At 46.1% G+C, this 128,716-nt stretch overlaps 1 protein-coding gene across 1 annotated transcript; it reads right to left on the bottom strand.

Moving 5' to 3' along the window:
• Positions 1 to 60,265: 60,265 nt before the first annotated feature.
• LOC119454364 (fatty acid synthase-like) lies at positions 60,266 to 111,175 on the bottom strand. Its single transcript, XM_049668035.1, has 13 exons — positions 111,110 to 111,175; positions 107,643 to 107,913; positions 103,711 to 103,884; positions 98,289 to 98,295; positions 91,669 to 92,886; positions 85,792 to 85,946; positions 81,058 to 81,387; positions 80,340 to 80,459; positions 73,659 to 74,017; positions 68,877 to 69,230; positions 67,143 to 67,386; positions 66,123 to 66,362; positions 60,266 to 60,493 (listed from the first exon to the last, which is right to left on the bottom strand). Exons 1-13 carry the CDS (start codon positions 111,173 to 111,175, stop codon positions 60,312 to 60,314), a joined length of 3,720 nt encoding a protein of 1,239 aa, XP_049523992.1. The 3' UTR covers positions 60,266 to 60,311.
• Positions 111,176 to 128,716: the final 17,541 nt, after the last annotated feature.

Below are 128,716 nucleotides of genomic sequence, written 5' to 3'. Positions count from 1 at the left end.
CCGAGCTACGCCGAGATCGTCTGACAAGACCAACACGGGTGAATACGATTGGACACTTAGTGTTCCTATTCATTTTGTAATTTACGTGTTGGACTCTTAGTGCTTGTCGTGAATTATTTTTCTTGTGTTTGTTAATACCCATCTGATTTGTATTGTGTTGTGTCTAGCCTATTAGTGTGCAAGTGTGTGTGTAACTGCCTTGTGTGAAGAATATATTTTGTGGTGTTTTGACAACTCTGGGCTCTGACTCGGTCTTTGGACAGGAACCGGCGTTCGCTGGCGCACCAGATGGCCCATTCTTAATTGTCCTTGCTTTCGTGGGATTATTTTCGGAAGTTGTTAAATCAGCTGTGGAATTTGTTCCGGCGTCTGCGCCTCGTTCACGGGGTCGGTGACAGAATAGCTCATCAGTTTGGAAGAATGTACACTGCGCTTTTCGCATTCATGTGGTTTGACACATTGAAAACGAGAAGAGTAGCCGTTCTCTCACCATTACTTTTGCAGCTGTTACAAGATACTTTTGAGCTTAAGCGTAAGGTACAATGAGCCACTAAGTTCTGCGGAAATCCGCAAGGTGTTTGAAGTTCAGTAATAGGGAAGAAAACCTTACATGTGGGATAGGAAATCGTAAAGTTACTGAGCGTAATGTGATATAATTTTAAACGGTGTTTACTAGTACATATTTCTAACGTATGGCAACCATTGTGGAAGCGAAAGCTACGTGACGTTTGTATTGCTTTCCAACACCTGCATAACGTCAACTGCGATTTTTCAGACTTGTGTTTTAACACTTGCTTGGCCGCAAACGCTCACGATGTCGTAAGTTTTCGGAATAGACCATATGCAGGGGCAGCAATGAGTGCTGCTAAGCTCTAGATAGCAGCAAGTACCAAGAAAATTGAAATTTCATCGACGTCTTATAAAAAACAAAAGCTTTGTTTGTAAATTCATCATGAATCCAGCGGCATTTCAGTTATGTGACAGGTGAAGCAAGGAAAAATAAGCCTGAAACCTGGCCTGTTGAATGGCCTTGAACTCTATCGAGTATGTAGTCATTCACTGATGATGACACGCTACTGCTGGTAATATAATGGTAGCAGGAAATTTGTGTAATACGTGTTATGAAAAGAAATTCACAAAACGTGTGAGCCTAAGCTAGTGGCGCCTTGTGCGACAAGCGATGTTATTCTTACATACAAAGCGACCTGGTGACGAAGTAAATAAAATAATCAATGTCAGCTTAGTTTGGAATCAGCGATGGTAATTCCAGAAGGCAGAGATGCGAAAAGTATGGACTTGTGAGCACAATTTGCAACGGTCCAGCAATATTCCAGCGATGTAGTTGATGTAACAATGGTAACTGCAAAGCTACTGTCGAGTACGCCAACTGCTGCGGGTGACATAAGTCGACGTCAGAATACAGTGTCGAAATCCCACCCTAAAGGCAAGCTACAACATCTATCCGCCACCGTAGGTTGCGCTCACGGCACATACACAGAACGGTATGGCATCACACCTTACACTGATTAACTGACCACTACATCGCTGCCAAGCCTTGCTTCATCACTCAGATAGGGGCCGACGTACATGCTTCAAAGCCTCGCTCTCTCCCGCTTTCTAGAGCGGACACCGTTGGCAAGCTTACAGCGTTTACTAGACTTTGAATCTCAGGAGTTCGGCTGATTTTTCAAACTAAAGTCATGGTCACCTTGATTCCCACGTATACCTCGGGGCCTTCAGCCTTGTATCAACTGAATGTTACGTGTAGCTGATGCCCAAGGCTATTTAAAATTTATGTACAGAGAAGCTAGCAGGGGACAAAATGGCGACGCTATATTAAGCGGGAACACGTCGTCTTCCTTCTCAGTGGAGCCACACTGTGGCGGCTGTGCCGTATTAATATGACGGCGTGACTTAACGCTGGTATGTCGTCTGTGCCGTGGAGGGACATACTTAAATGTCAGCTTCTGATTCCTCTGAGTGGCCGAAAGCTGTGAATGTAGCTGGAGAGAGAAGATTGCGGACCCTTTTCTGCGGGTGCCCTCGCTTTACTGAACAGCACTCTCCATTGCGCTGGACTCGCTCGGCAGCAGCTAGCTAAAAGAAAACAAAATTTGCGCATTGTGGATGCAACCTATGTCCCCAGAGCAGCTTTAAAAGGACTTGTAGGTTTGTAACAAGTCATCGGATACGCGCAATTGACTGTAAACCTTCTCAAGCGCCTCATTTGCGTTAGCGGGCGGTCTGTTCTTTCATGTCTTCGTGGCGTTTCTCCGAATGTTACATTCTAAATGCGAAGCATTTCTTGGCGAACATTTCCCACTTTAACAGTATCTATCTATCTATCTATCTATCTATCTATCTATCTATCTATCTATCTATCTATCTATCTATCTATCTATCTATCTATCTATCTATCTATCTATCTATCTATCTATCTATCTATCTATCTATCTATCTATCTATCTATCTATCTATCTATCTATCTATCTATCTATCTATCTATCTATCTATCTATCTAGCCGCCTATACGACTTGGTGCTCTCATTGTCGTATCGTTAACTTGGCATTACCGAATTGGCATACTATGACAAGACTGCATGACGAACATAAATGATAGGTCATGGCATGAATATCATGACATATGCGCGTCATGTAGGTCATGAAACAGCTGCCTACGTCTTGGTGCTCTCATGGTCGTTTCGTGAACTTGGTAGGTACCGAAATTGGCAGAGTATAACAACAGTGTATGACGAACATAAATAATAGGTCACGACATGCGTGTCATGTAGGTCATAAAACAGCCACCTAAAATGACAACGAAAAAACATTAACACTCACAAGCCATTAAAATGGGTTCTGACGTGGGTACTAAGTGAAGTGACGTCGAGTTTACTCGCGTCTATCGTGGACCAAATAAAGTTCACTCACTCACTCATCATTACGCATGTAGGTGTCTTGGCCACATTGGTCAACAAGGGTGAATGCAGCTTGATATAATGCATGTATAAGGTCCAAGTTGGAGTATGCATCGGTACTGTGGGATCCCTACACAAAGAAGGACACTAAAAGATTGGAGCGCATTCAAAGAAAAGCGGTAAGGTTTATATTGACCCTTTTCGCGGCGATCCCGTGGGCGCTGCCATGTTTGATCATGTGGTGACGCGTCCATTGCTTGCCTCAATTGCCTCCGTTGCCTCCGTGTTTACAATGGATGTGTATAACGCCGGTGCGGCTTAGCAAACCTCTGTTTCGGAAGATATCGTAGACGGTGATTGGGTGGGCGACACGAAGCTTTGGCCGCAGTTTCATTGAACATGTGAAAGCGCTTTCGGAGCTGATTAAGCTATGTCCAAACGGCGCGAGCAGCGCATATGGTGCTTGCTCTAAAAGTGGGGCTAAATATGCATTCGAAGCTATCCAAATTTTCCGCTCATGAATTGAATCAGGATTATAGTATTTTGGTCTGCGTTGTTTATTTGGCAAATATTTTGAAGCAGCGGCTTCTCACGTTTCTGACTCGGTAAGGTTCCTCGGTGCGGTCACTATCTTATCATTGTCTGCCTAATCGCTCGTGGGTGTACTCAATTCCGTCAGATTTGTCCTTGCTGTGCACAAGGCTTGAAACGTAGCTGTTCTGCACATTGTAATACCTTGTAGCAAATGCGTATTATCGCTAGCAACTCGCTTACTCTTGTGGACCATCACGAAACATTCAGCTTCGACTATTCGTGCGCTATTGGTGCAGTACCGTCACTTATTGTGCGTATATAGTGCGCATATATGCAAGTGTGCTCCCATTCACTTATTCTTGACACGTTGGCGAATAAGTGGGCGTAAGTTTCCGTTCCGGTTGGGGTAGATGTGTGTAGATACTGTGTGCGAAACCTATGACAGGAAGCGGCGTTACTCCCATTATCATTGTTTAACGAACGGTTCTCACTCTTGCCGAAGTACCGGGGCTGATACCTTTTCTTTGAAGGTTAGCGATACAATGCTGGCGAATGAGCAAATTTGCGTGTCTTCGAGGAAAGCCGTACATCTAGAAGGGCGGGAAACATGTACGGACAGTTGCAGCAGCGGTCCGCGAGCACGGCCCCACATATTCATTACATTCCTTAACATGTCGGTCACTATTTTTGCAGCCAACTACTGCACACTTCTTCAATCCACACGATTCAATCCAGCATGATTGGAGCACAGTGTGTTAGCAAAAACTCAGTTGCATTTCCGACAGCTAATCGCAAAGAAGCAAGGTAGAAGCGGTAATGGTTTCGTATTCGTGCGCGGTCGCTGAGGAGACGTATGGCGCGCCGCCGTAAGCGCCATCTCGTTTCTCTAGAACAAACTGTTCCGCGAAAAGGGTTAATACGGTAAATATAGTCGAATAGATTCTCCTTCTTTGCTCATACAAGAACACCAGATTCCAACGTTACAAATACGCCGGAAAATAAGTCGACTTCTCTTCCTTCGTAACCTTTTTTTTTAGGAAAAATTCCTTTAAGTCTTCCGAGTTGTATTCGGCAAGCTACTACTAGACTAACAAGGCATACAACAGGACACACACTAGCTCCGGTTTTTGCAGGAACAAACTCCTACAAGAACAGCTTTTTTCCTAAAAAAAGTGAAAGAGTGGAACGAATTACCATAAACTGTTTTTGAATCGAACGACTTCTTAACGAAATTGGAATGTATTTTTTGCAGCTAAATGTGACTTGAGTTGCCATGTCTTCTAGATGTTGTTTTCTAGAATAGAAGATGATAATTGAATTTGTAGTCTCGATCTTCGTCTTTTGGTTATATGGCCTCGTTGCACTTTGCACTTCTTGTGTTTTCGACTTTCTACTATTGTGTTCTGGTTTCCTGTCCTTTGTTTATTGCTAAGAGGACTAGCGTTGAATTTGTTGTAATCTTTTTTTCCTATTGTTGTATAGCCTCGTCACTTTTCAAACTTATTGTAATGCCCCTCCTTCTTGGGCCAAAGAATTTTCCTGCAGTATGGTTATATAAATAAATAAAAATAAGTAAATAAATAAATAAATAAATAAAAGCGCCCTTAGGCACATGACCTGGCAACCTGATTCGAACCAATTGACCCGTTGTTAACGGAGAATGCTTCGCAGCTCGTCGACAGTCAATGTAGGACTTGCTTGTTGCTATTGTGCTACACTGCTGCGGACGGCTTTCATCGCTGCGTGCAGGTCTTGGAAAAATTTTATCTCGCCCTCCTACAAGATCAAGTTTTGTTCTTGGGTGACGGTTGGGAAGAAAGACGGAAGGCTTCACTCCTGTGGTGGCATGCGGCGTGAAACGGTAGACTCCGAGGTAGTCGGTGATAGCTTACTTCAAAGACCGACGTTCTCGTGTGCAGACTTGAACCTACTCTTCGAGTACCCGATTAAACTTTTCTATTTGACCGTTGGCTTGCGGATGGTAGAATGCCGAATACGCATGGGCGATGCCGGGTTCCTTAAGAAAACAGACAAACTCATAGGCTGTAAATTGAGGACCGTGGTCACTCACAATCTCGTCAGGATACCCTTCCCTGCTGAAGATGCTTCGCAGAAAGGAGATGACTATTGCGGTAGTGACTTTCGCCGAGAAACACACTTCGGGCCACTTGCTGAAATAATCAATGGTCGTAATGGCAAAACGGCAATCTGCAGGCACATTGCAAAAAGGGCCCACGATATCGATTCCTAGCTTCTGCCATGGTGCCGATGGGAATGCAACTGGCTGCTGGGGTGGTGTAATTGGTTATCTTGTCGGTTAACTTGTCAACTGATTGGCGTACCCCGCAAGATGCAATCAATTGTGTAACCTGCTTGCACATAGCAGGCCACCAGTATTGTTTACGTAGTCGCTGCTTTGTCCTTGTTATGCCCGGATGGGACTCGTGGGCTGCGTCAAAAGCCGTTCTACGAGGGACGAAGGTACGACGAATTTGTCTCCACGAAGCAGGAGCTCTCCAACGACTGAGAGCTCAGTCCGCACCCGGTAGTACGGAACTGCCTCGGGAGGCAACATCTTCACTGCAGGCCATCCCGACGTTGCCCACTTCATGACCTGCTGAAGCCGAGGGCCCTGCATTGTTTGAACGACAAACTCCGCATGAGTAAGACAGCACAAACGCTCTCCTCTCTCTTTCTTCCTCGTCCACATCACCTGGGAGGGGCGTTCTTGAAAGAGCATCAGAAACAGTATTCCTGTCACACTCTTGCGTATAGTGTGGGTGCATTGCAATGACATACCATTGATGTGCAGCCGCAGTGCTTCGATGGCGTCGATGCCGAGGATTCCAGTGGCGTAGTTGACGACGTAGAAAAGTCCCTCGGCGTGTCGACCCTAGAAGACGACTGGCGCTATCAAACACCCCTCTGTGCTTTTGCTGCGCCTCGAAAAATCGTGAAGTCACGCTGATGTCGGCTGCATGGAAAGGCATTTCAACCTTCAATGCGCGACGGTGGACAGAATCGGGACAGCGGAACGCGTATCTATGAGGAAACATTGGTACATTTTGCACGAGTGCTTGGATGTGGTGTATTCCTACTTTTCTCGGCCGCGCGAGAAGCAAAACGTTGAGGTCGCCGGTGTTGCGACTCGGGTAGCGTTTAGGCCGGTGATCCTTCAGCCAAAGGGATGAGTACGTCCGGGAGTAAGAGTGAGAGAAAAAAGGGTTTATTTTACACTATTTACAGTGGCTCGATCCAAATATGGAAGCCCACTCCATGGGGGAGCACTTTGAATGTCTCAGCTCACTACATGTCTGAGCACATATGAGAACACGTCAGGACGCACCACTGCACTCAAGGTGTCTCCTTATAAAACATTGGTCTTCCCTAGTTGACCTGGCTAGGGAATCGGATGACCTTGATGCGACCAATCAGAGGGGTCGTATTGCTCACCGAACTCCGCCTCTAATGTTTCACCTTCGAAGCAAGGACGAGGCAATCCGGAAACAGGAGGTTGACACTCCTTCCACGAAAGTCGGTGACTTAGTTTCTTGCGCTCCCCCGGTCATCTTGCCAGGGTCGGGAGAATGGCCTTCACGCTAATCCCCGCTTCTTACGAAGGGTGGCGGTTGTGGTCGGTCGCTTCTAAGTGAGCTTCTTTGTCCGAACGTCACAGCCGCTGTCGGGCCGCGTCGCCGTCTGGGCGACGCTGATGAAAGGGGTGGCATCGGGGAAAGCAGCCAAAGAATGGGCACTGCCGAGTTGGGGCGCTTGTTTGCCCGTCTCGTCGGTGTCTGGCACTGTCGCCGTCTGGGCGACGCTCATGAAAGGGCCTGCCTCGATGGGAAACAATCAAAGAATGCACCAGGCCGATTCGGGACGCAACACCGGATGTACTGCAGATATCGACTTCTCGTGCCGCTAGGGCCAGCTCGTCTGGCATGCCGCTCTTTCAGACACGCTGAAAATGCCATCGTTTGCCATATTTTCTGCATACTTTATTCTTCGCCTTGCAATTCTTGTAATCTGCAAGATTCTGCGAATACCCGCAACGTAAACAAGACTTGCGCTTCTGTGGTAGCGGTAATTGGGATACTGTACGGCATGGCATCTGACGTTTTCCCACCTTTTGAATGATCGCAGCCGATGACTGCAGCTCAAGCGAGTATTTCGAGCTTCTTCAATATTGTTCACAATAGCCAACGCACATTCAAGAGTAAGCGAAGTGCCTTCTAGAAGTAGGCATTCCCGAAGAACATGGTTTCTCGTTTTCGCTACAAGTTGGTCATGAATGAAATCGTCAACTTGCTCACTGACGTCGTAACTCAATGCCGTGACAAACGCTGCCGCGGTCTCCCCAGGCAGTTGAACGCGCTGTCCGAACTTGTCGACATTGCTGTCGTCGACATTACACCAACGCCCCGAAACATGGGCGCACAACATGCGCACCGTCGGGCAGCATTTGCTGCGCGTCACGCGCAGTCTGGCAGGTGCACCACCAAGCCAGGAACAAGTGTACACTGATGCAGCTTTCGACCCACGCACCAGTAAGGGAGCAGTCGCCTACCACGTAGTCTGTTCTTGTGTGACACATTCTACCCTCATAACTTCTGATGCCGACGACCCAACGAAACTTGAACTCCAGGCGATAGGCTGGGAAGTAGACCAGGTATCAAGCAACACGCATGCAAAAACATCGATATATACAGACTCCCAATATGCGCTGCACGCTTGCAAGTATCGCCACACAGCCTCATCAGAAGTACTCTTAGTCAAGCAGGCCTTCAGGCGTGCGGAGGCCCGCGGGGTCACTGCAACACTTCATTGGATCCCTGGTCACCAGGGCATCCAGGGAAATAAGAGGGCCCATGAGGCGGCGCGCGCCCTTCTTTCCGACCGCGTCGTCTCCCGGGATCCTTCAGAGACCCTCAGCACGAGCACAACTAGCACGAGAAAAGGACCACCGTATGAACCAGACAGAGCTCTGAGAGTAGCATCCAACCGACGCAAGAGAGAACTCCGTGCGAATGTCCTGCCAGACCCAAACCCACTTCTCGTCTGTCTTCCCAGGTCGGGGCAGGTGCTGCTGCATAGGCTCCGTTGCGGCTTCGTCTTCACACCGGACGTGCTGGAGCGGTGGCGGTAGTACCGGCCACGCCGGGAGAGACGCCCTCTTTTTCCTTCCGTCGCAAGAACCTGGCCCCTCGACAGCCTCTGTGGACGAAGAAGCACCCCAGGAGTCGCACAAGTGCCCTGACTGCGGCGTGGTCACGCGACCATCCGCCGCCCATTTGTTTTGGGAGTGCCAGCGCTACGCTAAGCAGTGGGACCACCACCTGAGGGCGGTGCAAGTGTCGTCCTATGAGGAGTGGATTAGGCCGGCAACAGGATTAGCGGATTCCGACAGGGGCATTCTGGACTCGCTCTTGGGTTTCGCCAAGCACACGCAGCTTCTAGGACGGCTCTAATTACTCCTCCCCTCTACCCTTCCTATTCCACATAATAGGCCTTGGAGCCATCCTACAATAAATACATGTTTATCATCATCAGAAGTGAAGTAAGCGTTCAACCAATGCCTCCTTTACTAGATGCCTGCCGCGTGGTCAGTTAAACCTGGTTCCGTGCCCTCTTCCTTTTTTCTTCTCCGCGAAATAGGGAGCCTACATGCAACGTCGTTTTAGGGTGGTGACAGCCTTTGTGAGGGTACTTGCCACCGCCAGCTAAATTGGCGGGTTAAATTTGGGGCACAAAATGGCGAAAGACCAGCCGACAGACCACATTTCCCGCAATCCTTGGTGACATGAAAGTAATTAACTTCTTTTAATAAACTTTAGCCTCAGCAGCCAGACACAAATGGCGTGTCTGAGCGCCGTACACGGCACGTCTACGTTTTAGTCACGGTGTAAGAATAAGCAAGAGAGGTGCTGACACTCTCCCCACAACGCGCGCGAAAGCGCCGTCCACTCGCGTCCAGATTATGTTCGGCTCGGTTGCAGCTCGGTCGGCGCCGTCGTAGGGGCGCTGCGGAATGCGGTCCCAGCCTCGGCGGCAAGGCGCGTGCTGTCGCTGCATCGTTTTCCTGCTTGCATGTGCGGCCGCGCTGTTTTGAAGGCACGCTTTTTGTTCGCGTGCGTTTCATGAGCTTGTGCTTGGGTATTGCCGCCACGGGCCCTCGACAAAGGTGGCAGCGGCCTTCTGAGGGGCATTTGAAAATGGTAGAAAATGCTTCGTTCTGAACTGTAATTCTGCATACCGGACTTGTGCGGAGCATGTGCCTTTATTTAAAGCGCCGTCCGACAGCGGTCGTCTAGAGCAGTGGCGCCATGCAAATCTGAGGGCAGACCGAACTCTAATGCCTGCCGACCATGTCTGCGCCAAGTATTTTTCAGAGGATACGATATCGACGGCATATTACGCGGAGCTCGATAAAAGGGTACTACTTGACGCGCCAAAGAGCCGTGTTCTGCCTGCAAATGCAGTTCCCACCTTATTTCTCAACTGGCCAAAGAACCTCACACGGTCAAATAAACCTCGAAAGCTGTTGCCGGAAAGAGAACCTCCTGTGTGCCACAGTAGTTTGTGCAAATTTTGCTGCATGTATAAGATATATACTGGATGCCTTAACTATCATGCACCAAGATTTAAAAATATGCAAATGTCGCGTAGCTGGACAGAACAAAGGTAATATTGTCTGCCGTCGCTAGGAGATACTCAGATTATTTTCTGCATTCCTCCTAATTACATAATTATTTTCATAATTGATTAATCAACTTTTCTAATGCTATAATTGGATAAAAAGTGTGAACGAGAGAATTGTACAGCAACATGGAAAACTCCCTATACAGCTTTCTGTTGCTCAATACCTGATACATAAAAGTGTCTTGCGAGCGTGAAAGAAACCCGCGAATGCACGCAAAATTGCCGCGCGAATGGCCGCTCGAGGCACTTTGCATGTGTTCGTGGGCTTCTTTCACGCTCGGAAAAACACTTCTACGTAGCGAGTATTGAGCAATAGAAAGCTGTATCGGGAGTCTTTCATGTTGCGCTACAATTTTCATTGACACTTTTCTTTATTTATAATATTTGAAAAGTTGAATAATTAATTAAGACTAAGAATGTAATTAGGCGGAATGTAAAAAATTATCTACTATGGCTCTGTCCAGCTACGTGACATTTGAATATTTTAAAATCTTTGTGCACCCTGTATAATACTGCTGTTTTCTGTGCAGATGTATGCCTGATTTTCAAATTTGTTGCATCCTGGCTACTGATTTTTTTTACAATGCGCGTGCGGTGTATATTACGCGCTTGAATGTTTTTTATTTCAAATTTTTCCATTGTGGGAGTGTATGAGAGCGTAAGCTTCTGGAATTGTTATCCCTTATTAAAATTATCGAGCTGCTTCATGCACAATTTTTTCGTATTGTGCCCTTGCAAAAAAAAGTCTATGAGATTATTGTGTGCTGGGCGTAAGTGTATTTGTGGACAGGCTCTAGCACGCATTGTCAAACACGCTTACATTGGCACATTCTCATATGCAATTTAAGAAAAAAGAAAGTCACCTCTTTTTTTTTTTAGATCTTGCCAGAGCCACCCAGTCTCCAATGAACGAACGCCAAATGAATAATATACACGGTCTATGTTAAGTGGAATTGGAATAAAAAAGGCATTTGCTCAGGTTTTCATCAGTAAACTGTATCAGTGATGCTGCAATCCAAGATAAGACGCCTGCCTTCGTCCCGCCTAATAAGTTCCCATTTGAAAGAGTTTTTACATAGCTGATGTGCATTATCATCATAACTTCTAGCCATCAACAGTGACTTTGCTGTAGTTCGTTGCATGTCGCAATTTTGAGCCGTTTCATTTCTCAATTTATATCGCGGCCACACTGAATTCGCGCAACGATGCTTGAACGGTTTTCTGAGTGTGAATGGAAGCAGCGATAAGCATGAAATACAAGATTTTCCGGTGCAGTCACTATTTTATTCTTATTTAGGGATAGCACGTGGGCTAACGCTTTTATTTTTTTATGCTTGGATGAACGGCTAGACCGGACGAACCAAATTGTACGCGCGAGCGTAACTTTAGTGGGCTTTGAGTGCTGCCCGATCGACCCCTGTTGACGTCATTCACGCCCTGCACAAGGAACCTTCATGTTAGCGAAGCATTAAGCCTGGTACACTTATCCTTTAATCTGAAATAACGAATTTCCTTCGCACTTTGAGTTTTACTCACTCCACTATGAACGAAAGTTTAGGGGAGGCAGAGCAATGGCAAGCCGCCGGCACTTCCAAGCTGGGACCGCTGACCGCGGCGCCGTCTATCGGCAAGCTGCAGAGCTACACGGCACGCCCGCGCGCTGCCGAACATAATCTGGACGCTCGCGCGCGCGCAGTGTCAACACCTAAATGTTTTTACACCGTGGTTTTAGTTGAACAGACTAGTAAGGACAGTGTTTATTACATCACACTTTGTGGGGACCCCTTAGTCCCCCTTCTCCAGTTCGCGCGCGCATTGGGCCATTCGCCCGTGCGGGATCTCTCTCTTTCTCTCTTTCAGCATCCGAGATATTGACCCTTTTCGTGGCGATCCCATGGGCGCTGCCATGTTTGATCACGTGGTGACGTGTACATTGCTTGCCTCAACTGCCCCCGTTGCCTCCTTGTTTACAATGGAAGTGTATGACGCCGGCGCGGCTTAGAAAACCTCTGTTTTCGGAGATATCGTAGATGGTGACTAGGTGGACGACACGAAGCTTTGATTGCAGCTTCAGAGAACATGCAAAAGCGCTTTCGGAGCTGATTAAACTATGTCCAAACGGCGCATGCAGCGTATATGGTGCTTGTTCTAAACGCGGGGCTAAATATGTATTCCAACCTATCCAAACATTCCGCTCATGAATTCAGCCAGGATGAGCGTGTTTTGCTCTTTGTTCTTTATTCGGCAAATATTTTGAAGCAGTGGCTTGTCAGTTTCTGACTCAGTGAAGTTCCTCGGTGCGGCCACTATTTGATTATTTTCTGCTTAATTGCTCACGGGTGTGCTCAGCTCCGATAGATTTGTTCTTGCTGCGCACAATGCTTGAAACGTAGCTGTTTTGTACATTGTAATACCTTGTAGCAAATATATATTACAGCTAGTAACTCGCTTACTCTTGTGGACGGTCATGAAACATTCAGCTTCGACCATTCGAGCGCCATAGGTGTAGTCCGTCATTTATTGTGCGTAGACAGTGCGCATATATTCAAGTGTGCGCCCATCCACTTATTCTTGATACGTCGGCGATAGAGTGGGCGTAAGTTTTCCTGCCATTTGGGACAGATGTGTATAGATAACGTGCGCGAAACTTTTATGACAAGAAGCGGCGCTACTCCCTTTGTCATTGCTTAACGAGTGGTACTCACTCTTGCCGACGTTCTGGGGATGGAGCCCTTTCTTTGAAGGTTAGCGATACAAGGTTGGCGGATGAGGAAATTTCTGTATCCTCGAGGAAAGCCGTACATCACGAAGTGCCGGTAAAACGTTTGGACAGTTGCAGCAGCGGTCCGCAAACTTGGCCACACAGATTCCTTCCATTCCTTAACATGCCAGTCACTATTTTTCCAGCCAACTACTGCACACGTCTTCCATCCACATGATTCAATCTAGCATGATTGGAGCGCAGTGTGTTAGCGAAAACTCAGTTGCATTTCCGACAGCTGATCGCACAGAAGCAAGGTAGAAGCAGTAATGGTTTCGTATTCGTGCGCGGTCGTTGAGGAGAGGTATGGCGCGCCGCCGTGAGCGCCATCTCGTTTCTCTAAAACAAACTGCTCCGCGAAAAGGGTCAATACGCGGGCGCTTTCGCCCGAGGGGGACTGACTTTCGGTGCTCTTGGCTGTCGGACGTGCGGACCTGCTTGGTCCCGCGCCCCTGTGAGCAAGGCGGCCCCCTTTGCGTGGCGAGCCTGGCTTGGAAGAGCCTGTGTGGCGGAGCAGACTTCCCGGGGGCGGTCACCCGTAGTCTGCGACGGCCACCCTAGTGCCGTAACTCCTGTCCTGTACGCTCATTTTGTACCTAACAGGGAATAAACCCCCGTTCGTTTGTGCCGCGGCTGGAGTCGTCTCTACGCCTTGCCGGTGAGTCAGCGAACCCGCCGCGGCGCCCCTTTGAGTGCGCTGCGGAGTGGGGACGAGCTACGTGTCTCCTCTTTAGACCTTAGCTAGCCGGGACCGCGGGTACTGTAGCCCGAAGCCCCACAACTTCGAAAAGCACCCTTTATATAATACGTACATCTGGAAGGCAACGAAAATGCTTAATGCAGTTCACATTCTTGGAGTGAGATAATCCTACGACGAGCACGCCATCGTGCCTTATAACTTGTTGCTTTATATGTGTCGCACGACGTGCAATAGAAAAGTAAGTTTGATGTGTTAAAATAAAAGGAAAAGACAACTAGTATATTGAAGATGCATGCAGGTTTCTTGTGCGCATTGGCGCAAAACTAAATTAAAGATATTTAATACATCGCGTGCCAACATGAGTACATCAGAGCGCGACAAAAAAAGGCGGAAAGACTGGGGACCAAAATGGCTGCCTACCAAATTTGGCGGTAAAAAGCGCTCAAAATGTTGCTGTTGTCACCACCCTAAAACGGCGTTGCATGTAGGTTCCCTACCGCGAAAAGGCCGTGAGGTTCCGTATAGATTCCAAGGGCGATAAAATCGTCGCCGTGCGCCGTATGCGCAAGCGAAAGCGCGCGGGGGACGCGCGCTATCACGGAGGGCGAACACTCGGCGGAAAGCAAACGCTAAAGGCCGTGGGGGTATGGGAGGGAGGGAGGGAGGGAGGGAGGGAGGCGGGGCGGCGCTGTGCTCCGGCACCAAAGGCGTATCTTGCCACTCAATCTCCCACGCGAAAGCAAGAAACGGGAAGAGGGAGGGAGGGGGGGGGGGCAGCTTCTCCTCTGCCAACTTCTCTGCCCGGCGGTCACCCGCACCGTCTCTTATCTCCACACGGCTCTGACCTTTGTATGCGCTGTGCATTCGCCGCTCAGTTTCCGTTGAAGTGATAGACCGCGCGAACCTGCGCTTGCTGCCAGCGTTTTGACAGTCGTTGGCTGCGGTCATTCAGTGTGATCTATTCATGTTTGCTTGTGCGCGCTGGCACCAGAATAATTCAGTTAGTAAGCCAATGTGTCCAAGTTTATGCAGACCATAAAACTACTATCCCTACTCCGAATGGCTCTCTACTAATTTGATATCGCAATCGATGCTTCGCCTTTCGGGGCCAAACTGCGACATTTTTTCTCTGCATGCGGCGTAGACGGTTTCTTCTCCAGCAATGCGTAGTACAAGCATTGGCCTTGAGTACCCAAACAGTGCAGTAGCAAAGGTTTACGACGCGCAGGTGGGTGAGCGTCGCTCCCAGACGCCAGGAGATTGTTCTTGAAAAGGCGGTGCCACTGCGTCCAAGGAATGGCAGGCTTCCCGGGCGTCGGAAAGAACTCGGGCGGTCGTTGTACGATCATTGCTTCCGCTTTCAGTCACTTCACCCTTCGTTGTAACTGTTGTATAGGAGTGGCGACGGAACGCGCTGCATAGCCGGACGTGGCACAGGTGCAACGTTAGTTGTGTCCGGGCAGGAACCGGCGTTCGCGGCTGCACAACGGCTCATCGGCAAATCTTTAAAGCATTCTTGTAGCTCCCTACCATGCGTAGCAGGTCCGGGACGGTTCATCCTCGTCGCAAACTGTTGTACCTGCTGTCGTGCCCTGCCTGACAACGCCAGGAGAGTCGGAGAAACACCGAAGTGAACTGCACCAGCCCGTACCTCGAACAACTCTGTGATTTATTAGTCCGTGATGACCATATACGTATACAGGTGCATGCGTCAGCTGACGTGATAAGGCACGTGCCTATAGCGCCATCTAGGTTATATAAACACAACTGCTGAATACCACATAAAGGATAATGGTAGAAGTCATTGTCATGAGCATGACTCAGCAAAAACTACAATGACTCAGCAAAAAATGATTAACACTCAAAAACCACTGAAATGGGTTCTGACGTGGATAATAGGTAAAGGAAACACTAAAGGATAATGGTAGAAGTCATAGTCATGAGCATGACTCGGCAAAATTGACAATGTCTCAGCGACAAGAGATTAACACTCAGAAACCACTGAAATGGGTTCTGACATGGGTACTAATTGAAGGAAACACTAAAGGATGGTGGTAGAAGCCATGGTCATGACCATGACTACGCAAAAATGACAATGACTCATCAAAAAATTAACACTAAAACAATTTAATAGGATTCGAATGTGGTACTAAGTGAAGGAGAGGGCTAAAGGTCAATGGTTGAAGTCATAATCATGAGCATGGCCAACGCTTTCGCCTTAAGGTCTCCTAGGCGTTGCTAAAGGGACTCATGAGGACTCATGAGGGGAATGTCACTACATGCGTGTCATGTAGGTCATGACTCATGAGAAACCACCTACGTCTTGGTGCTCTCATGATAGTTTCGTTAACTTGATAGGCTCCCCGCACAACGCTTCGCAAAACATCGATTCCCACAGGGCGTGGGATCGGCCGGCCTTTTCATTTTGCCCTGCATACGGTACCCAACCAGTAATTTATTTTGTTCTCCTCTTGGATTTTCTATTTTCGCTCACTCTTTCTCTCTCTGCAGAACAGCAGGCTATCTGAGCTCTCTGTCAGGACAATATCTGTGCTTTCTATTAAAGAAATGGTCTTCTATTGTCAATTAGAAATAGTGGAGATAAAACCCAGATTCTGTTCGCGCTTCGAACGTGTTATTTGAAACAATGCAAAGATAAAATTTCTAACATCTATATTTATGTTTCGCAGCTTCTTTGGTAAAAGGTACACGATGTGCAGATCTCATTATGGTCGAAGCAGTGCTGCAGACCATGAATGTTGATGGAACCGCGCATTAGAGTGCAGACACGCGTACACTAAATTCATACCATGGCATGTCTTTCACACCAGCCGTAGTCAGAATTGTGGCCGTTTGGGGTTCTCGGTTCGACATCATGACAAGTCGTAGCGCAGTAAAATGCAAACGAAGAGAGAGACAGAGAAGAAACGACAGACGAGTGCTAACCATGCACACATGCAAATCATTATTTTCAGCCGCCCGTGTTGATATTGAGAACTCATTGCCATTACACAAGCTAGATTAACTTTTTCAGGCTGGCTAACTCAGTATCTACCATGTGCACAGATGGGACTCTCAAACACCCAGAACCGAGCCGCGAAATATTTTTGCCTCTATAATTTCACGTGTAAGCTTGTTGCCAGTTCCGCAGGCAAAACTATACATTGAGCGAAAAGGAACTCACAGCCACATAAATTGCACTGAACAGCAAGGCAACCACCAGGCGCATGTTTCTTCACATGGTTACAGTGTTCTTTCAGCCAGTTATTTATGCAGCATCCCATCTTACATAAATATTGTTGCGACAAAGAATGGGGATGGAATAAACCACGTTACAAGCACAGGCCATAAAATAAAGGTTGTGCTTTTTGTTACAGATATGTGGCTTGCACGATAATTTCCAATAGAATCAGGGCAACACTTGACTTTAGTCAATCAAGAGAACAGGCTGGTTTCAGGAAGGGATATTCTACGATGGATGACATCCATGTAATCAAGCAGGTAATCGAGAAATCTGCGGAGTGCAATCAACCTCTCTACATGGCTATCATAGATTATGAAAAGGAATTTGATTCAGTAGAGATACCAGCAGTCATAGAGGCATTGCGTAATCAAGGAATACAGGAGGCATACGTGAATATCTTGGCAAATATCTACAAGGCTTTCACAGCAACCTTGGTCGTCCACAAGAAAAGTAGAAAGATACCTATCAAGAAAGAGGTCAGGCAAGGAGACTCAATCTCTCCAATGCTATTCACTGCATGCTTAGAAGAAGTATTGAAGCTCACAGACTGGGAAGGCTTTCGAGTGAGGATCAACGGCGAATATCTTAGCAACCTTCGGTTTGCAGACAACATTGTCCTATTCAGCAACAATGGGGACGAATTACAACGAATGATTGAGGACCTTAACAGAGAAAGTTCAATAGTGGGGTTGAAGATTAATATGCAGAAGACAAAGATAATGTTCAATAGCCTGGCAAGGGAACAAGAATTCAGGACCGCCAGTCGGCCTCTAAAGTCTGTCAAGGAGTACGTTTATCTAGGTCAATTACTCACAGGGGACCCTGATCATGAGAAGGAAATTTACGGAAGAATACAATTGGGTTGGAGTGCATAAGGTAGGTATTACCAAATCCTGACGGGGAGCTTAGCTTGTTAGCTTGGAAGCTAGCTTGTTTCTTCTCGACTAATTTTACTGTTTCTCTCTTTAATTTGCGAGAAATCCCAGAGCTCGCGAAACTATGGTTTTGGCACTTTACCCTACGTAACACTTCTACATCCTGCAGTATATGCAGTGAGTATAGGCAGATAGTATGCATTATATTGCATTTGTTCCTTCTCCTTTAGGGGTTTCCCAGGTCCGCTTCCTGTTAATGAGCTTGCTGAAGAAGGTATTCATTGTTCGGAGCCTATCTCTTTCAGCGAATTCTACCAACATCTCATCTCTAGTGTTGCTAGAATCGATGCTGTAGTGGCCAATTGCTTCTTCCCCACCTTGCTTTTTCTCCGCCTTTGCATTGAAGTAACCCATTACTACAGTATACTGAGTTTGCATATTTCTGATCGTTAATTCAACATCTTCATAAAACTGTTCTATTTCTTCATAATCGTGACTGGAGGTTGGGGCATAGGCTTGTACTACCTGTATTCCATACCTCCTATTCAGCTTCATTACGACGACTGCTACCATCTCATTAATGCTGTAGAATTCACCAATGTTTACCGCTATGACCTTATGGACTAGAAATCCTATACTCCGTATTCTCTTTTATTTCGAAGACCTCTGCAGCAGAGTACGTGGCCGTTAGCACTGTATATGCCTCACCGGTTCTTCAAATCTTACTATGGCCAATAATATCCCAGACAATGCCTGGTAATTCTTCAAAGAACCCTGCGAATCTATCCTCACTCGAAAGGGTTTGCGAGTTGAACGTTGCCTGGTTGAGTTTGCAGTGGCGGCCTATCTGGGTCCAGAGATTCTTAGCACCCTTTGCCACGTGGCAGGTCTTACCGCCGCATTGGTGAGGTGATCCACCGTCGCTGGGGACTGAACGCCATGGTCTAATTGCAAGAGTCACGAGGGAGGTAGTGGCTGAATACTGCACCACGGAGGACATTTCCTGTTCTGGTGTGGGAGTGCCTCACCATTGTTCGCATTATGCGTCGTCACATTAAAAAATATAGGACGAACGTAGACTTCGAGGTAATTTTCTACAATACAGTTGCCTACATAAAGACAGTGTACAGCGTTTCATATCACACGAGCAAGAAGGTTAACATATGAGAATAATTTTTGTTCATCGGTTTTGTTCAGTTATTTATTCGTTCATACAGTTATTTACAGCAGAAATGATATACAAACAAGGGACCAAATAAAGCCTGCAGGCAATGAAGCCAAGGAAAGCACGGGAATAATTTGCTGCTGTAGAAATTCAAATGTGGAAAATAATGAGGAAGAGGGAAAATGAAAGTGGACTAAAAGACAACTTGTTTGTGGTTAAGAAAAATCAAGGCCCTTTGTTTCCGTTAGTGTTTTATTAATAGCGAGGGTGTAGAATCTGGCGGACTTGATGTCATTAGGTAGCACGCGAGGGTGTATTAGCCTCGTGCTTGCTCTCTTAAGCTCACATGTTACGTGGCACCATCGGGAAAAAAGAAAGCAAGCTTGAACACATCTTACTCGTTGATCACGGAAACTCGCTGTCAAAGCGCTGGAGTGAAAAAGCGCGGTGGCGAGCGAATTGACCTTGGTGCCCGCCCGGGCCGCAAGGCGTGGGGGGGGGGGGGGGGGGATAGGGAGGGGGTGCGCGTTTTACTGCGGGCGGCCCCAGCGGCCGCCCACGCCCGCGCGAACCGCTGTATCTTGAAAGCCATCTGCGTCGGGGAGACAGTCCATCGCGTGCTGTGTTCTCGCGGCCACCCAGAGTAGAACGCGCCTTCGCACTATCTACCATACGCCCGGAGCGCTGCGCGCTACGGAAGAAAGCGCGATTCCTTCCTGCTTTCCTCCCTTGCGTGGCCGAAATTGAGCAGCGATCGCCGGCTCACCCTCGCACGCTTTCATTCGCACATACAGCATACGGCACGCGGCGACGAATGTATCGCTGTTGTACTTTATACGGAACTTCACAGAGACGGCAGACATTCACCTGGAGTGTCCATATAATTGCTACCGCAATAAAAGGATGTTGACCAACCGCTCGCTGTGACCCTGAGAGGCGCTGGTTAACATTCCCAGGGCTATATCTAGTGCAGATAAATACTCAAGTTAGTCGACGGATTGATTACCGTCGCTGTAGCACAATTGGCAGTGCAACGCACGCGTAATGCAGATGTTGTGGTTTTGCCGCCCCCGGCAATAAGTTAACGTTTAGTCCACTTTTATTTTCCCTTTTCGTCATAATTTTCTACAATAATTAACCCTACGCTTTCCTTGGCCTCATTGCCTGATGGCTTTATATGGTCGTGATATCACATCAGCATCACCTAAAGTGGTCTGCCAAGTCCGATATTAGACGTCGCGTTCATGCTAACAAGCTAAAAAACAAATATACAGTGCCTGAAAATACGCAGGAAACTACATAAACGCGACGGAGAACAATCTATGCAAGTCTGGCAAAGTACTCACCTTAGACGTAACTTTTATTTTGTCAACTTCTTCTGTTGAATGTAATAAAGACTCATCTGCGAAATATACCGCCGTTGGTAGCAGACAAAAAAGTGATACATTACTAGGTTTGTTAACGTAGAGTAGGAACCAACCAGTTCCATTAACTATATATATGGGCTGAAGCACTCACGCGGAAATAACAATGCATTTTTGTGCAAGGAAAACACGAACATAATTTTACAAAACTTGATAATATAATCTGCGTAATTTTTCAACCTGCCCTCTTGGAATGACTATCCGCTGTCTTTTGTGCTTGCAACCAATAAATCGAGCAACAATTTGTTGATAGCTAAGTTAAGCAGGTTATTTATACTGCAAACTTCGTCCCATTGAATCCTTTAAACAAATTACGGCAGAACTCATCATACGATGACTGCCGACTGGAATGACATTAGCATTCGAATAATAGCTGGACAGCTTGCAGCGCGCGATAGGGGAGCACGGCCTTAGACCGCGTTGGTGATGACATCTGAGCTAAGGGAAAATAATTTGTATGCTGTAGCACGTAAAATTGATGTATTCATGTATTTAGATTACGCCGTGGTCCCTGACATACAATCCAATCAAGGTCATCTCCCGAAAAAAAAATTGCACTGAAAGAACGTTGAACTTGTATAAAATACACATACTGTATTTTTGCCAAAAGAAGTGTATATTGGCTGTGTTTGAATGAATGTATATGTTGCCAAACTAGATGTCTCAGAGACAGCATTCCTAATTTTCTACATTTTACATTTTTAAGTTTGGGCACAAAAATAACCGCTTACCTTCTGCAAGAGACCACTTGAGCTGCGAAAGTGGTATTACCGCAGCGCAATACAGAAACCTCATCACTGACATTTTGCCGCCAATGACGGCAGAAAATATATCCACAATGTACCGGCTCATGAAAAGACTGTGATGTGTGTGATCGCTTGCTAAATAAAATTTTCTTTCTGGCTTATGCTTGCACCAATTAAAAGTTCCGGCTGACCTATACATTCTTTGACATTAATAAATATCGCAGCCTATAAAGCTTGTTCGCCGAAATGACATTTTGAAATGACGGACGTATTTGATCATTGCGGAGCTTCAACTGTTGCTGCCTCTATTTGGAGATTGCGATGGTCTAGCGGGTAAGGAATATTGGCGCTTCTCGAAAATATAGTTTAATTTAACATATGAGTAATCGTTAACCATAAGAAATGTTGCATTTGTAAGGATGTTTAGTTGTCGTGGCGCCTAAAGCAGCCAACTGTAACCCGGCAACAACGTAAGAGTGCTCTGGAAAGTACGGCGCTGTCCAACTCGAAGAGAAAATATGTGGTCGTGCTGGCCAATTACGGTCGCTGATTTCCATGGAATCCCTTGAAGTCGAGCTTCTTTCACCATCGGCCTCTCTCGGGAGATATGTTGTGGAGTGCGGAATCGCAGATGGACGATGAAGCACGTTAAAGGGAAACTGAGACTTCCACCCAAATGTAGCAATTTGCTACTATGGAAACCCCACCGGGTTCCTCGAAAGAAAGCCTCGCAGTTGAAGAAAAATTCGACCTGGTCCGGGACTCGAACCGGCCCGGGACCACCGCCTTTCCGGGGCAGCCGCTCTGCCATCTGAGCTAACCACGCGGCTAGGCCGAATTTTTCTTCAACTGCGAGGCTTTCTTTCGGAGAACCCGGTTGGGTTCCCATAGTAGCAAATTGCTACATTTGGGTGGAAGTCTCAGTTTCCCTTTAATAACTTATCTCCACCTAGCGGATTTCCGCTGAACTACTACATCAAACGATGAAGCACGGTTTTGTCGATGGTGCTTGAGGTGAACTCTGAGGGTGTCAGCAAGTATGATGTACTGCTAATGGTTCGGAACCTGTTTTTTAGGATTAAACGTATTGCAAAGGAAACAGTAGTACGCGATAGAAATGAAAGATTAAAGTCAGCGTAATACCGAATTTTGCGGTGAAAGTCTGTCCGATTAACCAGCATGCGGATACAACACTTGTAACAATATCACTTTGAAGCACAAGATAACCTAAGAATTGATGTCTCCTTTTCGCTGAAACAAGTACCACCACCACCACCACCAGCACCACCACCACTTCTACTACTACTATTACTATACTACTACTACTACTACTACTAATACTACTAGCGACTACTACTACTTACTAATACTACTACTGCTACTACAAGTACTAATACTAGTACTACTACTACTACTACTGGTACTACTACTACTAATAACAATAATAATTACAATACGGAGGACAACAAGAAAGCACATATTTAAAAAAAAGTGACAAAGAATTCGTGTTCATTTCATAATCGAGATACAGGCTGAACAAAAAAAAAATATGTCCAGCCCTGTGTGATGAGAAATAATTTCATGACCTTCTAGTGGCCAAAAATGACAGCTTCATTTAAAAACCAGCAGGACCACATATAAAAAAGGCAAAGATAGAACTGTTCGCAAGCACACATCTCATAAATATCGTTCCCAGAAATGAAAAGCATCGAAGTGATGGATCATTATGCGTGCGCGAAAGCAACTACGTTTGCGTGCTGGCAGTACTTGTATTCCGAGGTGCGCTCAATTACTTGTTAGGATAGAAAAAAGCTGAAGAACATAGTACTAACATTTGCTTGCTATTGAGTTGCTACCACTCTCTGTGTTGGCTGCCTCACGTTTTGGCAAATATGCGTGTCATTTTTAACATCTGCCGACGATATCTGAACATAATTGTCTTTCACGTCAAATGAAACATACGTTCTGTTTAGGCACAGTGCGTATTAGATAACAGCCAAAATTGTGTTCCACAAAAAACGTAACCTTTCATACGAATGGCAAACCAGCTTGCCTGCGACTCGAACAAGCTTCAGGCAGTGCATTTGCAATGATCGTCTTGGCGAATGAATATGCCTAGCCTTGTTATCATACATGGTGCTTCAGCGAACACGTTCAAAAAATTTTAAAACTTGCCTGTGGCAGATAGCACAGTTCTAGTTCATGAACTGGTCTACTCGAAAAGGCGGACATTACTTGCACAAAAAATAAAATGCATAATCGACTAACAAAAATTCATTAATTCAGTTTTTAACTAATTAACTTAGGCTCATATTGCAATTTACATATTCTAGCCGTGGAGTTTGCAAGGCGGATCCACTTGGAACGAATTCTCAGGGTGACACCAATTTCGAGATATTAATGCCCGAACTTTGCGGAGAAATGCATTGGCGTTCCAGTTACTTTCTTAACAAAACGTCGTTTTATGCATAGAAGCACAAAAGTATCTGGAACGCCAATTACGTATTACAATTATTACAATTACAGATCATTCTGTGCACTGTTAATTTACGTCTGCTAATGCTATTATCTTTTATTATTATTTGTATGCCGCACCTGCTTGGGCCACGCCAAGGCCTGCAGTATTGTATAAATAAATAAAAAACTGTTTGTTGGAAAGTTGAAATATGGAAATACTTTTCATGCGAAGTGATGGTAGGTATGTCTCTCTGATCATACATTTATTTATGAGAATTGGATTAAATCTGACCCTTCTCACATAACCTGAGGAACAATACTTCCATTATTTCCGCCTCTACATAACTTATCTATACGAGTTGGAAAATTACTTACCACTACCAGGAATGTTACTTACGAAACCGCCGAATTAGATCGACAGCTTTTGCACAGACTGATATAAGGTGCGTGTTTGTCATTTTTTTAAAGGAACGGTACTTCTGCTAAGCAGAGGTGACTGCAACACAGCGTGGCTTAGCGCAGCAATTCAGTACAGCCCAATTGCACCACACACACCCACCCACGCCCTTTCACCCACCCACTCACCCACCTACTTACACAAACACCCACACGCACGCACGCACGTTAGCTAAGTGACACACAGGACGCGACAGTTTTTTCTCTGAGGACTAAGAATTGGCGGTCTTTCATTCTGCATTCCAGACCATACAATATGGAGTCCCGATTCACAACGTGCACCTTGGCCTTTTTTCCTCCACAGCAGAGAAATGACGATATTGTTGGGCTGGATGAGAAACTTGTGGTTTGCCCCATTTTCGCTTGATCATTTGCTCTGTGTCACTTATGGTTATCACAATAGAAACGTGCACATTTGCAGTGACGCTACACAACTTCGTCAGAACCAACAGCCATATTTACATTTCACCTCTCCGAAAGCGGCAAAGCTTCAGTCTTTCACACGGACATCCTGAATGGCAACAAAGCTCCATTCAATACTATTTTCCGCTGACTTCATTCAGGCCCAAGAGAAACCTGCTGTTTTGTCTATACTGAGCGACTCAGAACCGCCTCTTCAATGGTGGCGGCAATTTCGCTCTAGTGATTCAGAGGCTATGATGATTTATCAGATTTCACTTAAAATGGCTGCATCTGTGTAGTCAGGCCATTGAACGAAGCTGCAATAGATTCCTAGACATGTTGATATTGCAAAAGAAAAAAAACGCCGACGACGAGAAATTTACTAGAGCTGCACCTGATTCGGCTCCATGTCACAATATCACAATTCACGAGCGCTGGTGAAAAATTATTTGAAAAAGAAAAAAAAGACAAATATGCCTTTTACTACTCAGGTTTCTCGATTTGATAAAGTTAGGGTCGAAACTCCCTTAAGGAGAATCATCGTGGTGTGAAGCATTATATAGTGGCTGCGCGCATTGGCGAGGTTTGGAGCAACTGTGAAGAGTTTCCAACGGCACCCGGGGTCCAATCATTGCATCAGTGAATACCGGACCCATCCACACCTTGGAAATATAACAGCGAGCACTCTCTCCGTCTCAAAAAAAAAAAATTCGCGCATGTGGACTTCATAAGCAGAAGCGTAATCACGCAACACAGGGACCTACAACTATACACCACTCTACGTAGCCATTAGAGAGGGCTCACTTGAACTTTGAACGCTAAAATGTTGGTATTTCCACGCTGCTTTCCGCATGCACACCAGAGATTATGCAACCGGAAAAGCATCGAAAACGATGGTTTAAGAGAATCAATATGATGCAGCGGATGGACAGTAAAACACATACTGTTCAGATGCCAGCCATAACGCCGAGAGCAGCAAAGCAGTGGTAGTGGGGTATGACTAACCGCTAGTGAAAAGTTACTTGAGAGTCCGAACGCCCCAAGACGTAGATTGCGGGGAAAATTTAAGAGCGCACCAGCGCTCCTGCGCAGAGAATCCGGGACCTCCCATCATTTGGCCTGTCGAGAACACAACTCCAGAAAATGATGGAAGAGGCAGCGGATTTTGGCCACGGATTTTGAAGTCTCGCAGGGAAGCATCAGCATTTCTCAACACACCATCCAGCGCGCATTCGAGAGAAGACGACTCATACGAAAAGCACAAGCACGCATATTACTAACAAGATACTATACGCATTATATTAACATGGGCGCAGGCTACCCCATTTGTAAACACTGTGGAGCCTATTCATCAAATATACATACTTTGTGCGAGTGCCCTGCCCAACTCCACCTTCAAAAAAGAAAGAAAACAAAAATACTTTTATTTTGTCACTTTTAACAGCAACTCCCTGGTGTTTTCTTTTTCCTCCTACGATGCATTCGTCCGCAGAGGCTCTTACGTATATACGTATGATACTTTATTTTGTATGGAAGTCGATACTAAGTCGCGCCTAAAAATCGGAAGAATACACAAGTGTCAATCAAAGTGCCGCTCAGAGAGCAGTGGTGTGCCTCTGCGTCATTTAAGCAGCGAGATCTTCTGTACATTCTTCTTCTACGTCATCTTCACCCCTCATCCAGCCTTTATGTCCCCGTTGCCCCCTCCACCTGTGCAGACTAGCAGGCCAGAGGATGCTAGCTCAGGCCGACTTATCTGCCTTCCTTCAAATAAACTATCTCTTGCTCTCTCTGGCTGAACCACTATCATTCGCATTCGAACTGCGCTTGCCACTGTTGTTCCGAAGCAATCGGACCAATCGGCGGCACGCACGCACGCACGCACGCACGCACGCACGCACGCACGCACGCACGCACGCACGCACGCACGCACGCACGCACGCACGCACGCACGCACGCACGCGCGCGCGCGCGCGCGCCACACACACACACACACACACACACACACACGCACACGCACACGCACACGCACACGCACACACACACACACACACACACACACACACACACACACACACACACACACACACGTCGACGTTTTCAGATACGTCGGCGACGGCGCGATTTCGTCAGGGAGACAGCCAAAGTTGCCTTCCATTTATACAGTACTCATGCCTATAGCTTTACACTAAGAACAACACGGAAAATAGTGAAATGAGAATTTTGTTAATTTCATTTAATATAGAACAAATCTCATTGCGGTTTCTAAAAATCTTTGACTGGTCGCTCCAACGCTCTGCCTCGGAACATTCAGATCTCGAGCCGCTCTCCGTCTGAGACACAGGCAGAGCGCTTCAGCCGAACACGCCCAGAGTGACGAAAACGGATTTGTGCGCACCTGCAGTGCCATCACGCGCCGTCTCGAAAGGAATGAAACATGGCGGCCTTCCAAGGGGACGCGCACAGCACGGACCCGCGAGAAATGGCGACTTCCGCTTTGGCGCTCAATGACCGGAAGTGGCTGGTGTTACGTGATCGCAGCTCGGCGAGACCTCGGAGCCCCGATGAGACAATCGGAGTGGCTTTGAGCGCTTTTGGCCGTAATCCGATCACACAGATGGAACCAGCCGAACAGCTTTCGAGCGCTCCGTTTCAACGAGCCGAATGCGGTGTCAGGTGTCGGAGTGATATTGTCACGTTTAATGAAGAGGCGACTTCTAAAAGAGGCCGTTAAGGTAAGTCCGAGTCGCCAAAGGGGCAGCGCAGCAGAGACAAAAGACCAAGGCGCTAGCTCGTGCACAAGACTGTCCTCATCTTCTTCTGGGAGCAAGTGGCACAAGCGCGTGGCATTACCCCTCCTCCCAGAAGAGCATCGACTCGATGCTAAACAAAACATGGACGGGCAGAAAGACCTGTCCCAGGAGAAACGTAATGGTCCGGAAACCACGACTATTACGGTGTGCGATATGGTTTTAACCGCACTATGTGCACAATCTCGGGCCGCGGTTGTCGGCGTCGTGCTGGCTGGGTGCCGTCAGGAAGGACTTCATAATTGAGGTCACTCACTCGCCGAAGCACTTTGTAAGGGCCGAAGTACCGACTGAGAAGTTTTTCCGAAAGGCCTTTACGGCGGACGGGGGTCCAAACTAGCACTTGGTCACCCGGTTGGTACTCAACTTGTCGGTGGCGAAGGTTGTAGTGTCGCCCGTCAATACACTGTTGTTTCCTGATGTTCACGCGAGCCAATTGGCGTGCTTCCTCGGCACGTTGCACGAAACGCTCAGTGTCTTCATCAAGATTGTCAGAAGTGTCACATGGTAACATGGCTTCTAACATCGTCTGCACTTCACGACCGTAAACAAGAGCAAAAGGCGTGAAGCGTGTGGTCTCTTGCGTGGCGGTGTTCTACGCAAACGTGACGTATGGTAGTACTTCGTCCCACGTCTTATGCTGCACGTCTTTGTATATCTAAAGCATGTCGGTCATTGCTTTGTTAAGCCTTTCAGTCAAGCCATTTGCTTGAGGGTGATAGGCGGTCGTTTTTCGGTGCGTGGTGTAACTCAGCTGAAAAACGTCTTCAAGCAGCCTTGCCGTAAACGCCGCTCCTCGATCCGTGATGACACAGGATGGGGCGCCATGACGTAGTACGATGTTCTGTACGAAAAACTGTGCAACCTCAGAAGCTGTGCCTTTAGGAAGAGCCTTTGTTTTAGCATAGCGGGTTAAATAGTCCGTGGCGATAATTATCCACTTGTTTCCGTAAGTAGACAACGGAAACGGGCCCAGGAGGTCCATGCCGACTTGATCGAAGGGCCCTCGAGGTGGTTCGATAGGATTCAGCAATCCCGCAGGCTTCACATTCGGCGACTTTCGGCGTTGGCATTCACGGCAGGCTTGGACGTATCGTTTAACACAAGTGGCGAGTTTCGGCCAGTAGCACGATTTTCGTATCCTGACAAGGGTTCGAGTGAAACCCAAGTGGCCAGAAGCAGGCTCGTCGTGGCATGCGAACAGGATTTCATCACGAAGTTCTGCGGGTACGACCAAAAGATAGGTGTTGTTGCTGGCAGCAGAATTCTTCTTGTATGTAAACAAAACGATGACAAACCGCGAGCAATTTGCGGAGGCAGAGTGACGTTGCGACCTTCTAGATGTTCAATTATGGGGCGCAATTCACAGTCTGCTCGCTGCCGTGTCTATACGTCTGTCCCGCTTATGGCGCCAAGAAAAGCGCTGTCGTCTTCGATGTGTTGATCGGCAGACTCAATAGGTGCGCGCGACAATGTGTCGGCATCGTCGTGTGTGCGGCCGGACTTGTACACGATGGTCACGTCGTATTCCTGCAGGCGCAGGCTCCACCATGCCAGTCGTCCAGAAGGGTCTCTTAGGTTTCCCAGCCAGCATAAGGAGTGATGATGCGTCACGACCTTGTATGGGCGGCCATAGAGGTAAGGTCGAAACTGGGCAAGTGCCCATACGACGGCAAGACACTCTTTCTCCATAGTAGTGTAATTGGACTCGGGTCGTGATAGGGTGCGACTGGCGTAAGCTATGACCCTTTCGTCGTTCTCCTGCCGCTGTACGAGCACCGCACCCAGACCGACGTTACTGGCGTCGGTATGAATTTCCGTTTCGGCGTCCTCGTCGAAATGTCCAAGAACCGGGGGTGATGCCAGGCGATGTCGAAGCTCGGCGAAAGCTGCTTCTTATTCAGAGCTCCAGATGAACGGCGTGTCGTCTCTAGTGAGACGAGTAAGTGGTGCAGCAATTTTAGAGAAATTGCGTATAAAGCGCCGGTATAGTATGCGCACAATCCTAGGAAGCGTCGAACGCTTTTCTTGTCTGTAGGAGTCGGAAAAGCAGCTACAGCGGCAGTTTTCTCGGGATCGGGACGGACGCCTTCCGCGCTCACGACATGCCCAAGAAACTTCAATTCTTCATAATCGAAGTGACATCTCTGAGGCTTTAACGTGAGGTTAGCCGATCGGATTGCCTCGAGCATTAGCCGCAGTCGCTTAAGATGTCCGGAGAAGCTGCCTGAAAATACGACCACATCATCCAGGTAGACGAGACAGGTTTGCCATTTTAGGTCAGCGAGCACCGTGTCCATCATCCGTTGGAAGGTTGCCGGAGCAGAGCACAACCCGAACGGAAGTACTCGGAACTCGTAAAGTCCATCCGGAGTGACAAAGGCTGTTTTCTCGCGGTCACGCTCGTCTACCTCTATTTGCCAGTACCCACTTTTCAAGTCAAGGGAGGAAAAATACTTGGCTCGCCCTAGCCGGTCAAGAGAGTCATCTATGCGCGGCAACGGATAAACGTCCTTCTTTGTGACGTTCTTGGGTTTTCTGTAATCAACACAGAAGCGGAGAGTGCCGTCCTTCTTCTTTACCAGGACAACCGGTGACGACCACGGACTGTTTGAAGGCTGGATGACGCCATCGTCAATCATTTCCTTGACTTGTCGTTGAATTGCTTCTCGTTCTTTCTGCGAAACACGATATGGCTGCTGGTGAATAGGACGTGCATCCTCGTAAGTAATTATCCTATGCTGTGTGATGGGTGTCTGACTGACTTTCGACGATCGAGCAAAGCAGACCTTGAATTCACGCAACAGTCCCCGCAGCGCCGCCTTATTGTCCTCCGACAGCTCGTTATTGATGTCGATATCTGGGACGCATTCTTCATCGCTGTCGCTTTCTCCACACGCGAAACACTCAATGACGTCCTCCCAGGCTTCAGCGTAAGCGACGGCAGTGCCCCGGAAAAGGTGTCGGTGCTCATTTGTGAAATTGGTGATCAAGACGTCAGCTTGGCCATCCCTAACATCAATGATTCCTCGAGCCACGCTAATTCCGAGCGTAAGTAGAAGGGAGACGTTACACTCTGCGAGGACTTCGCCTTCACGTATGCCCTCGGACGTTACCGCAATCATTACACTAGCACGAGGTGGTATCGTGACGCTGTCGTCGGAAATTCGAAGAGCGGCTGTGCGGCGGCTGGCATCTCGTGTCGTCGCTTTCTTTGTAGAGAAAGAGATACAGCGTCGGCGGAGGTCGATGATGGCGCCATACTCTCGAAGAAAGTCTATGCCGAGTATTAGTTCACGGGAGCATTCTCGGAGAACAAGGGAGCTGATCGGAAATGTAGAATTTTGAATTTGCACCCGAGAAGTGCACACACTAAGCGGTTTGACGACATGTCCGCCAGCTGTCCGTACGTGCGTCCCTGTCCACGGCGTAATGACTTTCTTTAAATGGACTTGACAGTTTTCCGCTGATAATCGAATAGTCAGCGCCAGTGTCGATTAAGGCAGTAACATTTCGACCGTCGGTCAGCACAGGTATGTTCAAGGAGAAGTCTCCAGCCTGAGATACTGGCGTCGTCAAGTCTCAGTCGGTCTGAGGTCGCTTCGATTGGAGGTCTTCGGCACGTCCAGTATCAGCGGCCTCGCCTCGAAAGCTCGCTGACGTTAGTTTTCCAGGCGAGGGCTCGGAGATCGTCCTTGCGACATCCGCCTTGCACCTCCCGAATAGGATGGTCGTGGTGACGGCGATCGCGACTGGCGCCTTGGTGACGGTGGCGCACGCTGTCGGGCGAGAAAATCTTCAATCTCGGGTGGCCGTTGTCCGAAACGGGGTCGGGGTGAATTGACAGGAAACCCCTGGAGTCCAAGGCGGCGGTACTGGCACTCTCGGTATAAATGTCCCGCCTCACCACAGTGGTAACTGAGCGGTCGACGGTCAGGCATGCGCCAAATGTCCGATTTACGCGCGGATGGCCGAGCCTCTCCAAAATAAAGAACCGCCTGCGCTGACTGAAGCGTCGCATACGGGGTGACGGCAGGTAGGGGCGCTGGTGCAGGGATAGGGGGCCTGAATGCGTCGGCATAAGCCGCACGCTGGTAGTCGCTTATGGTAGGAGGCGTCACCGGCGACGGGGTGGTGCATCCTAAAACGTCAGCGTATGTTGCCCGTCGAGGTTCACTTGATGTTGTGAAGGCCTCAACTGGTGGAGCGGCCTGAAGTGCTGCTTCGTAACGTGGTGCGCCGAGCGCATGCTGCACTTCGTCACGCACGACGCTAGCGATGAAGTTGGCTGAAGGCTGTTGCGTCTGATGCAGCTGTCGCAGCTCGTCGCGGACTACCACTCGGATAATCTCGCGAAGCGACTCGACGTCGGTCGTGAGAGCTCCTAGGCCACTGGTAACAGAGGAGAGATTCACTTGCCGATCGTATTGGTGCGAGCGCTGGTGCAGGGCCTTCTCCATGGCGACGGCGTCAGTGAGAAACTCCGCAACCGTTTTGGGCGGACTACGAACGAGTCCACCAAAAAGCTGCTCTTTCACTCCGCGCATCAAGTGACGCAGCTTCTTGTCTTCCGACATGGTAGGGTCAGCTCGCCTGAAGAGACGCACCATGTCTTCCACGTACATAGCCACACTCTCGTTGGGTTTCTGAATGCGAGACTGGAGGGCCCATTCTGCTCGTTCTCGACGATCGGAGCTGGCGTAGGTGTCCAAGAGCCTGCGACAGAACTCACGCGATGATGTCAGGATGCCTTCGCGGTTCTGGAACCACGTGCGAGCACCATCCAAAAGACAGAAATAAACGTTTTTGAGCTTCGCCTCGTCGGCCCATCCGTTGAACTCTGCTACGCGCTCGAAGTCCGCCAGCCAGTCTTCCACGTCTTCTAGAAGGCCGCCATGGAAGGGACTTGGCACACGCGGTTTTTGCAGCGTGTAATGAGGAGGTACCGGAGGTACCGGAGTAGCCGTCGCAGGGTTTGTCGAGGTAGTAGCGGATGTAGCATCCATACCTGCCGACGTTGTCGTTGTCCTTTCAGGTAGCTACTCAAACTCGGGGGCCAATCCTTGGATTCTCCGGCTGGCGCGATGTACTGGCGTGAGCACCGGTAGCGATCTAGCGTTCCTGCTGCTAGGAGGGGTCTGTTGCATGGGTCGAGAATACCCCGCACCTCCACCAGAAAAATGTCACGTTTAATGAAGAGGCGACTTCTAAAAGAGGCCGTTAAGGTAAGTCTGAGTCGCCAAAGGGGCAGCGCAGCACCGAAAAAAGACCAAGGCGCTAGCTCCTGCACAAGACTGTCCTCGTCTTCTTCTGGGAGCAAGTGGCACAAGCGCGTGGCAATATATAGAGCGCTCGATAACGGCCAACCGAATTTCTCATTGGGATGGCTTAGTCCGTAGCCGCGCTCCAAAAGAGCGCCAGTTTAAGAACATGGGGTAACGTAGACGTCGACAAGAACGCTCCTGTTTCGATGGCGCTCCAAGTCGTCCGCTCACAATTGCACAGATCGCTATCGACTCCGCGACGGCGAGACCCCCTTGTCGGAACCCAGTGGCTTGGAACGCGCGATGGTCCCCGGTGGTCGCAGAGTGACTGAAATCGCTTTGTCGCCTAGTGATAACGAAGCCATGTGAAACTGCCTTTAGACGTGATATCCTGCAACGAGAACTATTTGCTCCATTTAGTAATGTTGCATCTGTGTGCCATTTTTCTATTAAACCTGGATGTGCTTCACGGCAACATATTTTGATATAACAGTGGCACTATCGGCCGCGAACATTCCAACTGATTAAGACGTGCTAGTATTGCTCTGCTTGTATTCCGCGCTAATTTACGTCTTACACCCATATCCAAGATTGTCCCTCCACTATAACAGTCCACCTTGATTCAAGAAAGTTGATGGAAGGGTCGCCCGTCGACAGAAATGTCCTTGCGCTTCTTTGACACAGCGCGTCAATTCTTAAGAAGTGTATAGTCTTCTTCAGAAGGGGGGTGTATTGTACTCAACTCGGTGGAGCACAATTACATGTTAATTGAAAGTGTAAATCGACAACCTGGCAAGAGTCAATAGACAATAGACAATAGTCATCAAAAGGAAAGTGAGAAATACAGAGACCGGGAACTGGATGCAAAGAATGGAAAGAAATAGGACCATGGATATTTACAAGATTGGGAAGAAAGAAATGAGAAGGAGATATCTGTACGGTAACACAAAGGACAGTGCCTTGCTATTTGAGGTTCGAGCTGGATGCCTTAGGACAAAAGCATATCGGAGAAAATATACGAAGCAAGACGAGGCATGCGTCCGCAGCAGCAGAATTCCGGAGACCACTCAGCACATCCGAAAGGAATGCCAAAGAATTGACCCAGTGAGACCCATAGGTAACGTAAACCTTCGGGAAGCGTTTGGATTTAAAGTGGCCGGAAACATCAACCGGTCAGCATTCAAGACAAGCAAGAGACAGAGTATTGATGGGAAAAAAGAAGGAAGATATTTATAGTACCAGATATGTTACAGGCATAGGTAGCGGTACGAGGTAGATAAAGAAGTTTTGAGGAAGAGAAAAAATTACTCCATCTCCCGCTAAAGGGAACCATATGTGGATGCTGAGGAGCGGGGAGATGGTTAGCTTGAGCGGGAGATGGTTTCGCGGCAGCGGCCCGATTGCTCATCGCGGCGCTGCACAGGAGAGAGAATGAGGCGCGCGCGCTCCGCCATTTTCTTACCGCGGAACTACCGCGGCGCCCCCAGCGGAGTATGCAGCTGTCGCAGCACCTGTAGAGCGCGCCGCTCCGGATTCCTAGAGGAGAGAAAGGGGGGGACGTAGGAGAGGAGAGAGAGAGGGAGAGGGGACGCGCATGCGCTGTGGGGGTGTGGGACGCGGGCGCCGCGCCGTACAGGATTATTAGAAGAGACAAAGGGGGGAGCGTAGGAGAGGAGAGAGGGGGGAGGGGACAGGCATGCGCTGTGGGTGTGTGGGACGCGAAAGAACGGACGCAGCCGCCGGCAAGGAAATGCTTCGCATTTAGGCGGAACGCACGTTTGCTCTCCGACGTGCGGACGTGCGGTCGCGCCGGTGTGGATGGTCGCACTCCACGTCGGCTCCTGCGATTTTCGGTGTTTTCGCCGCCCCAACTTCACCTACTTGTATGATTCTTGCACGAGTGGGTGCGGGAAAGTATCAGGACCACGTAGACATCATCCTCTACGCTGGACCTTCGGAGATTCTCCCAGGAAAGTTTTAGTTTCCCCGAACCACGCCGCTCGCCGCCCTAAGCCTAACGGGTTTAGCGCGAGCAAGGCCCCAGGTAGGCCTCGCGCCACAGCAACTGCTCCCTCGACGTGCCCCGGTCGCCAACCGACATGGAGTCCATGGTCGAAGGAGAACTGATCTCAGAGGAAGAATGGTCGGACGTCTCCTGGAAGTCACCCGGCTACATCGCTCAAGAACGACGCCGTCGCGAGCTCAAGGCTCAAGGCAAGGAAGTTCCCAGCCTCAGTGCGACGGGAGCGAGCTCCTACGGCAACGGACGGAGCACATCGAACCCCAAGCCGCGCCCGCCACCCCAACGCAGACGCGCACCGCTACCTAGAATGCCAGCAGACGCTATCCACATCGTGGGACGCCCGCAGTGACCCATCGACCTCACCAAGGTGCCACCGTGGCAGCTACACGAAGCCCTGCTCAAGGCAGCTTCGTTGCCCGATCAACCACCAGCAACCCGGGATCGCCTACGGACGCATCCCACCAACAACACTTTCACGCTGAGCGTCGTGGACTCTCGGCGTGCCCAAGCCTACCTCTGCATCAAATCCATCAACGTGGGCACCCGCACCGTCGACCTCCACGTGTATGCTCCCCCTCCGGACGACGCAGTGCGAGGCATCATGTTTCACGCGTTCGACGATTTCTCGGACGAAGAGATACTGGCAGACCTCCAAGCCAGCAACCCCGACATGCCTATTGTGAGCGGCAGACGCATGGGCCAGACTAGGCACCTGGTGGTCACACTCACAAGTAAGGACCTCCCGAAATGGATATTCTATCATGGCACCGACATCAGACTCTATCCGTTCTACAACCGGGTGGAGTCATGCTACAACTGCCGCAAGGTTGGCCATCGCACGGACGTCTGTCCCTTGCCACGCAAGCAGCGATGCCGCTGCTGCGGCGGGGAGCACCCCCCACCAAAGGAGGGCGAAGCTTCAACATGCGCGCCACGCTGCATTGTCTGCGGCGGGGCACACAATACCAGCAGTTCAAACTGCAAATACCGCTTCGTCAAGAAGACGCCGCACACCCCACAAACGAAGCAAGCACAAGGACCTGCCCGGGTCACCCGGCACAGTGCGTCTCACAGCGGCAGCTCCAGCAGCCGGTCCCCGTCCCTCCGAGCACGGTCGTCGTCGTTCCCGCCGCTCGACTCCAATGGCCAACCTCAACGTCGAGCCAGCAGGTCCCGGTCCCGCAGCCGCCGCCCAAGATCTCGGTCAACCCAACGAGCCCCCTCGGCAAGCCGGCTCCAGTCGTCTAGCCAAGGCCACGGATAGCCACCCAAGATGGTGGCCTGGCAACATGGACCCCCGGCGTCGCTGGCATCCAACTCACAGGTGAGGGAGATGGCCAAGGAGAATTCCGCCTTGAGAACCCATATTTCGACCCAGCAAGCCCACATCTCCGCTCAGCAGTCCCAGATAGCTAAATTAACTACCTATATCCAATCCCTTGAATCTAAGATAGACAGGGTCCACGCCTCTCACACATCCACACCGACATCAACACCTGCATCACATGCACGGGTATCCTCATCCGCCTCCACTAGCACGGCACAACAGCCCCAAAGCTCAAACAAGCGCAAGGCAGCCACATCGACTGCCTCGCTGCATACCGAAGCGGACAATGCCACTGCCGTAACGGCGGCCATCTCCGCCCTAGAAACTAAGCTCGAGGCACGCTTTAACGTGATCCGTGAACTTATAGCCACACACCTTCAGGAATTTCACGCGTTCCGCATGGATTCGATAAACACATACACTACACTCAAGAGCTCTGTGGAGGCTACACAAGCCAAACACAGCACACAGCTCGCCGCACTACAAGAAGCGACAGACACCAGCCAAAACTACATCTTAGAGGAAATTCGTAAGAAGCCAGCCACACACCAACGCCAGCCCGCCAGGCAGGGCCTCACACCGCCGCAAACGTAACATGGCCCCACGAACAACCCTGACAGTATGGCAGTGGAACTGCAGGAACTACCGCACTAAGCGGGGGCACTTGCAGCTTCACATCCAACACAACACGCAAGACACACCAGACATCATAGCACTACAAGAGACGAACACTCCCGTAAAACTACCAGGTTACACTCTATACAATCAGCTAGGACCGGCCAATGGGCCTCACCCCAACACGGCCATCCTTGTACACCGCAACCTTACAGCCACACAACACGAAATTGAAGGCACAGACATTCAACACACACTCCTTGAAATACTGCCGAGGAGAAGGGGAGACAGCCCGCTCTTCGTCCTCAGCATTTACAACTCACCACGAGACAAGGGCACTGACATCCCACTAGTCCTCCGCAAAGCGTCTCTGCTGGCCAATGGAGCGCAATTACTGATTTTGGGCGACTTCAACGCCAAACATCTAGAGTGGGGTTACCCAAAACCCGAACGCAAGGGCACCCGATTATGGGAGACCGCTCAAGATCTAGGGCTTACTATACTCAACGACCCACAACAACCAAGACGGGTTGGTAACAGTGTGTGCAGAGACACCACGCCAGACCTATCCCTTTGCAAGAATATACCGGGCGATCGGTGGCAGAATACAGGCCACGCGGTCGGCAGCGATCATTACATTTTGTCACTGTCTTTTGAAACGGCCGCCAGCAGGGCGAAGACGGCCACGGCCCGCATTACGAAGTGGAATAAATTCCGTCAGCTACGCGAAGAAACAGCACCCGACTCCATATCGGATATCAACGAATGGATCAGGTCACTGAGCCGCGACGTGACTTTGACGACGTATGATGTGGTAGCGCCTCAAGAGCAGCCATCGACAGATTCCCGCCTCTTGCACATGTGGGAAGCACGTGAAAGCCTCACGCATAGGTGGCAGCGCCAACGTCACAACAAGCTGCGACGGCGCATAGCGAAGCTCGAACGGGAGATCGAAGCTCACACCTATACACTGGAGCGTCAGCAGTGGGGCCAGATCTGCAACAGCCTCAACGGCCAGCTGGGCTGCAAGAAAACATGGCACCTGCTGTGACACCTGCTGGATCCCGGCCACACCAAGTCGGCGGCACGTAATCAACTGACGAAAATTATACACCAATACCCAGGCACCGACGCGGAGCTGCTTGCGGAGCTTGCCAGCCGGTACATTAACACCTCGAGCCAGAGCGATACGCACTTGCCACACTACGTCGGAGCTCCCAATGAACAGCTGGACGCTGACATTTCGGAGGCAGAGGTCTGCGCTGCGCTACACAAGCTGCGCACGACGTCAGCGCCGGGCCCCGACGGGGTTACGAACAAGGAGCTGCGTAAGCTCAACCCGAAGTCCGTGAGAGCAATAACCGAATACATGAACGAGTGCTGGCATACCGGCCGTTTACCTCCGGAGTGGAAACACGCACGGGTGGCGTTCATACCAAAACCGGGCAAGAAACTGAACCTAGAGAATCTTCGCCCCATTTCACTTACCTCCTGCCTAGGCAAGCTCATGGAGCATGTAATATTCTGCCGCTTACAGAACTTTGCAGAGGAACAGGATCTTCTACCACCCACGATGCTCGGTTTTCGGGCACACCTGTCTACCCAGGACGTCCTCCTTCAATTACACCACGACCTCTGGCATCCAGACAGTGGTTCGAGCACGAAAGCTTTACTGAGTCTGGACGTCCATAAGGCTTTTGACAATGTGCTCTACGCGGCAGTGCTCGAGAGCTTAGCCGACTTGCAACCCGGCGAACGAACATACAACTATATCAGGGTAACACTTTCACGGGCAGGACGGTCGAGCTCGCGGTCGGGGACCTGCGCTCCGCTCCCATCCGGCTCGGGAACAGAGGCACGCCGCAAGGCGCAGTCCTGTCGCCATTCCTATTAAACCTCGCAATGCGCACCCTCCCTCCGAAACTGAGTGAAGTCCCGGGACTCAGACACACGCTATATATACGACGACGACATCACGCTCTGGACGTGGGAAGGGTCGGACGGCACAGTTGAAGAAACGCTCCAACACGCCACCGACATCGTCGATCAACACCTGAAGGCAGCGGGATTAGAGTGCTCCCAGCACAAGTCGGAGCTCCTCCTTATCCGACCACCCGACCGAAGCAAGCACAAGTCACCCCCACCTCACATCACGATACGCGTAAACCAGCAGCCAGTCACCCACGTCGAGAACATACGAGTACTGGGCATGATACTGCAGCAGAACCGGCGGAACAGAATCACCATTGACCGGCTCCAGATGACGGTGAACCAGACCACGAGACTGCTGCAGAGAGTGAGCGCGCGTAAGCAGGGCATGAAAGAGAAGGACCTGCTCCAACTCGTCCAAGCCTTTGTGGTCAGCCGTCTCACCTATGCACTACCATACCTACACCTACAGAAGACAGAACGAGCTCGCCTCGACTGCATTATACGACACGCATACAAGGTATCCATCGGCTTACCAAGACACACCTGTAACGAGAAACTTCTTCAACTGGGAGTTCACAACACCATCGAATAACTCATTGAAGCACGTCGCACATCACAGGTTCACCGTCTTCAAGGTAGCAAGACGGCCGCTGGATCCTCGCTCGAATGGGCCTCAGAGCGTCCCCGATGGGCAGTGACCCCACCACCATCCCACCATACATCAGGCGCATGTTCATCACCAACCCCTGCCCAAAAACACACTCGCCGGCCACCACGACGGCAGAAGAAGAGCGAGGGCCCAGGCACTACACAAGACGTACGGGACCAACTCCGCTGTGGCGTACGTCGACGCAGCCCAGCACTCTGATCGACCCCACACATACGCCGTTTGCGCCGTTCCAGGCACAGGACTCAAGGCACAGACAACTTCAAGCTCGCTAAGCGCTGCCACACCCACCGAAGCAGAAGAAGCCACCTTTGCGTTGGCCGTCGCCTCAACTGACGCCTGTATAGTTATGAGCTACTCCAAAACCGCCATAACAAACTTTGCGCGAGGAATAGTGGCACACACTACACTAAAGCTCCTACAGTCACTACAAAACAGTGGAGAACCACGCTCAGTAGAGTTGATATCGACCCCGGCTCACGCGGGGAATCCAGGGAACGAAGAGGCCCACCAACATGCTCGAGGATTCGTCAGCCGAGCGGTGGGCCTCCCGTACCCGGAGACCTCAAACGAAGTCATGTACTCATATCACGACATAACCCAGTACTACCGTCTTATACGACACACTAGGCCCGCACCACACAGTAAACTAAACAAGCGTCAGGATGTCACCTGGCGCAGGTTACAGACATACTCATATCCGAACCCCTACGTATACTCTTACATTTATCCGGATAGATTAAGTCCGTACTGTCACCTGTGCGGCCAGCTAGCTACGCTCAGTCACATCCTCTGGGACTGCGAAGAGGATCCCCCTCCAGCCGCTCTCCTGGCCTCTCCCTCACCTTCATCGTGGCAGGAAGTGCTGATTAGCTCCAGTCCGGACGTACAACTCCGAGCCGTGGAGCGAGCCGAAGAGGTCGCCGTCACGCATCGCCTGGCGGCCATCTGGCCTTCCTGAGGAGCCCATGAACTAGCTCTCCACTCTGACGAATAAAGTTGTCTCTCTCTCTCTCTCTTCGCATTTAAAAGAATTCGGCCTCCATTCTACCCTGTGTACAGTATGTACAGCGAAGCTGCAGACGAAATGTAGCGTCCGCAACCGCGTTCGCGCCTTTCCATTTGTGTTTCGACGCCGCGGTTTGAACAGTGCGTGCCGCAATGTCGACCACCGTCGCAGCACACGCTGTGGAACAGATGCAACGGGCTGATCGCCCACGCATCAAGGGCAGATGGGTCGTGTGCACACTTTCGTCACGCCGCACGCAAGTTTGCGGAAGTGCCGAATACATCCTCAATCTAGTAGGCCGTCCACCTGGTGCAAGTGCGTTGTTGAACCAAGTCAATTTTTTCAAAGTAAAATGTGTGTTAAAATCTGTAGAGTACGACTTACACACAACCTGCAGACATGATAGCATCGGACTGTAATTCGAGTATACAAGAAAACACAATTCTGTTACGCGAAAACTCAAAAAGCCCTTTTCCAGCTGTCGCTTGTTTTTCGGTGAGCACAGGCCGAAAAGCCCGCCAACTAGAGGCGAACAGCTTCGCAGTAAAAAGATATAGGACATGTATACAAAAATGCTAGAATGAAAAGCATGTATAGCATGAGTGAGTAACTCAAGCAGGCTAGGTGACAATTTTTCAGCACCACGTTTCCAAGGGGATGCCAATAATTATGAGTAAGAATCATCATGATGAATTGGAGGAAGAACTTCGAGCCGAGGACGGTTTGGGAATACGTGGGTTAGTCTCTGAAGAATGTTAATGTAGATGTGAGCCGGCTCAGGAGAGGGCCTTGTACAACTTTATTGCGGAATATAACGATCGCGTATCCTCTGATGTTGCATCCTCCGTATACGAAACACTTCTTATTTATTCGTAAAACTCCATTCGTGCTTCTGATAAAGCCTGCTTCATAACCAGCAGTGTAAGGACATACAGTTTCTAATGTTGTGCACACTTGGTTGTAAAGTTTCATTTATAGTATTGGGCCTGCTAGTTATTCCAAGGATATTCAACGTTTGTTTTATTGGTTTCAGGGACCTATTCCGTATGTGCACTGTAACCCAATTTACACCCATAAGAACGTTTATAACGTACCCTGACGTTGCTATAAATGAGTGTATTTTTCATGGACAAGCACCCTTATTGAGAGTATAAATCAAGGCATATCACCCTTAAGCAGCAACAGATTTTCAGTGAGTGTAACTACGAAACTCTACCTTGGTGGTAGTAATAAAATATATTTTAACAAGGTTACAAATAAACAATATATCCTCATCTTCCGCGAATAAACTACCTTCTAAACAAAGAAATAATCGAACAAAACAAATACAATAAAAATAATATTATTACGCTGCCATCTTCGGACATTTGTGAAACCAAATTTGCATGCTTCTTTGTGTGCAGATAATTAACTAAGCAGTCTCTCAAGACAGAAATTGGCAGAAATAATTTCCCACTTGCATCATTCCTTTTACAACATTGCTAAAAAAAGTATTTACTTTAGCATACGCCATAGAGGGGTAGACAAAAGCCTGCGCGCTCAAGAGACATTCATTAAGATACGTGACATTCTCATTCGAATGCATTGTTACTTCTTATTACTTGTTTTCTCCCACCAAAGGTCATGGGTTGGAGTGCCCTGATTAACGCTACCTTAATTAATTGTGCATTAATTAGCTTCGACCTAATTAACACCAAATGTCATGGGTTTGACTCCCACCAAAGGTCGAGGGTGCAACTCTCAGCAAAGGTCGGGGGTTGGAGTGCCTTACTTAACCATATATTAATTACGTGGGCCTTAATTAACTTCGCCTTAACACCAAAAGTCCTGGGTTCGACTCCCACCGAAGGTCGCGCCTGAGTGAACGCTGTATTAATTAACTTTGCCTTTTTTTTACATGATGAGCAGCATCGGAGCCGGCTGTGGAAGAAGACGACGACGAACGCAAGAGCAGTGGCACGAGCGGCTCTATGCGCGAGGCGAGCTCACACCACATTTAACAGCGAAGCTTTTTAAACCAGCTGTAAAAAGTATGGTTTTTCACAGAAGCCAGCCGCGCCGTAGCCATGGCAACCAGCGACGTCGCAGCTGCTAGAACACCTGGCGCAACCTACCGCCTATGTACTGCGCATGCGCCGAAATCGAGCAGCGGCTATGTAAAAGGTGTTTTATATGCTGCGGCTGGGGAGCAAAAAAAAAAAAAAAAATCGGCGTGGTTGCACGCGTCGCAATGCGATTTTTTGAGGGCTCAATTCACATGATTGCGATTTCAACAATGCGACTCATGCAACGCCCAGGGTTGCTTGCTGCCAGGTGTTGTCGCACACGCCGCATAATTCTTTTAATATAATTAAAAAAAACGTGCGCGTTATAAGATAATTCAGCTGTCTTTATTAGGTCCAAATGATACGTGTGTTTTGCAATTTAAAACGTTTTGAAGTTGAAATTTGTTTTGGAGTGCACAATGGCGGTTCCTATGCATGACGTACGTAAGCAGCTGTTCGCAGCTGGCTGTTCAGCGCTGTGTGTTGTCTCATGTGCCTTCTACGTGTCGCTCTGCCTGAATAGGATAAAAGTGCGCAATATATTCAAGGTTTATTGGTTTCTGCACAGGAAAAAATTCTCCATCAGAGAAGATACAACTAAACGTGCATGGAATATTCGAAAACAAATTGACTGTGTTTATTCAAGCCACGGAGTTAAATATGATGTCGTAGAAAATTCATTACGATAGCCTGCACGCTTGACATGTGAAATTTAATGAACAAGTGAGGCAAGATAACATTTCAAAATGCATCGGGAAGCTCATGCTTGTGGAAAACCGACAGGAAAAGAATGCAGCTAAACGGTCGCGCGTTCAGCGCAACGTTGAAACTTCAGGTACTTTGCTGCCTTGTCATTTGCGCTTGCAGAGTTTGCCATTACTTAAACTGCTCCGTACGCGCGATCTTTGTATGCTACTCAACAAATTAAAACTGTGATGACCCCAAAAGACCATGTCGTCTCCTGGAAACCGAACACCTCGTAGTATTGGGAACTCGCATAGTTTACAGCATGCGAAGCAAAGGTGAAAATGCACTTCGCTTGCTACATAGCGCGTCAACGAACGCATAGAAATGGGAGAATGGAATCTGCGGAACAAGTTTTTTATTCTCCCTTTGCGTACGTACCGGATTCAGCAATCCACCTCCGCCATGGAGAAAGGGTGTCTTCCTCCATGCATGGAGGAAGACACCCTTTCTCCATGGTGTCTTCTCCATGAAGGGTGTCTTCCTCCATGCATGGAGGAAGACACCCTTCCTCCATGGCGCGCATCGCACTCGTTGAGCAAGACGCCATTTTCCAAAACAGACCAGGAAATAGCTCTCGGCGCAATTTCGACGGAAAATCGCAGCGATCGCTGCGACGTTGGGACGCTGAGACCAACCGGTTGGTCGCAGCCGAAAATTGCAGAATCGGAACTGCGACTGTGATTTTCGTCGCATGCGACAGAAATCGCCTTTCCGGTGCGATAAAAATCGCTTCATGTGAAATGGCGTTAAGCCGATGCGCTACGGCGCCCGACCAGATGTAGCCATAGGACGTTTCCCGCGTTCGCGCCGAGGAAACGCTGGCGGCGTCGGCAGCAGCTCGGCGACACTGCGCGCAACCGTTTCCGCCGCCGCGCCAAGATCTGTGCATGCGCCGACCTCTTGAGGCAAGGCGGCGGTCGATCAGAAGAAGCAAGGGCGCCCAAATATAGCTCGTGCACCCGTAGAAGAGGCCGCGCATCGCGAATCAAGGCTCGCTGCTAAGCAGTACAGGCAGCGGTAACCTAGCATCAGCCAAGTCACAACCTAGCATCAGCGATAATAAGCTCCTACGATCGCCCAGCTTCGCTGTTTCAAGCCTTGCGCGGCCGAGTGCAAGCTTAAGAATTTTTCTGTACCGCACGCCGCGTTTTCAAGGCCACCTTCTGATGAGGCATGTAAGGTTTCAGCCCTAATAAAAGCACCGCTACACCTTTATAAGACGGAACATTCAAAATATGCCCATCGTACACTCTCGAATGCTTAACGGTAAGGTATGGGTGTTTTCGTCAGCACTATGTCCCTTAAAAAAAAAGAAAGACTGCCAGAAACAGGGGTGTGTCAAAGGCGTTTTGTACGACAATTTACACTTAAGGGTGTGCAGTATTTTACAGTGTATTAAATTGTACAATTTTTTTATTTGCGCACCACTAGTATTTCGGCTACAGAAACAATCGGACCTCTTTCGTAGTTTATAACGTGTCGCAGTTCTGAGGTTATTCCTATCACTGGAAAGAGGGGAATTTACCTTCAGGCTTAATCTTCTCAGAATGAGGATGAAACACAGGGAGGGCTGATATAAACATGCCATGTATTGAAAAACTTCATCTCGTTCAAAGGTGACCTTAAAAGAAAAGTACAACTTCGAAAGAAAAATCGAATCTCTATGAAATGTGGCAGAGGTACAACGAGCCAAGCATACGTATTGATTCAGAACCGCAAACAGAGAAGTAGGTCACCTTGTAATCTATATTGCAAAGTGAGATTAAAAGTTTGGTTGTCTTGAGGCTTTTCAACTTCAAGTTGTATGCTAGCTGTTCTTGATAAAATTGAAGTGCTTCTGACTTGTTTTCTTCGTTTGAAGCAACCGGCTTTCTTTTAGTGCTGTGAATTGAACGTCGGAACTTCTAAAAATTTTGCCACGTTCCACGCCCATAGCGAAATTATGAAAAGAAATGGCACGTACATTGATATCCGATATTTAGCTCTTGTCTGCAGCCTTTTTCTCCACTACGTCGCTACTGTAGCTACCGTACAAACTTCACAAGCGAACTTGCCATAATCGGTTGTTTCGTCGACCGCACTACGCATGCGCCTAGCGTGTACTTCACCTTCGATACGCTGGTATAGAGGCATCGTTTGCGTGCATCTTGCGTAACCCGCACTAGCCGCCAAGTGAAAGAACGCAGTGCAACGGCACCGTTAACGTAATATATACTTCATAATGGTGCAACAGAGTCGGTAAAGATGTCTCCATAGAGCTTGAGCTCGTGGAACGAATACATTCTGTTCGAACCACTCAGTTTGGCGTCAGGATTCGCAGTGCTCACAATTGAAGATGGCGGCTTTCTTCGACCTGCGAAGGAAAGTGTTAATGGCACTAGTGTACTGGCTGTGCTTCTGCAACCTGCACAACATGGCTCAATTGGATGATACCACGAGGACAGCCATCAGTAACGCTGCAGAGCTGCACTTGATATGTACCGGCGGTGGAAGTATTGAACAACTGCTGGAACGTGACTCGGAGCGTTTTCCCAAAGTGATTTTGTGGTGTAGAGATTGGAACCAATATTTCGCCGTCCTCGAACAATCATTGGTAAGTCATGCGCGTGTCGCGGCGATCACGTCCATCGTCGTGTGGGAAGAAGTAATGTTGGAAGAAATGAATAGACGGAAAGGTGCTTGGCGCTGTACCACATGGATAATTCTCAAAGAAGTATCAGTGCAAGTTTTGTCCGGAGGCTTGCCGCAGTACGACGTGATAGGACGCGTCGCAGGTGTTTATGACATGCTTTTAGGTGTGGAACCAAGGTCTGGCATCGGTCAGAGTTCCGCGAGACAAGGAATCTCTAAAAAAGTACCGTGGGCTGGACTTTTTGGTCGAAAGATCTCCATCGGATGCGTTGCATTGTCATATGCAGTGAATTACGAATACTGCTTCGATTTAGAGAGAAACACAGTGACTCACGCCTTTGAAATCATAAACGCCACTTTTGACATAGTACCAGTTAAGAGAGGAAAGTTCGCCGACGCTCTTAACAACAGAGAAGCGGACATTGTGGTGTTATCTGTGGGCCTTACGCCTGACCGTTACCGGCACTTCGACTTTGTTGTTAACAAGTTTGGACGCGCTACTTTCTACATTCAAAAGAAGTGGCGGCACCAGGCAGCTTTCATATTCGCTATGCTGCCCTGGACGCTTGTGCTGGCTTTATCGGTGCTGCTCTGTGCTTGTTCCTTTGTACTAGTTAACTTGCGGTTGGGCTACAGTCCCACGAACGGACTCGGCGGTGCGACACTGGCGCTAGTCGCGGCAACCCTGCTGCTGGTTTCACCGTTACGAGCCGTGTACCGCCGCGACATCAACATCCGCAGCGTCATGACGTGTTGGTTGCTGGCTTGCTTCTCCCTAGCCGCCTACACTAGAAGCCTCCTAACTGCCAGCCTCACGGCGCAGCCGATATGGGAAGCAGACGACCTCGCTGAAGAGATACTTCCGAAACTCCACGCTGGAAGCCTGTTGCCCTGCGCGGAAACCAACTCTTTCTTCGACGTCATGCTCACTTCATCTCTTGTTCACGCTTCTGGCAAGGGCAGTGACATAGTGGATGCCATGGCCTCCGCCGTGAACCGCTGGCACCAAGGCAAGCGTGCTTACACGGGAAGCTACCACACGTGTCTTGAACGGACCATAAGAGGAACGCACGTCCTGCTGTCAATGGACATCGAACCTTGCACCTTCGTTCCGGTTTCGCACTTGATTGTGGAAGGAAAGACACCCATTCGAAGCCTCATAGGTGGTTTCCCGGTGAGAAAAGACTTCGAGCAAAGCAGAGAGCTTATATCTCTAGTTATTAGAATATTTGAAACTGGTTGGGATATTCGCACTCGACGATCGGTCGACATGCGCTGTATGGGTCCGTCAGAGCCAGGGGAAGTACCTGCCTTCTACAAGGGCTTCTTTTACGTGTATTTCTTTTGCTGCGCTCTCTGCGTTCTTGTGCTAGCCATGGAAATATGCCACGCGCACTTTGCTCGGCATACTGCTGCCGAAAACAGCCTTTCATGAAGAGAATCCTGTTATGTACTTGAAAACGAATCGGCAATTATATTTGGGGCCTTGACATTACAACCATGAAACGCACATAGACCTTTATTGGTCGTGCAGCTTTCATTAGAGTAAATATTTTTCATAATAAATATCTCATAATTCTAAAATATATGTATTCGTCGAAAGGTGAAATGTCTATACTCTGGTTTATGCTTAATTTGGCTGTAGCTTTTGTGCGCTGCTTGCGAGTGTCATTCCAAGAAAAAAAAAGACCACGGGAAAGTGATTGATTGGTGGTCAACATTTTGAGACACCAATCCTTTTCCTAGAGTAATTAAGGAGTGGAATATGCTGTCCGATTTACTAGTTTCCTCTTCTTTCATAGATACATTTCTAAACGAGCTGCATGTTCTTGCTTATTCGGGTAAAAAAGTTTCCTGATCGCTATTTTCTCTAATACCACGATACGGTCGCGAAAAGTAAAATTCTGTTCGGCATATTAGTACTGTGAATATATGTGAAATAAGGAGTGCCTTTATTGTTATTATTGTTATTATTATTGTCGTTGACTTTATTGTTGCGCGTGTGAATATTCATTGTATTGTAAATATTGATTGTATTGACATTCCTGTAATGGCCCTTCGGGGGTTAACAGTGTCAATAAACAAACAAACAAACAAACAAACAAACAAACAAAAGAACATTACGTGTAAAAACGTGTGTTTTTCTGGGGTAGCATTCAAAACTTCTTAGTGGGTTTGCTTCGTCAATCGCTTTCAGTTACGCAAGTGTCGTGACGTGATGATGACAATAACGTCTTTGTCGGTATCGCCTTGTCGTCGTTAGTTCCGCTGCCCTTCCGCTGCTACTCGTCAACCGCAGCTTCACCGCTATTCAGGCGCGTAGCCAGGGGGGGGGGGCTGATGGGGCTTCAGCTCCCCCCCCCCCGAAATTTTTTCGTGCCGGCATGCACCGCCGACCAAAACTACCACTGATGCCGGGAATAATAATAATAATAATAATAATAATAATAATAATAATAATAATAATAATAATAATAATAATAATAATAATAATAATAATAATAATAATAATAATTTATTTCCCATGAAAAGAATTGCATGGTGGGGTTCTGGATAAAAAGTTGCACGCTGGCAACTTGACCAGCCCAAAAACCCATCAAAGGCAACAACAGAGGGCGTCGGGCGCTCACATGTGAGTAAACAGATGGGAAGGTGTCAATTTACAAAAAAAATGTGTATACGAGACAGGTAGTAATACACATTAACAATTAGAAAAACAAGTAGTCTGCATTAACAAGGAAATATTGAATTTATACATGAGCAATATAGATTACATATAGAAACTCTTATTATACGAAAACAGGAAGAAAAATAGGGGAAAAACATAACATAGCACTATATTCAGTGCAGCATAAACTAAAGCAAATAAAGGGGGGAAAAGGCATACAGTATTGCATATGAACAAACTCATTAAACAACAAGGATTAGTTTGACTGAAAGTAGTTGTGCAGGCTGCATAAGGACAGAAGGTCTATTTCTCGTAAGACGAGGTTATTGAGTAAAGTCGGAAGTGTATGTCGAAGCATTTGTAATCCATGCGCTCCGTAGACACCTGAACCTGACACCTGAACAATGGAACATTGTTCAGGTGTCCTAGTGTCATAGGCTGCGACATGTTCGTGTAGGCGAGCTGTGTTCAATCATTCTGCATTCTATCTACAATGTCTTTTTCACGCTCGAAAGACATTTCGGCACGAACATTGCGAACTCGGGCTGGATTTCGTGGCACCTGGGGTCACGTAACGCAAGGAGCCCCATCCGAGCACAAACTTTCAAGGGCTTTTCGATAGCGAGCGGGCGCGTTGCGGCATCTCGCAGCGGCCGCGGAATCTACGGAGCGCATGGATTTCAATTCCGAAACTGTATGGGTGTAACGTTCTCATAAACTTTTGACGCGAAAGGTGCACTGACATTTCCAAAGGAGTGCTTTGAAAGATTTTCAATTCTGGAACTTTATGGGGTTAATGCTGTTATAAACTTGGACCAACATGCGTGCACTGGAGCCCTCGTGTCCAAGCCGTTCCAGAAATGAAAGCACGCGCTCGCAATCTTCCACACACACGAAAATACAAAATATTACCGTGACTGTGAGCTAGCAGCTGATAATTTTCTCCAAATATTTTCAGGACGCGTGCCCAATATGATCGATCAGCTGGACCAGGGCAGGCAAAGTAAATTTGAGAAAACAGGAGAAAGGAAATGGCCTATTATTGAGAAAATTGTTTTTGCGGGCTACAAGGTCTGGCTCTCGTTGGCCACAGGGACAGTGGCCCTATGGATTTAAGCATAGGCCCCGCTGAAAATACAGGTATTTTCAGAGCGCTTCTTCGCATGCGAGCTTATTGTGGAGATACATATCTGAAGAACCATTTGGAAAGTTGCCCCAGTAATGCCTCGTATTTAAGCCCAGATGCACAAAACCAAATTATAAAAATTTGTGGCGAAATTATCAAAGATAGCCTAGTTGCAAAAGCAGGCTGCTTCTCCATACTTCCTGACGAAACGACCAACATCGCAGGAATCGAACACCCTACTGATTGTGCAAGGTACCTAAACAAGGATGCCAACGACATCAAGGGAGTGTTTTAGGTTTTAGCACCGGAATAGATGGCCTCTCCCTTTGCGACTGCAGGTTCTATGTAAATGTGTGCAAACTGTTCCAGATTCTAGTCACCCTTCCAGTGACCACTGCCAGCGCAGAGAGAATATTTTTTAACAAGAGTTTACTAAAAAAACTACTTGCGCTCTACGATGTCTGTGGAACGCATGGTTAGACTAGTGCTTCTATACACCCACAGAGACGTAGGCATCAACGTGTCCGAAGTCACTGACCGCTTCGCTCAACTTCCCCGCCGAGAGAAATTTGTCCTTTAGATAGCTAAGCAGCAAAAATCAATGCAAGTAAAAAGCTCTGTTCCTTCACGTCCATAAGATCGTAATTATGAAAACGTATAACTGTTCGTTAGCTTTTAAAACCGCAGAAATTTTAGCCGTTTATTCTAGCAGTTAGCATCATGATCAAAATTATCATGCGAATACGGAAATTACGAGGACACCAGTAACCAATTTTGACCGACCTTGCTCATTGAAAGCCCGGCCCACGCGGCGTTTGCCAAAAACACACTCGGATATTGGGTAGTAACTTGCCGCATCATCTGTGGCTTTCGTTTGTCCTTTTGTTTCCCGTTTAGCTACCTGCCTTTATTTCTTTTTTGAAACGAAGCAAAACCCTCCTTTAATTTTGGGTGCAGAATAATTGTTGCCGCTGTGCAGGCAGTTAAATTGCACATTTTCGTACTGATTTCAGCATTATTCCTCTATTATTCTACCTGTATGGTGGTGTCGCGACCGCTGCATGGCTCGAGTACATATCACGATTTCTGCGATCATAGTTTTGTTCTTGCCTAGATCATCTGTCTTTCTGTGCGCAAAGTTTACTATCTCTGACTCCGCAACGTGTTTATTTGTCTTGTTTGACGCATAATATACAGTGACGTTTGCTTAAATACGTAGATTTATTGGAGACTTAGACGTATATTTAAATATCTTGTTGGTGATGTGTATACAAGCCGTGAACTTTGTTTCCAGCGACTCTTTTTTGCCCTTTAGCGAGTTGTATCTTCGCATTTGTATATTCCATTCTATCTTCGCATGTCTAATGTATATTTTGCAGAACTCCTACTTTTATGTGACTTCCACAGATACGAAGATGAGAGGATTGCCCTTCGGACGGCTTTGGGGCACTTAGACGACAGGCCTTTTACGGAGGAAAAGATCTTGGGCGTGTGGCCACGTGCGTCTTCTATGTGCAGGGCTACAAAGGCGCTGCTGCGTTTTTTGAAGTGCACAAGCCTGTATGACCGCCTGTGACGAAACTCAGCGATGAACGCTTAACTGTAAATGTGCAACGTGTGAACTGTGAACTTCTCTCTTACTTCTCTTTCAATTCCTTCTCCCCCTTCCCCAGTGCAAGGTAGCCTACCGGGCTCAGCATGGTTAACCTCCCTGCCTTTCCCTTATGACCTCTCTCTCTCTTCTACTTTTCATTTGTACTCACTGTTGCGAGTATAATCTCGGTGTAATTACAATACACGACCGGTAACAGCTGCTCCTGCGCAATCTATTGCAACGAGGGACAGCGTCATTGAGGTTTTTTCCTGGCCGTGGCATATGTGCAAAAATGTAAACAAGGTTCTTGAATGAACAAGATTCATCAAAATATTTGCCCTCAACTTATTCATTTCATGGCCTTTACGTTCTTCATATCAGCTGTATACACTGCTTTGCTGGTTTCGAACTGATATAGTTCTAATATCCGTGTGATATTTTCTTTCCTTATTAAATAGACAAAAAAAAAAACGCGGCCACATTGATATCAGTTATTTCTGCCCGAATTTTTAGGGCATACGAATATATTCTTTAATGAAAAAATACTTATTTTACTTGACAGTGCGTACCGTTCACTAAGTCGTTTTCAGCATCTAATATACAATGGCATTGGAAACGCAGTTATTATTCATGTATTTGATCCCTCGACAACTTCTATAAGGAGGAGGCCGCGCTGCAACCTGACCCCCCCCCGAACAAAATTTCTGGCTACGCCACTGCCGCTCTTGTATGGCGAATAATAATTATTTCGCCCAGCATCGCCCTGTAGTGAGTGTAGTGATACCTCTGCGGTTATGAGGAATTGGGAGCGGGACGTGTTGTGCACTACGCTATTTATCACGCAGCGATAGAACTTCAGAAACTGTGCCGAGGTTTTGTGCTTCACGCAATTTGTGACAGTGTCGGCCTCGGCGCCTGTATTTTGCATGCTAAAGCAGCCAATACTGTAGCAGGTGAAGGGAATGTTGCGTGCATTGTCAAGAATGTGCTCTCGATGCGATGACAGATTTCCTTGTGGGCGTTTTCTGATGTCTCAATAAAGGACTTCAGAAGCCGAATAATCGCATGCGTGCTTTTTTTTTCTAGGAGTATTAGACGTTCTGTTCAAGCTTCGCTCGAGCAACTGGAGCATTTGAATATGTTCTTTCTTTCCATTACTCTTCGTAGGTCAATTTGCATAAGAACAGTGCGTGCTTCTGGGGCTCCAGAGTCCTGCAGTGCATTGAATCACAAGGTTGCGTGGAACAATTAGGAGGTTTTGGAGACCTACGCAACAGTCCAGGGGAAATAAAATGTTCTATGCATGCTTGTGTGACATCCCAACAAGCATGAATTTAAGAATGCATCATACATAGATGCTAAAGCTATCAGAGATTTGCGCAATAGATGACAGCGGATCCAGCATGACGAAACAGCAGAAAAAATGCTGTCGTTACTACCGAGACAGCGTAATCGCGGGTCCCATGAAAAGTGTATTTTTTGTACTTGTCATGCTTGGCGACCTATGCTTGTGATTTGGTGTTGACGTTATATTTGAAAAACAACACCTTGGTTCAAACAAATGTGGGTGGCTGGACCTTACGTTCTTTAATTTAGAAGGAGGACTTGGTGAAACCACTGTATAACGCAAAAAAAACAGACACAAGAAACACAAGACCGGACACGACTGGCGTATTGCACTTGTGATTGCTTGTATTTTGTTCTTTATGACGGTTTTATTTGCTCTACAACGGCTTTATAATTAAAGGGCCCACCAACTAGCCCAAGAAGAACTTGGCTTGATAGAGGACGTAGCCTGATGACTGCGCGATGTTTTTTATACCTGAAATTTCTGCAACTCCTTTAAATGACTTTTACGAAACAAATAATTAGTGGCGATATTGTTCCGATGCTTTTCTTGCGTGCTTTCTTCATTATTTTCTACTTATTTGACATACCATCTTTGTGGCACTGCGTCGCCATCATTTTCGTAAAAAATACGAATATCGTACGGCGCCAGTAATAGATTCTGCCAACTTCGGCACTAAGGCCTACGGATATGGGTTATGCTGTCACCTCTACTTATGCAATGATTTGTCTGTGTTGTAAGTGATTTACAAAATACCGCAAAGGCAGATGGCAGCGGTAGGCTTTTTTTTTGTCACGTATCGCGCATTTTTTCGTATTTTTTTCTTACGTAGAGGTTGTAGCGTTTATTTTTATTTGCATTTTTTATTTCGCATGCTTTAGATTATTTCTTTATCGATGATAAATTTGCACTCCTAAGACTTCGGTTTAGGTTCCATGGAAGAGATCTTTTTTTGACATATCTCGTCTTTTGGGTGTGCATGCGCGTTTATTGTTTGTGACGGTAAGCGTCGTGTAAGCTTCTGCAACTTAACAAAGAGTGCTTCACGTCACCTCCTCCGCCGTTCCTCTGGTCTGACTCTGGTGATCAGGCGTGGACCTATGTCAGCCGCCAGTGCTCGCACCTTTGTTTATACGCACACATGGTGGCTTAATTTATTGCTCTCTCCTCTCCGTTCTGAGAGTGCTGTAAATTAACATTAACATTTTTATTTTGGCAGTGTAAAGCGGGAATAACAATAGTATCAGAAGGCATCCATGATTTAGTCTTCAGTGAATTACCACTAAGTCGAATCCGGATATGTAGAATCTGAAGGGGATCACAAAAAAGTTCGATGAATAGTTAATTCGATATATAAAATAAAAGTTTCATTATTTTACTGCTGTTTGTTGTACGCAATAATTCGTTATATGTGAGTTCTATATATCAGGGTTCGACTGTAGCTATCTACATTTCCGGTATTCCCAGGCTCTTTGTACTCGGTTGTCCTCACATAATCTCCTGAGCACCTCAAAGAAATCGGCATCCTTACGCCTCCCTGCTGGAAAATATCCCATAGCAGCTATTGGTCCAAGTTGTCGGGAGCTGTCTAACAAACAGTAATTATAACAGCCTACACTGAGCCGTCGAAATCATTTGAAATCTTTATACATATCTGGCCATACCTACCTGGGCATACATACCTGGTCATACCGGGCCCTTGCGCCATTAAATCTCCTGAATCATCAGCCTGCGGAGGGCCGTTTAAGCGCGCAGCAGCACAGGCCTCGCATGCTTACTATCGCTGTCATCGCTTTGCCCTTCGACGAAAAGTGTAGTTAATATCAGACATGACGCCTTTTTTAGCAGTGATATTGATGAATGTGCAGCGAAGGTGTCACTGCTTTTTAAAATATACGTTTCACTCCGTGTTATGCCCAATTCCTCTAAAAGAGGGAGAAACCATTTTCCCCGTTATTTCTCATTATTTTGCTGCTATTGTTTCCAGCCCTACGCCGGTACCTTACCGAGAGTTTATGGTCGTACAAGAACGATTGATCCCCAAGCTATCTTTCACTTTTTAAACCGTTGTCCTTTAATAAACCCGCTCATAAAGCTTTCGTTAGAGTGCACGACAAAGTTGATAAGTTGCTGTCTAATAAGCCACACTTGCGGCCCCAGTTTAACTGCTGCCGCATTTTCTTCTTCGCACAAATGCGCCATAGAAAACAATTTATTCACTACATGCATCTAGATCCCCAATCTGTGCACTCAGATTTCTTCCAAATACGCTTGGCCTGATTTTTTAACTCATACCTTTTCACGTACAGTCCGATCAATTATCTGCTCTCTTCTGTCGCTACTTGTCCATAGGCAAGTTCATCATCATCATCATCAGCCTATATTTATGTCCACTGCAGGACGAAGGCCTCTCCCTGCGATCTCCAATTACCCCTGTCTTGCGCTAGCGTATTCCAACTTGCGCCTGCGAATTTCCTAACCTCATCATCCCACCTGACTTTCTGCCGTCCTCGACTGCGCTTCCCTTCTCTTGGTATCCATTCTGTAACCCTAATGGTCCACCGGTTAACCATCCTACGCATTACATGGCCTGCCCAGCTCCATTTCTTCCGCTTAATGTCAACTAGAATATCGTCCATAGGCAAGTTACTCATAGCCAACTTTTTTTTTCCATTGCATGTCCAGTTCACTCTAAAATGCTTCATTACATTGCTCCCCTGCCCTCCGCAAATTCATCATAACGGACGATTCCATCTTTTCTCGACCACGTCATATTGTTTCACCCTTCCCATACAAAATGAGAAGGGCAGGTTATAAACAAGCTTCAGTCAAAGCTTAGCTGCAAGGAGCTTCGTCAGTAAGCTTCACTGGAGCATGCAAGTAGGTTGTCACCAGGGTATGGAGGATAGCTGGAAATTTAGACGCAGCTGAATCGGCGAGTACGACTAATGATCGAAGCTAAGGTACACCATTTGAGGAGTCGTCCGTTATTCGCAGTTTTGTATATGAAAACAGCAATATTATGGCTTGGCAGAGAAAATGATGTAATGACGCCCAATTCTGATTCTCGTTGTTGTTACTGTACATTCGCTACTTGGTTCGCCTTACTGGTTCTCGCCTAGAAGAGCCACTGCCCTTGCTCGGAATCCCCGTGCCCAACGAAGCCACGCCTCCAGGCATCGATGCACCGCCTCAGGTTTGTTTCGATGCGCGACCGAGACAGCTGTGCTGGTGCGCATTGGAGCACAGTCACACGCTCCCGCGCTTCGCTAGATTTTGTGGGTGAGAGCAAGTGTCACCTGAGGCAGAAATAGCCGGCCCGACAACAGTTACGTCATGGATGCAGACAACGGTCCGTTGATCCTATCTGTATCGAGTGTGTTATCTGAACCGAGCACGCGCTATGCGCAGACGGTGTTCCGCGCATGCTATCACCCTTGCCACCGACATGTATATAAGCGCACTGGAATAAAGGCAGTCGTTCGTTCTCAAGCAACCCGAGGCTGTCGTCTTGCTTTATCGCGTCACGCGATACATGGTGTCAGAAGTGCCTGGAAAACAACAGCGATGGAATTTCTAAAGCCACCGGACCCGCTACGTTTCACAGGGGACATCAGTAGGAACTGGAAGTTGTTCATACAGAAATTCAACCTGTTCTTGGCGTCGGCCGAAACCACCGACAAGAAGCCCCGCCCGGAGTGTGCGAAAGGTGCCCTTCTTCTGAGTATCGCAGGCGAAGAAGCCATCGAGGTCTACAATACCTTCACCTTTGCGGAAGGCGAAAGCAACCTTGACTACGCTACGGTGGTCAAGAAGTTCGAGGAGTACTGCGACACCCAACAAAACGAAGTCTACGAGCGGTACGTCTTCCGGAAAAGGGTCCAAGAGCCGGGTGAGCCTTTCGAACATTTCCTGAGGGATTTGAAGACTCCAAGCCCGAGCATGCAACTTTGGTGCATTGATTGATTCAATGGTCCGAGACCAAATTGTCTTCGGAACTAGGGATACTAAATTAAGAGAGAAGCTGCTAGCAAACAAGCTTACCTTGGAAAATGCCGAGAAAGCTTGCAAGGCGGCAGAAATATCCGCTTCGCACCAAGAAGCTTGGGATCAAGATATAAAGCAGGTTGACCCGGTGCGCAATCAAAGACCTGTGGCACGTACTGAAAGGTGCAGAAACTACAACTGTCGGAAATGCGGGCGAACACACGAGCCGCGTAATTGCCCTGCGTTCGGAAAGGCATGCAGAAAGTGCAAAAAAAAAAGAACCACTTCGCAGTTTGCTGTAGGGCGAGTGCTAATGTCGACGAACTGGAAGAGTCGGAAGACGACTTTGACGTCCTCGATATTTCGGTTAACAAGATCAACAGTGAACGCGACTGGACTGTAGAAGCACGCGTGAACAATGCGTCAGTGCAACTCAAAGTGGACACGGGATCTGAAGCCAACTTGCTGCCCTTCGGACCTTATAAAAAAAAAATGCACCCGAAGCCACCACTGCAACCGAGCAGTGCGATCTTGCGTTCATACGGTGGGGGTCTGATTAAACACTTGGGTGTTATCAGGGCAGAAGTCGAAATTAACAGTCGCAAAACCATAATGGACTTCTTTATTGTGCGCAACGGACGTCAAGCGATACTTGGCCTGCAAGCATGTGAACAAGCAGGACTTCTGTCCCGACAAGTCCACAGTGTATCTGAAAACAGCTCAGAGAAAGTAATTAAAGACTTTCCCCACTTGTTTTCTGGCACAGGCTGCGTTCAGCGACGCTACAGGATGGTGCTTCGCGAGGGAGCAAAACCAGTCGTCCAAACAACTCGCCGGGTGCCCCTGGCCCTGCAGGAACCACTCAAGGAAGAACTACAGCGCATGGAGCGAGCAGGAATAGCCGTCAAAGTCAAGGAACCTACAGATTGGGTGAGCCCACTTGTACGAAAGAAGGACGGCAAGCTCCGTGTTTGCATTGATCCCCGAAAGATTAACGAAAATCTAAAGCGGGAACACTACGAAATGCCGAGACGCGAAGATATCGAAGCAGAACTCGCAGGCACCGTAGTCTTTACACGATTGGATGCGAACTCTGGGTTTCATCAAATCCCGTTAGACGAAGAAACGTCGAGGATTTGTACATTCTCAACGCCGTTTGGACGTTACCGTTTTTTGAGGTTGCCATTTGGCATTTCTTCGGCGCCAGAGGTCTTTCAGCAGACGCTTATTGAAATTTTTGAAGCAGTCCCTGGTGTAAAAGTATATGTTGACGACATACTAATCTGGGGTACATCAAGGAGAGAGCACGACGAATGTCTGCGCCTTGCACTGCAGGCTGCAGAACGGGCGGGCTTAACTTTCAATCGAGCAAAGTGCACAATCGGCGTCGAACAGATCGAATTCCTGGGCGACGTTATCGGTGCTGAAGGCATCAGGCCCAGCCCTTCCCTAATAAAGGGTATGATAGAAATGCCGCCACCTGCCGATAAACTGGCAGTCCAACGAATGCTGGGTGTTGTAAACTATTTTGCCAAGTTCGTCCCGTCGCTCACTCAGAAAACAACACTGCTCAGAAGCTTGATCAAGAACGATGCGGTTTTTGAATGGTCAGAAAACCACGCGAACGAGTGGAAACAACTGTGCGATTCTTTAAGCAAACACCCATTGCTAGCAATATTCGATCCCAAAAAAGAAACTAAAGTGTCCTGCGATGCGTCACAAAATGGAATGGGCGCCGCGCTTCTACAACGTCATGGCAGCCATTGGAAACCCGTGGCATATGCGTCGAAGGTATTATCGGATACGGCGCAGCGGTATTCTCAAATAGAAAAAGAGACAATGGCCATTCTGTACGGCTGTGAACGATTTGACCACTTTGTATACGGACGCAAGGTCATAGTAGAAACTGATCATCGCCCCTTGATTGCCATCTATAAAAAAGCAATAGGCGATATTCCGCCCAGGCTGCAGCGGTTTTTCCTGCGGTTATTGCGTTACGACATCGACTTGTGCTTCGTTCCAGGGAAGCAGCTGGTGCTCGCCGACCTGTTATCACGGGCTTCAATCAAAGACGACGGGCCTGACATCACGACTGACGACGCAGACGTGCACGCTGTAAGTTTTGTATCGTTACTTATCAGTGACGACACGTGGAACCGGCTTGTAGCGCAAACAAGCAAAGACCCGTACTTAAGCTCTGTTCGTAACAGCGTTGTTACCGGCCTGCCTATCGAAGGACAGCTTAAGTCATTTGCTGACGAGCTGTCTGAAGTCAAAGGCGTCCTTCTTAAAGGCTGCAAGATTATAATACCAGCAAACATGCAAAGCGAAATCTTGGAAAAGATCCACCAAGGACACGTTGGCTTGAATAAGAGCAAATTAAGAGCGCGGCGTTCAGTGTTTTGGTCCGGAATGAATTCTGATATTGACAAATTTGTTCACACCTGCGCAGTTTGCAAAAAGTATGCGTACTGCCAGCCGCGAGAGCCACTGCAGATGCGTCCTGGGCCAGACCAACCCTGCTATAGGGTTGGTATAGACCTCTTTCACTACGGCGGAAAATGGTACCTCTGCGCCTACGATGCCTACTCAAACTTTCCCGAAGTAGATATGCTCACAGAAACGTCGGCGAGAGCTGTCATTGAATCAATCAGGGCTATCTTTGCCAGATATGGTATCCCCATGGAGGTGTGTACAGACAATGGCCCACAATTTGCAAGCAAGGAATTTGCTGCATTTGCACGAGCGTACGACTTTCGGCATGTTACCTCCAGCCCAGGATTCCCGCAGTCCAACGGACTTGCTGAAAAAGGCGTACAGATAGTGAAGAGAATCTTAAAGAAAACCATGGAAGCTAAACAAGATGTTTGGCTGGGGCTCCTTTCGTACAGGACTACACCGCTGGAAGCCGACGGCCGATCGCCTGCGGAGCTGCTCCAGGGTCGGATCCTGCGCTCGACGTTGCCATGCATCCAAAGGAAGCCCGGAAACCCGGTCTTCAAGCCCCGCCAAACGGAGACCAACAGGCGCCCACTGGCTCCTCTAAGGAAAGGAGACGTCGTACGAGTGAAGAACGGGACGTGGACTACTAAAGCAAAGGTCATACAGCCGTTGGCTCAACCTCGGTCCTACAACGTCTTCACAGAGGGAGGTAGGCTTCTGCGACGTAACCGGCAACACATTTTACCCACTCAAGAAGCCTTTCATAGAGATCCTCCAGAGCTTGTCGAATGCGACGATGAAGGCAGTTCAACACAAGCGTCACCAGTGCCAAGGGCCGCAACGCCTACTGTGTCCGAAGCCCCAACTTGTGCGTCACCTGTTCCGGCTCTCAGGAGGTCGCTACGGCAACGTAGACCCCCTCGCCATCTGACTTACAACCGAAACTTTGTGCAAGTGCCGTGAAGCAGATGTGTAACCTGTGTTAACAATGTCGGGACTGTCATACAGATGAACCATCCACGTAATCTACGCAGTGCAGTTTCTTGTGTTAATTTCCTTGTTGTCTCCTTGCAAACAGAGGGGGATGTATCTAGTGTGTTATGTTAATTTCCGTGTTGTCTCCTTTCAAACAGAGGGGGATGTATCGAGTGTGTTATCTGAACCGAGCACGCGCTATGCGCAGACGGTGTTCCGCGCATGCTATCACCCTTGCCACCGACATGTATATAAGCGCACTGGAATAAAGGCAGTCGTTCGTTCTCAAGCAACCCGAGGCTGTCGTCTTGCTTTATCGCGTCACGCGATACACTATCAATGACCATAACAGCCGGACGGCATGACGACAAGATGGATCAGTGATTGAGCACCGTGGGTGATATCCTGGCTGGACAGAAAGTGTTTTTTTTTTCTGGGGACTTCTTGTGACGTAAATGCATGATGATGATGATGGTGTTAGGCAAAGCGAAATGCTGCGGGCGACGCATGCAACCAAATCACAATTAACTGCGCCCGAGTAATTGCAGTAAAATAAAGCCAAGGAAAAGATGTAAGGAACAGTTTTGAGAATACTTTTATTTTGAAAGTTTGTAGGTTTCATTTGGGCGACGAAGAAAAAAGCATTTCCGTCGGTTTCAACTCTTATCCCTTTCCTTAAAAAAGAAGACTGAAACGATGATATTTGTGTCAGCTTTAATTTCAGCGTTGTTCGTTGCTCATCTCTCGCAATCCATTAAGGGTCAGCATGCGTACTCCCTGCACGGACAGAACCAGGCCAGTGCATTTCTCGATGACCATTAGTACCTCGGCGCCCATGATTGAGTCTAAGCCCAACTCGCCCAGGTTGCTGTTATAGTTGAGCTTCGACGAATCTTGGAAGCCTGTGGGAAAGCCGTGGGATGAAGAAATGATAATTTAGAACAGCTTGGTTGAAGAGCGTTACGAACAAAACCGAAATACGTCTTCGCAATAATAGCGCGTGCACGGGACTCGAGAACAGAAGCGCATAAACACGGGTGCTTACTGTAAAATTATTGTTTGTATGAAATGCAGCATTAAATCACAGAATGACATTGAAAAAAAAAAAAACGATTGTTGCTTTGCGTAACACAAGCCTCTGTAGCTGTGACAAGTACGTAAGCCAAGTTTCGGAATCCTTTCGCACAGACGGGAGTGGTTATTTAGATGGATGATTTGCTCCATGAAATGCCACATATATACATGGGAAATGAGAAGCCGTTTTATTCGGCATTCACTGCGCTAAATGTTATGAGGTTTGTTATAGTAAAAAAAAGGTAAATAAGGCTACGAAATTTTGGGAGCCAATTTAGGTTGTCATGAAAAAATTGTTAAGAAAAATTTTTGTAGAAAAAGACGGAGAAGTTAGAAAAACTGTAGCAATAAACTCACCACGAGGCTCCTCGAAAATAAAAACAATGTCGCTGTAAACTATATGTATTCAGACAACTAAAGGAAAAAAAATGCTGAAATATTAACACACTTTTTATTTATTTTATTTACTTTATTACCCACAGCGCCTTAACAGGCATTACAGTGGGGGAGAGTATACACAAAAAATATAAAAAAATACATAGTCTCCAGTCACACAACTAATAAAAATAACCACTAATCACAATCAGTCACAAAAATACACGTCATTGGAACAAACTTAAACGCGGTTATGCTAACGTAGAAAAGAAAACATCATTAGAAATAACCGAGACAATGTTTGACAGCAATTGGTTCCGTTCGTGGATTGTTCTAGGAAAGACAGACAATCGAAATAAATCAGTCTTGCATGCGATTTCCCTTACCTTCAACATATGATCAACTTGGTCTGAGAGATAGTGAGGTGCAAGCATATATTTTCTATTTTCAATCCCGACACGACCATGGTAAACAACATGCAAGAATTTCAATCGCAACTTACGTCGACGATTATCTAAATTCTCCCAATTCAGTGTTTATTTTATACTTTCCGCCCCAATAGTCGTGCGGTAATTGCCTGACACAAACCGAGCCGCCAAATTTTGAATACTTTCCAATTTATCATTGTCTCGCTTTGCTGGAGGGTCGCAGACTGTGCAGGCATATTCAAGAAGTGGTCTAACATTGGTATTGCACAATAATTTTTTAGTAGGTACAGGAAACGTTCGGACATTCCGACGCAAAAAGCCAAACACTTTCCCATCTTTGGTTGCAACGTAATCAACGTGTCTCTGCCACCTTAAATTAGCGAAGACGTAAAATAAACACCTAGATATTTCTAATCTGATACTTGTTTTAAAGGTATGCTGTTCAGATTATAACTGATAATGTGTGGATACTTTTTTCTGGTAAATGTCATGCACACATTTTTTTTCATTAACCTTCATATGGCACTTTACACATCACTCGTTGATTTTGTCTAGATCTTGTTGAAGAACAGCCACATCATCAACGCATTTCACTTCCCTGTATATCACGCAATCATCGGCGAATAAACGCATCAGAGACTGGATACCATCAGTTATATCATTTATGTATAGTGGACCGAACACAGATCCTTGAGGTACACCGGACGTGACACTCGCGATCTGAGATTGAGCCCCGTTAACAATGACAAACTGCCTTCGTGATGCGAGATTTGATCTTATCCAAGAAATAACCTGCGGATGTATATTATAAGCTACCAGTTTTTCAATGAAGGAAGCATGGGGTACAGTGTCAAAATGCCTTCTGGAAGTCCAAGAAAGCATAGTCTGCTGAGAGTCGATGATTGAGGGATTCTGCTATGTCGTGTGCAAATTTGGTTAATTGTGTAACGCAGGAAAGGCCTTTCCGAAACCCGTGCTGAGCTGGATTAAACAAACAATGTTCATTAATATGCGCTACAACTGTAGTATACAAAATATGCTCCGAAACCTTGCAAGAAACACATGTCAAGGACACTGGCCGGTAATTCGCTACTTCACTGCGTGCGCCCGACTTATAGATCGGCACAACGTTCCCAACTTTTCGCTCGTCCGGAAGACAGGGCTGTTCTAGAGATTTGTCATAAATTATCTTTGAATATGGCGCGACTGATGTGGCACAGAGTTGGAGAAGTCTGTTTGGCAAGCCGTCAGGGCCACAAGCCTTTGACGCATTTAATCCCAGCAACAACACCTCAATACCCTGTGCGGAAAAGTTAAGTTATCCATCTCGCCTATTTCGCTTCGAGGGTCCTGTGTCTTTCTATCAGTTCTGACCACTGGGGTGAAGACAGAGCTGAAGTATTGATTAAAATTTTCGGCCTTGGCAATGTCGTCATGTACCGTGTTACCGCCAACGACCAACGACGGAAGAGCTACCTTGTCCTTACCATTTCTTTTAACATGCTTCCAAAATTCTTTAGCATTTTGTTTTAACTTAAAGTACATAGATCCGGAATAACAATCCTTCATATTACGAGTAGCAACTTTCACTTCACATGTTATATCCTGCAATTTTCTTTTATTCTCTTCTGTAGGCACCTCTCGAAAATTGCGATAGCATCTCTGCCTTTTCTGTGTTAGTCTGTACAGCAGTTTTGTAAACCAGGGTTTACGCTTAGCGCGCCTTGGGGTTAACATCCAGGAAGGAACGAACTGATGCTTTAGTTCCACCATTTTTTGTTTAAATAATGTCCACAGATGAGCTACACTTTCAGTCTCAGCTTGTGTTTGAAAAACTGCTAGGAATCTAAGGCCCCGTTAAACCCGCGCATTAGGACCAGTTACTATTTTTACACAACTAATATGCATCTCGCACACCACGGCGCTGTGATCGCTTATACCAGGTACGACAACACTGGAGAAAACTAGTTCAGGCTGATTTGTCACTATTAAATCTAAAATATTTTCTCCGCGCGTTGGTTCCAACACCATTTCGTGAAGCGCAAAAAGGTCGATTATGTTTTTCATTTCTTGACTACAGCTATCCGCTGTGGTAACAATATTAGGATGTTGGTGCCAGCCGAGGGAAGGCAAGTTAACGTCACCACCGATTACTAACGTGTCTTTCTGCGGCGTTTCAAGTACTTTCGTAAGCTGTAACAGTGCGCTCACGGAGGAGCCCGGTGGCCGGTAAAAACTGCCCACAAGCAACACTTTGTTATTAGGTAGTATGAGCCTGCAGAACACCGCCTCACAAGCGCCTACGTCAACTTTGACCGTGCTTGACGAAAGAATGCTATCTACTAACTAATGAACTAATAAACACACCTCCACCGTCATAATTTCTGTCCTTTCTATAGGCGGTGAAACCGCCAGGAACTACTTCATTGTCAGCAATGTCGTCGTCTAACCACGACTCAGACCCCACGATAACAGTTGGCTTGACTGTTTCAATCAAAGAATTAAAACCATCTACCTTATTTTTAATACTTCTACAGTTGACCAGAAGAAAGCAAAGCCCTGCGTCGTTTCTTTGGGATGGTCAAGTCAGCGGTAATACTTGTTTCACGCCATCGTCATACATATACTTCTGCTCATTCATGATCAGAGTATCATATCGAAGGCTCACTTTATCGCCTTTTTCCTCTCGGGACTTGGCGTACTCCCATAAAAAATGTCGTTTCATCCTTACTGTTTTGGAAAGTCTTCCGAAACGCTGATGTTACTTCCTTTGGGCTTTTTAGCGTTGCTCAGAATCTGCTGCTTTTATTTAAAGAGGGTGAAATTAGCAATAAAAGGACGGCATTTTCCTGGCTGAAATTTGCCAAGTCCATGAGCCTGTTCGATTCCTAGTTTACTCTGACAAACATTGCGGGCATGACCTTCGGATTCTTCACTATACTCGCGAGCCTTCTCGTCGCCCATTCCGTAAAAGAGTAGATTACAGCGTCGGCTGCGGTTCTCGAGGTAATCAGTTTTTGACAGAAGGGACTGCAGTACCTGTTGTACTTTATGTTTTAAAAAAAGCTTACCGAATTTAGGTAATTTTTCTAACATTGTGAGATCCTCAAACAAATTTCTGCTTCTTGCAATTCGAATTTGCCGTCCCTCTTAAATGTGTCGAATTTCAATCAAACACGGTTCATTGGTTTCCTAATGAGAGTATTCTGTGTTTCACGTGTCCTTGAATAGAGAAATTGGAGTTGACCGCTATGTAAACTATTAACCTTCCCCGACAAACCACTTGCGTTTGTTGCTAAATAGTGTTTATGGTAGTTGGTAATCTTTTGTGATGTTTTTTTTTTACAATGAGTGAAAATTTCTGCTCATAAAAATTATTTGATAGCCAAGCGCTGCGTTGTTTTTCGCTCCCGTCTTGAGTTTAATTCTGACTTTGACTGATGCTTTTCCGAACATCTGTATCTGACCTGATGAGCGTAGTAGCATATGTGGAGAAAACCGTCAGTCATAAATTCAAGGAAACAGCATAGGGAGACATTGGAATATTTACCCCCCTACAGGAAAACACAACAGGATCGCATGTTATGACAACCGTGCTGATGAAATTGTCCTCGAGTGTTTCTTTTAGGTTTGGGCGCGATCTGTTGGTTCCGCCACTCGAGATGTACGGAGGGCAGTACCATCTGGTGGTGTTCCAGGAAATCGTGCACCAACTTTCGTCTCTCATTAGTGGAAGCACACGTGGCGTCATGTGTTCTCTTGCACCAAATGAAACGCGTACTGGCACTCGCCCATGGACTGGGCAGCAGATGACTATGCTAACGCTGATGGCGATAAACAGAAGGAATGTAATAAAACCTAAAGGTTTAAAATTAATGTCAGCGATACCTTGGCATGTAACCGGAAATTTGGAAATGCAATATGAATTTCATGTTGCAAACATCGCAGAGCATTTGTACGTTGCAGGTTGTCAGTCCGAGTTGACAAGAAATTAGTTTTTTCCCCAGGAGCCCTGGTCCGGAAACTCTTGGTCACGATTGCACTTGCGAAAACCTGTTCACGATAGAGGGGTGCGCTTATGGGCCGTTCTATGTATTAATTTTTTATTTAATCAACCTTTACCCAAAGCGTTAAACGGTTGTGCCGTGCGCGAGTAACACGGGGTTATAGCAAAGTATATAGTTCTTTGAAAATGCGCAGGGTTCATTTCAGTATTTTCGTCCTTTACCTTATTGAGCATATATGGTGTTTCTCAGCTTTGGGTTCTAGATTAATCTGGCCTCAAGTTACCATATACAAGGCAGGTGGTACAAGACTCAGTTGGACGAACAAGCACCCAGTAGAAACGTTAATACGCGGTTCAATCACCAGAGCAGGACAACTATTTCTTTAGCTGCGAAGCTTCTTTGTGACAAACTACTGAGGACTTCCTTAGCCGCTTAGCGCGACTACTTTCGGTCTGGATGACCGTCCCTCACTAAAAATAAAGAAAAACTGGGTTGCGCCGGCCGATGTCGAGTTCGAACTTAGCTACCGTAGACATTTACCGATGATCTGGCCAATAATTATTTATGAGCAAAAGCGTGCAGTATGTGCTGCCGCACTATTTGTTCTTCGTGCACACTAAAGTCGAAGAAAGGGTTAAGCTTCTCACCGAGAATCCTGGTCACCGAGTCCACGAGGAAATTATTTTCTCGTTTGTTTCCCGAACTTGAAGTGACTTCAGCCTTGACCAGGCTGGAGACAACGGGGTGGCTTTGGTTCAGGAACCTCTCCATGACCTCCAAGGCGGACCTCATTCGCTGTGGCTGTGTTGCCTTGAATGCCGCTTGGGAGCTCTGGGCGTCATGAGCTTGGCCGTCCTCATCTATGGCCCCCCATTGGATGGCCAATCCTAAGACGACAATTGAATAGACAGAAAGAGAGAAAGAGGAAGCGATGGCTTTTCACGTGTAACGTTTACATGCAGCTGTTGTTGCTTTAATAGGGACTCTCAAGTCCCGCTGGCTGCGTTTATACAGGGTGTTTGAGCAAACACTTAAAAAAGTAAATTGCCTGTGGTTGTTAGCACAATTCTAGTCCATGTGCTGGCATACTCGAAGAGGTGGACTTGCACAAAACATGAAATGTATAATTGGTTAATTAACAAAATTTCACTAATTCAGTTTTAAAGTAATTAACTATGGTACATATTGCAATTTACCAATTATAGCGGGTGAAAGTCCAAGGCTTATTCACCTAAAAAGAATAAAGCTCGATCGTTATTGAATGTAGGAAGAAAAAAAATTTCATTGCTGTCAGGCGCAGCACAATGAAAAATTTACCTGCTGTATATTTAACATGAAATTGCATTTTAAAAGCTAATACGAAGTATAGTCACAGATTTGACTCCCGGCGCCAACTGTCCTCGTATTAACAACATGGAACGTGCGCTGAAATATGAGTAGATGAACGCAAGAACAACATCAAAACTTTTGTTTTCATCGTAGATATGCATTCATTTGTTACGCAGAAGTTATTTTCTTGCATTTGTCCCATGATGAGACAGGACATAAAAATATTTTACGACTTTGGTACTCTCTCTTTAGGCGACTTTAAACAGTGTACACGTCGAATAAACTGTTTTGCATAGTTGAACACCAGTGTTCAACAGCATATGATCTTGTCAACTTACCGGGAAAACCATCTGCAACGCGGCGTTCACACAAGCGCTCTAATGCTGAGTCGATGTAGCCGGTTAACGTCCTGCCCAAAGCCCCGCGTCCAGAAGAAATTGAGGAGAAGACGACGAAGTGGTCCAGTTGGGGGCATAATTTTCGGGAATGCTCGTCCAGATGCCGCGTGCCGTCAGCCTTAGTCTTGTGGTCTGCTTGAAACACCTCGGACGCCTGATTGGCTACCCAGCTGTCCTCATGGCACTGCACGCGAAGCGAAACAAAGTTTTTCATGATTACTTCTCCAATCATACGAGGCGCAAAATGAGCCTTCCAGAGGCAAGGCTGTCAATAAACGAAGCCTTGACGCATCGAAAAGTGTTCGATCGGACACGCCTCGTCACGTATCTTAATTCTCGCAACAACTTTCCTACATGAGTGTCCATGCAGCTACACTCACGCAAGGAGTAGACGACCCCATCGAGCAACAACGGCAACCCCGTCTAATTTCAGTGAACAGTAGTGAACTCACAAGACCTCACTACGTTTAAGGAAACTCACGTGATTTTGAAAATTCCGTCATCCCCAAACGTATGCCGTTCAGCGTCACTTCTTGAATCGTGTGCATATTCTCAAGGCTCTTTGAAAGCATGATTCCACTTGCTTTACCTCTCATTCACTTAGTAATCTTTCAAAGCTATATAATATCCGCTAAAATTACTTTGCATAGCGGTGCCGGATTACTCGCCGCGTCGCATACAGGCTCTTCCCTCGGCACAAGTGTGCAGAAAAGCCACTCCGCGACACTAAAAACTTTCCTGATTCATGGTATTTACAGATGCGGGAAAGGACGGTCTTAGAAAACGTATATTACATCCTTTTATCCAGAAAGCGGTCACGGCGCAGTTGTGAGAACGCTGCGTTTAAACCGATGGTCGTCGTTTCGATCCAACCCGTGTTAATTTTTGGTATATCTGCTATCACGTTACGATGTGCGGCACGTCTCCCATACGTTGTGCGCTGTGTGTCATCCGCGGTGTAATTTTACGCGCACATAGCAATTGGTAACACATGTGCCTTGTTTATTTAGCAATTTCGTTTCAAGTAAATCAAAGGCAATCGCGGACAACTTTGGTAATGACAGGAGCTCTGTTGCCACTGAGACAGACAACCCATTAAGCACTCTATTCTCGCCAAAGCGGATGTTGAAACAAAATCCAAGTATATAAAATAGAATAAAGTAAATTCGAACATTTTCGAACGAATCATGAGCGCTCTAAAATTTTGACCACATCCAAATGCAGGCGCCAGGCAAGGAATTGAACACTCGACCTGGTGCTCGGCGTCAGGACGTAATACTCTCTCAGATACAGCGGCTGGTAAACGGCTACTCAGCTTTCCTTGCACAGACGAGTCGCTGGGTGTGAGGGCGGTGTGTATGTGCGCAGTACACAACGGCACATCCTTACGTCGTACGTGGCAGACAAGACGTACACATCACGCAGACCTCGATGATACCTCATTTGAGGAACTTCCGGCGAGAGTAGCTCGGTATGTCACAGGCTGATGCAGCAACAAATTTTCTAGAGAGAGCGTTGAGTGCTTAGTCCCTTGAAGCTATTGAGACCTTTCGCCTCACGTGATTTAAATTTCTGTACTTGCAGTGCAGAAGCGTTTGCTACCATAACGACGATCTCATGGAGAAATAACGATATGCAATGAATGGTTTAGGTTGACAAGTGGTGCTGGCTTACCGCAGAAACGTTGAAGATGCCGCCGACCGGACCCATTGCTTCGGCTTCCTTGATAATCTGCAAAGCACCGTGCGTTGTCGACACGTCGGCTTCGCTGACGACTACCGAGGTGCCGACTGCCTTCCACCGATGCAGGCGAAGACGTGGATACCCCGTAAGCACACCATGACTCGCTGTGAGAAGAAGCTTCCGGCAGCCTCGACTGACCATCCAGTCCACGAACTCTACAGCGAAGCCGCTCAGTTCTCCGACGATGACGTAAGCCTTGTCATTGTAGAAGTATGTGCGGGCGATGGCTTCTACCGTGAAGGGATGACTGTTGTCCTCGATTTGGTGGCTTTTCTCTGGTCGAACCTGAGCGATATTGCCGCGCGTCACATTGTGAGAGACAAACCGGAGGCAAAGCAATAAGATTAACCAGACTCAGGGGAGTGCACATAGTGTCTTGCCAAAAGATCGCTCTCCAAATTTTAAATTACACAGCTTTCATTGGCGTATTTCACTTTGTTTAGACGGCATTGTCGCCTCAACGGCATAGTAAACTGCGCTGGTACAGGAGGTAATGTCATCAAAACTGGGTCAATCGCGGAGACAGTGCAATCAAAGGTTGTGACTTGTTGGGCTGATCGTCATAGCCGTGCGCTATGCGCGTAATGGTTTTAATGTAGTTCATAACGCGGGCTGATCAAGCAGACAGCGCAACGTCACATGACCCACACCCCTCATAGCAATAACTACAGAGCTAAGCAGTTAGCGTTTCCAGTAGCATATCTCATTATGTCTACCACCAAGCTATCGCTTAACTGAATCGTTCGCCTAAGATTTCTGCCCAATTATTCTCATGCGCATCTTCTCTTACATCGTTCATCCTTATTGAACTTGCTGGCGTGGCAATGCACGAACTATGCGTAATCTAGCTTTCCTTTCCAACTCCTGACATTCAGCGCAGAAAAACAAAAGTAGAAACTATGGTCGAAAGCACAACAAAAAGTCAGCATACTTGGGCGACCTTGCAGAATCAAAGCGCAATTTCTAGGAAAGCGGTTTCTTTAGATAATTTCCAATAAGTTTGTCAGTTGCCTGTAGTCAAATACTATATTTTAACCCTTTGTAACGGCATATATACATACACAAAAATAATTATTTTCGATCGAAATGTGCAAAACACACCGAGAATAAGAGCAGTCAACACAGAGAAAACATACTTTGCGGAAGCTTTTTCAGCAATAGGGCGGAAACACCAGCCAGAAATCTGGAAGTGGGCTTCTCCCGAATCCACCTATGGCTTCATTTCAAATTTGTACAGACAGCTCTCATCATATCTGGTCTATAGGTGTACATTTAATTTGCTTCAAATCTCATGTGTGGTACCATTTCAGCCGGATATGTTGCAGCGGCCTGTCTCCTCTGACCGTGCTTTCCCAAGAAAGCGACTTGCGTGCCGAACTTATTTGTTGTCCTGTGATTCTGCTCTGAGCCAACAAATGACACTTGCTGCAGTTGATTGAGTGTTGGCTGAATATATTTAGGCAGAAACCTCGTACTCAATGCCGAAACAGCATTTTTTTCTCGTATGTTGCCTGCAGGCACCATTCGTCCATGTAGTGTTAGATCATTGCCCTTATACGTGTAAGTGACTCGCGCGTTTGAAACTTTGCTCGCATATAACGCTTTCGAACACCCGTTAGGAAATTTCAAAAAAGGCAGTAATTTATCGACATACACTTTACTTCAACACAACGTTGAACACAATGTCTCCCGTCGCAAATGTTTCGTGAAATTTGATCTCACTTGCGTGCATAGTTGTGCCAGGGACGCGGGATAAAATCTACAGTGTTCATAAATGGCATTAAAAAGCTGAAGATCAGCTTGAACAATAATTTGCCGCTAAGTATGTAGTCATTCCACACATTTTGAACTTTGCCTACATATTACCAATGCCATGCGCCTAATTTTAAACAAATTAAAAGGTGGTGCCTTGTCTAGTAGCTGAAGAAAACCTGAATACCTGCTACGAACCTGCTACCAAATAGAAACAAGGTGCCTTGTCGAGTTAACCGGGGACCCTGGGTTACCAACTACATACCTCCTCGTGTAACGCAGTAAAACTGGAGAAGAAACTAGGGATGAATAATTATTATCAACGCTTCTTATTTCAAGCAGACCGTAAACGTTTCCGGAATTCCCCAATTCTCACTAAATTTGAAATTGCTGTCACGTACACGTTTTAGGACGATGAGAAATAGTGGCAGTACGATACGCTTAGACAAATAATTTTCTACAATGACTATAATTAACATAAACAGAATAAAAAAAAACGGGGAAGAGAAATGATAATTTTGTTGCCAATAGTCGGTTTACGTCGCTCGGACGCCGTAGTGGAGGTCTACGGAGAATTTTGCCCTTCTGAGAATAAACATTTATGGTACCAGCCATGGTGGCGTTGGGGCTTTGATCTTGCGCTGCTAAGCCAGAGGTTGGGGGATCGCATCCCGGCCGCGGCAGGCGGCATTTTGATGGGGGCACGGACTTTCACGAACAGTCCTCCTGGGACTCAGCGCTCAGAAGCACAGAGCCCCTCGCTCAGCTCAAGGCTGTCCAGAGGGCCCGGGCCGTCGCCGAAGGACTCTGTCTACCGGCCCCGACCTGGGTGGAGCCACCGGATTGATTGGCGGGGCCTCCGGCCTCGATTTATTTCTTTCTCCTCAGGACCTTCTGCTGGACTTTCTGTTGCTCAGTACGTGCTACATAAATGTGTTTTTCCGAGCAGGAAAGAAGCCCGCGAATACACGCAAAGCGCCTCGAGCGGCCAGTCGTGCGGCAATTCTGCGTGTATTCGCGGGCTTCTTTCACACTCGGAAAAAACACATTTATGTAGCACGTATTGAGCAATAGAAAGCTGTATCGGCAGTTTTTCATGTTGATCTACAACTTTCTCATTGACACTTTGATAATTAGCACAGTACTTCTCAAGTTAGCTAATTAATTACAAATAATTAATTAAATCTCAGTGACGAAAAAAAATACTGGCGGCTACTCCACTGTACTGGAAACAATACGCACTAGGTTGGCTTCGCGTAACGCCGTTCCTCTTTTTTTTAAATCGTGCTGCGTGATAGCTGGGACACCCTGTATATAAAAGAACAACACGGATTTGATACCGCTTTGCTCTTTGCGCTTTTCTGTGACCTTAGCTTATATTTGTTTGTTTCAATTTCCATTCAGCGACTTCAACCACATGTCGTATTCCTAAATCTAGGGTTCGTCACCAGTGATAAATCTTTAAAGGAGAAAGCTTTCGTCTGGAGTTTTCCCATCAATGGAAAATTATTTTTATGAATAATTTGGCTCAGAAATGGATAGTTTTGATACCAACTTTGCGCAAACCTTTTACAAATCTAAAGCTTTAGTGAGGACTATGTGAAGAGATGACTTTCCCAAACCGGGTGCTTCCGGTATCAAGCCATCACTACTGATAACAGGCATTTGGCGGTCGCTGAACTTTAGAGAAGGTACACTATCAACGTTTTCACAGTCGCACGAGGTAGAAGATCGTCTTGAAGTTTCATGGGTCTTGAAACTGCAGAACCGGCTTGATGACATTTCTTTACTTTAAAACATAATTTTAATTGGCGTGCCATGATATCTGATACAATTGTATGTCATTTTGTATCGGAATTCTAACGACTAAATTTCTAAAGATCATTTGTTTCATGTGTTGGCCTACCTACATCGCGACAAAACCAACTCTTGCTTGCGCAGGCAGTGCATGCATGCAAATTTGGTTTGTCATAGATCATTACATTTCGCACTGAGTTAAACGGGGTGCAATTTTTCCTGGAGCTCGAGAAAGCAGCGCCGCAACACGCTTTCCCCCTTTTTTCTGACTCAATGCAAGAACTTTTGGGACAGACCTCGTAGTCATGTTGGCCGCCTCATTTTAGAGGGCAGCTTGTGCGCGCTCGTTCTTGTGGCGAGTGTGGGCGTCCGAACGAGCGCAGCGGGGGATGAAAGACGGTGATAACGAAAAGAGCGCGAGGAGGGAAGGGGAGGAAGAGGAGGCTACAGTGAAAGCATGAAGCGGAGAGCGGAGGAGGAGGGTATGGCGAAAAAGTGAGAAGAACAGCGTAGTGCCGCGCAAGACTTGCTGTGCGGCGACGATGACTAAGAGATGGCGCAAGAGTAGCGCGCGTCGTCTGTTCACCTATGACGCCCCCGATATACCATATATGGAAACAAAGCGGTGCATGTGCCGAGGTCTGTCTGCGGCGGCAGCTGTGAATCGCACCCACGGGTCACCCACGCGCTGCCTCTCGGAAGCTCCCGATTAGCAAGGCAGTCGCTCCACGCTTCGCTCCACGCTTCGCTCCACGCTTCGCTCCGTCTGCAAGCTGCCGCACAAAACAGATTGTTCGCGCCAGCTAATAAACATGAAATGAAAACACGTATAGAGATGCGCTCAAATTTCAAATTAGGGAGTATCGTAATTGTCAGCGAAGTCTTGCGTTGCAGTGCACGTGAAAAAACCCCAGGTGGTCAAGATTAAGCCGAAGCCCACCGCTACGGCGTGCCTCATAATCAGACCTGGTCTTGGCACGTAAAACGCCACAAAGCAGATTTTTTTTTCTGTGATAAAAATTTTTTAAAATGTACTAAGTGTAGACAGTGCTGGACATAACTACGCGCTTTCCATGCCATACCGCGGAGGTCATGCTTCAGCACGTGATCACGTCGAACTGCAAGGACACTGACAAGCCGAAGAAGTACTTGAAATCAAGTTACCCCTAGTACAACTTTGCCGTTGCTCGTTTCAGAAGCTTGAAGCGTGAATGCATCCACAACCTTGTCTCGCGTGAACACTGTGGCAGGCAGCGGCCTTACGGCACCCGATGCGATTCCTCCACGCACTAGCTCAGCCACTCGCTGCTTGTCCTCCACAGCGGTGGTATCGTTCAAGAACAGGACATTTGCCGGGACGGTGATCACGTTGACGACCTTCTTTTTCGAAGACACTTCTTCGTGTGGAGGATGTGAGGAGGTGCCGGCGGCGTTGATAATAAGGTATCGGCCATTCGAAGTCAGACAGTGAGCAATGGCTTTGCTATGGGCACCTTGAAGAGTGTTGAACACGAGGTCCACACCTAAAGAGCGAACGTAACAAGAAAATTACGCCATTGAGAGCAGTGAACAGACCGCAACGTAGACAAAAAAAAACAATCAGATGTATGCATGACAGTGTAGAAATAAAAGAAACCTTATACGACACTTAAAGTACGAATGAAAGATGAACATAAAGACACCCATAAATGAACGAAGGCTCAATAGAAGGAACGTGGAACGACGGAGTTACGTATGGAGCAAAAGGGTGAAATGCAGTGACCGATAATATTGCGAGAAAATAATGCACCCCGTGAGCAAAAAGGAAGGAAAGGTAACGAAGAAAATTGCCAAGAATCTGTGAGGCATCTTACGCTAACGCTTTGGCCTTGATGATGGCTGCTGAATAATAAGGTGCCGTAGTGACATTTCGCACAGAATTCTGGTGAATTTGGCACTGTGTTTGTATTTCTATTGAAAAACGCCCATGGAAAACTTGAAAGTAAAGAAATGCTATTTTTTGCAGGCTTTGTCGCTTTTGGGTTTGTAGCCATTTATATTGTGACCTTCGTTACAGTTCTCGAAAACTTTTTTCTTTATTACGTTGACCTAAACCTCACCACTGCGAGCTATTAACGAATTCAACTTAGAAACGCTACACATTGTATAAGAAAGTGCTAAGCAAAAATAATCTGACAATTATTTTTCATGATTACGATTTGTACTTTGTCTCTTTAAACGCTTTTGTAAGGCTTGAAGGAGCGTTCAGATAGATCACTGCATTTTTACAGCGAAGCTGTTAAGGGCTAGGTTTCCCAGGATTGTGTCCGCGTGTAGAAAAAAACTATCATCATCGCCATTAGTTCGAGCATCGCATTTTTGAGCGCACGGCCACTTCTCCCTCCCGGCAGGCTGAGCCCCCGCTATCTCTTCTCTTGCGCCAGTCGACCTTCTTTTATGCCGCGTTCCCCCCTGAGTGGAGTTGAGCCCTGCTGGGAGGCTAGTGAGACTCGACTGGCGGCGCTCCTTTGCGTCCCTCCGCCTCGGCTGCTGACGCGCGCTCTTCCCCTCGCCCCTCCGGCTGCTCAGCATGCGTGTATTGACAGGGCTGCACGAGCGAGACGTAGACTGGCTGGCTCCTTCTCGCTCGTGCTGCTGGAGCCAATCGCGACAGCCGATGTGGACGCCAGTCTCCTTCTCGCTCGTGCTATACTAGCCAATCGCAATAGCCGAAGTGGACAGTCCACTAGTTGGACTCTTACAGAATACGCCTGTTGGTCAAGTACTCTTGTCTGGGAACGTCGTACAAAAGCATGAGGAACGAGCTAGGAACGCCGTCGCCCGTAGACGTCGAGCCAGTTCTTTCAGAGCCGGGCATTGTAAAACCATCGTCTAAGCGTTAAAAAATACCCCGTTGTTGGCCTGCGATGTACGACACTAGACGAATGTTTGTACCCCAGTACTTGTGCATCTCGACGTGAACAGGCTCATCGCACTCTCTTTACTTTTCTGGAACTAACTTATGTCCACGTTTGTAACTTAGAGACTGTTTCTTCAATTTAACGTTTTTCAGTAGCGTGAGCTGCAGTGACCTGCTGTTAGCGGCCCTGCTGTGTGTGACCTGTACTGTGTGTTCTACTGTATTCTTTGAGATTTGTCATCTTGCTCTTTCTTTCCTCTTTCCTCCTCTTCTTTCTATCTTCCATTTCTATGTTTCTATGTCCTCCATTGTAAAGAGTAGGCAGGCGTTGTGCCCCTTCCGGTGGCAGTTCCCAGCCTGCTCCTCGCTTTCCTTTTTTTATTTATCACATACTGCGGACCGAATACGGTCCAGGCAGGAGAGGCAAAATACAAAAAGACAAAAGTATTCGACCTTGAAAAAGAGACACCAGAATGGACGATGCGTACTTATAGAAAGCTGAACGAGATAAAAAACGTCATAAAAAGAAAAGAAGCAACGCACAACGTTAACAATATAGCACATCACAGATAATGCATTCTGACAATCCATATCATTCATCAGGAGCAAGGAGGAGGCAATGATGCGGCAGTCCATTCCAGTCTGCTATTGTTTTGGGGAAAAATGAATACTTATAAACATCCGTGCGAGCAAAAAAGGTTCAATATAGTGTTGATGCCTATGAGGGGATTTGTCAAATGATTGTGTAGTTATGTACTCTTGGGGATCAATGCCTAGTTTCGAGAAATACAATCGGCTTAGAAACTTAATTCTAGCAATTGTTCTGCGGTCTTTTAAGCCTTCCAGCTTCGCTTCTTGCAACATAGTAGACGGAGAGTCCCGGCGTTTGTAGCGGTTGTATATAAAACGAGCCCCTAATCTTTGAATTTTTTCTATCTTTTCTATATCTACTGTTGTGTGAGGATCCCATACAATACTTGCATACTCAAGAGAAGGTCTTACTATGGCTTTGTACGCCTTGTTTCTGAGTTAGTTTGATGACCTTCTTAACTTGTGTTTTAGAAAGCCTAATTTTTTGCGAGCGGACGAGCATATGTTATCAATGTGCGTGGTCCATTTGAGCCTGGATGTAATGGTAATTCCTAAATATTTATTTCTTCTACTTGTTGGATCATGTTACCGTTTATGTTATACGAAAACACCAGTTTGTTTCTTTTATTAGTAAGGCACATCTGTACTGTTCTTTAAAAAAAATAATCATATCCCATTTAGCACACCATTCTGCCAGTAGTTTTAGATTCACATTCAACTCATGTTAGTCAGAAACAGAATTTATAGTTTTAAAAATGACACAGTCATCGGCAAACAATTTAACGGAGACAGTTGATTTGACAGAGTCTATCATATCGTTGATACAGAGGTTAAACAAGACTGGTCCTATCACAGATCCTTGGGGTACTCTCGAGTAAACATCTAAATTTCCAGAGCATGATTCGTCTACATCTACATATTGTTTTCTGTTAGTCAAATAACATATAACCCAGTTGATTATTTCGGGAGGTATACCAATTGTTTTCATCTTTAGGATTAGTTTGTTGTGAGACGACACCCTGTCGAATGCTTTGGAGAAGTCCAAAAATATTATGTCCACCTGACCATTCATATCTAAAACTTTAGCAAATTCATTAATGGTTCCTACTAACTGCGTCTTAGTAGAAAATCACCGTCGGAACCCATGCTGTGCATTGTGTATGATATTGTGTTAATCCAAGAAATTATTTAAATATTTCACCAAAATATGCTCCAACACCTTGCAAGAAATACATGTAAGTGAAATTGGTCGACAATTACTAATTTCCATCGGGCTACCCTTTTAAAAACAGGAACAACACGAGCCAGGCGCCAATCTGCCGGTACTTTACCAGTTTATACGGACTTATAAATATTACGAGGAGAAATCTACCTATCATCTGTGCATATCTTTTAAGAAAAATAGCCGGAATTTTATCTAGACCTGTTGACTTCTTTGCGTCTAACCGTAAGAGTAGTTCAACTACACCCTCTAAGGATATGGACAAACCGCCTGATTGATCTGTTGCGGGAGTGATATCACAATCGGTGTCCGGCTTTGAAAACACACTTTGAAAGTGACAATTAAACATTTGCGCTATTTGCCTGCTGTCTGTAACGAAAGTGTTGCCCAACGCCACCTGCTCGATTCGTCGATGACCCTTGTTCCCCAAGAACTGCCAGATTTTTCGTGGGCTTTCTGATGCAAAACGCCCAAGTGTTTCAGTAAAATAACGTTCTCGGGACTCTCGCATTTTATACTCAATGGTAGTTTTTAGTTCTTTAAGCACATTATCGTCAGCGAACTTTAATTTCCTGCGACGATTTAACCTACGTTTTATCTGGAGCAGCTCTCTGGTGATCCAAGGGCTCTCTCGACCAACCTTTTTATTGCGATAGCAATTATATGGACACTCAAAAGCAGATTTCTGCCGTCGGCGTCGCCGTCGCCGTCGCCGTGAGGTTCCGTATGACGTCATTTGGAGAAGAAATCGTCGCCGCGCGCCGAACGCTGTATGTGCGAGTGAAAGGGCGCGAGGGGCGCGTCTTTCACGGGGAGTGAACGCACGGCGGAGAACAAACGCGCGTTCTGCGCCGTGCTCGCTTAAGGGCTGCAAAAGTAGGCGTCTCTGTTCTCCTTCACAATCACCATGTATGTAGAGCAAACGCGCCTTCTTTCGACGAGCGAGAGGCCGTGGGGGAGGGGGAGGGAAGGGAGGCGACGTTTAGCTGCGGCACGCAGTGCCTATTTATATCAGAGGCTCCGGCAACAGTCACCAACGCCGCACGCATTTTGAGCGAACGCGGGCAAAACGCCGATGGCATCTTCAACAGTTCTGCGTGTTGCCGATGTTGCTGCATGTCCAAGTTTATACAGCTGATAAAGCTAATATCATTACTCCGTATAGCTCTCTACAAGTTTGCTATCGCAATTGATGCTTCGCCTTTCAGGTGAAACTGCGACAACTTTTTTACTCTGTCTGAAATAAAGTTTTTTATACAGTGGTGACACCTTGATTTAAACTTGGTCCATAGTACTTAAATATCATCATCACAAAAGGAGAAAAGACAGTCCTCTAAATAAAGCGCAATTTGGACATCATCCGCAGCAGAATAGTTTTTCACAACCACGGTTTTCGGTTTATGAGAGCCCGCCCTTCGCGGGAAGATGCAAGTAAAATAAATAAGACTGTGATCTGAAATGCCATCGTGAACCTGCGTTACACAACCCCGAATGTGATTTGAGCAAAATACAAGATCTAAAATTGAAGAGGTAGAATCTGTTACATGCATGGGGACAAGGACCGTTTGCTTAAGGTTATATGCAAGCATTATGTTAAACAACACTTCAGAACTGTGAACATCAAACGAACCAGACTTAATTTCCACCCAGTTAATAAAAGGAAGGTTAAAATCTCTAGCAACAATTACATTCTGATCACGGTATTTTTCTATGTAATCATAGAGTTCTAACAAAAATTCTGGTGCGGATCCTAGTGGCCTGTAAACTACCGCAATAATGAATGTGTTGCCACTGAATTCAAATTTGCAAAAAACGCTTTCGTGACCGTTATTAACGCCTGGTAGCGAAAAGGATGGAAGTTCACTTTTTACAAGAATTGCAATACCACTTCCTTTTGTTTCACGATCTTTCCGATAACATCAATATGAAGGTGGGAGTACGCAACTATCTGGGATATCAGCGTGAAGCCACGTTTCTGTGATTACGGCTATGTGAGGGTCATATGATAGTAAAATGCATTCAAGCCGTTCTGGTTTATTGCACACACTTTGCGCATTCACACAAACAATACGAAGAACCTTCTGCGCAGGCTCCTCTTTAGTACAAGAGCGTCAGTCATTTGATTCAGTATTTTTATGGAGCAAGACTTTACAATTCTTAGCCTTGTCCCATGTACAGACGTTACCATTCACAAACAACTTGTCGTGAACAAGTTTCAGTTTGTCATTTGGAAGACTATCGTCTAATCCGGACTACCACAATTTCTTTCTGATCTGCAAGGTTTCTTGAGAATAATCATTGGAAATTGATATGCCGGTACCTATTAGTTTCGCGCAATTCTTAAAGAGGGATATCTTTTCGTTATAGTTGTACAGGCGCACAATCACAGGTCTTATCTTATTCTTTCCCGGCCTACCAATCCTATGAATACGTTCCACTGAACTGATACTAACGCTAAGCTTTTCTTGGAAAACATTGCGGACAACATTATTTTCAAGATCCTGTCTTTTTTCGTCACGGCATTCTTTAATACCGAAAACTAAGAGGTTGTTTCTGCGAGCTCGGTCTTCGAAGTCAACAAGCTTTTTATTTTCAGTCAACAAAACTTCTTCCAAATGTTGTACCGCTTCTTCCAGTTTTTGTATTTTCAATTCATTCGCCTTAGATAACTCTAAGACCTTGTCCAATTTTGCAAGCTTCTGATTCAATTCTGAAAGGGTAGCATCGTGTATCTTGCCCGCATCTTCTAACCTAACCTAACCGGTCAAATGTATGTTTTCAAATCAAATAATAATACTTGGAGCCGGAACCGAAGCTTCTTTCCCGAGTACGTAGCGAAGGGGTAGGTTTACCATTTTGTAGCCAAATTCAACACAGCAAATCCCCAATATATGTAAACCCCGACATAGCAAATCCCACCAGAGCGCCAGTTTAAGTGGACTTCCCTCTTCACAGGGTGGAAAGCTCTGAATATTTTGAAAGGATGTTATCTTACAAAAAGCCTGACTCAGCAAACATACGCAGGATAAGAAAATAACCTATATGGCCAATAAATACTAGTCAAACATCAGACATGTGCGTTTCCTGTATTCACAAATGCCATTTCTATCAGTCACAACATTTAGCCACTCACCTCTGCCTTGTGTCTGTCCAAGGATCTGTTCTTCTAAGCAAATGCTGCTGTAGTTTACAATGTGGCTGTCTTCCAGTTGTGGGAAGTGGCTCTTCAGGAATTGTCGCTCCGTCGCGGAACCTGTGCACCACGCGAAGTAGGTTAAAGTGGTTGAAGCCGTGAACAATAATGCGCTGCATTCACGTATTCGAAACACATGCTGTCTAAAGAGCTCAAAGCATAACTTCGTTTTCACAACTTAGCACACCAGCAGGGAGACCGCACTGAGCGATATCAAATAGGAAAATAATACAACTTTTACATTTCATTGCTGTGGGAAAGAAGCTACAGGCATTTTGATGTCACCATGCAATGGGTTTTGTGTGCGAGACTGCCCTTTTCAATTATTTTCTAAAGAATGCGCCTCTTCTTTTTACTTTCAATCATATTAATCAGATCACGCTACTATCGGATGAACTCACATAATCCCGTTTTTATTCTATGTAATTACGTTATTATAATCTCGGCTGCCAGAAATATGATCCTCGCAAGAAGTGGCTGGTATCATTTATCAAAATGGTCCGGTCCCAAAAGAGTTGACCTTGTAACGGTGTAGATGGCTTATAATAAATATGCTCTTAGAATTTCCAAACTGAAGCTGCTAACTTTCGAGTTTAACCGAAAAAATGGGAAACGTTGCGAATATTTACGCAGACTGGTATTGGCTGCGTGCGCTTACCGACAGTTGCGAAGACGGTACACCGCATGAACAGAGCGATGGCGATTGCAGCCTGGCCAATGCCTTCACTGCCAGAGTGGACCAGCACAGACTCGCCTGGCCGCATATTACCGCGCACCAAGAGGGCATAGTACGCGGTTGAGTATGACAAAGGAACGGTTGACGCCTCAGCGAGGGTCCAACCATCAGGAACATCCCACAGAAGGGCAGGGTCTGGAGCAACCATGGTCGCCAAGGCCTGGCTGGGCACGACACCCATGACACGACGTCCTGCTTGGTCCATTCCAGAAAACTCCTGTCCGAGAATGGGCTCCGAACTCGCCAAGTCACCTGCACCGACAAAAGCAACACCATGGGATTGCGACTGCTGTGAATGGCTTCTCTCACTCAAACTTGTCGAGGCAATTCATTTAGCGCATTTACGCTTTAAGATAATCAAAGGAACAGCAATTTTAAATGTGCAGGTCTACCACAGCACCTGCTGCTCATTCATCATGCTTGCCTAGTAAGGAGCTTGTTAGTTTGTGACGAAACCGATATTTGCAAAAAATACACCATCAGTCTTTTTCGTGAAAAGAATTGGATTTCAGGTTTTGACAATCACGGCTGGTTGTGAGGGAGGAAGTAGTGGAATAATTTTGAACACCTCGGTGTCTTTAAAGAGCATTTAAATATCAGCACAAGATCACTTCTTTAGAATTTCTCCCCCATTGAAAGACGGCTGCGGTAGACGGGATTCCAACCCCCACCACCTCATGCTCAGTTGCAGGACGCTTATATCTTCGCCACCACGGCGGTTCCCAGTGAAAATGGTAAAACGTTTTTTTCGAACAGTATTGGCGATAGTAAAACGAGCTAATCGACGCATTTGACATGACTGCCGTCGTGAGACAAACTAGACGCTAGATTCCAGTGAGTTCATTCTTTGAAGCTCGTAACACCAAGAACAAAATGTAAAATTATGGACATAAGAGTAGAACGAACTAAAAAAAAAACCAAAAAAACATCAAAACTGAAATTCCCGCCCACATATGAAAACTGAAATTCCCGCCTTCGGTGTGGTGCTGTTCCTGCGTGGCATAACAAGAAGCTAAGAGGTAGGTTTGTTAATGCCTTCCCTAGTCTAGCCGTTATTGGTACCCGGACTATACCTGGGCACATTTAAAGCGGCAGCTAAGCATAATTCTTTAAAAGGGACGTGCTTTACTAAGGAAATGCTGCTAGTTCGCGGCAGTAATATCCGTCGACTTGAGAGGAAGCAGGTCAATGTGTGTGGAGGTACAGCCTCCTTCTAACAAAATGAACCAAGGTTGTGAGGGAAAGCCACACGTCACGCTCTCAGGACCGACCGGCACCAGAGAAATATACGAGGTGAACCCGCTTGATGTTGGACACAGCAGGACCACTTTATCCATCTGTTCCTTACTTCAGGATTCGATGCGCTTTATAGTTGCTATAAGAGAAACAAAAGCATGAATCTGACCCCCGTTAGACATTAATTTAAAATGAACTCACCTGCGAGCGCCTCTGGCAGCAGCTTCCCTGTGGCGTACATGACGTCTTGACTGTTTACCGCCGCGAAGTGCACATCACACACTGTTGGCTCAGCGGCACTCTTGGTAGCGGGCAGAGTACGGTAGGACAACGGGGATTCGTACCAGCTCAGGCTTTGTAGCTCACCACGCTTCCGCAAGTTCAAGACGGCAAACTGTGTGTTCTTCGTAGTGTCAGCTATAGCCGGTGTTCGTAAGAACCAGGAAGAAAAAAAAAACAACAACAAAGACAAGCGATACTCACTCTCAGGTTTCTTATCTTTAAATAAAAAATATTTTAGAGGCGTTGTTTTACAGGTACTAGGATTAATATATATTTTTTTCATTCCTTGCAGTGTTTCCTGGAAGCCTCTTCTTGTGGGTTATCACCTAGCGTTGTTTACTCTGCTGTTGAAGAGTTTATGTTCCCCCCACCAATAAAGCTACTCTGAAACTACATTTATTCCACTTTGCTTGTTCAACTGTTTGTTGTGATGTTGCATATTTTATATATTCGCCAAGTGATTTCATTGCTTTAAAAAATGAGCAAATACCTATTCCTTAATTACATCGAATGTTTGGTTAATCTCTGTAGTACACAGGCTGTTTAGGTAACCACGTTGTATGGCAACAAATGTAGGTCTTCATTGCTTCAATATATCAATATATCCTCAATCAATATATCCTCATTGCAACGAACATGCGTCATCAAGAGCACAATTCCTCTAAGACTTGGGCGTAGCCTACAGCTCCCCGCGTGGAATCTCCAACGGCTTAAAACTCCTCAGGACCTCAATAAAGTTATTGACTGACTGATTGTACCCTTTTGCTGTCTACTTTCATAACAATTTTGTAGGCAGAAACGGCAAAGCTTCTCCATCTCGTGGATTTGCGTGATGATAATTGCGTGAAGTGAATACACGAGACAAAGTTTCTTTGGAGGCCAGCAGAGAACTTTTCGTGTTGAGGTATGTCATCATCATCAGCCTATATTTTATGTCCACTGCAGTACGAAGGCCTCTCCCTGCGATATCCAATTACCCCTGTCTTGCGCTAGCGTATTCCAACTTGCGCCTGCAAATTTCCTAACTTCATCATCCCATATGGTTTTCTGCCGACCGCAACTGCGCTTCCCTTCTCTTGGTATCCATTCTGTAACCCTAATGGTCCACCGGTTATCCGTCCTACGCATTACATTGCCTGCCCAGCTCCATTTCTTCCGCTTAATGTCAACTGGAATATCCGCTATCCCCGTTTGTTCTCTGATCCACACCGCTCTCTTCCTGTCTCTTAACGTTAGTCCTAAGATTTTTCGTTCCATCGCTCTTTGTGCAGTCCTTAACTTGTTCTTGAGCTTCCTTGTTAACCTCCAAGTTTCTGCCCCATATGTTAGCACCGGTAGAATGCAATGATTTTACACTTTCCTTTCCAAAGACAGTGGTAAGCTCCCAGTCAGGATTTGGCAATGCCTGCCGTATGCACTCGAACCCAATTTTATTCTTCTGAAAATATCTTTCTCGTGATCAGGGTCCCCTGTGAGTAATTGACCTAGATAAACGTACTCCTTTACAGGCTCTAGAGGCTGTATCGCCTGTAGAGGTATGTATCGCTCTGAGGCATGTATCGCCACCTAAAATGGCCTTGGATACTCGTAGTTTCAGCAGGCACTGGCGCATTGCGCTGACGCTTGCTCCGATGAACACGTTTACGCCGATTACACCAGCTAAGAGTGATCATACTACCTTACCCTGTCGAATACCATGTCTTGTTGTGCCTGCTTTCGTTTCGCTACAACCATGAGCGATTTTCGTTACTATTGGTATAGCTGTACTCGCTAAATTATTATTTGCACTAGGAAACCACTTACAAAATTCCTTGTTCTTATCTTCCGCTTCTTTTTCTATTGCCTCCTTTATAAAGATTTGGCAGGCGTTGTGCCCATATCGGTGCAGTTCCCAGCCTGCTCCCTCCTTGTTTTCTGTTAGTCCGTTGTATATATGTTTTCACATCAAATACTACTACTGCTACTACTACTACTTCTACTACTAGTACTACTACTACTACTACTACTACTACTACTACTACTACTACTACTACTACTACTACTACTACTACTACTACTACTACTACTACTAATAATAATAATAATAATAATGTATGAATACACATCCAGAAGCAATACAAATAAACGGGCCGGTCTAAGTCTAAGGGGACTTGTGTGGCTAGGCCCATCAGAGTCGGTAAAGTGATGTGGTTCCATGTTTACGTAATAACACATTTTTTACCAACTTTCGGACGAATAGTTGGTAGTATTACCTGTTAACAGACAATGACACAGCAAAGAGACAAAAGCATTAATAATCGAAATAACGAATGAGAACAATAATTCAACATTTCGTCATTAATTTCTTCTACTGTTTTTTTGAAGTGGCAGAAAAGAATTCATCAGACAAATGAAGGAATATTTTTGGGATGGAAAATATGCGGGAAGTGCAGCACGCCCTCGCACTTCTAGCTTCTCCGTACTTAGTAGCAGAATAGGGTACCTTATAACGTTTTTTTTTCTTTCAATAATCGAGGAGCAACCTATGCCTCTTAAAATTATTCTTTCAATTTGTAATAATAATAATAATAATAATAATAATAATAATAATAATAATAATAATAATAATAATAATAATAATAATAATAATAATGTAGGAACATGTGCTAACCCTAACCACCGCTGTCACTTCGCTAAATGACTAGTATTCTCAATATGTCTGAGAAGTGCATAAACACATTTTGTTAGGTTTTCTTTTACTGTTTTATTAATCTGTTTATATTCCTCGATATGTTGCAAATGATCTTTATTTTGCCACATTGGCCCGTTCCTTGTCGGTGATTTTTGGTTTAGGCTAGGATGAAGTATCTTTCTGCCAAAGTGATTTTGTTTGCTGCAGCTGTTGCAAGCTACTATTTCATTTCGGTTGCGGGAAATTTTATGGGCTTCTTTGGCTTGAACACACCACCGTCAAATTGTGTAGGACTCAGGAGCTCGTAAAGCTATTGTTTTCACTTCTCTAGCTGCCTGCCGAGCAGAGCTCTCACAAATGTTGATTGATGAACAAATTCCAGCAGTAAATAAGCTCCAGCAGTATATTTTATAGAATGTATCTGCGGACAACGGGGTCCTCAAGAGCGAAAGAAGAATGGGACTCACCGGATTTGGCGACGACATGCCGGTAGCAACCCCACTGCCCATTGCGGTAAACATTCATGACGAGGTTCTTTTCCATTAGATCCTTGCATTCTGGATTTGTCAGGTTGAAGTCAGCTAGCTTGTCCGTCCCGGCTGAACTAGCGTCGAGCACACATCTGTGTATGATTAAGGCACAGAGAAAAGCTGCGGACTCACCAATGATAAAGGCAGCTAGCGAATCGTTACAACAGTAAGATTCATGATGTTTCTTACAGAATCGGCTTTACTAGAGAACTGCAATGGCGCGTCTGTCTATATATGTTGGAGAATCACCACTCAGTCAATTTTGCGTACCGCTATTCCTTATGCAGTCGTTCCTATTTCTTGCTGCTAGCACCACGTATTTTTATTTTAAGCGCTCGCCAATTCCTCGTTTACAGTAAGGCACACCACCGCCACTGCCTTCGTGAAAAAATGCTGCCACAGAGCTCGCATTGCTTCGATGTCACTGCAGCACTGCTGGCAGAGCCTGATGTTTTTACTGGCTCAACGAGTAGATGGGACGTTAGTCTTCTGGCTTAAGTCAGGATCGTTGTGTAAGTTTATATATATATATATATATATATATATATATATACACGTATAAAATGAAGTGTTCATTCTTTCTTTCTTACTTTTTTTTCATACCTCTATGTGAAAAGGAGTAGCCGGCGCCAATTAAAGGCGCCAACATCTCCTAAAAACCATATAATAAAAAAAATGTAACCATCCTCTTTAGCACTTTGGCGTCGTTGAGGTCAAGAGCCACTTGGTGTCTGAACCTAACCATGACTTCACACGTGTACAGAGCTTGGGAGAAGCTGGGCAAAAGAACTCAATCAGTGCGACTGCTGTCTCGGTCTCTAACTTCGACACATTATATCGTTAATTGTGTGGCTGCATGTCTTTATTCACATGAAAGGGAATTTGTGCACCGTAAACTCTTGCGTAGCCCGTCGAACAACAAAACAGAAAATTGAAGTTTGTCGCATTTTCGTGCAGTCGTCTGACATCTGTGGTATGTATAGTCTGAAATTATTATTGATATAAAGAAACAGCCCGTCAGGGCGACATGAAGACTAAGAAATGGCGATCACTGACCAAATCAAGAAGAAAAAAAATTTACAGGCAGAACTCCAGATGAGTGCTAGGTAATGCGAAGCATTGTTGTATGATAGTAAAAGGGCACTCACAAACCGTGATGAAATTCTGAAGCAGCACGTACACCGCAAGTTGGGACGATGAAAACTTTACATGAAATTGAATTGTTAGATAGGATGATTATGTACGATTTTATGATTTTACACTTTTACATTTTGTACAATAACACATGCGTTCATCACTTGACATAATTACTCAATGTCCGTTGGTTCAGTGACTGTAGTTTCGACTGTGTCTTGACCGGTGACATCACTGGTGGTTTCAATGGTGAATTCAACAGCAGCGCCCATTCTGGTGGCGCTGCTGTTGCACAATTCAAATTTCTGCTATTCTCGCACTGGTTATGAAAATGCTTTCTTCTTCTTTTCTTGGGTTCTATGTGCCAAAACCAGTTTTGATTATGAGGCACGCCGTAGTGGAACTCCGGAATAATTTTGACCCTCTGGGGTTCTATAAGAATGCCTGTATTCCTGTACAACAAAGTTAAAGTAGCTAGTTCTAGTGACTCTACTTCACCACTTGCACGCATGCATAACTACCTTTTGCTTTTTTTTCAATTCTCTATCAAATACAAGACAGTTACTAAGTTTAGGTAAAGACGGTGCGCCATTATGGGCGACTGCACTGGGGCCGGATCGCCACGTGGCTTCACACGCGTTCTTTTTTCCGCGGTAGCATTAAAAACGTAGCCTTTTGGTACGAATTGTTTTCGAATTATTACGTGCATGACAATGATACGAATAATTTTCAGTTATGTATAAGCGGCAACCTTATTACGTTGGTTTCTTTATTTCTAAAAACAATGGCCGCTACCTTCCGTCAAGTTTACAACACCGCGCTAAAGAGTTCATTATATTAGCCACTAGCAACTCAGTTTTACGACGTCCTGTCTCTAGTGATTGCACCGTTACACACAATCCGCTTGTAACATTCTATTTCTGCGGCCCTTTTATAGCATATAATCAAAGTACCAAAGCACAAAAACTCACTTGGGAGGCAAAATGATTTTTGCTTAGTGGCATATACACGTAATAAAAGGGCACCTCAGGAACAGCTAAGGAGGTTCGCGTAACCACTAAGCGACAGTCATGCAATTGTACGCCTAAGACAAATTGGATCCTGCGACATCAGATGAGGGCTTTCTTTCCTGCTCCGGGGTGATCTCACGCATCCTCGTTCATCTTTCGTGGTGTCACAAAGATTGCTCAATGGCCAACACATCGTTACGAGGAATCGCTAAAGCACTGCGTTCAAGTATTGCAGCGACCACTTTATTTATTTCCAAGGACGCAGCATGTTTTTTGTGAAGCGCTTAAATCTCAATGCGGCAATAAAAAAACTTGGAGTACGCTCAAGCTTCGCGAATGAAACGCGATAGCATTATTGGACGCCGTTACCGTATTTTCTGAGACATGGTGCCTGATCAAAACGAATTAGCAGGTAAAGTTCCAATTTGACCTGCCTAGGATGCGAGCGCCATCTGGATATCATTTTTCGCAACTAAAATGCCCGAACACGCGGCTGTAGGTCTGGTAGAAATGCTGGAAACGGTGTTTGTGTTTGAGTTTCCTCGTAGCAGAATTTGGTTTTCTCGTACATTAAAATTACAATTCGACGCCGATTGGTAAACAATCCGACGGCGAATCCAACGCCGAATGGTAAAGTCATACGCCACCATTTTTCTGACGGATTTCACTGTAGAAATTCAATTTTTGTTCACCAGAACCTTGCACCACGCGGAGGGCCTGCGCGGTCGGGGTGGTTGGGGATGAATTCCTCCGCCACTCTCCCGACATTGCACGCCGGTTTCCGACACCAGATTTTCTGCGAAACTGGGCCCTTAACGCTGTCGCGTTAAAATTTCACATATTGTGACTAATGGAGGGTGAAACGATCACACATCACGGGCTCGACGCGTGCATGCACTAATTTTATTGCAGCGCAAGGACCACAGCTCAAAGCCAAATGTCTCCACACAGTAAAAAAATGCCTACCACCATTTACGACTGCGATACAACCACGGAACACACAGACATTAAAAAAATATGTGCGCCGTACGTCCAGATGTAAACAAGTAGCGGCTACCAACCGACGCAAGGCGCCATCTGCAATATCACCGACACACGAAGTGCCAGACAAACACTGGCGCAGAATGGCGCCAGACCCACACGCCAGGCACACAGAAACACACTAGTGCTCTGTGTGTATGTGTGTTTCTCCCTTGCGTGTGTCTTTTTAGCGCGTCGAAATTCATGTTGTCCAAACTGCACCAACTCGCGCAAGAAGAAGCGTTATTACCAGAAATTGCTGTTGTTTTTTTGGATTTGGATGGCGTTTCACGTTGCGGTCCATTGTTAAAATGTTACATAGAATTGAAGGAACAATAAGCCATTTATTTCTTCAATCCTATCGGGGAAAAAGATGGGGAGGTTGGGCAACCATCCATATTCAGAGATTATTTTGCAGGCTTTCGTGCGAAATGGTATCTCTAGCCAGCGCTTGGATAGTAATAAAGTGCTCTCTTAACGAACAGTGCGTATATTGTGTGTGCTTGCTGAGCGTGGTAATCTGCTCAGTTGCAGAACGTCGACCGCGGCGCCAATACAAACCATTCCCGAGTAACGTGAAGACAGGGGAAGTTTCTTAATGTGAGCTTTACCGGGTCACGCAAGGAACTAGGTGATTTCTGTAATTTTATTTACCCGCAGTTTATTTTGTATGATCGGAATGATGACATGAAGACTAGTTTTGGGGAGGCTGCTACAGTAACGGTGCGTCTACAATCTACGGAATGATGTTTCGCGACGTTGAGGACGCATCCTCAGAGTACGCACCGCAACAAATACTGTAAGATCATTCACGATCTCACAAAGTACATAAAAATATTTTAAAAATTTATGTGGCTAGTAGGCTTGAGTATCTCGTGCAATTTCGTTTTTTTTTAATTCTTGCGTAGAATTCTGACTTAGCATGTTTAGTGTTTGGTGAGTGAGTGAGTGAAATAACTTTATTGAGGTCCAAAGAAGACGCAGGGGACACCCCGCGCCACCCGGCTAGTCCCACGTAGGGACCGGCACGCCGAGCTTGACGGCTCGATCGCAGGCACTCTGGACGGCTAGGGTTTGGTCGTTGAGTTAGGGGCTGCCCAACAGCGCAGCCCACCTATCCTCGCTGAAGGCGGAGCCGATGGCTTCACACTCCCACGACACATGGTTAAATGTTGCCGTTAGTCCACAGGCAGGGCAGTCCGCACTGGGATACCTTTCAGGGTATATAGCGCGAAGAACCGCAAGGTTAGGATACGCACGAGCTTGTAAAAGTCGAAGGGTCACCGCCCACGCCCTGCGTAAGGCAGGGTGCGGGAGGGGGAATACCCGTCTTGACAGATAATAATGCTTGGTGATCTCATTATACGTGATCAATGGTTCCCCGCGGGGTAGGGGGACTGCGGAGGCGGCGTGGTCAGTGAGTTCTCGCGAGGCCTCGTGCGCGCTCTCGTTAGGGTTAGAGGGAGAGCCCTCAGTCGACCCCAAGTGTTCGGTGTTATAATATCATCAGGAACGTATGCGGGGTTCTAATTGATGAATTATGCATTGAGAAAAGACAGGTTCGGACAAATAATTTCGAGTGCGGAACAAGAAATTGTTGAGACAAGTTTTTTGCAATGAATACCGACACAAGTAGTTATAGCATATTGCGGCTTGCCGAAATATGAAATGTTTGAGTAACATCTTCGACAAACAATTGTACACCAGCAAATTTTCAAGAAGCTATTACTATTATCATGGTTATTTGGCCTGAAATGTCTTCAGTCGGGTTTTTGTGCGGGACGCTGCTTAACTCATGCCATTTTCAAGACATTAGAAACAGAACTAAAAGAAAATATTGCGCAGAAACGGTATTTATTGCCTGATGTACGCTGGCTTCCACATAATCCGTGTTGTTTCGGATGCAAGCGAATTTTAAAGAATATTGCTTTTTTAGCCATATAACCGAGGCATGAGCATATTTTGGTTCTTATGTTAGGCAACAAATAACTGAGAGGTAGATCCAATTTCAGGCTGGCCTGGCCAGTATCTGAATGCCACTGAAAACTCACGCCACTTATTGCGGAATAGTAGGCAGATAACTAATATCATAGTCGCTGATACTAAGTCAACTTAGATGAAACTGCGTGAACCAGAAAAGGCTGCATGGAACCGTGTCCTGCTGATTGAAGCAAACTGCATGCACTTGCGGAAACGGTAGAACCGACGCAGAAACAGGATTTAGTTTTCGGCATTGAGCCTACTATGTCTTTCAATTGTTTCCACCTATTTTTGCTTGTACAAGTATAGTTCATTGCTTTGCTTCTGACAAGACGGAATGAAACTCTGAGCCGAAACTCTAGATTTTTGACATTCTCCATTACCAACCTATCATATTTAGAGTTTGCACTTACAGTTTACTGCTTTTCAGTGAGTGAATGTGTCTTCTGACCTGTGAGCCGACCCATTTGCTATTTTACGGTAGTTTTAATCATTCACATTGAAAATTAATGAGCGTCATAATGCATGTCGAGAAACTTCAATCACCATGGCTCGGAATATTTATTGGACATTTTTTTAAAGATCAGCGATAAATGTTTTGTTATTATAAAGAATACGATGGTTAAGGATTCGCAAAAAGAAACAAAATATCTAGACGGAGATTTCTCACCTGATGTGACTTCCTCCGGATGCGTATCGGAGACAGTTCACCAAGCCGACAACGCCGCTTGCTCCAGCCCCTTCTGCAAGCAGCCACATGTTCTCTCCTTGTGCCTTCCACTCGTAGTCGAGAGCTTTCTTCTTGACCAGATCGACCAAGTTGCAATGTTCACTGTCAACCATGACTATTTCCTGCATTGCTTCTTCGACGGGCACGGAAAGCTTTCGGAAAAGATAAAGACCAGACAAGTTGTTAGACTTTAAAGCCACCAGACGTAGCCCGTGCTTCAAGAACTGAGCTTCCACCTCGTCGGCAGGCGCTACCTGAAACTCGACGCCTCCGAATTCACCGAGTAACCGTTCGGCAGGTGTCAGTGCTGTACGCTTGGCGATCAAAACGAAACCATTTTCTCTACAAATAGAAGACACTTCATCGACGAGGTTTCTGGTTTCACTAGAGGACCAGGTGGCGCTTCGGGCCACAATCAAGTCCACTTCAGGAAGCGTCTTCCTAGATGCGGCCGAGCCAAATGACACTACCGTGGCACCTTGAGGGACCTTTCCTGACAGTCGCTCTGGAGATGAATGTGCTATTGTGTACTCGGTAGTAGGCAACAAGTTGAACTTGGAAAGATACGTCGCTAACCAGGAGGCGAGCAGACAGTCACTCCCTTCAGCCGCCAATTCCAGTACTCTGAGCTTCTTCGGGTCGGTGTTTTCGACCACGGTGTCAAGGAGGAATCTCAAAGGATCTTCCTCAAAGAGGGCAGTGCTGAGTATATCGGTTTCCAAGTCTTCGCTGTGTGCAGGAAAAGCTGACTGGATATACGCCGCAAGGGAAGTGTCAATGCGATCTGCTTGCTGATGGACAGCGTGAAGAAACCGCAGGAGGCCGTGGCTCATATGAGAGTCTTCTAGATACTGGCTGACCACGTGCTCGGGGATGTTACGGACGTCGCTCATAACGTCACGAACAGAAGACTTACTGTCGCAGCAGCTGTCGAGGGCTCGCCTGGCAACGCTGTAGCAGACTTCAACGTATTCACGTGTGATTGACTCTCTCTTGTCCATGCTGTCTTTGTCGTCCATGTATGGTACGAAACGATACTCTTCGACAAGCGGCGTCTGTTGCTCGGTCCCGCTGTAATGGTGCTGGTCTTTAGGCCTCGTATGACGACGCCTCCAGCACGGCAAGTGTCTGTCGCCGGATTGTAGGTGACTTGCACACCTGCAAAAAGTGGAAAATATGGAGCGCAACTGAAGAATATGTGCTGTGAAATTTTTATCGTTTTGATGTTCATTATGCGGAGGGGTATCAAGAGACGCTTGCTAGCCGACGAGACCTGTTTGTGGATAAAGCGGTACGTCCGGCTTTTTTTTTCACTCTCTTAAATATAAATTGTTGCTGCTGTTAAAATATGCAGCGGATCTCTATGCATTATATGAGTACCGAGGGCCATATCAACTGCAAAACTATATATTGACAATTGCGTTGATTGGGAGAGGAGTTACGGTATATACCCAAATTATCTAGGCTTCGGTTAATGTGTTAAATTGTTAAAAGTTACCCTGTATGCCCCATGAAGCCTAAAATGTTTCTACGTATTCCTTTCTCTAGCGATTTGGGGTCAGTATTTCACTAACAAAGACGCAATGCATGTCAGTAGCATGCTTGACTTGAAAGCACCAAGCACGAAGTGTTAGAGAGAGTGTCTGAAACAAAATTGCATTTTGCAACAAAATTACGTCCTCTAGCGTCCTTGTTTTCGCGTGAAACGGCGAACTCAGAAGCGCTTATGTGACAAGCTGCGCAAAAAAAAAAGAAAAACTGTCTAGATCCGACGCACTGTGAAATTTGTTATGCGAAGTATTTTGCAGGCACCAGGCTATCTAGCATTGTTTTTGGGGTCCCGCAAAGCAATACCAGGTTGACCAACGTGTTCCTGTAAATCGAGTAATTGCGTGTGTGGGGGTCACGAGCATACGTGTCTGTGACGACAGCACTATGACGACGTCCGCGTTGAAGGCGATTGCACGGCGGCAACGGCGTGATTTCTACGCCGACCGTTTGACGCGGGCTTACGGGACAATAGACTGATCCCACCGACCGATCTGCGCATGCGCCGGTTTTCCGTATGTAGCACTACCACCATCTTGGTAGTAGTTAACTGGTCAACCACACCACCGCAGTCCGCGCTCGTTGAGTACTGCGCACGAGCTTCCCAGACATCTCTCCGACTCCACCACCGAGAAACATTCGTCATGTTTTTTTAAGAAATTACATCGGTTGTGCATTGAAACATGCGAGGCGAACGTTGAAAAGTGCCTACTGCTCTTTCATTTTGGTCGTTACCCGCTGATTACGCGTTGAGCATCGTATTTGTTCGAGCTTTGTATGTAGTAGATGCTGATGTACGCGGTCGTCTTGCGTTAGTATTTTTGCACACGTGCATCTAGGTGACTGAATCGTTATGTTTGCTTAGTGACGGACATAATGGGATTTGTATACCTGTTGGAGACAGGTTTGAAATGCGGCGCCAAAACTTTCGTGCCCTAATGAGGCTTACCTACATGGGTTTCGCGCACGACTTGCAGACTTCGGTAACAGCGATATCTAGAAGTTCTTAGATAAGCTGCCAATAAGACAGCCAATGATCGTCAAGTCATCGATACCCGATGAATAACTAATCGATAATCAATCAATAATCAATAAATTCCGGAAAATGCTGGGCATGATTGGTAGTGCTTAGCCTAGCCCAAATACGTGGCCAATACCTTACGATAGCCAATCAATTGCTAATCGATAATTGATCAATAATCTATAAATTCCGGATAATGCTGGGGATGGCTTGGTAGTTCTTAGCCTAGCCCAAATACGTGGCCAATACCTTGTGATAGCCAATCGATAGCTAATCAATAGCTAATCGATAATTGATAAATTATCAATAAATTTCGGGAAATGCTGGGGATGACTTCGTAGTGCTTAGCCTACCCCAAATACGTGGCCAATACCTTGAGATAGCCAATCTATAGCCAATCAATAGCTAATAGATAATCGACAAATATTCTATAAATTCCGGGAAATCTAACTACACGCCTGTTTTCGCAATTTGTCCCCATGGAAATGCGGCTGCTATTCGTCACTGTGTTCCTTCTTGCCATGTGTATTACCAGTAACACCTATTAATCCGTTGCATCCACGTCTCTCGAACCTTTCGCTCTTTAGAAAACACAGAATCCGAAGCCTTTGTCCCTTGTGTGGTTGTTGTAGCACCTAGGAACGCAGCAGGTCAGCCATCGCACGATGGCTCTACACGAACCATAAGAAATTGCCAAAAATCGTTCAGAAACAGGAAGCACAGGCACTCCGGGCGGCTGGAGCGGCCGGATGACTACAAGTACGAGCATGCACCACGGCAGCGGTGGCGTCGTGAAAATGGCCGGTGGGATCGGTCTATTGTTGGCTTCTACATAAGTAGTGCAGATATCCGACGAGCGTAAACGAGAGAAACACAGATTGTTACGTCATCAGCGACTACATGATTTGCACTCGGACGTATATGTCTACGACACGTGATGTTTGTAAAACAACGATAAAATTTGTGCTTAAAAGCAAGGAATTGGTAAATCGTGATTAAAGGCGCGAATATAGTGGGGCGTTTCCAGCGTGACAGGCAGCGGCCGTCGGATGCGGTGCGCCGGCGACACGACGATAGAAAAAAAATTCTACGACCTTTCCACCCTGTGAAGGTGGATGTACATCGAAGCTATTGTCGACGTTACACAAGCACTACCACCACATGCAACTCACATCACGCGCGCACACACATGTGCGGATGTGCAGCATATATCCTCATTCTTCTAGGCCCTCCACCGAGCGCGAGTGGCTTGTTGAAGTAAATTAATGTTTAAAAGTAAATTGCGTCAGAAAAATGCGTAGAGTACGACTTACACCCAAGTTGCAGACATGATAGCTTCGGACTGGTATTCGAACATTGGAGAAAACATAATTCTGTTATGTGGAAAGTCATACACAAAACCCTCCAGCGGCCATTTGATTTTCGGTGAGCACAGACCGAAAAATCCCGACAAACTAGACACTAGCAACATCGCTGCAAAACGTTTGTGCTTTCTGCAAACGTTTGTGCTCAACGCACCGAACTATAGTTCGGTGCGTTGAGCTTGACCCGCAACAGCAGCGTTTAGCGAAGGCGCCAACCCTGCGCAGTATCTTCAGTGTACGCTAACTGTTGGCCAGCATACTGCCGGGCCAGACTAGATGGCACGTGATGCACTTTAGTCTAATGGCTGCGGCGTGAGATTGGACATCTTCTATTCTTGCGCTGGCCCCGCCAAAGCGTGCCGAACGCCGTCAGGCACGCTGGCTGCGTGGTGACGCTAGGCTCTAAGCCCACTTTGTAGCCAACACAGCGCAAGTGCGCCGCAATTGCGCCGTAACGCAACTTGCGTCCGCGTTACGCGGTAATTCGGGCGATCATAAGTCGGTACAACCATACAACGTCACCCAATTTCTACGTATCGTGTTACGAGGAAAGTACTCACAAAAGTGGGCTGGTGCCGGAGATCGTGCACTCAAACACGGCGCCTCAGTGCACGAACTGTCGCAAGGAAAAAAGACGAGGAAGGGACATGGGGCGCACGCACCGAGCATTTCAAAGAGCTGGTTTGCTTCAGTCGGAGAAGAGTGTGTGTGCGATCGTGGCCTAGGTTACCGATTAAGTTAGTTGCGAGGTGCGATCATCTGGAAACGCACTGAAGGATTATTACTTGAAGCAGCGTGAAGACGACGAGGACAAGAACCGAAAGCAAATACATCATGAAGACCGCTCGAAACAACGTCGTGTTGTGTTTATTTTCGGTTCCTGTCCTCGTCATCTTCGCGTTGCTTCAAATTATACTCAGGATGTACTAGCTCGCCCAAATGAAGTTGTTGCACTAAAAAGCTTTGGCTTGGTGAGGTACCGTCTAAGCGCGCTTTGGCCCATAATAAAGCTCACGCCAAGCTAAATAACATGAAATAAATTCGCTACTGTAGCAAATTGATTAGTGAACAAAATTTATTCATCGAGCGTTTTTGGAATGCTCTCGTGAACTGTTTAAACAAAGTAATGATGTTATACTGACAGGTTTGTATTCGAGTTCTTGAAACATGTGTGAAAATTAGACAATGACGCATGAGCTTACCCGGAACTACCAACCTGCTCGCGGCAAGTCGAAATGGCAACCAATGATCTGACTTTGAGCAAGGATCTAACGCCTGACCATTTGGGTGCAGGCTTTTATAGAACCTTAGCACAAGTGCGAAAAAATGTTTACACACAATATATACCGAGGCAATCTGATCCAGAATGGGTACCTGCGTCGTTTCTGAAGTCGCATATTGTGCGTAATGCAAGACGGACGACTCAGTAAAACTTCAGTAGGCAGATTCATTCCGACCAATATCAGTGACAACCACCGACTACAAAATATTCACGAAAATATCAGCCAAAGAGTAAAAAATTCCGTAAACCAGATAGTACGTCCAAACGAAACACGGGGGATGAAAAGATTGATATAAACTAACATCCACATATCCAGAAGTATTTTAGAATGCTATGACACCTCTAATGATGGTGTAGCAATGTTGCAATTACATTTGCAAAATGCATTCGATCGTGTGACGCCTAATATATTGCTCCGAGTACTGTAGCATGTCAATATTGGCGCAGTAACTTTCGATGGTGTGAAGATGTGCTATGTGAATTGCATCTAGAGACTTATTATAAACGAGGAAGGAACTGAGAGATTTGTGTATGTTCTTTCGTGCGTCACAACTGTCCTTTGAGCCCCTTATTTGCATTTGAGCTTAAGCCTTCCTGGTGCCGAAAAATTATAAGTTTTGGTGACATTTAGAATTTTGATGCTCTAAACGAGGAATTAAAGGTGCTTACACACGCCGGCGACAAAGCACTATCCTGTACCATAAAGAAAGTGCCGCGACTGCTGTGAAGGAGGCGTTAGCACTGTATAGGGTCTGTCAGTGCCATTAGATACATACTCGGACGTGTGGCATGGAGGAAGAGACAAACCTCATGTCACACAAGAATACTCAATGAATCGTGACGCCGGCTAAGTATCTCGGTGTGCTATTAAAACATTACAAATACCCAAAAGGATATGATAATGATGAAACAGAGTGGGCGTGGGAGAAAACTGTTAAATTGAATGGCCATGACTTGTCCATCTTTGATCGCGTTACATTCTCCAAGGTGTCTACATTGGTCAAGGTGTGTTATGTGCTACAAGCAGTTAGTATGACTGGAGCTACACAGAGTGCTCGCCATTTTTGCGTGGGGGCTCAACGTGGGAAACGTGTTTCGTCCCATCAAAGCAGGCGGGGCTTGTATTTGGACACTTGTTTTTAGAACAAATAGTATTACGAGTTTTCTGTTTGAGAGACCAAACGGATTTGTTTTTGAGAACTGCCGTATACATGCAAACCTCGCCGTGGCTATGCCTAGTTTCGTGCGTAAACGTGTCCCTTAGTCTTGTTAGTGTAAGCCGGTTTATGAAGGAAGTAGTATACACGCTTATCAATTTTGGAATGTGCAATTCTCAGCAGAATACCTTAGTCCTGTAAAAAAAAGAGTTGTACAAAGATTGATCGATTCGGTTTTGCCAATGCCGCTATGTCGCACCATATTGTGTTGGATTGGAAAGAGATGGCCTTATACGCGTGAAACGGAACAGTGTGGCCATCGGCGAAGTCTTTGTTATTTCAATTTCATAAGCACCCCCTATCAGTTACATGTTGGCTTGCAGAAAAAAATATTTTGCTTCGTGATTCTTAGATTGCAGTTTACGACATAAACTAGAGACAATAAAACATATATTTTTGGAGTGTTTAGAGGTTGTGCTCCATTGAACATCACTCACAGGGCATTGAAAAAGTTCTTACCGATAATGCCGTACGGCTTTTGGTTCCTTACCAAAAAAAAAAACAAACGAGAAACTGGTGTCAATAGACGTTTCTCTTGTTAACCTTGCACAGCTTATGGCGTATAGGTATACGGCCGTCCGATGAATTTGATTTAAATGTAGGCTTTGTTCCGGAAAACCTATTACAGACTAAATGCTATATTAAGGAAGTTTATAATGAATTGTTTGTAGAAGCACTTTGGTTCAGTTTGTTGAACGATCTGTGGAATCACAACCGTCTTAGTAGGCTGTACTGAACAAGCGACATGTACTTTTAGCCCTAGAACAACGTTGTACCCTTGTATGTGATGAGAAGCAGGTAATAGAGAGAGATAAAAAAAGAAAGCAGTCGTGGCCTAATGGTTAGAGCACCAGGATACTGTAATCGAAAGCAGAGGTTCGATTCCGCCGTCGGTCACACATTATTTTCATTTTTATTACCGGGAGGCGAGACAGCAACCTACCTGCTGCTTACCTACCTAGCTGCCGCAAGGTGCCAAGAATGAGGTACGGAATGCTTCGCATTAAAAATGTATGTGCGAAACAAGTATCTGGTGAATAAAATTTGCACGCCTGAGACTACTGCCAACACCTTGTGCTTTTACTCGAGGCTTTGAGGAAAAAACGGGCCCATATTTATTGCATATGGGAATCCATTCTCTCTGTCCTCCCAATCACCTTTTGTAATCCTTTTTTATTCACTGTTCTGCTTTGCCGGACTATAATAGAGTGTTTTAGTTCAGCGTCTTTACGGTCCGCTCCGCTCCGAGTTGCCCCGCTAAGCCACAGCGGAGCGGCGGGCGACCTTCACGTTTTAGTTATGCGTGTAGCGTAGCGGAGCGGAGCTTTCGTAGTTGCAGCGCCCACTGGGCAAATTCAGCGTAGCGAAACAAAATAAAAAACCGTTTTGTCACTTTTACAAAGTAAGACGAGTAGATATAACTTATTTGTTCATGAAGTATCTAGACGGGTGCTTGTAATACGTTACCGGTCCATTTTATCGAGTGGAAAATGAAGCGTCGACTTGGTGAACGCCACGTGATGGCCAGCGAGTTTGCATTTCGAATCCAATCCAATCCTTTCTGACGCCAATGCTACAGTGTACTAGAAGGGGGCAGTGGGCTTACTCTCCGGCGGAGGCTATGCGATGCGGCGGCTCCACGAATGTCGCCAATATGAGCTTCTCCGATAGCCCGAGCGGCGGCGCTGGCGTCGGTTTCAATGGAACGTGGGTGCGACGGCGCAGCTGCCCAGTGCCCGCCCAGTGCTCGATCATATTAGTTGGAGTTGCTGAGCTGCGTTGTTTTTTCTGTGGACGTCGTCGCGTGGGTTTTTTATTTTTGCCCTCAGTGTTTTTTTTTCGCACATAGCCTGCAAGAGATTAGTATGCCTTGCAGTAACTGAGCCATGCCGCGGCAACGACAAAACCACTGTTACGCGCCTGGGTGCCAAACAGGCTATGTTTATGTGAAGGATGGGCCGAAGTTGTCCTTGTTTGGCGTCCCGAAGGATAAAAATAGGCGAAAATAGTGGGAAAAGAACCTCCACAGAACCTCCCCTGGACGACACGAGCACAGTATGCGACCTCCATTTTGAGCCACTACGTTTTGTGCTCAACTCGAACGCAGTTCCGAATCACTGTGAATTGTTTTTATTTTTATGGTCTAGTTAGGTCAGTTAGCGAAGGAAACTGCGAGGATGGTACACTGGCCTCCTTATTGGAAGTTGACTCTCTCGAAGCATCAGGTGACAGAAATGAGTTCAGTCAAACTGCTGCTAGCGCTATACTGCCACAGAGTCCACACAAACGTGGTACCCCAGCATTGCACGGGCCGGCGGGTTTCAAACGATCACAACCAGCACGTGGCCAGAAGCGACTCGAGGCTCACTTACCACATTCCGGGCTATGTTGCGCGGAAGTGTATTGTCAATTTCAGCACAGAATGCCAAGAATGCATAAGGATGGATGGATGGATGGATGGATGGATGGATGGATGGATGGATGGATGGATGGATGAGGCTGAACCCTTTAAATCGGGCGGTGGCATACGCCACCTAGCCATGACTATGAACATATTTTGTACTTTGTGGTGGGTGAAATTTCACCCCTGCCTTGATTTTATCCACCAATCAGATAACCTCTGTTTGGTTATTTCTACCCGCTTAAAGTCTATTTTGCCTTCACTGTCCCTAAACCTCAATGCTTTGAAAAAATCAGCCCCGTTGCTTTGCACTGTAGGGTTAAGCCCTTTACAGAAAAGTATGAGGTGTTCAGCCGTTTCCTCTTCTTCTCCACACGCACAGCACAACGTGTCTATACCTTGGTACTTGACTCGGTACATCTTAGTCCGCAATACTCCCGTCCTGGCTTCAAACAACAAAGAGCTTCCCCTAGAATTATCATAGATATTTTCTTTGGCAATTTCTTGCTTGAAAGTTCTGTATGTTCCCAGTGCTGATTTCGTCTGCATCCGTGTTTTCCACAGACCCCTCTCTGTTTCCTTAACCTTTTTCTTAACCGCTGTTTTCTGGTTTGCACCCCTCCTGCAGTCCAAATATTTGATTGACAGTTTTCTGGTCAGCTTCCTCCATTTTGTATCAACATTCCTCATGTACAAATAACTGAAAACTCTCCTTGCCCACCGCTTTTCTGCCATTTCTTTCAATCGCTCCTCAAATTCTATCTTGCTGCTGGCTTCCCTGCCCTCGAATGACGTCCATCCCATGTCACCCTGTACCCCCTGATTCGGTGTATTTCCGTGTGCTCCCAGAGCCAGTCTACCTACCCCTCGCTGCTTAACTTCCAACCTTGCTCTAACCTCTGATCTCATGTACAGGACCGCATTGCCGAAAGTCAAACTAGGGACCATCACCTCTTTCCAAATCCCTCTCACCACTTCGTACCTATTGTAATTCCACAGTGCCCTATTTTTCATCACAGCTGCAATTCTGCTACCTTTAGCCATTACATATTTTTCATGTTCCGTTAGGTACTCAACCCCATTGTTTCTCCACACTCCAAGATATTTGTACTTATCCACCACCTCCAGCGTAACCTCCTGTATCCTATGCTCGCTGCCCTGATTATCATTAAAATCATGACTGCCGATTTTTCTTTAATAAACTTCAAACCTAAGCTATCTCCCTCTTCACCACAGATGTCCATTATTCTCTGCAAGTCTTCCTTGCTGTCAGCCATAAGTACAATGTCATCCGCATACATCAGTCCTGGTAATGACTGTTTAATCCATTCTCCTTGCTTGAAATAGGAAAGGTTGAAGCCAAGTCCGCTCCTCTCTAATAAAGCTGCTCACTATGACGCCACCAGGCGAAAGTTTTCAACTTGTCCGGCTAACAAACTTCTGTGACCGAGGAGGCCTCCTTTATCCTTCCAGTCAGCTGTACGGCTTCGTGAAAAAGCTAGAGGATCTTTTCACAGAATGCTTCTGTCAGAGTGAGCTACCCTCTGACAGCGTTATGGATATGCTGGAAGTTGTTAAGAGTAAGCTTTCCCTCGAAGTTGGCTGCAATGGGCACGCTCTTAGCCTCACAGCTGAAATAATTAGTTTTTACATTATCACACGTCTGCATTTTCATGGGAAAGGAATTAACTGTGACAAGGCAGGAAAGCGGCAGAGGGCCAAGCAGCTGAAGTTGAGCTGTTGCACATGGGTTGAAGTGCATGAAACAATGGCTTGCTGTACTTCTTGCAAATAAAAGCTTTGTGTCAGCAACAGCCCTGTTAACTTCATTTTGCTTACCCTTATATAACTGTACATAAGCATAGGCGTGAGCCTTTGTCAAGTGAACTAGTTTTCACTTTTTGTTCAGGCCTCCCTCCATTTCTTTATGGAAAAATATAAACCTGATTTGATCTAACAAATGTGTGCCGGCGCGTAATGATGGTTAATAATAAACGCAGAAGGCTACTGTGAAGCATGGAACAACTAAAGTGCAACAATGAAATATGTAAGCCATATATACAAATTCATTTTGGCTAAGCAGAGGCACAAACCTGGTTAGCATGCCTGATTTGTTTTTCTTTTTTTTTTTTTTGAGCCCAGCTGGGAAGTATGCGCGCACTGTTTTCTGTCTGACAAAATTTTACATTAGGTCGGCACGGAATGAAACCGTTTTGATTTTTTAACGATTGCCCGATAATTCGGAAAATTCGAAGGCCCCTTCCGCATAAGCAACATCCGTCAGCGGCGACCTCTTCGCACAAAAAGTTTAAGAGTTAGGATAGGCAGCAAATTGCCCAAGAATTGCCGTCTTCCTTTTCCACAAGGTACTATTATGGCAAATATCATGTGGCCTAAACAAGTATAGTGCTTGCTAAAGATATGTAAAGACTCTCAAGTATGCCAAAATTAAAAACAAGTAAGAGTGTGAACTGCTTCGAACTGAAACCTACAGAAACGCAAGGAAAATCAAAGCTTCTGCAAGCAAAGCTTCCATTGCAGTTGCCAGTGGCGCCACCTCTTGGATGCGACGCTGACTGCGTCAGAGGAGCAGCTGAGTAAGCCCACTGCCCCCTTCTAGTACACTGTACCAATGCGCTGGCGACGTTTTTGGTAGCTGTGCTGTTCACTTTATTTCCTGAAAAAAAAAAACCCAGCTGGGAGGTGTAATACACAAGTTATTCGCGCTCACAGACTAGTGCATCGATGCAAGGTGCTTCGATGCACGCGCGAGAGAGGGCGGGTGCATCGACCACACACGCTAGCGGAAGACGGCAGCAACGCTCCGCGCTCCGCTAAGGCAGCTTGTAAGCGGACCGTGTTTCTCTCTCCGCTAGCCCGCTTGCGGCTAAGCGGAGGACGCATGCGCATTCGTGCTTCCGCTCCGCTCAGCACCTATGCGGAGCGTAAATACGCTAAACTAAAACACTCTAATAGCAGGCACGTCATCTCGGGCCCACCCTTAAAGCCACATAAGGTTCTCTCTGAACAAATGGGAGCAACATGCAGCGCTGCATAAATATTTACCATTCGGTCTCAAATAACAACCGCGCTGTTAATAGTCGGCGATCATCGTATTTAGATGTACAAATTTTGAAACTAAAGCTCACCTGTGTCATCGGTCTTCTTGATGACTTCGTCGTGAACGCAGGGGTCGAAGCGACACGATTCAATGCTAGTAGCCATGCGGAGCTCTCGATCAGGGCTCTTGAACATGATGTACTGAATCATGCTGTCGAAGAAGGTCACCCAGTTCTTCTGCCATTGGAGCATTCCGTGCGACCCTGGTGAAAATGGCAAGCGAACGAAGAATGCAGTGTTGTTGAGCAATGCGTACGAGAGACGCTATACTGCATCAATACTCGCCCAAAATCAGCCATAATAATTGAGGCGTCTCTTGTGGCGGTTGTGTGGTCGCAAAAGAAGACGGGCAGGCTAGACGACTGGTCGATAACTTGCAGCGCAAGGCAATGGAGCAATGAAACCCATAAATTCATGTACCTACATGTGTCTGTTCTTGTGCTTACGTTGCATGGAGTACTCCTGAGCACATCGTTAGCACAGCTGTTTAAGCAAAAACAGGGTCAAATGTGCGACGGCAGAGGAGGGAAACGGCAGTAACGATAGCTCCAGATTAGCGGCAGTTTTAACTGCGTTAAAGAATTCGGAAACCAAGAGAACGTGCCTTTTAAATTGCGAACCTTAAAATTCGTAAACGAATCCTTCGGGCACAAAACCGAGGTGCGGGGGTGGGGGGTGGAAGGGGGTAGCACTTGTATATTAAAAGGTTGGTTTGAGCAAGTAAGCTTTTTTGAGGTTTAAGTACGCGCTTTATTACCTATGATTTAGCTTTAGACGTGGCCAACAAGCAGAAGGAGCAAAGTTGGAACAACCGAGAGTGACAGGAAGCAAATTTTTCTTTATATGACAGGGTTTTTATGAATTTGCTGGTGCAGAATTCGCCAGCTTCAGGAAATTGTCTGTATCAACTTGCTTGAAGCGTGCGCCCGTCTCGCACGTTGTAACCATAGGAAAACTTCCAGTCTCTCTCGTCGGGGGTTCGGATACCTGACGAGAGAGACTGTTTCGTGAACAGCATTTTTCGTAACACCTGACGTAACATTCGTAAAATCTTTAAGAAATCCGCAATTCGAAAAGCTTACGACCAATTCGGGAGAGCTGCCACATATGCGAAGAGAATGAACATATATAAAACAAATTGCGTTGGGTCATGGTTAAAAACTACTTTCCAAGGCAAGAGTGTGCAAGGAAGCCGCGAACAAGCGTTCATCAGCAACTCTTGATGTACACAAAGCAAATGCCTGCCAACACGGAAGTATCACTTTCTATTGCCCCGTATTGGCATAAATAGAAATACCTTCATTCAGCCGATTATATAGGCATCACAATGCATCGGTAAGCCCAGCCGCGCCTGTTACAAACTGTAACACGCTGGAGCTTTTTCGTCGCGAATTTTCAGCTTCAGGAAGGACACTAGCGCTACGGCCCGAGTTTCCCGACCTTTTTGTGTGGGGAAGACGGTACCTCAGAACTGCAACTGATTTGATTTGCGGCAAACAAGCTTACAGTGGCGTTTTAGGAAGCAGGTTCTTTCGTTAACACGTTTAACTGTCTCGGTTTTTCCCTACACTTCTAAACCAAGACTGCTCTGTTTCTGAGTAGCATAAAAAAAGTCGCACTTTCGCCCGAAAGGTGAAGCATCGATTGCGATAGTAAACTAGTAAAAAGCCATACGAAGTAAGCATGGTAGTTTTATCGGCCGTAAAAAAATTGTAAACATACGCATGCTAACTAAATTAAGAAGCATGGTGTCCCGCGCGCACAAGAAACCTAACCGCATCTCACTCGAAGACTGTGGAAACTCGCTGTCAAAACGCTGTAGTCAGTAAGCTCAACAGCAGTAGCGAGCGAATAGACCTTTGTCCCGCCGCTCGCATCAACGCGAACTAAGCCGCGAAAACACAGCGCAGGGAGGAAGGACTCTGCCCCCACCACATATGGCTTTCACGAGACAGCCGCGCAGGCGGGAGCGCGCGGCGTAGTGCGCAGCCTCCCCCCCCCCCCCCCCCCCTCCCCCCGGAGCCTTGCTGCCCGGCGGGCGCGCGCGGTGGATCGGGCCCTTCCCTTCCCTCCCTCCGGAGCCTTACACGCGACTGAAGGACGGCGCGCTTCCTACCCGTTTCGTTCGCTTGCGTGCGGGAGACAGCTGCAATCGCATGCTCACCCTCGTTTCACTCACACATAGAGCATAAGGACGATGGTTTTATCGCCCATGGGTTTTATGCGGAACCTCACGGCGACGGCGACGCCGACGGCATAAATGCGCCTGTAGTGCCCATATAATTGCTATCGCAATAGAACGAGGCAAAAATAAAGAATCATTTTTGTCAACTTGGCTTTTTTAGGAGAAAGGCCACGGATTTCTGAATAAACGACGCGGTTAGCTAAATCTCTGCGTTTATGACGTCTCAGCGTTCCTTCCCGCGGAACGTTGTCGCGAGGAGTGCATGTGGTTTACAACTAAGATAACGCAGAAGAACGTTTGCACTTAACGTCAGGAAAATAGTTCCTCTTTCAGTATATGGCAATGCATTTGCGATGGTTGTTCTGTAGGTTTCGCTCGGCTATTAGGGCTTCGTAAATCACGTTAGAGTTGTATGATCACGTGGGAAACTCTTCCAGGTATAAGTTGTGAAGTGAGTTGCAGGGAATGAACGCCATACAGTACCACCCTACACTCACTAAGCACTGGCGACGACCTCAAAAGCTTTGCTTGAAGAGCGCATCCCCGCTTTTACTGCACGAGGAATAGAACACGGAGCATTTTGACAAACTGCATCTATTACCACGAGAGTTACTTTTCTTGGCTGGAGTGTTAACACTGACAATGACACGGCTATAAAAACAGTTTACATTGTAAACACATTGTCTAATATAAAGCGTAGCAGGTACGAAAGATAATGTGATGTACACTTTTGGGCAAGTTGGTCTTATACAGTTACGGGAACTATAGCGTTTAGGTGCGCGGACAAGGCCGCGGAAGATCCTAGTCGTTCTTTCTAGTCCGTGTCACCTAAGCGCTATGACGTAATGATGAGATGTTCGCTCTCTCTTAACTTCTGTTGTACATAGCTCTATGCCATAAAAATGAAGTGCCTTCAAATTTAATGTAGCAGTAATATCAATAGACCTGCTACGCAAATCTTTCATGCACAGGCTTTTATCCGCTTTGGTGGACAAAATTTCGCGAACAAGCGTGACAAACATATATTTATGAAAAATTTTTAATTAACTAGTTTTAATTTCACGACAATGGTTAAACTTATATTATAGAAACTTGAAGACCATCGTAGCCGAAGTCAATTACATTTTGTCTGTTAATAATACTTTATTTTCAAGGAAGTATATATATAGTATATGTAAAGGGACGTTTTAGATCTCCGTTCAGAATACCCAGGCGAGTAAAAGTCCCCCCCCCCCCCCCCCTTGGGGTTTCATTTCATTTCATTTATTGCTGAAAGTGCGCAAGAAAAGTTCCATGCCTTAGTATTGGTGCACTGGTGTTACAGAAAGATACCGGGTCGGTACAAGGTTGATAGCAAGGAGCTTTATGCTGTGAGCGCACCACAAGAAAGAAAGGCGGAAGGCGATGCAACCTCTACTTGACGTCGATCAAAGAAAACGTCTTCCTGAGTGAGGGGGGGGGGGGGTTGAGAGTAACCTGTTACGCACGGTACGCTTGCGTGTCAACACTCACGTGAGGGGACTATAGGATTGTCTTGGGAGTAGGACTGATTACTAGATTTTCTTCGCAATCGGCCCACATTTTTGACTTCACAACCTCCGGAATCGGCTCAAATGGCAGACTGAACTTACCGACGGGAACGTCCCACATTTTTAGACTGATCTACCTTCGGGATCGGTCCTTATTTTAGACTGCGCTGTCTCCTGGATTAGTCTATGAAAGAGTCTAGAACACATATCCGTTTCGGGATAGTGTTCTCAACTTGAAAAATCTCACCTTGAATGTCAGCCTTCATGATGCCTCGGAAAGCTCCTTGGTAGTCATGACCACGAACGGCGAGGTCCTTGTATATGTCTTCGGCGTCCAGCTCGTACGTTATGCCCTCGGTAGAGGCCACCGGCAACTCCGTGTCGATCGGCGAGGCTCCACCTTGGACCGCGCGAATGCAGCCACTTGCGGCCAGCGTGCCGTCTTCCATCACCTCGAACTCGCCAGAGGAGTGCACGATGGTGATGAGTCGCACAGTGCCTGGTTCACGGGAGATTCTCTTTAAGGCATTCAACGAAGCGCACTGTCGCTTTAATACGTATATTAGAGTGCTGTGTAAACCAATGAATATTTAATGCTCACAGGATCACCCAATCGACACATTCGATTACTCTGATCTTTGTGCTACGTGAAAGTAGATACCCAATAAATTATAGAAAGAATGCTTGAATGTTTTGCAGCATCCTAATTGAATTACTGTTGATACAATGCAAAGCATAGTCAACTCCTCTGACATCTGCGTAATGCGAAGCATTGCGTTTATGTCACTATGTAGGTGATGTTTGTTGTTGTGATATCCAGTGAATCAAGTGGGCGTCCAAAAGACTCATTAAAGAGCGCCCGTACCCTGTGGAACAGACCCAGCGACAGATACGGATTGGCCCCCGCAGTACATCGGCCCACATTTTTTCAACGGTGCTGGATCGGCCCATGAAAACGTGCGGACGCCGACTAGATTCCAGGAAGAGAAACCTGTTTTGAACTCGATAAGAATGCTACGCATTAGAAACTATGCGGATTAACATCTCGAAACTTCCCAGTCGGTTATGACGGAGTAGTCGAGAGTTACACACTTATTGTGACAACTTGGGCTTCTTAACGTGCAGCTAAAGCGTGGCACGCCGGGAATCCAAGTCGTCATTGTGCTTAACAGCGCAACACCACAGCCACTGAGTAACCGCGGCAGGTGAATAATGTACTATAATTTTTGCTTGCAGGTATGGTGGATACGTCATGAAGTCTTGGTACACTGGCTCATCCGTTCCTACCAAACGCACGAGAAGAAACGCACGCAGCATTCTTTATTTTATTTTCATGAGCAACGTCGTCCCACTTAGCCAACTATATACTAATAACTATACTACTAATAATACTACTATCATGATCGTGATCAAGTGCATGAAGCCAGCTTTGTTAATTTCCCGACCGACTTTGGTGTCAAATTGAAATACCTGATAACTGTTTCCGAGCAATCATACTTTGCAAGGTGATTATTTTATGTGTAAATGCGCAGGTGAAACACTTTCTACAACTTTGAATGTATGTGCCAGCACTCATCTAAATGGGATACTTAACATGAATATTAGGCAGAGTCGGATCGCTTGAATTACACTCTTGTAATGGCAGAGATGCCAGTATTACCGAAACTGCAGGCATCGCACCACAGGAAATGCGCAACAACGACAGACAGGTGGTGACGTCACCTTAAAATTAACGCTCAGTTCATTGTGCCGTCACGAATTTTGGCAGCGTTTTGGTACTTGGTAACCGTTCATTAATAAAGAAATAATTACTATGTAGAAGGGACAAGAGATTCAATTTAGGAAGCTTCAAGTTCTTTTCGACACAAAACGAAAAACAGCCTATATGCGCACAATTACTACAACGTTTAGGACGTCGCACTGAGGGCTGTGACACTGAGATGTAGGCACAAAGTGCCAAAAAGGAAAGCTTTAGTTTCCATGTCAACTGCTAGTATTGCACTAATGTCAGCCGTATAAATAAGACTTTGAGATCTGTGAGGATAATTTCTTATTACAAGCTTAATTATTCTATAAATTTTCTGTTCATATAACGCAGTACAAATATCAGTACAATATTTAACGCACTGGTCGCGCAAACACAGCAGTAGAAGTTTTACTGCGAAGCTCTTAACGCAGCTATAATTCTAGGTTTTCTGGTCAAAAAACTAGATCACTCACAAAGTTTCTATGTTCACGGAAAGTGAGTAATGTTTGGGGCAATACGCAAGCAAACTTTGAAGTTTTGAAGCACGTAAGGGGTTAAATGAAAATGGCTAAACCCTCGTTTTCAGCCTGCTTCATAAAGAGATGTGTTATATTAAACGCTTACAAAGTTTCCCAGTTTTGCAGAAGGGTGGCTTGCTGGGCTAGTTGGTTCATTGCAACTTATGTAACAGCGCGAAAAATAACAAAGAAGGGACGACGATAGAGACAGATTGAAAAGAGCGCTGACTTTTAACTTTTATTCTACCGACGATGCTAGGCAAATGTACACACAAGAATCGTCAGCAGGAAAGGAAAAACAAGAAAATAAGGAAAGAAACAACAGTCAGCATTAATCGCACAAGGTGATATCAACATGGACCCAATCACCAACCAATGTTTTCCAGTTTCCCTGCGAAGACAAAGAATTGCACATACTTTATATTTAAATAAAATAGTGGCTACTTTAAGGTGATTTGGACCGAAGCTTTGAAGCGTGTAGGTTAATTATGCAGTCTTTGTAAGCAATGCCTTAATAATTTGTTCAAAAGTGTGATACGGCTGTTATCAGCCGTGCTTCACAATGTTCACAGATAACTCTGCGCTGCTCCAAATGTACGTATGTTTGGTGGAATGGGTGTGATAATGTGCAATGTGTAACGAAACTTTAACGTTTACATCCTTATCAGAAACGGTGCGAGAGATCGCTGACTTCATTTTCTTTCGTCTTTTTTATCTGTTTGATAAGATTAGTGTTTTTATGTGTATGACGATGTTTGTAGTAAGTTTCCCCGGTGTCCTCCGTCGATGAACAAACGAGACACCTCGAGACAGCGTTGTTTGGCGCTGCGTAGAATCGAAACCGCATCATATATGTTCAGACAATCTCGCCTGAACATATACTCGCACACGTGCTAAGCGCGGACTTCTTGGCGGTACCCCCAGGTGGCGTAGTTTGTCAAGAGGGAAGCGCGCGAGAGAAATCCTGCTGCATGCTCGTCTCATACATAACACGTCTTGGAGGCGCAATACGCCTTGTGACTACATTGCTTCAAGGTTAATCGCATTAACGTCGACATTATTAGTGAAATGAGTTACTACTACTACTACTACTACTGCTACTGCTACTGCTAGCTGCTAATGGCTGCTACTAATATTAATATTTATTTTGCTATGTTCGTTTATCCAACTATTTTTACATATCCATAAAGTATAACTTACACATCGTTCAACCTTTCCACAACCTTTCTTCGTCTTCATTGTCTTTCATTTCGTATGATTGCGCGCGCCTCAATTCTGTCATGCTAAAGTATATCGTGAAAAAACTTAATTTATCTCACGCGCTATGCACTATGACTACTTCCCCTACTAACACAGCTATACGTTCCTTGTATAATTTCAGTAATCCCGCTGGAATGTTCGTGGTACACAACGGTGTATATATGTGCGCCTCATTTGCTCGCTCCATACCGTCTCAGGCAGGACGATGTTCCTGTGAACCGTGATGTTCTCTAAGATGACGGGCAGCTCCTCCATATATTGACCCCGACGTTTACTCAGAGACTTCCACGCCAGCACCAGGTGACCACCGACCGGGAATATCGCCTTGCCGGCCAACCGATGCCCAGCCAGGTAAGCGTTCGCCTCGTTTTTGCCGATGTCAATGTTTGTAATATCGTCCTTTCCCTGCGCATGATAGATAACGTGGTTACCTAGCGATGATCATCCTACTGCAAGTTTGATGTTCCAAATAACAATGTTGCAACCATCTGAAGCAAACATACTCCGCGGAAAGCATACGGGAAGTTAACTGACAATTTTATTTGAAGTTTAATAAGAATGAGGTAAACGTAAATGATAGTGCACGAAAACAACTTGCCGGAGGTGGGAGCCGAACCCACGCCACCATACGGGTGGCGCAACCACTATGCGTACGTGGTGTGCCGCTTTTTGCACTGCAGTATATCACGTCGGCCACCTTTCCACCTACTTTCTTGAGTATTTGCGTATATGTACAAAATGAGCTCGGTGGAATGTCAGCCAGCGCTATTCACAGCCATGGAAGCCGTATTATGGGCCATATAACGTAAAACTATCCCAATCTGTTTTTATTTCAATCCACTGATGTCACATTTACGTAACCGCCTACGCAAGCACCAGGCGGTGATTCGCAGTGTTGTTTGAACAGGTGAATGAAAGGCTCTCCTCGTTTATAGGAGGCCAATTTTGTTTGCTTTCAATGCGAATAGCGTTCCCTTAATTGACAGGTTTTTCTTATGTGATTGACTAACAGAGGCGATGAGCATGCATAAGTGGAGAGGGCTTCCGTAGGGCTAAGATAGCGCAACGAAAGTAGATAACCTGATGAGCAGGGTGGTGCCGGTGTTTACGATTGGCGCGCTTATTCTTGCTTAGCTTCCGGGGTCTCGTAGAAAATCACGGCGGCGTGCAACGGAAGGGTACAAATGCAACTAAAATGGATCCTCAGCGAAGAGAATTTGGCCCAGCAATGTCGTGTACGTGCCGAAAGGGCACGATAGCGTTACATAGCAACGGAAATTTTTTTATTACACCTAAATAAGTCCATTCCTCCCGGCAGCGCCGAGTAGCCAGTGCCAGATTGATCGGGGGGCAGCCACCTTCTATTCTTTTCCGAAAGGAGCAGTCTCCGGCTATCCAGAAAAAAATGATTTTGTTTTGCATATTAATGCATGTTTACTGCGTACACGTCACTTTGACGCGGTGCGTTTTCCCGGTTTTCTGACGTCGCGTGATAGGCAGGAGAAGTGGGCACAACTCGAACAGTTTTCACCAGTTACCGAGGGCTGATGGAGGAGAGATATATACAAACTTTATTTAAAGAGCAGACGATGACGCTTGTCCCCAGGTGGGCGGCATAGAATGGTAAAATCAGAAATAATCACTTTTCTTTTGATGGGACTCATCCTGCATAACTAGTGTGTACATGTCATATCAGGTGAGGAGCTTTCACTTTCAAGGTTTTCCTGACGTCGCTTGACAGACAAGCGAAGTGGCGGTGGCTTGAAAAACGTGTGACCAATTGTGGAGGGCTGATTGCAAAATGGAATAGAAAAGTTTGGAATAGATTTACATTATAGCACCCACGGATGGTATACTGTTGAATACATGGTAAATCTAGGTTGAGTAGTTTGTTTATTCATATCGGTAATTTTATTGGACTCATTTCTTACGTTTTAGATTGGTTTATTATTGTTAGGGTTAGTATTCTGTAATAGTTATGTTTATTTTCTATTTTTTCACGTGCCGCGCCGAGGTACCAACTCTCTCTAGAGGCATGGTTCACAAATACATGTATTCTGCATATAATAAATGGTGGGTGAATTAGAAATCCGATAGGCCAGTATCAACGTTTCGACAAGGGACTTCGTCAAAACGGGGGCTTTCGTTCTGACATCATCATCATCAGCCTATATTTTATGTCCACGGCAGGACGAAGGCCTCTCCCTGCGATCGCCAATTACCCCTGTCTTGCGCCAGCTTATTCTGACATCATCAGCTTCATAATCAGCCTATATTTATGCCAACTGCAGGACTAAGCGAGAGCAAATATTTATTTTAACGCGACATCGTTAAGGGCCTCGTGTCGCAGAAAATCCGGTGTCGGCATCGTCCCGCGCTTTCCTTTACCGAAAATTACCGCATATATTTAAGTGTATGTATATGCTATGCCTCGCATAGATTATGCAAAGATTATTAAAAAGCATTTGATTCAGTAGAGATACCAGCAGTCATAGAGGCATTGCGTAATCAAGGAGTACAGGAGGCATACGTGAATATCTTGCAAATATCTACAAGGATTGCACAGCAACCTTGGTTCTTCACAAGAAAAGTAGACAGTTACCTATTAAGAAAGGGGTCAGGCAAGGAGACACAATCTCTCCAATGCTATTCACTGCATGCTTAGAAGAAGTATTCAATCTCTTTGACGGGGAATGCTTAGGAGTGAGGACCGACCGCGAATGTCTTAGCAACCTTTCGTTTGCAGATGACATTGTCCTATTCAGCAATAATGGGGACGGATTACAGCGAATGATTGAGGACCTTAACCGAGGAAGTGTAAGAATGGGGTTAAAGATTAATATGCAGAAGACAAAGATAATGTTCAATAGCCTGGCAAGAGAACAAGAATTCAGGATCGCCAGTCAGCCTCTAGAGTCTCTAAAGGAGTATGTTTACCTAGGTAAATTACTCGCCCGGAGACCCTGATCATGAGAAAGAAATTTACAGAAGAATAAAATTGGGTTGGAGTGCATACGGCAGGCATTGCGAAATCCTGACTGGGAGCTTACCACTGTCGTTGAAAAGAAAAGTGTACAATCATTGCATTCTACCGGTGCTAACATATGGGGCAGGAACTTGTAGGCTAACAAAGAAGCTCGAGAACAAGTTAAGGACCGCACAAAGAGCGATGGAACGAAATATGTAAGGCCTAACGTTAAGATACAGGAAGAAAGCGGTGTGGATCAGAGAGCAAACGGGGATAGCCGATATTCTGGTTGACATTAAAAGGAAAAAAAATGGAGCTGGGAAGGCCATGTAATGCGTAGGATGGATAACCGGTGGACCATTAGAGTTCCAGAATGGATACCAAGAGAAGGGAAGCGCAGTGGAGGACGGCAGAAAACTAGTTGGGTTGATGAAATTAGAAAATTTGCAGGTGCAAATTTTAATCAACTAACGCAAGACAGGGGTAATTGGAGATCACAGGGAGAGGCCTTCGTCTTGCAGTGAACATAAATATAGGCTGATGATGATGATGATGAAAACCACTATAAGGTAGCAGGTATTGAGCAACAGAACTCTATATCGCGAGTTTTTCATTGTGCTCTACAATTTTCTGATCGACACTTTTCGTGTAATTATAATATTCGAAAAGTTGATTTAATAATTAGGATTAATTATCTAAGTAGGCGGATTGTACAAAATAATCTGAGTATATCCAACCGACCGCAAACAACATTACCTTGGTTCTGTCCAGCTACGTGGCAATTGCATATTTTAAAACCTTGGTGCATGATAGTTGGGATACCCTGTATATTGCCCAGGCCAAACATGACACGGCATTGCTATGATTCTAAAGTTTCGGGAAGTTGCCTTCTGGATATCAAATTTATTCACGAGCGAATCGACAAGTACTGCTTAATGAAAACATATCTGGGCCTTTTTCTTACATATAGACGGTTATAATATTTTTTTATAATCTTTCCTCATTGCTTTATGACTTTTTGTGTCAGAACATATTTGTTAACCCCAAATTGATAATGAGCGGTATGTTCTCACATTGCACGGATGAGCTATTCGGTGCCTTGAAGCATTCGTTGATTAGCAACGCTCTTCTAAACAAGTGCAACACGACAGGTGGAATTATCAGCTCAGTGAAATTTAGTGTTGAGTCAAAATTGCAACCACTTTCGACGACTGTCTGTAAAACTATAGAACACTTCAAAAATGCATTAAAGCTGTAGAGGTAACGTGACAGTTGTATTTAAAATTTTAACAATGCTGCCAATTTAAAAGCGGTCGTGAGAATAAGTATTTCGGTCTGTTTGCGCAAAAGCCGCACACCATAATTACATTTAATTTCAGACATCGACCTGGTTGTTCATCCGAATATACTTGGACTGCGTGCTCACAGTAAAAAAAAAAAAAAAACCACAAAAAAACCCCATAGATTATGGCGCTCTCTTCAACTCTACCAATTGTGAATTTTCGAAAATTATCTGCTGCTGCTGCGCGCACGGTGACATTTTCTCAAATAACTGCCAACTCACCTCTATGAGGTTAAGGTCGTCTTTCCACGATGCGACGGCCCACTGGTGCGAGTGGTCCCAGCTGACCAGATGTCCAATAGTCGGCGTGCCGCGAGGCACAGGCCACGGTACGGGGGGATAGAGTGCGGATAGGTCCAGTTGCACTCCCAGGGTATGGAGCTTGCCAAGCGAGCCCAGGAAGAATGACTGGTTGTCCACGTCTCGATTCATGAGGCCGACAATGGAGGTGCCAGAGTCCAACGCACGACGCAGAACCGACTGCGGACAGATCTCTTCTTTAGCTACGTATGTCGAGCTATGGCAGGCTATTTGCATTTACTTTTTATTTTGAGGCCAAGCTTTTTTTGGGGCCTCTTTTCTACAATTTGCAGATGCTAGCTGCTGTTTGACTTGCCGATTACACAACTTGTGCCAGTTGGCGTGTACCGCTGTGTATGCGCCCGAATCGACAAGCTGGGACGTTGCGTATGTGCACCTGAGCATGAGCGACTGGGTTTATGTCCGGATGAGCTATTTGGGCCACTTGGTATTGCGCAGCTGGACATATGTGGCCCTAAGTATGTTAACATTCTTGGCCAATCCCCCACAATGGGTATTTGCCACTGGGTAGGTGCAAAAATAGCAAAGAAAAACTAGAGGTAAGAAACGAAGAAGCAGGCAACAGACAGTTGAAGTCAACTACAGAGAAGTGATGAAGTCGTTAATTGATGAAGGCGTTAACTGAGTGCAGAGCAACATGTAGAGTGAACAGAATGGAACGAGAGCCTGCGTTGAACGAGCAGCGTTGAGTTACAGAGAAGCAGTGAAGCCAGCTACAGTAATGTGAAGTTGGCCACGCAGAAGTGACGAAGATGACAAGAGAAGCATCCGAACCTGGAGAAGGAGCCAAGTAAACAAAAAATTGAAGGACGCTTAAGCTCAGCCTTTAAGAGTGGAACGCGATAGCGTTATCGGGCTCAGTTCGCATCACATTCTTCTGTATGAGTAGGCTTCACTGCAACACAAAACGTGGAAAGCCAGCTTACAATTAAAAGCTAAGCTTACGCTGATCCCCTTAAAGTCAGCTTCACTTTTAAACAAAAATACATTGCTGGGAAGACATTTTTACGGGAGCAATTTAAACCGTCTTATATGAAGATGTGAAGGCCCTAGGACCTTTTTTTGTTCTTTTATTAATTGTTTGCTGTTGCCGGATGCGCACGCGTTTCCAAAACTTAGAAGGGCTCGGTTTTCAACATTCCTCTCATTGCTGCCTAGAACCAAAGTACAACCAAACACCATCAGAATTGGAGGACACTTAAGCTTCGCCTTTAAGAGTGGAACGCGATAGCATTCAAAGGTCCCTGGCTGCTTATCAGGCTTTTTTCTCTTATATTCAATTTACAATCCGACGTTATCACGCGTGTAGGTTTTGGTTAAGTCGTACTTTACGATTTATGTGACGGATTTTACTTTGGGAAATTCAATTTTTGTTCACTAACGCCTTGCGCCACGCGGAGGGCTTGCGTGGTCGGTGTAATTAGGGATGATGTGGTTCGGCATGGTTATTTCCGCCGGACGCCCATGCTTAACGCGAACGCCACAGCCGACGCCGGATTTTCTGCGACACGGGGCCGTTAACGCTGTCGTGTTAACATGGAACTACATCGTGCAATGAGCGACAGCGTTGGCCTACGCAGAAGTGAAGACATTTCCCCAAACATCAAAGAAAGGTGCGTTTATAACTGAATCCTCTCAGGTGCGTGGGATGCGCCGATTTTAAAGTCGGGTAGGAGCAGGATGAGATAGAGGCAATGTAGGGAGGTCAGCTAAAAGAGCGCCCACTTTGCCTACGCTTTGCCGGATGAAGCAGGTTTTAAGGAATAAAAAGAAGGAACGAATGAAAAGGGAGGCACTAACATTGTTAACACGTGGGCCTTACGATGAAGCCTAGCAGTGGTCAGAGGCCAGCTGATTTGAGAAACTCTAAGAATGCCGGAGTTGCTCGGCGAGCCTGAAGTGAAGCCAGGATTATGGTGCAAGAACAGCTTCCTACGCATCATACGAATATATCTGGATGACCTTGCAGGTATTTTCAGACTGTAATGGGAAAAATATACACAATATTTTTTGAAATTACAACAGGACATCAATCATGCTGGTCTTCAACCGATTCAAGGAAAAATACAGCAGTGAAGTAACAGACAGTCGAATGGTTTAAATAATGGCGCACGCATGATACCTGCGTCGTCGGAGGTCATCGACTGTAATTATGACATTACTTAAGACTACGCACATTGCAAAGGTGTCATTCGTGTGGAATGGAAATTGTATAATATTGTGCACGTGACGTGTAGAATCTGAATAGAGCACTTGTTCCTCTATAAGGTGACAACAACGTTGACGAAGTTTCCGAATCATTATGTGCTGCTTGCGTCACGCGATGACGGTGATAATTCCATGATAACGGCCCCCCACACAAAGTCACGTGTAGTTGGAGTCAAAAGTTTCGAGCATGTGGGTTACACGAAAATGCTGAATGTTCGACCATTGTGTGCGGGAGGCCAGAAAAACTGCAAAGGCGTGCAAACTAGTACCTTCTTGAAATAACACTGCCAAGGCTGGTTGCGCAGATTGCTGAAATATCTCGCGTTAGGTTTTTTCTTTCAAATCAATATTGACACGACTTACACGCGATGATGCGCCTTTCATTTGGGCGGACGAACAGCAGCAGTCGTTCAATGAATTGCGCAAGCGTTTGCAAGCTGCACCAATACTTGCTCATTTCCAGTAATACTGGAAATGAGCAAGTAATACCAAGAGCAAGTAAAGGAGCAAGAAATGAGAAAGGGGCCAGTAATACTTCTGTCGTATCCTTGCTAATGTCTTAGCGAATCCCAGGTGTCCCGTGCATGGCTCATCATGGCAGGCTTGCAAAATGTCTTGGCGCAGCGCCGACGGCACGACAAGGAGATACGTATTTGGACCACTTCCGCAGTTTTTCCTGTAAAGGACGTTCTTGCGCAAACAGTACGATGATGAGCCGCGCAAGAGCGAGCGAGGTTTGTGTTTCATACTTACCAGGAAACGTTGTGCCTGCTACGCAAGTAGGGCGGCCATGAGAGTCTGACTCTGCGCGTTTCTGAAGCAGTTTTCTTTTTAATCTGCGGCCCTATCTACGGAATAACTAGTTCTTAAATTACAACCACAGCTTATAGAAACAAATTATCCTCCTGTTTCGCCTTATTTATGCCGCGTGATGTTGTCCACACGGATTCTGTAGACGTTGTGGCTTAAGTGCAATCTTACTTCTTGACTTAGAATAGTGGTACGTATTGTTTTATTTGTATGTTTAGCAAGCGTTGTAGAAATCGCTTGTATCTTGTCAGAGCGTGCGTGCGTTTTTTCATTAACGAGGCTTAATGATTTGTTCGGCGTAACCATTGTTTGGTTATTGTTGTGTTATGCAAAGATGCGTACCAGTTGTGCTTCTGTGAGCGCCTTATAACCCACTTCCTGTAACAGCGTGTGCAAGGATGAGAGTATCTGTCAAACAAGTAAGTTTGTGTGCCCAGTATGCGAGGTATTATACTTCGGTCACGAAGGCAAGTGGTTTGCTGCCGGTAACTGCTCACACAAACCTGTCACTCTACTTGTTTGGTGGTTAATATTTTCCGATGTACGACGCATTCCGTATGACATTTACGTTATATATTTTTGCGTCATAATAAAGGAGACAATGTGGCATCGAATTACATGACGCGGACCTTAGTTTTGCTTACATGCGTGACGCACTAATGTTTTTGGTTGTGAATGTGCGCATTGAGACAAGTCTCTAGCCTTCGTAGCGCTACCTGCTATGCATGAAACAAAGTATAGCACGCCGTAAAACTTTCACGTGTGACTAAGGGGGGTCTCTCTATCCAGAAAAAAGAAAACTGTAAGCGCGAAAGTGTTGGGATGCTCGTTCTTACCAGCAGAAGGCAGTGAGGCGCGATCTCGACCACGATTGCATCTCTAGGCACGTGTTTGAGCGCCTCGCAGAAGAGCACGGGTGAAACGAGATTGTTGACGAAGTACTCGGCAGAGCAGTGCTCGCTGATTGGCTCCTCCCAGCGGCTCTCGGGAACAGAGGAGCTCACCCAACGCTTGCCGCGGGGCTTTGGCTCCGGAATCACCTGTTTGAAGGCCGCAAACGAACGAAGGGATGGCGGTGAAGTTTGCTGACACTTCCTTGGCCATTTTGCTGAAAGCTGGGCGAATTGAATACTGGTAATATGAAACGCGATTACAGCGGTATGGCATAATAAAAATAAACATAACACTGCAAGGACACCGGAGGTCAACTGGTATTAGTCGACATGTGATTGCAAGTTTAAAAAGCTCTCAGTCATTGCAGCATTCGAAAATGCTTAACACATCGCTGAAAGCAATCATCAGACGTACGCAAAACAGATCCTCTTGTTTGAGTAATTAGTTAATTTATTCAGATATTCCGGCAGAAGGTGCGCCAATAACTGCATTTCGCATCTTGCCGAAACTATCGCTGGAAGCGCGGTAACAGCGGTTGCCGGCTGAAAATTTTGTGCATAAGGCAGACCTTCTACGAACTGATAGTATGTTGAACATCTGTTTGAGAGTTGATAAATGTGATTTGGCCACCTTATTACAAGTATGTACAATCATCGGAACGTTCAGCGTCCGATAAAACTCTGACGCGACGAGCGATATACATCACATGACTCTGTCGTTGTCGTGGTACAATAATAATCTCTTTCATCATAGGTTCCACTGAGCCATGGTGAAAGTTATCTTGTCGAAGCGATTTGGTACGAACGTCCTTGAGATTTTTCTTCGGTGGAGCCTTTTGGCCGATATTTCCAGATAAATTTATCTGGAAATATTTAGAATGTCATACAGTAAGTATGGCATTGGCATTCTAAATATTTCCAGAAGTTTATGTTCCATTCTGGTGAACCTACATGGAATAAGGTTAAAGATGTAGGATGGGCAGCGGAGGCAGTGACGTCAGGACGAAAGCACCACGATAACTTTAAACCTGGATGATATTTGATATAAACTTAGATAATGAATTGGCTTTGTTTTTCCTAATTCTGACCACTTTTTCCTGTATTTCCGAAAAGGAATCCTCTTACGCTACTTAGAGCATATGTTCTGGAACCCCTGACAGTCTCAATGATTTTTAGCAATGCTAAAAGTGCATATAACACACGCAGACTAGCACGACGTTTTATTTTTGCTAGGCCACTTTGATCTCAGATTCCTGTGACGAACTGCTACGTAGTATGCATGTTACTAATGTACATTGGAAAAGATTTTTATAAGTGTGTGTTCCTTACACAAAAATTTCAACGTGGGCCTGTTTTATACCCATTCGCTAAGCCTCTTCTTTGTGACATCTTAAATTCTTGTTTGTGTGATGCAGTTTACGTCGCACGCATGCAACAAATTTCTTTCAAACCAAATCAGGGGTTGTCTCATAAAAAGCACTTCTGCGTTTTACGATTATTAGAATAGGTGGCGTCAGAGTTGGCCCCGAGCTAAAACTTCCTTTTAAGGCTTTTAGTGCGGCGTGAATAAGCAAAAAAGCTTGATAAATCATTTATAACAAATTCGAAGTGACGAATAATCCAGAAGAAGCTTAATATATGAAGCCGACAGGGTATTTAGAAGCCAGAGGCACATTTTTTGTGTAATATTATTTACTGCCCCTCACATCCATGTGGTCTGATTGCGCGTCTGCCGTCTGATGAATATACTGGCGCCAGGAGTTCCCTCTATAAAACGTAACCTAAAGATTCCTATGACCCAAAACTTTTTGTCAAAGGTAAGAAAATCTCCCATTGGTAAGCGAGAGCAGAAAGTTGTCTGTGGTAACGAGTTAAATCTGTGCCTTAATTTAGGGAAGTTTACAATCTTAACCGCACGAGTCCCTGTACTTCTGAACTGTTCTTATTATCATGGCAAAAGTTCTTGCTGAAACACAAATGTCATTCATCGGATCTGTAGTTATGCCATCAAGAAAAATGCAATTTTGTGGTCGCATTAGAAACATTTGTAGTAAGTTTGGCGTTTGGTTTCTGTTCCTGACGAGCCGGCGAGCTCCAGCTTGATGATCTAAAAACGTTATTCGCGGGCGCGAAAATTCATACAGGAAACTGAGTTGGGACCGCTCAGGTACCACGCGATTAAGTGGTAGTACATGGATTGGTCTAACCTTCGAGCTTATGGCTTGAAAGTTGCTTCGGCATTATTGATTACACTTTATCTATCATAATTTCGAACTAATCGCATATTTCTAAACGTGCAAAGGCAAGAATTGCCTGCGCTTATGCTTAATCATTGCGAAATTCTGCATTTAAACTGAAACATTTTCCTGAAGATGATCAACTCGCTGAGTCGTAAAGCCGTTTTAGGTCACAAAGACGATCTTTATGCCAATCCATGTAATATTCACCATTCTCCTGCTGGCTGAACCACCATGCTCGAAAGTGCCGTACACACTCACGCCGGAGTTCTCCACAGTACTTTTTTTTATGACACTCTACAGCAGCAATAGGTGAGGATTACGACATTACTGTATTAGAACTGCGTCTTCAGTGGATTCCTTCGCGGTTGTCTCGGACACTTCTCGTCCGTCACTCACCCTCTTATATTCTTTCAGCAGCGCAGGTCCGACGCGTTCCATTTGAGTGCTGTGGAAGGCCACGTTCATTGTGTCCACAACACGGGCGAACACGTTCTCGGCTTGCAGCTCCTTCACCATGCCGTCAATGGCGTCTGTAGGTCCTGACACGGTCACAGAATCCTCCGCATTGTGGCACGCAGCTTCCACGCCATCGCGCCCACGCCTTTTAGCTTCCTCCCAAGTCAACCCTGCGAGTGCATGTCCCGGTGGAATGGACCAACATCGATTATAAAAGCTGATTGCCCTTGAGAGGAATGTTTAGAATGGGGAACACTCATTTTTCCGTGTTAGTAGGTGGGAAATGCATAAGTGTACTCGTTAGACAATGGCTAAGTTTGCGAACAGGAGCGAGTGGTCCTTGTCGTACCGTTTGCTTTGTCGCTCAAAGCAGATATCTCGTGACGCTTTTGCAGGAGACAGCGTAAGTCCCTTCCCCCCCCCCCCCCCCCCCCGCGCGACGCCTTAGCTGACTGGGCCACCGCGGCGGGTGTTGGTAGCGTGAGTTCCGGCGTTGTATAAGAGGTCGTCGCTATGCATACGTTTGAAAAGATTTTCAGCCATGTCAGTAGAATACTTACTTTTACTTTGATGCTGCTTCGTCTACTTAAAGTACAGTCAGTGATTAATGCATAGGATTCTTTGGTAACGTTATTGAGAGAACACGTACACTACATCAATTCGATGGTAATCAGTGCCTACGGAGCTCAGGGCTCGCTTTTCTAACGAAACACGCATTGACTGTTTGTGTTTAATACGTCATAGGTTAAATGTTAGGGCAGAACGTACGCAAAGCGCACAGGAATCGGTTTTTAGAAACGTCGAAATAAAAGAAAAACATACGACAGGAACTGAACATTTTCTATACAGTGGTTATTACTACAAGGAGATATCAAAAGTGAGCCGTTTTCCTAGCGTTGAGGTAAAATATCCGATTGCTACGCTGGGTACTTCAGTTTGATTACAAATTCACAGTTTTTTTGAGTTGTGTTTTTTTGCGTGCGGCAGTTTTCCTGACGTAGCGAAAGCCTTTTCGTCATTGACATTACACAACGCAAGACCACAGGAAGCAGCACGTCATCACTTTCTGCCTGACTGCCACACGCACCGTATCGTAGGGTGACGTGCTTTAGTAAGTTTCTTGCGCTGTACTTACATCCGCTACCGAGCGCATGTAAAACAGCATAATGAACGTATTATATAGAAACAACGCGATAAGATTACTTATCTGTATCACCCGACGGTACATTAGATCTTGTCGAATGGCCCTGAGGACACGTTGCTTACTGTCATCTACATTTTCAAATCTAAGAGGCACAAATCTCTTCTGCCACGTGAGAAACACTGCAGAAAATTAAAAACATAAGCGAGAAAAAAGATTAACTACAGAAAAAATAGGTTGCGACTGGGAATCTAACTCTGCACCACGGCGTAGCAAGAAGATATTTTATCTGAACACCAACGCTGAGACTTGCCAAACTGCATTTTGAGTTGTCACGTAAACCACTTCCTCGGAACTGATAAGGATTTTGCCACGTTATTTTGGTTAACTTCGACGTTGTGAAGGCTGATTCTTGTACGCTTTACGTACAATACGCTCTAAACTCTTGCGCTATACCGCATTTAACGCCTAGAGCCACTTCTAATTGCGAGCCCTCTACCGCGCTAGCACTGAATGCCATCCGAAATGCCCTACGGCACGTACTCATCCCTCTTGCTTGACCAGCTTCCTAGCTCGCACATGGGATGACAGGAAGGTATGCGTGTATGATAGGCAGCTATGTACATATTTCAACTACTGTACTCCGAAGGTAGTGCGAATGTTCACGGAATGCGGTCGCCAAAGAGCATTCTGCTTATAGATCCGCCTTTCTGCCGTATCTTCAAGGCGACGAACTCGATAGCTTTCGCTGACGCCCGACGTAACTTTGTATGTCTCCGTATGTCTAATGACTGGTATTTTTTCCCTAAAAAATTGAGGCATAAATGTTTAGTGGCTCTTAGCAGCCAGACGCCAATTTTTAGCGTTTCATATTATACGTGCCTGACCTCATGATAACTACTTATGCTTTCACCTAGCAAAATGATCTTTCCATTCTCCATGCATTTACAATGGAGCTAATGGTGTAGAGCTTGCTATCTAGACGCCTGCAATCTCAAACTTCCTGCTAACGAAGTGACACTCCATGCTGAACGATAAAGTTTCTTCGAAGTGCAATAACGGAAGTTTCTTTCGGCTCAAACCTATCCCCGGCAGTAAACATTCATGCGAGTTATGCATGACCATAGCATGTGCGGTGTCACTGTTGGTATGATTCAAGTTGCAAATATGCAATTAAATGTTTCATCTTCTCATTACAGTAACTTATTGGATACATTGCGCTTTCACGAGAACAGTTAGCAGATCATTGCGGATTTAGATTCTTCGTTCTACGAAATGTTTAGAAAGAAGATTCAAAAGCGTATTTTTCTTTGAGACACCTGGAACAGTCAGGATGGCGTTCTGGGCGAGTTGTGTACTTCCTGTGAAACCCTGACCTTTTTCAACGTGTCCTGAAACATTCGTGTTACCAACTTAAGAGGTTCTAGGCAGAAGATTGGCTGACCACGGACGCAAAGCTAACCGTGGTTTTGGCTGCATCATTACTGCTATCACCATCTTTAGAATACACACGACAACGCTGGTTTTTAAAAGCAGTGACTGTATCATGCTCGCCGCTTCGAGAATGCGGGCACCATTGCTTACCTACAGCGGCCATGAGCCCCCTTGGGAGGTTTCCCACATCGGTGCATCGGCCCCGCCAGTAGCCGCACAGCACAGCCTGCTCAGCGCTGAGGCCCCCGTCGGCGTACGCACCGGCGATCTCTCCCAGCGAGTGACCCACGATTCCATCCGGCCTAAGACCCACAGCATGGATGACATCGACGAGCGCAACCTGCGGACGGGCCGCAAACCACCAGTTCTTTTTTTCCCTTGAAATTCGACGCTCACCTAATATTTATACCATCCTTATGGGCGTACCAAGGGTGTTTTGTTTCTTGCGTGGCTAACGTCCATTATTCAGGGGTAAGATCGAATATCGTTGATGGGAAGAAATAAAGCTTTCCTTGTTGGCGACATTTTGTTTCCGATAAACATGATTATACCACCGATGGACGAGACAAAAAGAGCATAACATAAACTTTATAGTTATCGTTTCAAACTGTTCTTAGAGATATTTTGGTGCGCACCTGATGCTCAAGAACATTACACAGCTTTGAGACAAGGCTTCTCTCAGGTGCATCATGAGGTTGCTGTTGTGTACAATAAACTTCTTTATAAGCCTACCGATAAGAGTGTTAACCATGGAACAAACCATCATCCCTAATGAGGTAAACATTTTTGAGTATACGAGTAGACGGCTGGGGCCACTGATGACAGCTGCCTGTGTGCTGAATCACGTAGAAGTTCTCTCGTGGTCTCACGACCCGTGCGGCGACTAACCTGAGAGAATTCCTCCGTTGTCAACTACCTTCATCTAGGATGCTCGGCTGTTAGTTCTCGGAACACATTCAACAGCTTCGCCGTAGCGCTCTCACTAAAGCTTGAAAATTTTCCCGCAAGACTTCAGATACATGTTTTCAAAGATTTCATCATTATATAGCTGAACCGTCGCCACGGGCTTTCAGAAAAATACTACTTCTTTTGTTCCCTTCCAATTACAAAGCAATTGCTCGACAAGTGTTTTTCCGCCTGCGAGATAGCTCTGAGTACAGTCGAACGCCGCTACAACGAATTCCTCAACAGCGAAATAAACTGTATAACGAAGGGTCCGTTCTGTCCTGGCCATATTATAATATTTTTATGTATTGTGAGCGCCTTTAACCGGACACCAGTACAACAAGCTTGCCTGTAGAACGGAGAAATTTATTACGTTTCTCCGACAGCTGATTTGTTGCTGTACAACGAACGCCATGTAGCACAGTCGCCACTACCCTTCTCAGATATCACCAAGGTTCGCGTTGCGTTAGCGCTAACGGCAGCGTTGGTGATGCACTTGACCGGCCTGCCAATATCAGACGTAGTCCTGCTGCACTGCTCTAGGAATCCATAAACTCGTACGCTGCTTGTTGTAACGCAGAATAGGGTGGGGATATTGACGAATTGACAACGTTGTAGTTGATGACGACGTGATTATATAATTGTAAGTGACGATAGACGACGTTGAAAGTTTTTTGAGCCGAAAAAAGACGCGAATATCAAGGAAAGCAACAGCAGTAATCTTGCTGTAAACGAACGCATAATTTTTAAGGCAAGAAAGGCTATAGCGGTATGCGATGCCATGCAGCTTAGCTTTGCGCAGTTCTTACATTCAGCCAAGGAGTATGCTGCAAGCCTAGATGCAGTAAGGTTGGCTCCATTCGCGAATTCTTTCAGACAATGTGTGCACAGAAAACTTGTGACTTACTTTGAATTATTGGTAATTCATGAATTCGCGTTAATACCGATTTTATATTGGCTAACACGCTTAGCCTCCCTGTTGTGAGCAGCTAGTGCGCGACCGTTACGACAAAGTAATCAGCATAACGAAGAATTTCGGATATCCTATGCACTTCGTTACAGAGGCGCTTGATTGTATTCAACAAAACCAAAGGGCGAGTACACGCGATTTCAGCGAGTTCTCGTCGAGATTTCTACAGCAATATGCGAGGGTTGTAGGGAGAAGTCCTAGCCGAAGGAGTTGGAGAACAGATGCCATATGCTCGCATCAGAGTGCAGCCGGGTGTATTTTGAGTTCAGTCGAATGCATTAATTTCCACAAAAAGAGGAACGAGTTTGTGCTAACTCTAGACTGTATAGGATAACATATTGTGCACATAAACAAAGTGTGCCGTGACACAGCTGAAAAAGTATCCTCCGACAGTATGCGGTATCATCGTATCTTGCACTACCAATAAAACGAAACGGAAGTTCGCGTGTTGTGCAGACGGTGCCTTTTAGGAAATAAATTGTTGTCCCTCGTAGAGGAGAGCGTTTTTAACCGATTAGGCTACTCAGTCTTGAAAAAACAAAAGGTGTTTAGCTCCGATATGAATGGGATATGAAAAGTTGCGAGCCTGAGCGTGCTATAGGAAAGATTAAGTGTCCTATCGTACACTTTTGATGTCGTCGAACTGAAGTGCTTTTCAAGAAAGGTTTCGCATCCGGCAGTGCGCATTTTATTAACAGGAGGAGGTGAATAGTCCTGATTTGTGCTTGCGTGTAATCGCAGTGGACGCTTGTGCAGTAATGGTGATAAACCGAGAACTCGTCCCGTGTAAACTTAATTTCATGTCATACTTTGTTGAGTGCAGGAATCAAAAAGGTGTTGTTTCACTGGAAAGCTTGTTCTGAGAACGTAAAGCAAAACGAAATATTTGTGTGAGACACCAGGAGACTTTGAGCGCATGCAGTACCTTATTTACTCGTATTATTTTTTATCCGAATGGCTAATTGAATGACCGATAGCTAATATAATAGCATAGCTAAGCATAGAAAGCATACAATAGCATAGACAGCTAATAATGGCATAGCTAAGTGGTCAGGCCTTCATGTATATATAGCTTTGAATGTTTTCGCTATGCTCTCACTGGTACTAGCATTTTCTTGCATGTTTAGAAGAATCAATGGTTGCGAGATAATACAATATATATTTTTAATTTCACTGAAGACCGTATTATGGTCAGACTGCTCTCACGTGACTACTATCACAACGAATAAACAGTTATGGGGACGTAAGAATTATCGGCCATTTCGAGAAAAAAAAAAAAACAAAGCTATATATAGGACAGAACGCAGCACCGCTAACCCGCATACTTAGACTGTGATAATTGCGACGCATCGGCAGCATACGTGCACCTACGTCACACACGACCTTGCACACTCCCATTATTCAATGTGACGTTTCATTACGTTGTATCTCTTACAATGTTGCGATTTCGTGCACATTACGAAGCGCACTCGCACGCTGAACACACCTAGAGTTTTTGTTAGATGCCATTAAAGGAGGTAAAGTCCGCCTATAATGGTATAAAGAGATGGGCGACCGATGGTGGATCTGTCTTCCAGCACAATACCCAAGTGCTTTAACCAGTAGACCACGATCGCACGCATGCTTCTCTCGTGCAAAGTTGCAGCTGAAGACGTCTAGCGCGCGCAACAGTTTCGCGCATTCCATCCTTGTGATGGCTTGTGCTTTCAGAAGCTGTGCTAGACTGCGCTACATTCGGGATCAGCCCATATTTTCCGTTAGATTCTCCCTAAATGGTTGAAGCGCGTCTATATTGCTATCGCAATAAAGGAAGTACGCCCTATTGGGTATCCTTTTCCCTCACGTCCATCAGCACACTAAAATAAAGCCGCGTGTAAATTATCTCCAGCGCGAAGTTCTATTTTCGTGTTCGGTTGCATTACTGCCGAATAATAATTCACCCAGAAAGCGAAAACAGTGTATTTCGGCATTTAATTAGCACGTCGTCCGCTATAGGAAAGGAGACGCCAGAAGGCGCTCAGTGGCGGTGCGGCCACGTGTTCCAGAATGACAGCGCTCATGCTGCATT

Source organism: Dermacentor silvarum, chromosome 5 (genome assembly GCF_013339745.2).
Source record: "Dermacentor silvarum isolate Dsil-2018 chromosome 5, BIME_Dsil_1.4, whole genome shotgun sequence".
NCBI classification, from domain to species: domain Eukaryota; kingdom Metazoa; phylum Arthropoda; class Arachnida; order Ixodida; family Ixodidae; genus Dermacentor; species Dermacentor silvarum.
The sequence above is the reverse complement of the archived record's forward strand: the minus strand, read 5'-3'. Positions and strand labels throughout refer to the sequence as shown.

What these genes read in the sequence shown, in the direction of transcription:
- LOC119454364 (XM_049668035.1), bottom strand. Translation starts at nt 111,175, where the DNA reads ATGGAGGAGCTGCCCGTCATCTTAGAGAACATCACGGTTCACAGGAAC. An exon ending in TACCGTCTTCGCAACTGTCG is followed by an intron (nt 80,460 to 81,057) that starts GTAAGCGCACGC and finishes CGTGGTGCACAG; the next exon opens with GTTCCGCGACGGAGCGACAA. An exon ending in GCATCTTCAACGTTTCTGCG is followed by an intron (nt 67,387 to 68,876) that starts GTAAGCCAGCAC and finishes CTTCGCGTGCAG; the next exon opens with TGCCATGAGGACAGCTGGGT.